We start from the raw sequence: 144,179 nt of genomic DNA, 5'->3' as shown, positions 1-144,179 counted from the left end.
CATGCAAAAGTCACAAGAAGGAAAATACCGCAATTGTTTTTAAGATGGCAAAATCTTTGAAGAAAAGTGAAAAATGTCATTTGTCCTTTTTATGTCCTATTTACAGGAACAGATAACCAGATATTTTGAAGGGGAAAATATGGCATTTGGGTGTGTGTGAGAAAGTGTTTTATGAATGGTCAAGGTTTTCACATTTTGTCTGCTGAGTGCGGGCAGCTTATAATGGATGATTGAAGTCTGAACTGATAAAATTTTTAAACACAGGACTGGTCATTTTGGTCTAAAACGACTCCATATAATTTTTTAAAAAAGGTCAAATCAAACATGGTGATAACAGCTACTATTTGAAAGCTTCTTGTGCTAGGCACCATGCTTGGTGTCCTATAAATATTATTTCATTTCCTCCTTATGAAAGTCTATGATATTATCCCCACTTAACAGATGAGAAGATTGAGCCTTTGCAAGTATAAGGAACTTCTTTACAGTCTTATAGATAGTAAATGGTGGAACTGGGATCAATTGACTGTAAGATCCAAATTTTAGTCACTACTTTAAGCTGCATCCCTCCATTGACATGAATAACCATGTTTCACTGAACAGTCTTGAATTCACGGAACCTTGTATTAAAAAAAAAATGTTTACTAAATTAAATGGTTCAAGTTGAAATGGTAGAATTGGCTATGAACTTAGACTTTGAGAAAAATTACCTGGCTTTCAAGAAGGTGGTCTTATTTGCTAGGCCTAAAATGTTTTACTTTACTGTTCTGTTTTGAAATGTTATGTTTTGGAACAAAACCAGTGGTAAGGTTCAGAAATGGAGATGCCAATATAAAGGATGAAATACTGGAACTTTTTCAAGCTGTAAACTGGAGGGAGCTGAATTGGGGGAGTTAATATGTATATCAATTTTCATATCAGACAATTTCATATGTGTGATAGATTTCATGTGGCCTCTTTCTGTTGAAAACATATTTTTTTTAACATTTGTTTGCTAAAAAGTGTAACTCCAAGGGCCAAATTCCCTGGCTTGTGTACTGAAGATATTCAGCGTTTTGAGTGTTAAGAAGAGCTGCGAATTAATCCCCGGGAAAAATTCCTTCCATTTCCAAGTCTGCCAATGCAGGATTTTCAGAAAGGATAGTTGACCAAGGAAATTAAACTCCCTTTTACTATGCAGATGTCAAGAACGAGCATGGTCTTCAAAGAAAAGTTATGAAACACAAGAATTTGTTCTTAACTTTGAAACGTATTTTCTTCTTGGTGTTGGTATCTACATTAGTTTGAGTTTCCTATGAGAGTTTTAGTTTCTTTATTCTTTTGTTACTGTGTGGTACCGATTTTTTATAACCCAGGAGCAACATTATACAAAGAAAAATGAAAATTTCCATTACAATCTCTAATTCTCTAAAATTGAAAAAAAGTAAACTGGAATTAACATACATGCCATTGAAGGTTGGAATTTTAAATTTGGTCTTAATAGTCCCAATACTTATAAATAGTAGAATTATTTTGCGGTTGAAGATTCTTTATTTAATAGTATTTATAGAATGTGGTGAACGCTGGTTGAGCAGGTTAATATGCTGCCTTTTTAATAGGGAGCTATTGCTACTGGCTTCCCTTCCATAAGGCATGCACTTGGTGTTGTTTTTCAGTGCTGTGAGTGCTAATGAAGGCCAATTTAAAGCAATTTTCTTGAAGATTGCTGTTCAGCCCCGTCTGACTTACAATTCCAAAACTTATGCCAGGCAGGAGGGTGTAGCGAGAGGTTAGTAAATACAATTATATTAATACTGGTGTTATTTTAGTTACTTAGAGCTTGGTTATCTTGAAGGCAACCAGTCAATTAATACACAGTTGATATTGTCAATGTATTCATTACACTAATAAGTCTCTCATTTAAGCAGACGTTGAAGCGCAGTGTTTGAGAAAGGGTGTGTAAGTACGTTCAGCTGAGCTTGCTCTGAGCTGATGAGTGAAGGCAAAAGATCCTCTTTTAAAACTCTAAACTGCAGTAGGTGAGTCATTGGCATGTGTTATCTTAGATATGTCACTGCTATGCTTACCACAAAATTATTCTATTGTCAGTGAAATTATTTTACTCTGTTATAGATATTATTTTTGTCCGTCTTTCCTGAGCAGGGTGTACTCTTTCAGAATGGACTTATTAACATGGGATCAGCTTGAGCTGAATGTCGTGAACGCACAGAATTCAGAATGAGGCTAGTTCAGTGATCTTTGCACAGCGAAAACTCAGTAGGGTCCCCTCTGGCTCAGTGACTTCATTATAAGGAAAATAAAAAAGAGAAAAGATGACTTTTCTACAGTCTTCTCTCAATTTTGTAGCCTCTCAGCCATTTTCAGGTTTCACTTTTCATTTTAAAAACAAAATTTCATAGGCTCCCTTCCAAACTATTTAATTCACTTCTGGCAACTAAAAAGAAAATGAGGCACAAATTGCTTTTGAAAACTTAGAAAGGTACCTACATTATTGAACATAATATCGCGTAGGACTTAATTGGGTATAATAAAATATTTTATACCTTCAATTCCCTTGAGACCAAAATGAAAAATTTTCTCTAGGGGCAAAAGATAAAGATGATTTCAAATACAATGACTAAAAGGTAATTATATAAATAAGGTATTTTTGTTGTCTCTTATTTTTGAATTATGTCACCTTGTCTAAGACAGGATAAAAATTTCCAAGGAGGAAAATTTCAGGATATCTAATTTGCAGTCAGAACTAGTAGGTTGATATTTGTAAATTCTTTTGCAATTTTTGAGCTGTAAAATGGAGATCATTTGATTTATCAAAGACATTTTGTGGGACTTAAATTGAAAAGAAAATGAATGATGAATGCTACATAAATTTTGGCATTTGAAGAAAATTACTTAACCTCTTTCTTCTGCAAGTCTCCATTTATATCAATATGTTACAATGTGCCCTTTTATATGACTGTCACAATTATAGAGATAAATGAAATTTAAAATGAGGTAATTTAATATTCAAGTTTAAGTCAGTAATTTTCATTTTGTTCAATAATTTAATTTTTATATTTGAATAATGATGAAGTTTCCACATTGGGCCTTATTTTCCCAGTTTGGTATTTTGACTTGCCTATAAAACAAATGCATTCTAAAAATTAAGACGTTGAGGTTGGCATTCAAACCTTCTTTGAATGTTAAGTGAGATATTTTTACAAGTGTAATGAACATTTTTCTGATGTTCATTTGAAAAGAATATTGGATTCATATTGATAGCAAACACTTTGAAGAGATTTTGTTAAAGTGTTGTCCTCTCTCTCAGAGTTGCCCTTTGTCTTTCCATTTACGTGGAGAATAAGGAAGTGTGTATAATTTATTACTATTAAGGAACTTTATGAATGGCCTTTCTCATATTTCCCTCTTGGAAGCCATTAGATAATCTGTTTTTGTAATACTGAGTCAAACATTTGGTTTCATATTTTTTTTCAGAACAGACTACACATAATCATAAGATTATTAGACATCTCATAATTTTTAGAGGTGTCTTAAACCCAGCACGTTTACTCCTATGCTGGTTCCTAAAGTTACAATCTTTAATTCTTGTTCTTAAAAGCAAACAAACAAACAAAAATGTTACCCAAGATGCACATAAAACATGCATTAGAGGCATTTCCTACTCTATGTTTTTTTATTATCCCTCTACCTTACCACCCACCAGCGTTGTGGATTTAAGAGAGTCGACATAATTGAGTAAGTAAATTACCAAAAACCCAGGCAGCTGCTGCAGACACCTAGCAATTGGCTGTTCCGTGGTTCTAATGTTCTCGTATTAGCACATTAAAACCAGCAGAAAGGGGGCTCTTAATTACGCTTGCTTTATGGGAGCACAATAAATTCTTTTTGTTGACCTTACTGCACACTCAATGGTGTTTTTGTGCAGTGTTGAATTAAGAGATATCAAAAGTCATAGATTGAAGGATTATTCTGAGTATTTAAGGAACGAGTAAGTAGGTAGTAATGAACCCCCAATACAACCAAATCTGCTTGTCTCAATGCTAAAGTACCAGTTATTCAACATTTCAAACTGACAGCTTGTAAATGTAAATTTTATTAAATGCACAGCAATAAAAATTTGTAGGTTTCTGTCACTTTGAATTTCAGTGGCTCAAAATGAGGCCTCTAGCCTTTTAAATCACAGCAGGTAAAAGCAGAGCTCTCAAGCATTCAGCATTTTAAACTGGAAGCTTTTTTAGGTTTTACTGTGTGCATTTTCTCACATAATATCCTTTGCAGGATTCAAGAATGGATGTGTTATGTCACTTAACAGGCCTGCATTTTCCATCGCCTTCATATCACAGTTCACAAAATGTTTCTCTTACATTCAGAGAGGGCAGAGAGAGAGTGGGAGAGAGAGATTTTAAAAGAAATAAATTACAGAGATAAAAAGAAAAAATAAATTAAGAAAAATAAGAAAGTGTATCAAATAATATGTATTGATGCTTTTGTTTTTAAATTGGTCAAGCTCATTCTCATGGAGATAATGGAAAATATAAACTGTCATGTAAAATAAGGATATAATGAGAAAAAATTATGGGAAATAAAATTTTGGTGAAGATTTCCTGACGATTTCTAAAACGTAGAAGGAAAATTAAAAACATGCATATTTCAAGGCTCAGTTTATTGGGCAAAATGATAATTTGTGCTTCATTTAAGGAAAGCCCAAATCTAGATTTAAATGACAATTGTTTTCTATGTTCTAACTTTACTTAATAACAGAAGCATTTCATTTCTCTATTTATTGTCCTACAGAGAAGCAGTCTCAATTGATACCTGACAAATATCAGAGTTTAAACAGTAATTGAATATGCAGTTTGTCAAGTAATATTACTTTACCTTGGTGAATATTGTTGCTATAAATGACTTTTCTGATGAGACTTAGGAGAAAGCATTTGGCCACCTGTGGTTGTTAAATATCCCCCTGGCACTTTTTGTAAGAGTTGAAGTTTTACCCTGTGTTTTGGCCACATTCCAGTTTGGGCTAATGGCATTCGTCCTTTCCAAGTTTCCTTTGCAGTTTTAATTGGGTCTGACCCTTTTCTTCACTTTAAGGAGCACCCCCCCCCCAAAAAAATTCCCATTCTGGCAGAAAGAGAGGAGAGAGTCGTCCTTCTTTGGCTAAATTTCTGGAGAGTATTACAATGTTCTGTACATTATCAAAGTAGTTGAGGGTGAATTTCAACACTCTGTATATATAAGTACTAGAGGGCTTTAGCATTTATAAAGTAAAAATATTATTTGCTGCATGCATAGAATATTTCTTCAAAAGATTTTACTTTTAGGGTACTTTAGCGGATGATGTAAAGCAGTTAACTTCAGAGTTTCAACAGCTTATTTTTTAAATGGTGGAAATCAAGAATGTTTTATCATAATTCATATGTATTTAAAAATTATGATTACCAAGATAGTAATCACATTTTGGGGGGCTAATTTTCCTTTCTATATTAAAAGTCAAAGTCCTTTCTCAAAGACGTGTGTGGATCAGCTAACATGTACTTGAAGCTGTTTTAATTTTAATACCTCTTGCTGTTGCTGTATCTACTGAATCAAAACTAGAGTTCGTATACACGACATATCAGTCGACCGGTTCTTAAGGTTTCCTTAGCTAATACGTTTAAATTTGAGAGGCAGTCACTTTTGAGAATATTTCTATTTCTGGTTTCTCATCTTCCCCTATCACTTCTGGTTAGATCTGCTGCCAAGGTCAACTCCTTCTCTTGTTAGAATTACCAACATTTTGGTGCATAGATAGCTATCCAAGGGAGGGAGGTGGAATAAAAATAGAATGGCCTTAAAATCATGGAATTTCAGAGTTGGAATTTTGGAGCTCACATTTAGTCACTTTATTTTAATCTACTTCATGGTTTTTTTTCTTTTTCTTTTAAATTACATATGTGGCATGTGACTGTTAAAAATACATAAATTATATACAGTAAAAGAATTTACTCTCTCCTCCCCTATCTTGCTCCCCCTCAATCCTAGAACCTTCCCAGTGGTAATTACTGATATTACTTTGGTGTTGGTCCTTCCAAACACAAATGCATCTTTGTACATAATTTTGTTTTGTATGATTTATTTCAAACAAATGGAATCACACCATACCGCAATATATTTTTTTCACTTCGTAATATTATCTAAAGAGCTTTCTATATTTGTACATATAGATATACCTAATTCTTTTCGCTGGGGCTTGTAAATCCATACTATGAAGCACCTCCCAACTGTTGATTATTTCATTATTATAACCAGGTCCCTTGCCCCTCTTTATATACATGGGAGATTATTGCTCTAGAGTAAGTACCTATGGACGGTGCTGCAATTCTCTTATTTTATAATTGAGGTACCCAGGGTCCTTGGAGATCAAGTGATTCATCTAAGGACACACAGTTTTGACAAAGCCAGGACCAAAGCCCAGGTCTCCTCATTTTTAGTCTACTGACCTTTCTGTGATACCATATATGGTGGCTATTCTGGTGCTCTGCCCAGATCCTTTCTTCATGGTAAATGCTCTCTTCCTCAGAGGCTGGGGCATCAGCTCTGACAGCTCACAGCTGCATCCAGCACAAAGAATTGTCCTTAGCTGTAGGAAACTGCTTTGGCCAAGGTTATGCCCCCCTCCCAGAGAGTGTCTCATGGTTTTTGATTGACTGATTCAGAAATACTAAGACTTGGCTCCCTTGTTTCAGTTTGAGACAACTCTGAAGAGCTATCCCAGCTCCAGAGCACTTTGTAGGATGGGCTGAGGCCTCAGCTGCATTCAGGGTCAGTTGCATTTAGGGTCAGCTTCTCACTCCACCCAATCCAGACTTTATTACAGAAGTGGGCTTAGAGAACTCACCAATAAACCTTCTGCATGCAGTTCTCTGTTTCAAAATCTATTTCCAGGGAACTCAATCCAAGACACCATATGGCTTCGTATATATATCTTCCCCAAATGTGAATTTGGAAGTTCAGAGGCAGAACAAGAAATGATTCAAAACTAGAGATTCAATTCTGAGATGATTCAGTTCAGAACTGGGGAGTGTCAACGGAATCACTAATTCCTATAGGCTCTAGGACTAAGTCTAAACATTTAAGGCTAAGCATTGCACATAATCAGCACTAGAAGAAAAGGTATAGAAAGGGAAGAAGGAATGAAGGGAAAGATGTAGAGATGAGAAAAGCTGCTTCGAATACTTTTTGAGAAGAGAGAGGATAAACATTGATAAATAGATTAATAAGGATGGAGAAATTTTCACCAGTTCCTTTTAGGTATAGGACTATCTTTTAGGGATAATACAGTGATTACTGTGATGCTCTTATTTCCCAATTCCCCCCTCCACCCCACCCTACACTCAACCCCAATATGCAGATATAGGCTGGCACCAAGAGCACAGAGGATAAAGGAGGAAAAATCTAAAGTTCTAAGGGAAATTAGGAAGAAGGAAAAAAAAAGCTGAGTGTTGTCTAGAAGAAAGAGACAAAAGGAGAGACCCAGGTAGAAAGAAGGCTGAAACATAAGTTTTGAAGGACAAGAATGTCTAAAGGGAGATCTGTCAACTTGTTCCCTATGAACTATGAAATTTAAGCCATCTTCCCCTCACCCTTTCTCAAATGAGCATCCTCCCTTATCAAGGACCCTGTCTGTGACCCTGCCCCCCAGTTCCAGTTGGTTAGACCTGGAATGGACCCCCGAACTGAACCAAACCAGTCAGATTCTCTCCAGTAATTTGGAATAGGGATTCAGAGACAAAGAATTCACTTTTGTATGCGATTAGAATTACAGTCATGTAAGCCTGAGGGCTGAGGCATGGCTGTCTTCCAAGATGGGGCAAGAAAGCAAAGAGTACCAGGCTAGGGCTTCCCTGGTGGCGCAGTGGTTGGGAGTCCGCCTGCCGATGCAGGGAGCGCGGGTTCGTGCCCCGGTCTGGGAAGATCCCGCATGCCCGCTGAGCCTGTGCGTCCGGAGCCTGTGCTCCGCAACGGGAGAGGCCACGGTGGTGAGAGGCCCACGTACCGCAAAAAAAAAAAAAAAAAAAAAAAAAAAAAGAATACCAGGCTAAATAGAGTGGGATAGATAATATGCAAAGAGAGAAATAAATAAATACGAGAGATAGAGTTTCTCTCTTCCTTAAGGATTTCTAGGTCTTGCTTAAAGTCCTCCTTTGAAACTTAGTTCCGTTCTCGTCCTTTGGTTCTATAGAACACTCCTGTATCCCAGTAACAAATTACTAAGTGTAATTCAAGTTACTGTCTACTACTTTAATCAAAAGAGTTTTCCATTTCTGGGGACTTAACCAAAGGAAACAAAAACACTAACTTGAAAAGATATATGCACCCCCGTGTTCATTGCAGCATTACTTATCATAGCAAGACATGGAAACAACCTAAGAGTCTATCACAGGATGAATGGATAAAAAAGATGTGACATGTACATATATTTTATATATATATATATATATATATGAATATTATTCAGCCATAAAAAAGAAGGAAAGCTTGCCACTTGTGACAACATGGATGGACATGGAAGGCATTATACTAACTGAAATAAGTCAGACTGAGTGAGACAAATAGTACTGTATGATCTCACTTATATGTGGAATCTTTAAAAATAAATAAATATAAAAGAACAGAGCTCATAGATACAGATTGGTGGTTGCCAAAGTTGGCAGGTGGATGGGTGAAGGGTGTCCAAAGGTACATACTTCCAGTTATAAAATAAATAATCCTAGAGATGTAATACACAGCATGGTGACCATAGTTAATAATACGGTGTTGTATATTTGAAATTTGCTAAGAGAGTAGATCTTAAAAGTTCTCATCACAAGAAAAAAAATTGTAACTATAGTGATGGAAGTAACTAGACTTACCATGGTGATCATTTCATAATATATACAATATAGAATCATTATGTTATACACCTGAAACTAATATGATGTTTTATGTCAATTATATCTCAAGTAAAAGAGCTTTAACTAAGAATATTCGTATCAGAAGTTGGACTGCGAACAGTAGCCCTTTGGAGAAGAGAATTGCAGAATTGGCTCAGTTGAAATGATATAAAAAGGGGTGAATAATAAAGATTTCTCCAGAGTGGGACAGGAATGTAGCTTGATTTTGTTATTTGCAGTGCTACAAATATGATTAATCATGTTTAGAGAGGGGAGAATTAAAATGCCAAGGGAAAACCATTTAACAAAATCCCATAGAGATCAATAGAGAAAAGAACTGGACATGGAAAGAAAAATCCAGTGTTTATCAGGTAAAAGCGTTCAGGAAATGAATTGACAACAATCTTTATGTCTTCAGATGAAGAAAATATTAGGAAGAAGTAAAGCAAATTTTCCATTTAAATATGATTAAATACAAGCACTTATAAATGAAACAGTAAAATGTAGCATGGTGTATATAGTATTTGTGTAAAAAAAAAAAAAAAGGAGGGATTGTGTATTCATTTCCCAGGGCTGCATAACAAAATACCACAGACTGAGTGGCTTAAGATAACAGAAATTTATTCTTTTATGGTTCTGAAGGTTAAAAGTCCAAAATCAGGGTGTCCCCAGGGCCATGCTCCCTCTACAGGCTGTAAAGGTGAATCTATCCTTGCCTCTTCCAGCTTTGGGTGGCTTTAGGCATTCCTTGGCTTGTGGCAGCATCACTCCAATCTCTGCCTGCAACTTCACATGGCCTTCTTCTCTCTCTGTGTCTCTGTGTCTTCACGTGGTATTGCTTTCTCTGTTTCTTTCCTCTTCTTATAAGGATATCAGTTTTACTGGATTAAAGGCTCATGACAATGACCTCACCTTAACTCGATTACATCTGCAAAGACCCCATTTCCAAGTAAGATCACATCCACAGGTGCTGGGGGTTAGGACTTCAACATATCTTTCTGGAGGGGGACAATTCAACACAAAACAGACTCTGTATAAATATATATTTACTTATTCAGTAGACAAATGTTTTTCAGACTGGGGTTATTGTAGATCATATCTTCAAAAAGAGGGCTGCAACAATGTCTCCCATCCTAGGTACCCTTCTGTAGTGTTCTTTACCACTCTCCCATTGGTAATTCCCCTCCCCTGGATTCCAGCTAGCCTTGGTGACTTGCTGTAATCAAAAGAATGCAGCAAAAGTGTCATCATACATCTTCTGAGGCTCTGTCAGAAAAAAATTTGCAATTTCTACCTAGGTCTTGAGAATGCATGCTTGCTGGTCACACCTTCTTAGGATGCCCCCTCTGGGAACACAGCCACTATCCTGTGGGAAGCCCAAGACACATTGAGAAGCCACATGTAGATACTCCAGTTGACAGTCTGAGCTGAGCCAAGTCTTCAAGCCATTCTAGCACAGGATCCAGACATTGATCAAAGAGTGCTCCAGATTACTCCAGATCCAAGGCATTTGTGCCATTCCCAGTCATCTGAGTCTTCCCAGCTGTAGCCCCAGACAATGCAAAACACAGACAAGCCATCCCTGCTGTGCTCTGCCCCAAATCCTGATAAACAGAATCCCTGAACATAATAAAACGGTGGTTGTTTTACACCCTTAGTTTGTGGTGATTTGTTATGCTGTGACAATAATTGGAATAGTGGGTCATAACTCACTAATGGTTTGTAAGATGAACTTAGTGGGGCACTAAAATTAAACTAAAATTTTTGTATTCTATATTTTGACATTTTTATTTAAAAATGTAAACAACATAAATTTGCTATTAAAAGTGATCATTTTGTCGCTGTGATTTGGAAGACTGTGTTCGAAAGATATAGTTATTCAAATGTAGTAGACAGCAGAAAGATGTGCAGAGAAATCCACAAACTCAAGGATAAATGTGTGAAAGAGAACTTTTGACAGTGGAAAAAAGGGAAAGAAAAGTAAATGTTTGTTATGGGAACAAACCCATTACACCAGTTTGCATGGACAGCTAGAGGATAAGAGGAATGATTTCTTTTTTCTTTTCAAAATTTTTGTTGAAGTATAGTTGATTTACAATATTGTATAAGTTTAAGTGTACAGCACAGTGATTCAGTTATACACACACACACACACACACACACACACACACACACACACACGTTTCAGATTCTTTTCCTTTATAGGTTATTTCATAATACTGAGTATAGTTCCCTGTGCTATACAGTAGGTCCTTGTTGGTTATCTATTTTTTACATAGTAGTGTGTATACGTAATCCCAGCCTCCTAATTTATCCCTTCCCCCACCCCTTTCCCCTTTGGTAACCATAAATTTGTTTTCTGTGTCTGTGAGTAAGAGGAATGCTTTCTTGATAGGCTACGAATATGAATACTGGCAAAAAGCAACAGTTTAGCACAGGTGTTAAAAAGAACTCTGATAGTAGACTGGGCTTCATTTTAATCTCTTCTCCACTATTTGCATCTGGGTAACCCTAGAAAAATTATATCATGAATCTAAAATTCAGTACTTTTGCCTGTAAAATGGCAATTATGATAGTACCGACTTCACAGAGTTGTTAAGAAATTACATAAGTTAATGTGCATTGACTAGCAAAGGGTCTAGTCCATATAATGAGCTCAAGTAGATAAGTAAGAAGTAGAAAACTCAATACATTAGCTTGGTTCTAAATAACTGAGCAAAGTTAGTTGGTATGGTGGGCAGAATTCTAAGATGGTCCTCAAGAACCCTACCCCCGATTGATACAACCTGTATGTGACTATGATGGGAAAGTCACTCCCATGACTAGGTTAGATTATGTGGCACAGATGACTTAAAGAATAGGAGATTATCCTGGGTAGGTCTGACCTAATCAGATGAACCCTGAGAAGGGCTCTTCCTAAAGCAAGAAATTTGAAGCAAGATGGATTTGATGCGGGGAAGGTTCTTGGTTGCTGGCTTTGGAGTGGAGGGAACCAAACAAGAAGGAATGCAGATGGGCTCTGGGAACTAACAACTTATCTATGATTATATCAATGCCAGATAATGACAGAGTTGTTTCTTCATTTCTGATCGTTATAATTACTTCTTTTTCTTGAGTTATGGTGCTAGCTAGGTTTGCCAGTACGTCAATAAATAATATCAATGATAGTAGAAATCTTCTTTCCAAGCTCAAATGGAAACTTTGAACTATTTAATACAAAGTGTAATATTTGCTATAGGCTTTCTGTAAATTTCTTTATCAAAATAAGGGAGTTCTTTTCTATTTCCAGTTTGTTAAAATGATTTTTTTAAATCATGAAAGGATGTTGGATTCTATTGAATTATAATCTCTTCCTTTATCTACTGAGATGGTCATAATTTTTATCCTTTAATCCTCAAATGTAGCGTATTACATTATTTAATTTTATAGTGTCAAACCAGCCTTGAATTCCTCGAATAAGCTCTACTTTATCATGACTTTAGACCATTTTACTCCATTTATGCCTTCCTCTCCCAGACCTATTTGTTGTTATTATCGTGTTTTTTAGTTCTACCCTTTTAAACACTATAGGATATTATTATTATTGTTATTAGTTTATAAACTCAGTGTTCCTTTGTTTACCCACATATTGATCACTTTCTTTGTTCTTCTTACATATTAGTCCATATGGAATCATTTTCCTGCCTAAAGTGCATCCTTTAAAATTTTCTTTAGAGTGACTCTAATAGTGGTAAATAATTGTTGTTAGCTTAATTTATCTCCTTCTTTGTACAATATTATTTCTGTGTATAGAAATCTAGCCTGACAATTATTTTCTTGTAGGACATTGAAGAACCCAATTGCTAGTCTTTGGACTTCCACTATGGCTGTTGAGAAGTCAAGGGTCAATATGACACTCCTTTAATGATAACCTAATTTTAAGACACTCTCTTTGCCTTCGAACTTCTGCATTTCCACAGGGTGTATCTGGATGTGGATTTATTTTTATTTAACTTGTTTGAGATTTGTTGCAATTCTTGAAGCAGTGGATGAATGTCTTTCAAAAGTTCTTGGAAAACTCTCACCCCTTACCAGTAAAAATATTGCACCTGCCCTGTTTTCTCTTTCATTGTGTTCTAGAGCTCAGATTAGATATTTGATAAACCATTTCACTTTATCCAATGTTTTTCAATGTTTATTTTATATTTTTCACCTTTTTTCTTTCTGTGCTGCATTCTGGATGCTGTCATCTGGACTATCTTATTCACAAATTATTTTTTCAATTGTGTGAAATACGTGTGTTGTGTTTTTAATGTCAATTATTTTAATTTTCATGTTAAGAAATATTACTTGATTTCTTAGTGTCTGCTATGTTATTTTTAATAAATTCCTCTTCCATGCAAAAATATTCAAGTTTTCAGACTTGCCTTTTATTTCTTTAAACATAGTAAGCATATTTTTTCATAATTTGTGTTAATAATTTCATTATATTAATTATTTTAGGTCTGTTTATGCTGTTATTTCAGCTGATTGTCATTTACAGTACCTTATTTCCTTGTGTTCTGAGTTACCTTTGTGAACTGCTCATTTTTTCATGGAAAGTTAGTTGTGGGGATGCTTTGTAGCATAGGATAAGGGTGCCGTCCTCCAGGGATGATTTGTTTTTGTTTCTTCCATGTGCCTAGGAGCACTAAGATTGCAGACTCATTTTAAGCTAAATTAATAGTTTGAATTTTATCAGTTATATAAGTTGTGTATGTTTTCGCTCATAGCTTGCCCTTTAACTTTGTTTACAGTGTTTTTTTTTTGTTTGTTTTGTTTTTGCAGTACGCGGGCCTCTCACTGTTGTGGCCTCTCCCGTTGCGGAGCACAGGCTCCGGACGCGCAGGCTCAGTGGCCATGGCTCACGGGCCTAGCCGCTCCGCAGCATGTGGGATCTTCCCAGACCAGGGTATGAACCCGTGTCCCCTGCATCGGCAAGTGGACTCTCAACCATGGCGCCACCAGGGAAGCTCTACAGTGTTTTTTATTGAACTATAGTTTGGGGTTTTTTTTAATCTTAAGGGGAGCATTACATTTTTTTGTAATTTTGTTTTTATTCCTTAAGAGCCTCTTTCCTACTCCAAGTCATATGTTCTATATTTTCATCTAAAATATTAAAAAGTTTTGATTTTCATAATTGTAAATTATTTTATTTATAGTATAATATAGAAAATTTATTATTTTTTAATGAATATCCAGTAGTCCAAGCATGATTTACTAAATAGTTCATCCTCTCCTCTCTGATTTGAAATATTATGTTTCCATGTATGTATGAGTCTGTTTCTGGGCTCTGCATTCTATTCCAGTAGTGCCTTTACCTCTACAATGTCTGCATGCCTCATTCTTCCTTTTCAAAATTACTTGGACATTTAGGATTACCTTGTCAAGTACCACATTAAAACCTGTTTGAAAATTAATTGAAATTGGGTAGTATTTATGTAGACTTGGAGCTGTTTTACAGTAATAACTTTAAAAAATACTGTCTTTCATCTATGAACATAGCCTATATATCTTCATTTATTTCTTTGAGATGTGTTATAATTTTCTCAACAAAATTTTTGAACATCTTCTATGTCTCATTACCTTATCAATTTTTTGTGTGTTTGTGAATGGTGTCTTTTTTTTTTTCTTTATAATTTCCAGTTGATTTAGCTGGTTTAGAAATATCATTATTTTTGTGTGTGTTAACTTTGTAACCAGCAATCTTAATGAACCCTTTTTAGTACTATGAGTTTATTAGAAGATTTACTTGGCTTTTCTATGCAGTAGATCATGTCATCTACAAAGACAGTTTTGTATTTACTTTTTAATATTTATTAAGATAGAAAGTGATAAAAACTCTCATCAAAGTGGGTACCGAGGGAACATATCTCAACATAATAAAGGCTTTGTGACAAACCCATAACTAACATCATACTCAATGGTGAAAAGCTGAAAGCCTTTCCTCTAAATTCAGGAAAAAGATGAGGATGCCCACTCTCACCACTTCTATTTAACATTATATTGGAAGTCCTAGCCACAGCAATCAGAAAAGAAAAAGAAATAAAAGGCATCCAAATTGGAAAAGAAGAAGTAAAACTGTCACTATCTGCAGATGACATGATACTTTAAATCAAAAACCCTAAAGTCTCCACCCAAAACTTATTAGAACTAGTAAATGAATCCAGCAAAGTTGCAGGATACAGGATTAATATACAGAAATCTGGTGCTTTTCTATACACTATCAGAAAGAGAAAGTAAAAAAAAAAAATTCCATTTAAAATTACATCTAAAAGAATGAAATACCTAGGAATAAACTTAACCAAGGATGTGAAAGACCTATACTCTGAAAACTATGAAACACTGATGAAGGAAATTGAAGATGATACAAAGAAATGGAAAGATATCTCATGCTCTTGGATTGGAAGAATTAATATTGTTAAAATGGCCATACTGCCCAAAGCAATCTATAGACTTAATGCAATCCCTATCAAAGTACTCATAACATTTTTCAGAGAACTAGAACAAATAATCCTAAAGTTCATATGGAACCACAAAATACCTCGAACTGCCAAAGCAATCTTGAGAAAAAAGAACAAAGCTGGTGGTATCATGCTCCCAAACTTCAGACTATACTACAAAGTTATGGTAATCAAAACAGCATGGTACTGGCATAAAAATAGACATATAGCCCAGTGGAACAGAACAGAGAGCCCAGAAATAAACCCACAGACCTATAGTCAATTAATCTAAGACAAATGAGGCAAGAATATACAGTGGAGAAAAGACAGTCTCTTCAACAAATAGTACTGGGAAAACCAGACAGCTACATGTAAAACAATGAGATTAGAACATTTCCTCACACCATATACAAAATAAACTCAAACTGGATTAAAAACTTAAATGTAAGACCTGAAACCACAAAACTATAAGGGAGCATAGGCAAAACATTCTTTGACATAAATCATAGCAATATTTTTCTGGATCTGTCCCCTAAGGCAAAAGAAATAAAAGCAAAAATAACAGATGAGACCTAATTAAAATCTCTTGAACAGCAAAGGAAACCAATGACAAAGTGAAAAGACAGCCTTTAGAATGGGAGAAAGTATTTGCAAAGGATATAACCTACTGGGGTTAATATTCCAAAATATATAAACAGCTCATACAACTCAATATCCAAAAAAACCCAACCAATCAAAAATGGGTATAAGATCTGTATAGACATTTTTCCAAAGAAGACATATGGATGGCTAACAAGCACATGAAAAGATGCTCAACAATGCAATTATCAGAGAAATACAAATCAAAACAACAGTAAAATATCACCGCACATCTGTCAGAATGGCTATCATCAAAAAGTCTACAGATAGGGCTTCCCTGGTGGCGCAAGTGGTTGGGAGTCCGCCTGCCGATGCAGGGGACGCGGGTTCGTGCCCCGGTCTGGGAAGATCCCACATGCCGCGGAGTGGCTGGGCCCGTGAGCCATGGCCGCTGAGCCTGCGCGTCCGGAGCCTGTGCTCCGCAACGGGAGAGGCCACAACAGTGAGAGGCCCCCATACCACAAAAAAAAAAAAAAAAAAAAAAAAAGTCTACAGATAAATGTTGGAGATGATGTGGAGAAAAGGGAACCCTTGTGCACTGTTGATGGGAATGTAAATTGGTGCAGCCACCATGGAAAACAGTATGGAGCTTCCTCAAAAAACTGAAAATAGAGCTACCATATGATCCAGTAATGCCACTCCTGAGTATATATCCAGAAAAAAATGAAAACACTAATTTGAAAAAGATTTATAATACACAAGATATGGAAGCAACCCAAGTGCCCATCAACAGACAAATGGATAAAGAAGTTGTGGTATATATATATATATATATATATATACAATGTAATATTACTCAGCCCTACAAAGAATAAAGTCCTGCCATTGGTGGCAGCATGGATGGACCTAGAGAATATTATGCTTAGTGAAATCAGTCAGACAGAGAAAGACAAATACTATATGATATCATTATATATGGAATCTGAAAAATAATACAAATGAAATATATGCAAAACAGAAACAGACTCATAGATATAGGAAACAAACTAGTGGTTACCAAAGGGGAGAGAGAAAGGGGCAGGAACAAATAGGGGTTATGGGATTAAGAGATGCAAACTACTATGTATAAAATAGATTAGCAGCTAGGATATATTGTACAGCACAGGGAATTATAGCCATTATCTTGTAATAACTTTTAATGGAGTACAATCTGTTAAAATAATGAACCACAATGCTGTATACCTGAAACTAATATAATATTATAAATCAACTATACTTCAATGAAAATGCTTTAATATTTAGTGTAATGTTTATTGAAAGGTTTGAGAGTAATTTTGTATCAGATTAAGGAAGTTCCCTTCTATTCCTCATTTTCTAAGAGGGATTGTTTTCTTTTTCTAAATCATAAATGAATATGGACTCGTTGAATGTGCTTTTGTTCTCTGTAATTTTGAAAAAAGTTAAATTATTTTGTCTTTTCAAGACCTGAAGTCATTTATGCCTATAGTTTCATTTCTATCTACTGCTTTAACTTTCTGATTCGACATGATTTGTATCTTGAATTCTATTTTATACTTTATTCAATCTTATATGTACATAGTAGAGGAAATTACCTCAAATCAAGTTTCAATGAATTTATTTTTAATTTTTTGGCTGCGTTGGGTCTTCGTTGCTGTGCGCGGGCTTTCTCTAGTTGGGCGAGCGGGGGCTACTCTTCATTGCGGTGCACGGGCTTCTCATTGCAGTGGCTTCTCTTGTGGGGGAGCATGGGCTCTAGGCATGTAGGCTTCAGTAGTTGCAGCACATGGGCTCAGTAGTTGTGTCACACAGGTTTATTTGCTCCGTGGCATGTGGGATCTTCCCGGACCAGGGCTCAAACTTGTGTCCCCTGCACTGGCAGTCGGATTCTCAACCACTGCACCACCAGGGAAGTCCCCAAAAGCTTTTAGAAGTGTTTTAACTAGGAGTCTGATTGCTAGGTGTAGTGAGTTGAATGGTGGCCTCTAAAAAGATATGTCCACATCCTAACCTCTGAAACCTGCAAATGTAACCTTATTTGAAAAGGTGTCTTTACAGATGTAATTATGTTAAGGATCGCAAGACAAGATCATCCTAGATTATCTAGGTGAGCTCTCAATCCAATGACAATAGTCCTTCTAAGAGACATACGGAGGTCTTCTTCTCCTCCAAGAAATGCACAGAGCTACCAGAAGCTAGAAGAGGCAGGGAAGGATTCTTCACTAGAGTCTTCAGAAAGAGTGTGGTTCTATGGACAACTTGATTTTGGACTTCTGACCTCCAGAACGGTGAAACAATACATTTCTGTTGGGGCAATTTTTTATGATATCCCTAGAAAACTAATACCATTCTGGTTATTAAATCTTTTTCTATTTTATATGTTTCAAACGTCTTCTATGAGCCTGTCTCTTGTCTTTTAGTGGAATATGGGTGATCATCATCTTTTTTCACACATTCAGTCTCATTGTCTTCCAAAATGTCTCTGAGTGTTTTCCAGAAAAATTTGAAGAGTTTTTTTTCTGAAATTAAGGTAAAGGTGGAGTCATAGTAGCGGTGTGGAAAGGTATGTTTCTTATTAAAGGCACTGACAGCAGGGAAGTTAACATTGTCTCTTGGCAAAAACACAAATCAGCTTCGTAGCTGATATAACATTATTGACAAGTGTTAAAAGTGATGGAAGTGATGAAAGACTGTACTTTCACATGGCATACATGGAAAACTTTTTTTTTTAAATAAATTTATTTTATTTATTTCTTTTTGGCTCCATTGGGTCTTCGTTGCTGTGCATGGGCTTTCTCTAGTTGTGGTGAGCACGAGTTACTCTTCGTTGTGGTGCACAGGCTTCTCGTGGTGGTGGCTTCTCTTGTTGCAGAGCATGGGCTCTAGGCATGCGGGCTTCAGTAGTTGTGGCACTCGGGCTCAGTAGTTGTAGCAACTAAGCACGGGCTTAGTTGCTCTGCGGCATGTGGGATCTTCCCGGACCAGGACTTGAACCCGTGTTCCCTACATTGGCAGGCGGATTCTTAACCACTATGCCACCAAGGAAGCCCATGGACAATGTTTTTATTATCCTAGAAGGATCAGAGAGGGAAAATAAATCTGTAAGAGTTGAAAGTAGCTGAAGTCTACAAATTTAGCATGTGCTCAGGTGAAAAATTCTGTGTGCATTCATGTGTGTGTGTTGTAAAGTGCCATTATTTACAGTATTCAAGATGTAGACTTTTGTAATTTCCTGTTTAGTTTTCTTAGTCTGAGATATAACTTTTTTTAAATAAATATTTCCCTTTAGAATGACTTAAATATATCAGACAGATAATATGGTGCCACTATTAATACATGACTATTCAGTAGCTCAGAAATTAAGTGCATTATATATAAATAGAAAATTATTTTCAAGATTTCTAGGATGGTCCTACATTGTCATTACTCTCTGAAAGCATGGCTCTTCCCCCACCTTGGGTCACCAGTAGAAGACCTTCACATGGATTCCCATCAATAAGTATTTTTCTCATTGACTAAAAAAAATTGATATTTTGGGTGAGAGCTTTGGAGAGGAGAAGCTGGAGTCTCTTAGCTTAGCGTATAATGCAGTACAGTTCAGAGACAGGTATGGTCCCCTCAAGTACTTCAGCTTGACCTGAACTACTGGAGTTCAGCTTCAACATAATTGCAGCACAGCAAGGAGTCCCTTCTGGAAACCAGCTGCTTGATCAGGGATTCATTTATCAGGAGGATTATGACTCCAAACATTTTTCTAAACTGTTGTGGCCATTTAAAAAGGAAAAAAAAAAAAGAGGAGTCTGGGGAACTAATTAGGAAGGAGTGGCTCCCCTCCGAGTCTTGACCTTAACCCCACTGAGAAAGTATGGGATTTACTTTACCTAAGTAAGGAAAGAACATAAATAGTTGGCAAAAATGCTCTGTGGTATGAGTTCCGGCAAGTCATGAATTGGCCTGATACAGACTGGGAGAGAGAGAGGAAACAAAACACAAGAGAAACTCCAAAGACTTTAAAAATAACAATTAAATGTATCATTATAACATATTATTATTTTGTACTTTCCTGATTACAAGAAAATAAACCAATGTGAGTCTGTGACTAGTATATAAAATATAATATGAAAAAAATGTTTTTGGTCTTTGTCAGGTTATGAAGTGTTACCACAATGAGTCTGGGTATCACTTTCTATTATTCCATTTAGTAGATTGTGTTTTCTCTATCTGCATTTTAATGTCTCATTAGTTTTGGAAAATCCTCAGGCTTAACCTTGTAGAATATTGTTTCTTCCACATTATTTGCTCCTCTTTCTCCAGCTCTAATTGTGTTACACCTTCTTATCTTATTTTCCATGTTTCTTAAACCCTCTTTCATTTAAAAAAAAATCTCCTGATATATTTGTGTTACATTCTGGGTAATGTCATTATTTCTATCTTCCAGTTACTGAGCTATTTCAAATGTACTACTTAATCCACTCACTAAGATTTTCATTTCAGTGATTGTAACTTTCACTTCTTAAGGTTCCATTTAAAAAAAAAACAGTGTAATTTCTTGAAAGTCTTTAGTTTTGTGTTGGGAGGACTTTATATAGTTTGCAAAACTGCTAGAAGCAGAAATTTAGCCTCTTTTCAAGTCTGTCTCTGCTGTATTAAGTAAACTGTAGGATAAATGAAGATATAATAGCTAGGAAGCTCAAATCAACAAAAACAAGTACTTGTAGCTCCTTGTATAGTCTAGAGTTCTTTAAAATACTGGCCTTTAATTTGATCTTCATAGTACTCTTGTGAGGTGCTTACTCTTATTTCCATTGCTGAAGCTAAGAGACTTACCCAAGGCCTCCAAGCTAGTAATAAGTAGAGCTGAAATTAAACTCATGTTTTATGACTCATTTTATTCCATACTTTTTCAGTATATATTAAATAATTTTTATGTTTATGCCATGGGGTAATAGAGTGTTGGGTAATTAGGGAAAGGTGTACTTTGTTCCAGTATATCATAATTAACTTTTCTTTGAAAAAAGCTACTTAGGTTCAGCCCAAGATAACTCAAAATGTTTCCTGAGTAGAAGACAACGGATTTTCAGACCTGCCTTATTTTCTTCATTTCCATGTTTCCTTACTATTTCTTTCTATATTTCTACCCCTGTTTTTAGGGTCTTATGTTCTGTAAAGCAATTAATAAATTGTAGTTTATAATAATTTAAGATCTACTACTTTTTAGTTTGTTGGATCAATATGAGGATGAAATTAGATCATGTATATTCACGTTCCTCATAAAGTGTCTGGTTCCTAATGGGCACTCAAAAAAAGAGGAATTCTTTTAAATGCAAAGATAGCATAAATACTAATCCCATGAAGTCATAATTCCATTTTGTATCCCTCACAACGTGTATCAGTCAGGGTTCTGCAGAGAAAAAGAACCATTAGCGTGTGTGTGTGTGTGTGTGTGTGTGTGTGTGTGTGTGTGTGTGCACGTGCGCACGTGCACATGTGTGTGCATAGAGAGACACAGAGAGATTGACTTTATAGAATTGGTCCACGTGATTGTGGAAGACTGGCACATCTGAAATTTTTAAGGTTGGCCAGCAGGCTGGAAACTCAGGCAGGATTTCTATGTTGCAGTCTTGAGGTAGAGTCTCTGCACCAGGAAACCTCAGTGTTTCAAAATTAACCATCATACAGCGTGTAGTATTAATCCATGGCTCTTCACATTCAGGGACTATATCAAATGTTTTTATTGAATTCAGTTATATTTTTAGAAAAATGTTTCTCACATATCACACCAAAGTTTAATTTATCCATATTTAGTCAGAAAGCTTACTCTCTGTTTACTCACCTTCCAAAAAAGATATTTTAAAAATATTATCATCACTGGTTTAACCGTATAGCTTGCCATGGTGACTTTGTTTTATAGGCAAAACTCATTTACATGTTTATATTCTAATGTGCTTATTTGATATCAAAATGAGACACTTTAATAATAGGCTCTAACATAGATTTGTTGTTGTACTAAGCATTGTATGCATACATATATTATTGATAAGCTTTATAACAACCCTATGAAGAAAGTATATTACTATAATCTCTATTTTATAGATGAGGAAACTGAAACTCATAGAATTTAAATTACTTTTTCAAGGTCATAAACATGACTTCAAATAAAAATCAGATCTCTGAATCTAGGCCAGTGCTTTAACCACTCTGCTTGCATAGCTCTTAACGTTCTTATTATACTAATTTATTTTAGTTATAATGACAGAAGCACTGAGAAAACTTTAAATACATTCTGAATCAAAACACTTGTGTACCAATAGATTGGACTCTCCATATACGTAAGTAGAAATTTAAGTCTTTTTCATATGAACTTTGTATAATGAAGATTTAAGTGTTGAAAATCAGCTTCTTAACTGCTTTTGAGATTTCGTTCTCTCCTGGAATTTTTTAAAGTAGAGTTTCTGAAATAATGTTTTATACAACATTAGTTCTATATGATATCAGTAAAATATTACTTTGGTCAAATAAGTTTGGGAAATTTTGAGTTAAAAAAGTCCAAAGAGAGTGCTTATTGCAATATTTCTCAGAGTATGTTATGCTCAAGTGCATTGTCACTTTCCAAAAGTGGGGTAGCTATAGCTGTTTCCAAACTTTATTTGAACAGCAATTCATGGGACTAGTGTCCCAAAGAACTTGCTTTTGGGGAATGCTATCCCAAAGTTAAGATAATATTTTATAATATCATCTTACTTGTCTGAATGTCTGAAATCTAATTTTCAAAACATAGATAAACTGGAAACCCAGATGATCCAGCTAAGGGGCCATCACAGGTAAAGCAGTTATGCTATAGAGGAAAGCTGTGTAAAACAAGGTTTCTGAAGGGGTCACAGTAAAGGATAATATGTCTTGGAGAACATTTGTACCACTGCCAGTCCATGGAATCTGGAAATGCAGAGTTTCCTTAAAACTTACTGAGTTCTCTATGCTAGTTCTTGATGGTCAGGGAAATTCACATCCCCAAAGCTTCCACAATCAAGTTTCAAATAACATTTTGCATTTATACCATAACTTCTAATTTTTCAAAACATTTCCACACGTATTACCTTATTTAACCATGCCAGACTCACTGGTAAGTTGTGACAGGTCTGGTTTTCACAGCTGTGGAGGTGATTTGAGAACTCTCCTGCTTTACAAATTTTGGGTTTTGTCTGGAGCTATGCTTTAGGAATCAATGAAGCACATCCCCAAGCAATGAGGCAGAACTGTGGACAGCTGGGAAATTGAAGCTCACACACCAGCCTGGGGTTCTTTTTCAAACAAGATTTTTTTTTTTCTTTTCAAACAAAGGGTCTTAGATGATTATGAAACTAACAGGGTTTCTAAATTAGTGGGATCTTCTTATCACGCAAAGTTCTCATCTGCTCACTGTGAAAAGGACTGTAGGTAACTATTTAGTCTTTTGTTGTTATTCATGTATTTTTTCATGTTTCCTTTTTCTGATTACAACACACATTCATGTACACTGTAAAAAATTCTTAAAATACAGGGATTACGCTGGTGGAGCAGTAGTTAAAAATCTGCCTGCCAATGCAGGGGACGGGTTCAAGCCCTGGTCCGGGAAGATCCCACATGCCACAGAGCACCTAAAGCCCGTGTGCCACAACTACTGAGCCTGCGCTTTAGAGTCTGCAAGCCACAACTACTGAACCTGCCTGTTACAACTACTGAAGCCCACACGCCTAGAGCCCGTGCACCGCAGCAAAGAGTAGCCGCCGCTCACCGCAACTAGAGAAAGACCGCACACAGCAATGAAGACCCAACGCAGCCAAAAATAAATAAATGAATGAATAAATAAATTTATTTTAAAAATTCATAAAATACAGAAATACATAACATGAAAAGTGATAGTTCTCTATAATCTTGCTACTATTAACGGCTATAAATAACTTGTCTTATATTCTTCTAGATTTAATTTTACTATGCATTTACCATCAACCACATATGTGTATATTTATAATTTTAATTTAAGAATAACATATAGAAAATTGCACTAATTTTAAGATTATACCTTAGTGAAGTATAAGAAAGTGGAAAAACTCATATCTCCACCAGATAAGAAAGTGGACAAAGTCATATTTCCACCAGCCAAGTAAAAAACAAAATAGAGTGATTCCAGTACTCTGAAAGCTTCCCTTGTGCCCTGGTCTTCATCATTACCCACTTCTTCCTCCCCAGAGGTAAGCATTGTTTTGACTTCTAATACCATAGGGTTTTTTTTTTTTTTCAACTTTATATAAATGGAATCATGGAGGATGTACTCATTCATGTCTGGATTCTTTCATTCTATGTTGTATCGATTAGACTTCTTCCATATTGTAACATGTAGCAATTTTCATTGCTGCATGATAACCCATTGTGTGAATATACTACAATTCAATTGTTGATGAATATTTGGATATTTTCCAGTTTTAGAGTATTATAAATAATGATGCTATGAACATTCTTGTGCATGTCTTTGTATGCCTCTTGCTTGGATAGATACTAAGAAATGAAATTATTGGACTATAGGACATATATATATATATATATATATATATATATATATATATATATCCATCTTTATTAGATGATGCCAAACAGGTTGCTGAAGGGGTTACAGAAATTTATACTCCGACCAGCAGTGCATGGAATGTTAATGGCTCCACATCTTCAAAACCTGGGCAACATCAGTCTGTAATTTTATAGCCATTCTGGTGAGGGTGTAGTGGTAGCTCATTGTAGTTTTCCTTGGCATTTACCTGATTATTATTTCTTTCCCACTGTCTTTGTGCCCTTCCTTCCAGATATTATCTTCTGATTCATTTTCTGCCTTATTATTTCTCTCTTCAACTCTGTCTAAACTGCTACTAAACTTACTGATTGGGATAATTTCTGTTATTATGTTGCTAATTTCCACTTGGTTCTCTTTTACATTTTCAACTTCTTGACCAAATTCTCAGTCTTGTCGTATAAACCCTTACACATACCAGCTATTTAATGACCATGTTTTATATCTCCATTATCTGGATCTCTGTGGGTTACTTCTATTGTTCACAATTTCTCTTGATTTTCAGTCACCAAGTCTCACTGCTCATATACCAAGTTTCTGATTGTTAGATATTGATGATGAAAAACTGTAGAGATAATTTGATACTCCTGCAGAGAGAAAAGAGATTTGTTTCCAGTAGTTCACCCAGGAGCACTAGCAACCCAGATCATCTTAGTTCAATGAGGAATTGAGGTAGCACAAAAATTGGCTTCAATTTCTGTGGAGGTGATGTATTCCCAGTTCACCCGCCCTAACTCCTAAGATGTAGCTTTTCAGGAACTTCTTAACCCAAAGAATGGGGGTTGGTTTATAAAGGTTCCTGCTTTGTGATGTGCCTTGACCTTCATTGTTTACCCTTTCTTCTCCCAGCTCTATGAGACTGTGAAAAGTGCTACTTATCCTGTCTCTCATCTCTGTTCTTGAACCAGCAGATACCTCCTGGGGAAAGTGGTCCTCAATGCTGTCTTCTGATCTTTGGGCTTCCTTCCTCTTAGCCCTATACTTACTCATGTCATAATTTGGTAATTCTCTGATAATTTCACATAGATTAAAAAATACTATGTGTAGCTTTTCTAGTTTTCCTCATCTAATCTTTTTGTGGAAGCTTATATGATCCTAATGGTACCTTTGGCACATGAATGTTTAAAATTTTATGTACACATATTATAAGTATTTAATATTTTGACTGAGCTTCATGCCATGCTTACATGAGTTACTTCTACTCCAGGCTATGAATATTTACCTATTTTTTTCCTAGTTTGTTATGGCTTCAAAAATGTTTTAATTTCATGTGGAATTCACTTTGGAGTAAGGGATGAGGTAGACTTTAGTTTTAAAAAATAACACCATGAGCAACACCATGTTTTCCCCACTGATTAGAAATAAACTTCCCCTCTTACTATCCGCTTAATTTCTTGATATATTGGAATATTTCTAAACTTTTCTGTTGAAGGAATACAGCTATTTATTCCAGTACCTACTCTACATAATTTTAATTATGATAGTTTAATAATATTTAAAAAATCTGGAAGTTCTAACCTCTTTCCAATACTTAAAAATTAGGCAGTTACCACTTATTTTTCTTCTAGATTTAGCTTTGGACTGAATTGTGTCCAAAATCTGTTTTAGTCAGCTTGTACTGCCATAATAAAATACTGTGGACTGCACGGCTTAAATAACAGAAATTTATTTTTGGAGTCTAGAAGTCCTAGATCAAGATTTAGCAGGGTCAGTTTCCAGTGAGGGCTCTCTTCCTGCCTTGCAGATGACTGCCTTCTTGCTATGTTCTCACATGGCCTTTCCACAGTATGTGTGGGTGTAAAGAGAGATCGCTTTCTCTCTCTCTCTTCTTGTAAGGCCACCAGTTCTGTGGGATTAGGACTCACCCTTATGATCTCATTTAACCTTAATTATCTCCTGAAAGCCCTGTCTCCAGATACAGTCACATTGGGGGTAAAGTCTTCAACATACGAATTTGGGGGCGGGATATACAATTCGTATGTTGAAGACTTAATCCCCAATGTGACGTTCTTCTCCTATTCCATCCACATTCTTATTCCCATCTTGAGGTTACCATTAACTAGAATTTTAGTTTACTATTATACTTTTGGATAATTTTTGCCATATATGTTCATACATGGATGTATATACATTTAGTTTTGAGCTCTTGTTTTAGAGCTTTATAAATATGGTATCATGCTCTATGTAATCTTTTATGATTAGCATTTTTTTACTCCATGTTATATTTCTAAATTTAATCCAGGTAGCTGTAATTCATTTTTCCCTGCTGCATAATATCTCCATATGTGAATATGCCAAAATCTATTCATTTTGCTGTTGAAGGACCTTTGGATGATTTCTCAAATGAAATGAGCTTATGAAAATTCTTGTACATTTCTTCTGGTGCATTTATGTATGGGATTTTTCAGGGAATATATCTAGGAGTAGAATTGTTAGACCCCAGGTTAGGGAGATCTTTAACTTTACAAAATAATGAAAAATTGTTTTCTAAAATGGTTCCATGCACTCTCCACAAGAAATGTATGAGTTCCTGTTGGTCCACATCCTCCTCAACAATTGGTGTTGTGTTGGTTGTAAAGGTTTTGTCTTTAAGCTCCAAACCCACCTTCTGTACTGACTTACCTAGTACTCTGAAAACGACATTGCTCTTTTTCTAGCTTGCTTCCTTTTAGTTTTTGCCAATGGCAAGGGGCACTAGAGGGAGTTTGGAAAGTAGGAAGAGACAGAAGGGGCTTTCTTTTCTGTTTGTGTGATATTTTCCAATCGATGTTCTTCCAACAATGGCATTTCACCTCAGTAGCAGAAGCTGGTTATAAGGGTGGTTATTTCCAGTTTCCAGCTTTTTCTACACTCCTAGAATCAGCCTCATTGTACTCACTTAGAGGCACCAAAAGCAGTGGAACAGTTTTCTCTCCTCAGAAGTGAGTTCCAGCTCTGTGTAGTCCCTCTACTGATCTTCAGAAGCACAGCCAGTAGCAGCTAGTGGAGGTCCTTCCTCAGAATTTTGACTCTTAGTTCCTTGAGTCCTTCCTCTACATTCCTGAAGAACAGCAGCAGTGAGGCAAAAGTCTGAATCCCACCTCCTCAGGCCTTCTCCTTCAAGCTTTAATGTTAGGGTAGCCCCTGACCTCTTCCCTTGGTTCTTCAGTGTTAAGGGTAGTAACTGCTTCCTATAGTAACTAACTTTGTGTTACTGCAGTGTTCCCTTTCTGTTTTTTATTTTTTTTTTTTCAGTCTTTTAATACCATAGAACCAATTCCCTATATTAAATTCTCTCTGATGACATAACTATGTGGTTTCTATTTTCTTGGCTGATAAAGATATTATTGGACTTCTTAATTTTTGCTAATGTACTGGATATAAAATGGTATCTCATTAAGCTCTGTTTTGTGTGTGTTTCTCGGTTACATTAAGAAGGCTGAACTTTTTTTGGATAAGTTTATTGAACATACATGTTTCCTTTTCTGTGAAATGCCTTTCATGTTGTTTGTTCATTTTTCTATTGGATTTTTTTCTTATTGATTTGTACTTCTCTGTATGTTCAGAATATCAATTGGTTGTACATTTTATGTATTGAAAAAATCTTCTCCTAATTTGTGACTTACACTTTCACTTTCTTTATGGTATCTTTTGATCAGGGAGTTTTTTATTTTAATGTGAATTTCTTTATATTATTCTTGATTGTTAATTATTTTGGTCTTGTTCAAGAAATCCTCTATCCCAAGATAAGAAAGATAATCACCTCAAATTATTTAACTTCTGTTTTTCACATTTAGATTCTTAATTCCACTGGAATTGTGTGTGTGTGTGTGTGTGTGTGTGTGTGTGTGTGATGAAATGTAGGAGTTCCAATTTCAATTCTTTTCATATATGCTTTCCAACTATCTCCCCTTTTTATCTACTGTCATATGTAATCTGTCATATATCAAAGTTCCAAGCATGTGAGAGCCTATTTCATGGCTCTCCATTTTGTTATAATGGTCAGTTTGTCTATTCCTGAAACAATAAATACACTACATCTTAATTATTATAACTTTATGTGATATCTTAATATCTGGTAAAGCAAGTATTTTTGTTCTTTTTCTAGAATATCTTTGAAATCTTGGATCTTTGCCTATCAGATGCATCATTTCAAATTCCATGAAAAATTTTTATTGGAATTGCATTGTCTCTGTACATCACTTGGTAGAACTGATATATTTACAATATTGTATTTCTATGCATAGACATGGGATAGCTCTTCATTTATTTAGTATTTATTTAATTTCTTTCAATGTTTTGTAATTTCTTTCCATACAATATTTTAAGATGAATTCTTAAGTACTGCAATTGTAATTAGTATCTTTTAGAAAAATTATATTGTCTGTTGATGATCTTTTCATTTCTTGCCCCTTCCCTTAATTTTCCTCACATGTTTATTCTTTCAGATAAAATTTAGCATTGTCTGTCAATGAAAAAAAGTTAGGGAGGTTTTGATTGAAAGTGAGTTTAATCTGTTTGTGTGGAACTGACATCTTTATAATGCTGAACAGAACACTACGTGTAAACTGAAGTTTCAGTAGAGACCACTAGTTACAATAGGTGAAACACTCCATGAGCAAATCAACAAATGTAGATGTTAAAAAGGTATATCCAAAAGTCAGCTTCATGATTATTAAATGCTCCAATCATCTCAAGACTATAAAATGTAGATAGAAGAATTTGTGTGTGTGAGGAGAGTGCTATTTGTGAACTGGGATTTCCTTTGGAGGAGGGGGCTAAAGAGCATTATTCATAACATCCCCAAACCTGAAACAATCTCAATGTCCATCAGCAGCAGAGTAGATAACTAAGTTGTGGTTAATTCATATGATGGAATAATGTACAGCAATGAAAAAGTACAAACTACTGCTATATATAATAACATGGATGTCTCTCACAGACATAATATTTAGTGAAAAGAGTCATTACATACCAAAGAGTACATATTATATGGAGTATATTTCTATAAAGTTCAAAAACAGGTAAAACTAATTTATAGTGCTAGAGGTCACAATTGTAGTTACCTTTGAGGAGGTAATGACTTGAGAGATGTCACAAGGGAGCTTGCTGGATTCTGAATTGTTCTATATCTTGGTCTAGGTCATGGTTACACACACACACACACACACACGTATATATGTGTGTGTGTGTGTGTGTGTGTGTATATATATATATATATATATATATATATATATATATATATATATATATATATATATACCATCAAGGGAGAAGAGGATTTCAGGAAGAGAGGCTTATTTTTGTCCTCTAGGAGTTTAATAAACCAATAAATTTTGGGGCTCATTTCTATATTCTTCTTAGGTTTTCAGCAGAACTACAGCAATATCAAGTGTACAAGCTGGGAGCATGACCATTATTTTCCCTTACTCAATATATTTTTCTTTTTTGTTTTTTTTCTTTTTCATTGAGGTGACATTGGTTTATAACATTATACAAGTTACGTGTGTACATTTTGACTTCTATATATACTACAGCATGTCCACCACTAAAAATTTAGTTTCCATCCCTTACCATACACTTGATCCCCTTTAACCATTTCACCCTCCCCTTCCCTGCCACCCTCCTCGCCCTGCCCCTTCCCATCTGGTAATCACCAGTCTGTTCTCTGTATTTACGTGTTTGCTTTTGTTTGGTTTGTTCATTTATTTTGTTTTGTTTGTTTCTCATATTCCACATATGGGTGAAATCATATGGTATTTGTCTTTTTCCATCTGACTTATTTCACTTAGTGTAATACCCTTAAGGTCCATTCATGTTGTCAGAAATGGAGAGATTTCATCTTTTTTTAATGACTGAGTAATATTCCACTTGTGACATTTATCTCACATCTTCTTTATTGGTTCATCCATTGATGGACACTTAATTTGATTCCATGTCTTGACTATTGTAAATAATGCTGCGATGAACACAGGAGTGCATATATCTTTTCTTAGTGTTTTTGTTTTTCTTGGATAAATACCCAGAATTGCTGCATGGGGGGTGGTGGTGGTGGTATGAATTGGGAGATTGGGATTGGCATATATACAATAATATGTATAAAATAGATAACTAATAAGAACCTGCTGTATAAAATATAAAATTAAATTTTAAAAAAAGATTAAAAAAATACCCAGAACTGGGTACTTCTAGTCTTAATTTTTTGAGGAATCTCCATACTGTTTTTCATAGTGGCCACACCAATTTACATTTCCATAAAAAATGTATGAGGAGGACTTGCCTGGTGGCGCAGTGGTTGAGAGTCTGCCTGCAAATGCAGGGGACACGGGTTCGAGCCCTGGTCTGGGAGGATCCCACGTGCCGCCAAGCAACTAGTCCTGTGAGCCACAACTACTGAGCCTGTGCTCTAGAGCCCACGTGCCACAACTGCTGAAGCCCGTGCGCATAGAGCCCTGGATCTGCAGCAGGAGAAGCCACCACAGTGAGAGGTCCACGCACCGCAACGAAGAGTAGCCCCCGCTCACTGCAACTAGAGAAAGCCCATGCACAGCAACGAACACCCAACAACGAAGACCCAATGCAGCCAAAAAAAACCAAAAATTTAACAACAAAACTATTACAAAAAAAATGTATGAGGGTTTTTTTTTTCTCCACATCCTTAACAACACTTGTTATTTCTTCCCTTTTTGATAATAGCCATTCTAACAGGTGTGAGGTGATATCTCATTGTGGTTTTGATTTGCATTTCCCTAATAATTAGTGATCTTAATCATATTTTATCTTTATTTCCAAATCTCTATTTACTTAGAATTTTAGTCCTAAGCTCTGAATCTTCAAAATTATGAAATATTGGAAAAAAGTGAAAGAAAACTGACAGATGACTATTGGATTTGTTGAGATGATAGCAGAGATCCATGGTTTTTAAAATCAGTTTACTTGCTGATCCACTTAGTATTTTCTCATATTCATTAGTGATGAATAAAAATGTTTGGATATTTTTACTCTTTATCCCAACCATTGGCTGTTTTAGTACCTTTTTTACTTGAATCTGACATTTTCCTGTTGATCTATTAAATTTTTATGTTCCTCCTTGTGTTAGTTTCCTGTGGTCATTGTAATAAATGACCATAACCTTGGTGCTTAAGACAACATAAATTTATTCTCTCACAGTTTTGGAGGCTGGAAGCCCTAAATCAGTGTTCACTGGACTGAAGTCAAGGTGTTGTCAGGCCTGCACTCTCTCTGGAGGCTCCAGGGAGAGAATTCATTCCCAGCCTCTTCCAGCTGCCGGTGGTTGCCAGCATTCCTTGGCATGTGGCTCCATCACTCAAGTCTCTGCTTCTGTGGTCACACTGCCTTCTCTTTTCCTGTCTGGGTCAAACAGAAAACAGGGACTGGGACCTGATATCTTTAGTCTACTATACCTCCCCACCAAACTGCAAGTTCCATGGGAGCAGAGCCCTTGTATGTGTGTGCTCATTGCTCAGAAGAGTTGGGAGCAAGAATGCCTGGCACACAGTAGGCATTCACTTAGTATTTGTCAAAGCAATCATTAATTATAGGGAATCAATTTGAAGAGCTTCCTTTAGAGTCAGGAATTTCTGTTTTATTCCAGAAGTCACATCCAATACCATTAGTTGGAATTTTTAGTGAGAGACTTCAGCTCATTTCAGAAAGAATATTCTAATAACGAGGCCTATCTGTCCATAGTCCAAGTTACTTCATGAGGGAATAAACTCCTTGAATCAGGATATATTCCAACAAAGATTGTTTTGTCACCTGTTAGGGATACTAGAAAATATATTTTAAAGTTAGGTGGGAAGGCGGTTTTACAGATAGCAGACAGGTTTATCTTGTGTAACTAATCTTACTTCTTTCTATCTAAAGAACCCCAATTCTTTTTGAAATTTCCAGAATTCTTATCTAAGTTTTTTTTTTTTTTTTTACCCCACATCTCGCAGCTTGTGGGATCTTAATTCCCTGACCAGGGATTGAACCCGGACTCTCGGCTGTGAGAATGCGAAGTCCTAACCACTGGACTGCCAGAGAATTCCTTCTAAGCACTTTGTTAAGGTATTAGTTTTAAGACCACTGAAAAAGATTCCCATTTCTCTTTAATTTATATATATATATGGCTCCTAGTCTTCAAATCTAATTTTCAACATGGAATCTTGTGATAGATGTGAAAATATGGTCATTAAAAGAACGCAATTGGCTTTTTGTTTCATGTAGCAATACTGTCTCAGGGATGAATCCATATCCAAATAAATGATGTCTCTCCATCAAAGCCGTTGTCCAGGAAATTGGTGATTACAAAATGCAAAGTTTGAAATCACACATGAAAGTCACTTAAATGGCCTTAAGTAAACCTAGTTTTTAGCCAAATATTTGTGCCAATTGGGATGTTTTTGTCTGCAAGTAATGGAATACATCACGAAAGTACCTTAGATTTATTCCCCATAACAAGAAGCCTGGAAGGTAGGGTGTTGAAGGCTGTAGCTGCTCCAAGAATTATGTCCTCACCCAAATAATCACAGCAAAGGAAGGAAGGGGGAGAGCCTTCCTTCTGCATCTCTTGTATTCTTTCTTTTCTTCTTTTCTTAAATCAGAGAGGAAAATCTTTCCCAGATGTCTCCCAAAGGACATCCTCTTCTGTCTCATTGGTCAAACTGGGTCACATAACCATTTCCATCAAGAGTGGAAAAGCCAATTGCTGCCACATTAACTGACCTCATGGACAAGAAGGGGTTAAATCTGTCCTCATTAAAAACAGATTCCTCAACCTAACATTTACAATGGACTTTGCAAAGCTCTTTCACTTAACTTTTTCTTCTAATTCTCATTAACACATCCAGTGATGTAGAAAGTTGGTGGTGGTGATGGTGGTGGTGGTGGGGAGTAGGGAAAGAACTGGGAACTGGTAGAACTGGAACTGGAAGAACTGGAAACAACTGGGTGTCGACTATTGTGGATAACCTTATCTACAGATGAAGGGACTGAAGCTCTGCATAGGAATCCTGTTTAAGATAACCTGGGTAGAAAGCAGTGATGCTCCAATATGGACCATGTCTAATGGTGATGATGAGGGTGCTTATTATATGCCAGGCATTGTGCTATGTTACTTTACAGTGATTACTTCATTTAATTCTCAACCCTATGAAGGAGGTAGTGCCTCTATTTGATAGATAAGGAAATTGTGGCTCAAGGTCACACATCTAATAAGCGCAGGTCTGTGATTAGAACTTCAGTGCTGCTGCCAGGGATGGGTACTTCTTTAAACTGTACTGCTTTCCCATTTGAATTCCCATATTCTTTCCGGGACTATTGCCTCTGAGCTAAGCTTTTTGTGACTTAAGCTTCCTCATCTGTAAAATGACATAATTCTACCTACTTTATAGGGTTCCCATGAGGAGTGAACGTGAATCCACGAAAAGTAATTAACAAGGAGACAAATATAGTAGTCTGGCATTAATATTGTGGAACTTGGGCTTCCCTGGTGGCACAGTGGTTGAGAGTCCGCCTGACGATGCAGGGAACACGGGTTCGTGCCCCTGTCCGGGAAGATCCCTACATGCCGCAGAGCGGCTGGGCCCGTGAACCTTGGCCGCTGAGCCTGCGCGTCCGGAGCCTGTGCTCCGCAACAGGAGAGGACACAACAGTGAGAGGCCCGAGTACCGCAAAAAAAAAAAAAAGAAAAAAAAATATATTTATTTATATTTATTTATATAGTGGAATTTATCTCATTATATTTAAATTTCCAATTATGTCTTTTACCTACGCTACTAGACTGAGATCATCCATCCAGGACAGCAGTTCCCAAACTTTTGAGGCTCAAGGCCCCCTCTACACTCTTAAGAATTATTGTGTACCCCAAATAGTTTTTGTTTATGTAAGTTGTAGCTTTCATTACTGCATCGAAATGAATACTGAGAAATGTTTGCTCCCTTAGCTGTCAGAGTGATATACACATCATGCATCCTCTGGAAAACCTCTACTTATACTTGTGAGAACATGAACGTGAGAAAGGAAAAAAATTAAATGAATTATTAGGAAAATAGTTTTGACTTTATTGGAACCCTCAGGGTTCCCTGGATCATACTTTGAGAACTGCTGCTCTAGCTTAAGTGCTTCGTGAATGATCAGATTCCGCTGTTTGGACGAGGAAACCCAAGGTCTGAGAGGAGGAAACAAAGCAGCACCAGAGCTACGTTCCACGCCTCGCGCCGCCCGGCAGCCTCGCTGTGCAGCAGCTACGTCCTTAGCAACCGCCCCCTCCTCCACCAAGTCGCCGCTCTTCCCGGGGCGCGAACCCCGGCGCCCACACTGCTGCAGAGGCCCCTCCCTAGCTCGTTCCGCCTGGCAACCTGCGTCTCCGGCGCCCTGAGGCAGGCCCTGCCCCGCTGCCTCTCATGTGTCCTGCCTTCCATGGCAACCGCGGCGCGCGGCCACGGCGTCACCCCACCCTCCCTCCTCGTCGGGCTAAACCATTCGCTTCAGGAACCTTCACAGGGGGAGATGGAAACAAGGGAATTTAATAGAACGTCTGCGCGCTACTCTGACCCCGTTTTTCTACCTAGCTTAAGTTATACACATCTTTTTTTCTCTTGCCAAATGTCCCTGCGAGTGTGGCGCAGTGTCTCACCTGCTCGGTTCGAACGCCTCCTTTTCCCAAGCCTGCGGATGGGTCGGCCCGCCAGGAAGGCTAGCGGTCTGCGCGGGTTGGCACAGATGCGGGGGAGCGCGCCCGACGTCGCGCTCAGGGGGCGGGGCCAACGCGCAAGGGGTAGGGGAGGCGGGCAAGATGGCTTCTGGGGAGTGATTCTGCCCGGATACCTCCGGCGACCGCTGAGACACCGGGACGGGGGGTGCTGCCCCCACTGCTGCCCTTCTTCCTCTCCCCCGCCCCCAGAGACCCCCCTCCTTCCCTTCCTCCTTCTACCTCGGTGGGGAGGGAGGGGAGGTGGGCCTGGTTCCTGGGACACCATGTCGGACTCAGAGGAGGAGAGCCAGGACCGGCAACTGAAAATCGTCGTGCTGGGGGACGGCACCTCCGGGAAGGTCAGTCCTCGAGCGGGCCCGCCGTGCCAGGCCTGCAGGAACCCCGGCCGGCTCTGGCGTCCTCCAGCCTCCTCCCCGCCCCCCCCGGCGTCGCCTTATGTCCCCGAGCCCCGGGGCGTCTGGGCTTGGGCCCGCGAGGTCGTGGCCTGGGGTTCGACACTAATAGGCGCTTGGTGAAGTCCGTCGAGAGCTGTCCAGCTCCTCTTAAATTAAAAAAAAAAAAAAAAAAAGTCATTGCCTAACCCCTGCCTGGATCTCGAACTCCTACTTCTTTAAGACACGAGCCAGTATCGTCTCCCTGGGAAGCTTTCCAGCTTCTCGCCTCTGAGGACTGGCAAGGATCTGCCAAGGCACCTTACCTCTTTTTACTTTAGTCCAGGTCACACTTTGCTCCTTTCCCCCCGTTTACCGTTTCTGATGGCTCCACTGTACTGGGATCTCCCAAGAACTTGACGCTGGAATCAGATTCCTTGGGTGAGAGAATTGGGGCTCCATCACTTATTCGTCGGATCATTGGAGGGCAAATTGCTATCCTGTTTGTACTTCATCTGTAAGATGGGTATATTGATAGGGGTCTCCTCGAAGGGTGAAGTGTGCAAATCCACATTAAATATGAAAATCTACATAAAGCTTTCATAACATGGTGTGCATTCAGTAAATGTTAGTTGCACTTTTAGAGCATCATATTTGTTCATCTCTGTTCCCAGCACAGCACCTGTCAACACAAACATTCATTCAACAAATATCTATTGAACTCCTATTCTGGACTGGTTGCTGAGGGCAGAGCTGCTAACATGACAGAGGGGATCATTGCCTTAAAGTCTGTCTTTCAGTGACAGTTGGTTGAATGAATGAGAGTGAGTGCGTGAGAATATCTGGCAGCCAGTCCCCTTACCTCGTAGGCACAGGTCTTTAACCCAGGGTTGTGGAGCTCCTGAGGTGGAATAAACATTGCCCGGTGCTTGCTCTTTGGAGATGGTCCATAAGATCTTAAAGGGTTCTTGATCCACGCCCCAAATAAGGTGAAAAGCCTCTGCCCGGCCAACCTTCACACCTGTCGCTCCTATCAATGGCGCCAACACTGTTTCTGGGAATATTGTTAGAGTTTGTCTCCTTTCTTCTTCCATCCGCTTTCTCAACTAGAGGCTTCAGAAACGCTGGTTATTATTGTTACCAGTTTCCCGTTTTCGGCTTCACGTTTTCATGTTCCTGGTGTAGTTTGGACCCTGGTTCCTATGGTGACGACTGCTCGATACGTCTTCCCTGGCAGTTGGCACTGCACAGCTGCTCCTGTCTTTCGTTCTGAGATTTGAGTTCCTAGGGCCCTAGGGAAAGGTGTCATTCATATGCAGGATTTGGAGGATTCTTGTTAATTTCTTTCTTGCCATCCCTGATATTTTGTTATTGATTTTTATTATTGAGGAAAAACAACTTAATATGCTCTGATTACTTTTAAACATTTTGAGGAAGAAAAGAACTTGGGATCACTTTTCTTTATAAAGTATTAATTATATGACTTTTTGTACACTTGTAACAACTTTTTGAATGGATGAGTTGTTTTAAATGAATCAGCATTGTTTCTAACACCCTTATTCAGTAAAAATTTTAAGTTCTATTTTTATAGTTTTCTCATTCGTATTTTCTTTTGAATGTCTTCTAATTTTTCATTTCCTAAATCTTTTTATGGTGAACTCATAACTGAATTTATTTCCTGTTTAAAACTATAATGACTGTCTATAACACTAATACATGTATAAAAAGACACAAAAATTTTCCATTATCTTACATTCTATCATAATTCTTTAAATTTTTGTTAATTTTTTTCCCCAATATTCATCCATTATCATACATGTATTTCTCTGTTGAAATTTGTTCATAATTTCTATCTAGGTTTTTCATCTAGCCTGTCATACATTTTCCTCTTGTTACTAATTTAGTGTGAATAATTATGATTTTTCATCTCTGTCAAAAATTTTATCTAGTGTACAACAAAGCGTACTTTTTTCCTTCTATATTATTGAATTAGGATTATCATTCTGCTTCAAAGGATAACAGTGATACTGTTTATGGCATTCTGATTTAGTCTTTGTCATCTTGACTAATCTATTTTAAAATTGTAAAGATTGTTTTCTGCCAGAAATTTCTGGATACCAGCATCAGAAATCTAACCTTTTTTCATTATTCATATATCAACTTTTGTTTTTTTCCATACCCTGTTCAGTTTTCAGATTATTGCCGTATTATTGGCAGCTACCAAAATTCCCATTCTGTTTCTTTTACTGTTCTTTTCTATTATGAATTCAGCCTCTCTTTCATTCTTACTTGTATCCTGATTTAACTCCTGGCCATTTTTTCTAGTATCAGTTTTTCTTGGTAGTTCTAACTCAGGGCATTTTTATACACCCTTACAAAAGCAATAGAATGTTGAGATGACCACTAACAGTTTATTCAAGAGAAATTTAGCTCCTTTTGCTATTAACACGTGTTTCTGTTTCTTTCCTGTTTTGAGTCATACTTTGGATTTTATTATATACTTCTTAAGATTTTTTTTTTGAGGCAAAATATTCTTTTATGGTGTCTTTTCAGTATTAGTAAATGTAGTATGGTTAAAAATTGTTAGCAAAAGTTCGCCAAACAAAAAAACTATAAAGAATCAGAAAAAAAGAGTTACAGATATGAAAGATGGTTGTTCTCTTCATAATTGTTTAAAAAGGATATTTATACAATGACTTCTGAGAAATTATTGAATGAGAAAGATAGCATAATATCTAGATAATTGAAGAGGATGTGCCTCCTTCCCACTGATTCAGTTGATTTTCTGATTAATTTTTATAGTGAGATGTCTGGAGATGGTATAAGAACCCATTTTAATATTCTTTGTTTGCAATGACCTATACTTTTGACAGATTGTACTCTATTCCAATTGAAAATTCTAGCTTTATGTTTGCCTCAAAAGTGTGAGACTTTCAAAATCTAGAAGTCCGATTTTTAGGAAAAGAAACACTAAGCTGAAGTTACATGTGCCTTGAGTTTGTCTTAGATTTATAAAGGTGTTTCAGCCATCCATATATTAAACATTTTGAAATATCTGTAATAGTATAAGTAGTGTTAATTATTTTTCTCTAGAACTCTGAGCCTCTTCACAGATGATTTTGTGCTCTAAGTTAAATAAGCTCAATGGCATAAACAAGGCTAAATGAAAAAAGGATTTAAAAAAGAATGCTTACTTTTTTTCCCCTAATCTCTTAGTTTTTATATTATCAAGGAAGCCAAATGAATTTTCATTTTGGTGTAGTGAGTTTATTTCTCAGAGTCTAGCAGAACATCTTTCTTATGGTGCTCAATAAATATTTGACCAAATATTTTAGTGATTTCTTACAAATGCTGAGTATTTAAATATTAAAAGAATTGGCGTTAGTGTGTGCAAATTGCCATTTATATGAAAAATATGGTTCTTATGTCAAAGGGATTTTAGGTCTTTTTGTTTAAAGGAATTGAAGTTTGGCCAAGTTTTCTTTTGCACTACTGTACTTATGTTGTAATTAATTATAGTAAGCTATCTTGGAAATTTTATCTTAGTTTTCATTATTTAGGAATTGACATCTAATTTTAACTTTCAAAATAAGAAAGAGCTATTTTTCCTTAACTTTAGGAATCTGTCTTGAAGAGCATAAAAGCTTCATGAAACTCCCTTTCTCTTCTTTTTGGGGAAGTCTACAAATAAATAAATAATACATTTAAAATGTTTAAGAAGCTTTTGAGTTATTGAGTTATTTCAGTTGTTACTCGATTATTCTTTTGCTTTGGTAAGAAATGGTATCCTAAAGAAACTCTAGAGTTTTGAATGTAACTTAGAGTTGTTATTTAAAAAATGTATATATATATATTTGTTCTGGTTATAATATTCTTGTGACTTTTAAGCTTTATGGTTCTTGGATGGACTATATTTATTTTTGTCTGCTTAATATTAAAAATATCAACTTCTTAATTTAAAAGATAAATATTATCAGTCATTCTATAGAATAATTTTCATTTAACAAATTTTAAAAATAAATTTATTTATTTATATTTAATTTTTGGCTGTGTTGGGTCTTTGTTGTGGTGCGGTGGCTTCTCTTGTTGCAGAGCACGGACTGTAGGCGCGTGGGCTCACTAGTTGTGGCACGCGGGCTCTAGAGAGCAGGCGCAGTAGTTGTGGTGCACGGGCTTAGTTGCTCCATGGCATGTGGGATCTTCCCGGACCAGGGCTCGAACCCGTGTCCCCTGCAGTGGCAGGCGGATTCCCAACCACTGCGCCACCAGGGAAGTACAACATTTTTAATATAGAGAAAAATAAGACATATTTCTTGTGGGGGGAGACAAGAAAGGAAATTCTATAAATGGGCTTTCCTCTCCTTAATTAGTTCTCCTTCTTATTGGCTGAGGGCACAAACTACTCAGATGTTTAACCTCAGAAATGAAACATCTCTGAAAGTTGTATTGAACTGATATATAGGGACATATAAGATTCAGATCTTTAATCATGTTGGTTTAGTTTTCTCTGTTGATAATTCTCAAATTCGAATTTCCAGCAAGGTGTAGGGAGCTTGACAATCGGGATTGAAAGAGATTTAGCTGATTGGTCTGTTGTTGCCACTGATAGCTGGTTGGCAAGTGAAATTTACCTGGTGGAATGTTAAGTCCCTCTTCCCCTTGTAACTGATTAGAACTGCTTAAAGTTGCTTGATGGATTAATGGGAGTATAAATATTAAGATTACTTAATAAGATTTAGTAGTGATTTTATGTTTACATTTCTAAAACAAAGACATTAATTTTGATATTCTGTGCATCAATTTTTTAGACCTCCTTAGCTACGTGTTTTGCTCAAGAAACTTTTGGGAAACAGTACAAACAAACTATAGGACTGGATTTCTTTTTGAGAAGAATAATGTTACCAGGTAAGAGACTAAAATGTATTAACATAGAAAATTGTCCATATCTGACAATAAGGGACATAAGCAGAAATGTGTAAAATAAATTTTGGGGCTGTTTGTATGTGAAAATATATATAATCAGTAAATCTATCTTAGGGAGGTTAACTTTCATCAGCATCTACCATGAAGACATACTGTCCATGTGTGTAAGGAAAAAGTTTATATCCTCCCCACTCTCCCAGTGTTTCTGACCACTGCACATTTCTTGTGGATAAACAATAGTTGCTTATAAAATTCTAAAGTTAAAAACAAAATCAAATGCCATGTAATTATCAACAGGTATTGTATGAACTAAATGTGAGAAGACTGGAAAGGATTATTTTTTTAAATATTATTTTGATTAACCTCTGCTTCAGTTTTTTGTTTGAGAGAAAGTTGGAACAGAAGTATAATGTAGCTATGGAACTTCTGTGCTCTAATATGTGAATGCTGTTTTATGCAAGGCAGCATGAAATTGCTGGCATTTAATAGACCACTAAAATTTAGGGTCCCTAGGCACTCATAAAAATACAGTTTGAGCATTCAAGATGTTTCAGTTCACCATGCAAAGAAACTATTTAGATGCCAGTTGCAGCACATTTTGTGGGAAATACAGGGAAATAATAACAAAAAAAGAGTGGTTTCTGTTTTAAGTTAGTTTCTGAACAATTGGGGCTTTAAAATGCTCTGTCTATTCACTTGTGCTTAAATTATATGTTTAAAGTATTTTATTAAAAGCAGTTTATCTTGATTGACTTCATAAACTAGTCCATCTTTCTCCTCTCTGAGGAAACACATTTGAATAAAAACAGTTGCAAGTGTAGTGTCAGATTCATATACTGGAACGTGAGTGATATAGTGGGAAACGGTTTAATAAATTATGATATTTTTGAAAATGTTAACCTCTCAAATGCTCCATCTATCAGACAACTCTATGAATGTTTTAGAACAGCTAATGAAAACTCTTGGTAATTGAAGGTATTCTGCATATCTCACTAGTAATATACTCTCTTATATTTTGTGATGGTTGGTATTCGGCTACCAATGAAAAATAAATTAGAAGATATAGCTTGAGAAAAGAATTCCAGTTTGCCATTACTAAGTTATTATTCATAAAGAGGTTTAATGAGAAACGTGTATTTTGTTTCATTTGTATTTTCTTTTAATGTATTCAAAACTGAAAATCTCATTTTTATTATTCTCACTCTTATGGATAGGTTAATACTGCTTTCAGAATATTTACAACAGTCACTAGTAGAATACGTGTACAAATCCCATAATATACATACTGAAAACTTATTTTGCAACAGTTTTTTCAGAGATGCCAGTTGTACACAGAGAGCCTCAAAGTGTATTTAATTACTGACTGTTTTGTTTTCGATGATAATTAGCAAAAGCACTAACTTTCTATGTTATTAATATTGTTTAATTTTTCTGATTTTTCAGTTCAAAGACTTAAAGGAGCAAGCATCTACGCAAACATTAAAAACATTTTAAGACTGGTTTTGGACATTTTATATATGTAATATATATGATAATTTCTGATTTTTTGCACAATACTACTGATTTTTAAATTTTGATGACTTTGTAAAAAATATTTGGTATTTTTGAAATCCAAATTTATAATATATTTTAGAGTTAGAAAGTACTTAGGTTAAAAATAACATTAGGAAATGTATACTCTTAATGAATATATATTTTAATTTTCCTGATTAAGGTTTTATTTTGATGGACAGAGTTCCAGAAAAATATCTTTTTTTATAAAACGGCAGTTGGTTTTATTCTATTTAATTGACTCAAAATTGTGGTAGAAATTTCAGTAAGAAAAAAATTTTTAATGTAACTTGATTTTATATTAATAGGTACATTAAGAAATGAGGTTAATAAATTAAAAGGTTTATATTATACCCTTTATATACTTTAACTTTAATTCATTGTGTCCAAGGATTAATATTTGTATCATTTGCTAAAACATTACAGGCAGCATTAATTGAATTTATGGTACAGCAGCATAGGAGGCAAATCTAATATTTGTTAGTATTCTAGTAAGTCTTCTGTCCATTCAGATTGTTAGAGGTGTAATACCTCCTGTTCATCTATTGACATTCTCTTCATGCAAGTTTTCAAGGTCATTACTCTGCAAATACTCATCCATGTTAGTATATTTCATGATCTGGTATGCTGTATAGTCTGGATGCAACCACTGTGCAGATTTTACTGCTTAAAATAGTGTATCTGTTAGTCAGAGATTCTGCTGATAGAGCTTCTTAAGAGCCTTAGTCAAAATACTTTCAGGAAGCTTGTGGGTACAGTCAGTAAACAGTGTTCTACTGTGAAAAGGATTTCTAAGTCTTTAGTACAAGAAGTGGGCAGACTTGTGTTTTTAGTTCCATCTTGACTATGCAGCACTTTAAGTAAGGTTAACCAAGGCACCAAGTGTACTTTTACAAGGTCACTGTTGAATCCTCTTGGTGGCTTTGATTCATACCAAAAGCAACTTACCTGTATTTTGTCACCTCATTTATTTATTTTTTTCCCTAGTTAAATGTCATTGCTTACAGAAGAGCAGGAATTTTCTAGTATTTTGCATTTGGGATTAGATTGCTGACAGTTTCCTCCTTAACATTCTTTATTAGTTACAAATTTATATTAGATGGATTCTTGGTTTTTAAAAATTTTTCAATGTTGATTATTTGAAAATTCTTATATAGCTTTATAGGCATGTCATTTTGAAAATATACTGGAAGCCTTCATATGTTTTTGCTTGCAAAAACTAAAAGGAATATTAATTTGAATTCTATATTATTTTGTTTCCCAAATAGGAAACTCCCATTTATTTTTATTTTTATGTGTTAATAAGCCTAAAATTCACATGTGGAAGTTAAAAATACTTTTCTAGATACATGAAATAACTATGAAGTCAATATCATTTGTTGTAGCTATAACGATAGCAAAAGTTTATTTTTTGGCTAGCATTGTGTATTAGTGGGTTATTAGTAGTGCATAGCTATTTTTATCTGAGGCACTAGAATATGTGTATTAAAGAAAAACAAGCCAAGAACAACAAACAGTGTTTATTTGGAAAAGTATGGATTTAAAAAATATCCTCAGCACACAAATATAAACCTCTCAGGTGGGAGATAGTTATAAACGATTTAGAGTCAGTCTTGAAATGATGTAGTCAGAATTTGAAAACATGTAATGAAGATCATGTTTCTAAAGTTACAGATAGGATAGGATCTAAATATCATAAGTAAATATCAGAAATTAAAGGAAAAAAGCTTCATATTTCTTGATATGAAGTTAAGTGATAGGATTTATTGACCTTGAAGAAAATGGGATTAAATGCCCTTTATTAAGTGTTGCCTAAAATCTTACTTAAAAAAGTTAATATTGTTGAGTACTGTTTTTTTTAGTAAACAAATAACAAGAATTTTGAGAGTAAAATGAACAGAGTACTGCCTGTTTATCTAGGGGCTTCTGAAACTATTTGATATACTTATAGTGTCAACTAGCCCCTTCTCACCTGCTTAATTTGAGACAGCATTGTAGGAGAGTGAATTTTGAGTATCGAAAAATTTAGATTTTTAAGATATTGGGTTTACATAAGTTGTTGCGTAAGTATTAGTCTGTGACGTTTTGATTTTTTTATTCATAGACCTTTAAGAACATTTCGGTCATTACTCTGTGAGCGTTGAAAGTGTGTATATTTGGGAATGATGACGGGTAATGAACTTTAGTAGCTCTCATTAATGCTAATGGAAGTTGCTCATGTAAATCCTCTGCAGGTTGGCAGATGGAACAGACCTACATCCAAATAATGGAAAGATTGTAATACAGACCCAACAAGACTTAGAGTTAAGGGTAAAACTTGGCTGCTTAATCCAGTGTCGTACTTTCTTTTCAGTTGCAACGTTGAATGGTGTGACTAACATTCTCCAGTTTTAGTGTTTTGCATTGGCATAAAAATTCATATCTATATAATCCTTTTCTGGTTTGTATTTGAAGTGAGACTAGTTTCTTAGTGTCTAAGTTTTTGAGTTTTCCTGATTTGCAAATCATTCAGAAAGATACATTTTTGGTGTGGGAGCTCATTTTGAAGGTACTAGTTGAGATTTTGTCTGCCTTTGGGAGAAAGCTGCATAATTTTATTAGGAGAAATAGTTTGAAATGTTAAACTGTAAAGCATATCGAACTTGATCTTTAAATTTTGTAATTGCATTGATAATAGAGAATAACATAATTTTTTTAACAAGTAAATATTTTGCAAAATGGACAAAAGAATTTTAAAGATTGCCCTTTAGTATTTTAGAATGCTTTTATATGTTTGTATGGGGAAGAGATTTGTTAGACTATTTTATGAGGGCTTTGAAGCACATATTATAATTTGTTTCAGTGGAACGCTTTGAACAGGTATAAATGCATCATAATATTTAGTGATATACTGGGTATGTAACCTACATCAGTTCTGAAGAGGGCTGTCAAAATGTTCATATTTTATAGGTTAAATTTCAAAACATATAATTTTAAAATTATGTTCACTATTGTATATAGTAGCTGACATTCAAATTTAAAAATTCATTGAAGTTGAAACTGTGGGACCATTTTTGTAGTCTATTAGTAATCTGTGAGTTTTAGAACCTATGGAGTTTAGAACTTACAGGAAAATTCATTATGTGTAATAAGGTACATTAGTATATAAGGTTCACTTTTAATTTTTTTTTTTTTTTGGCGGTACGCGGGCCTCTCACTGCTGCGGCCCCTCCCACTGCGGAGCACAGGCTCCGGACGCGCAGGCCCAGCGGCCATGGCTTACGGGCCCAGCCGCTCCGCGGCACGTGGGATCTTCCCGGACCGGGGCACGAACCCGTGTCCCCTGCATCGGCAGGCGGACTCTCAACCACTGTGCCACCAGGGAAGCCCACTTTTAATTTTTAAATTATATATCTTATTCCACATATAAGTGCTTTATTTTATGACCTGTTTAAGAAAAGAAATTCTTTAAGGTTTAAGAAGTTTGTGAATTAAAGCTTTTTTTATTTTCTTCTGTTTTGAAGGTGATTATAAATGTGGTTTCATGGAAATGGGGTAAAGTGTAAATCTAAATTTCCCACTGTTATCTCTTTTGACAACATTATTTCACAATTCCAAATATGTGACCATGTGAACATGCAGAATAAAAGACAAATTAGGTTCAGAGTTTATCACTGTGACTTAATGTTCTGTGAAACTGTATTCAATTGTTATATTGTTCCTTAACTTTTTTTGTATTCTTAGTTTTATATTCATTTTTTTGTACTCTAGGAAACTTGAATGTTACTCTTCAAGTTTGGGACATAGGAGGGCAGACAATAGGAGGCAAGATGTTGGATAAATATATCTATGGAGCACAGGTATGAAACAAATTGTATGATTATTCCAGTACTGAAGATACTCTCCTTACAAACACACAAGCAGGTACACACACACATACATGCTCTTTCTACCTTGATTTTTATCTGCTATGTAAGGAGACTGATTTTACATTTGTGCTAATCCTTTGATTTCATCCTCCCCCAAAATCATGCTTGGAATGATTTGGGTCAGGGAACTGGATGACTCTAATAGCTTTCATATGCTACTTATATTACTAATACTATTATTGTCAGCAGTTGAATACATGCAGTGATAAATGATATTTTGATATTTAGTAACTGATTTGGTTCTATGGACGACTTACAGAATACATAAATTGAATGATAAATATTAGAGAGGAAAATTTAATTTCATTTTAAGTTGTAAGGACAAAAAGCATACATATATGCCTATATATTTTTGTGCCATGAATTAGTCTATTAAATACTTATAGTTCTTCAGATTTAACAGATATATCAATATATTGTATCAGAAAGCTAAATATGACTAATTATATATATGAAGCACATACAGCATTTTAACATGATACTCATGTGTGGTGTCTTTTCAGAAGAAAATCTATGTAGAGTAAGAAAACCACTTGAATGATTATATAACAAAAATTCTTTGGTATATTAGCTTATATAGACATAATTTATAAGTTTTAAAATTAAATTATACAAATAGAAAATATACATAGTAGTAATATACTTAACAAATTAATTACTGACATGCTGTTTATTTTTGCTTTTCTACTTTGAGTTAGTGTGTATCTTTCATATGATCATGAGGTATTGGGGGGATAATATTCATAATCCTCACTTAGTTTTTTATTGGAGTTCGATATTTTAAGTTGAGAATCATAACATGGTTATGTGGAGCTGGGTTGCTCATAAGAAATGAATCTAGAAGATGAAGACAGAATATTAAGCACTCTGCTGTATGAAGTTTGATACTTAACAAATACCATTGCCTTAATTTTGGATGGAAAATAGATTCTGAATTATAAAATATTCAGAGAAGGATGAGGCTCATATGGTTCTTAATCATGTATAAAGGCCCTAGGGTTTTGTTTTTTGCATTATTGATATATAGATTGGGCTCTGAGAACCTTCTTTGCCTCTTCTTCTACATTGTTCTTTGTCTCCTGGAAAATATTTCTGCTCACTTAACATTTTCAGTTGTGACCATATGACTTAATATTTTATGACTGTTCATTTTTCTCTTAAAAAATATTTCTCAGGTTTTTGTGTCTGGCTTTTTCATTGTTGTTTGTTTCTGTTTTAAACTGATTATGTTTAAAGTAGATATTAAGCTAAAGAAAAGTTGCTGGACAGAGATTTGTGGGAAGCCACAGTCCTTGTTTCATTCACCTAGTTGGTAAAATGGGATTTGAAAATAACAATCTCTTTCCTCTTTGCTCCATTAAAATCTATCTTCATAGACACATATTGGATTTAAAAAAAATGAAAACTAGATTAGTCAAGCTTCTAATGATATTTGACTCTGAATGTCAAATAGATTAGCTTTTTATGGTTTATAGATATATCTAAAGTTAGTGGAGAATGGGAAGTTTTTATGCATTTCAGAGTAAATAATAATAAAACATTCAATTAATACATTTTTTTCACTTAAAAATTAGGGGAATGTAATGTTTATGGGTTAGACTCTTAATTTTACCTTACTTTAAATCATTAAAAAATTTATTGTTTGATTTATAGAAAATTTAAATTTATTAATATAAAATTATTATATAAAAATTAGTGTTGATATGACAGTCACATAATATAAAATTAACAATTTTTACAGTATATAACCAGTGGTATATAGTACATTCATAATGTTGTGTGACCATCCTGTCAAATCATTTCTTTACAGTGTATGTTTTATGCTATTACATAGCTGCTTAAAGTCAGCAGACATTAATGGGCAAATTTGTAGAAATTTAAAAAAATTCCATCATTTTTGAGGATACTTGAGTTTAGTGAAATGTCTGTTCTTTTCTAATGTACTTCACATCTTGGGAGAAAGAGAATGTCACATGAGATTTCTGTTTCGAAGGTACATGTTGATTTTTTTCTCTTTTGACAGTGTCTTACATTGTTTATACTTTACAATCTCTGTAAATCATATACCCTGTTTTATTAAAAAACAATGTAATAAAGTATTTCTAGGAATTTCATGAACATTTTCATGAAATTGTCCCAGGAAAGTAAGAATTTTGAGATGATAAAATGAGTTGTCATAAATTTTCTCTGCTTTCCAGAGATTCTAAATTAAATGCTATGTAAAATGCAGTTAAGTACATTTGCCACTAGTTTCTTTTGTTAAAATACATGTAAATTTTTTACCCAGGCCAGAGAAGCTCAGACTACAGTTCACTACCATAAATTGGGAGAAACGTTACTTTTAAAAAAACAGTGCTTTCATAAACATTTTAATAGCTTTTAATAATTTTATATAATTACATAACTATTCTTCAAAGTGGATCTATACTGTTTCTAGAGTTGTTGTAGATGCTGTACATTGCCCATCTCACGAATACTTTGGATTTTTGTGCACATGCTACACGACAGAAATCTTTGAGAAGTGTTTTGACAAGCTGTTTTGAGGACATCAGTATAATGTCTTATTTAGGATTTTGTTTTAGGTTCTCTAACTTATGTAATGTGTTTGGAAAGAATTATCTTACACATATCTGGGCTATTAAGCTATGTGAATTCATTTTTCTAAAGCATTTCTTATCCAGGAAGAAGCTTATTTGTAGGCTGGAATTAACTTAGCTTCAAATAAAACTGACTATTTTACCCTCTTCACTTTTTCCCCACCAGTTGCATTAAATTTTAGTGATAGTATATTGGATAGTGTTGGTTGAAACAATATTGAATAGACACCGAAGAAAGAATTAGTGAGGTATTTTGTCAGAAACTAGTTCTAAGAATTGAAGTATGTCCCAGTTAAATTCCCAGAGTTTGAATTAACTTAAAATTTTCTAGGAGTCTTCAGAAAGATGTTATAGGCTATTTTTCATAGTGGTTACAAGCAAACACACAGTACATAGTGTTTAGTGCCCTGTAACCTGTGGCTAACAGAGGCTAATAACAAGCCTCAGAGAAGGACTGGATGTTTCATTTTTGTAGCTCTTTCCGTCCTGGAATCTAAGTGGTTTGCAAACACTGCCCTACTGAGTATAAACTCAATGAAGTGTACTCATTTGTGAGGTAGAACATAACTACTATTGTGTACCAGTGCCCCACACAGATGAGCCACCCTGTTAACCACCAACAAAAGCCTGTGGTGCCAGTATGACAACTGGGGAGAGAGCGTATCTCAAAGTTGGACTCCCTGAGACTCTCTGCTGTCTTTTACCATGAATTTTTTCATTGGATATTTGTCAACTTATAACTTATTATATTTACAGACCTCTCTTGCATTAGTGTTCCTTCTTACAGGTTGTACTTACACAGCAAAGTACAGTATATGTTGTTACGACTATTGTATAATCTATATGATTTAATTCATTTGTATATATAATTAAAAACTAAAGTAGATTATTTGTTGTACAAATCAAGGAGAAAAAAATACCTGTATTTTGGAAATGGGTAACTTTCACTAAATTGTATGTACTGTATCTGTTAAATTTTAGAACTAAATTTTGAAATACCTTATAATACTGTTAAGTGTTGCCACAGTGTTTGTTCCTTCAAGACTGCTGTCAGTTATTCCTTTGAAAATGGTATCCATTTGGTTTACTGACTCATCATGCTTACTAGATATGGTGATAAGTGAAATAGATGAAAACAAAGTACTATATAATATTATGTAATATTTACTAAAAGTCTTAAGGTTTATAAAGAGAAGCGGTGGTAATATCTTTTGGCAGTTGTGGGGGCGAGGTGGGGAAAGCGAAGTTAAGGCATAGAAGATGGAGGAAATTTTTGTGAAGAATTCAAAGATGTAGAAGGATTTATTAAACTTGAAGTCTCATTTCCAAAAGTCATGGCAGAAAGGTTTAGAAAGAGGAGCAGGTGGAGGGTAAATTAGGAAGAGGAAGCACAGGACAGTATGGGGATGAAGACATAGCAGAAGGATAAATGGTGGATAGGTGATAAAAGAGGGTATCAGGGACATGAGATATGGTGGTGGGTTTGGATGGCCACAAGATTGCCAAGAAACAGTTATTTCCAGCAGTTCCCCGTAGATTCTTCTTAGACTTGAGTTGTTGCCAAGATGTGTTGCATTTCCGAGGGAGTTGTACTTTCTGATAGTTTTTTGAAAGGAATCAGAAGAGAACTGGATTGATTGATGGGGTGAGAGACTCAGGGGTTTGAGGGTACTTATATTATAGGCTCCCAAAGAGATGAGTACTTAGAGGTCTGGCTTTGGTGTGCTGAAGCTGGTGGGTAGAGGCCCTGGGAGTCCATGGCAGCTTGTATGAGTTTTGGTAGTTTGTGTGTTTCAAAGAAGTGGTTCATTTCATCTTTGTTTTCAAATTTTGGGCTATGGAGTTGTTCATATTATTCCTTCATTATTTTTTTAATGTCTGTGGGAATCAGTAGTCATGACCCCTCATTAATTTGTGCCTTCTCTTTCTTTATCTTTCTGTCTCTCTGACTCTGTCTCTGTCTCTCTTTTTGGTTAATCTGGCTAGAGGTTACCAACTTTTGGTTTTTATTAATTTTCTCTGTTGTTTTCCTCTTTCCAGTTTCATTGATCTCTGCTCTAATTTTTATTATTACTATTTTTTTCTGCTTGCAGGAAGTTTAAATTGCTCTTCTTCTTCAGTTTTCTAAAGTGGAAGCTTAGATTTTTGATGTTTCTTCTCTTCTGATATATTCATTCAGTGCTCTACATTTTCCTCGAAGTACTGTTTTTGCTGTATCTTCAAGTTTTGATAGGTTGTATTTTATTTAAGATATTTTAAACTTCTCTTGAGGCTTCTTTTTCGACCCAGGTGTTATTAGAAGTATGTTGTTTAATTTCAAAATATTTTGAGTTTTTGCAGCTTTTTCTATTATTGATTTCTGATAATTCCATTGTAATCTAAGAACATGCTTGGTATGATTTCTATTCTTATAAATTTGTCAAGGTGTGTTTTATGGTCCAGAATGTAGTCTATCTGGTGAATGTTTCATATGAGCTTGAGAAGAGGGTACATTTTAATGTTGTTGGATGGACTGTTTTATAAATGTCAATTAGATGAAGCTGATTGTTACTGCTGTTCAGGTCATCTTACTGATTTTCTGCTTGCTTGATACATCAATTAATGAAAAAGGGGTGTTGAAATCTCCAACTATATTAGTGGATCTGTGGATTTTGAATTCCTTCAAGTTCTATCAGTTTTGGGCTCCATATTTTGATACTCTGTTATTAAGTGTATATACACAAAGGATTGTTATGTTTTCTTGGAAAATTAACCCCTTTACCATTATGCCAATCTTTATACCTCATGATTTCCCTTATTCTGAAGTCTGCTTTGTCTGAAATTAATATAGCTACTCCAGCTTTCTTTTCACTTCTTTTAGCATGGTATTTCTTTATCCCTTAACTTTTAACCTGTGTCTTTATATTTAAAGCGTGTTTCCTGTAGGCAACATATAGTTGAGTCTTGGTTTTTCATCCACTCTGACAATATTTTTTAATTGGTATATTTGGACCATTCACATTTAAAGTGATTATTGATATAGTTGGATTCATATCTTTCATGTTTGTTTTCTGATCCTTGTGCTTGCTTCCCTCCCCCTCCCCTTTTCTCTTTCTTTTCTGGTTTTTTGAGCATTTTATCTCTTAGTCTGTCAATTATACTAAAACTTTGTTTTTTAAGCAATTGCCCTAGAGTTTGCAATATACATCTTATACTAATCTAAGTCCACCTTCATATGATACTACATTGCTTCCTGTGTAGTTCATAAAATATTTCATAAAAGAATATTCTCAGTTCATCCCTCCTGTCCCTGATGGCATCACTGTCATTCATTTCTCTTTTCCATATGCTATAATCACTCAATACCTTGTTACTGTTATTAAATATTTATATTTTAGATTAATTAAGAATAAGAAAAATTAATGATTTTCTTTTACCTTTTCTTGTTCCGTCTCTGATACGCTTCCTTTCTTTATGTAGAACTGAGTTTCTGACCTGTATCATTTCCTTCTTTTTGAAGAACCTCTTTTAACGTTTCTTCCAGAGAAGGTCTTCTGGCTATGAATTCCCTCAGTTTTTGTTTATCTGAGAAAGTCTTTATTCCTCCTTACTTAGAAAAGGATTTTTTACGTCTAGAATTTTAGATTGGTCCTTTTCTTCAACACCTTAAAAATTTCACTCCATTCTTTTCTTACTTGCTTAGTTTCCCATGAGAAATTCTCTATAATTCTTATCCTTGTTGGTCTATAGATAGGGTATTCCCTCCCTCCCCTTGGCTTCCACCCCCTACCTTTTCTCAAGATTTTCTCTTTGTGTTTTGTTTTATGGAGTTTAAGTATATGATGTCTAGGTGTAGATGTTTTGGTATTTATCCTACTTGATGTTCTCTGAGATTCCTGGATCTGTGGATGGTGTCTAATTAATTTTGGCAATTTCTTGGCCATTATTACTTCAGATATTTCTTAAGTTCCATTTTCTCTTCTCCTTCTGGTATTCCAGTTCCATGTGTCATATACATTCAGAATTGTCCCATAGTTCTTTTGTATTCTATTTTATTCATTCTTTTTTCTCTTTACATTTCAGTTTTGAAAGTTTCTAAATCTTATCCTAAAGCTGGCTGTTTCTTTCCTAGGTTGTATCCAGTCTCCTGATGAGCTCATCAATGGCCTTATTTCTGTTATAGTATTTTTGATATCTAGCATTTCCTTTTTATTATTCATTAATGTTTCCATCTCTTTGTGTATATTACCCACCGTTCTTTCATGTTGTCTACCTTTTCCATTAGAATCTTTAAAATGTTAATTACATTTATTTTAAATTCCTGTTCTGATCACTCCAAAATCTGATTTGAATCTGATTCTAATGTTTGCTTTTTCTCTTCAAACTTCCTTTTAGTGTGCCTTTTAATTTTGTGTTGAAAACTAGACATGATGTATCGAGTAATAAGAACTCAAATAAATAGGCTTTTAGTGTGAGGTTTTATGTTAATTTGGTCAGAAGTTGGTCTGTGTTTAATGTTTGCTGAATCTTTAGATGGCAGAGCCATCAAATTCCTCTAATATCCTTGTGTTTTTCCTCCCCTGTCTTTTTGGGCATCTCAAAGAACTCTTCCTTAGTTGGAGTTTGTGTCTTGCAGCTCTTTCAAATGTAATCTACTATTATACTGGAGCCCTATTGGTGTGTTAAAGTATGGAAGAGGGGAAACATTCTATACTCTTATGATTAAGTCACAGCCTTGTGTGACTTAAGCATCTGTGTCCCTGGGCTGTGACCTTCTTAGGTATTTCTTAGCTTTTCTCATTTAGGTGAGACAGGATGACTAGAAGGGGCTGGAGTTGGAAAATGCCATTCTCTCATGTGGTAGAAGACTCTGAGATTTTTTCCTGGAGAGGATGCCATTTTACACATAATGCTCTAGGCATATTTTACAATGATTACTTTCTCTCTTCTCATGCCAGAGCCATGAGGGGATTTTTCTTGTCTCTTCACCATGAGGATCTTGTGGGGTTCCTAGAGGTAAAACACATGAAAGTCTGGGGGTATCCCAAAGACTGTGTCCCTCAGGAGTTTCTCATCTTCAAGCTAGCCCACACTCAGCCTCCAACAATTCATCAAAATGACCATTTAAATGTTTCTACTATTTACTGGCTCTAGTGGTTTTGTTCCAGATAAGCAGATTTTGGCTGTGACTCTCTGGATTCACCCATCACTCCGGATTTCAGGGTGGCAGTTTGCCCTGCAAACTCAACTCTCTGTTGTGTCCAAGAAAAGTCATGGATTTTCAGTTTGTCCAGCTATTTTCTTATTGTAAGAACAGGTGTGATGACTTCCAAGCTCTTTACATGTCTGAGCTGAAACTGAAAGTCCTAGAACTTCTTTTGTATGTTAATGTCTTTGGTTTTCTCATTTCTCCTTCTCAGTTTTTAACCAGATGAGTGTAGGTCAAAACTGGTACAAAATTGTCATATTAGGAGCAAAGAATAAAAATCATAATTTTTGCATTAAATGGTATTGAGAAATGGATATATGAACTGATAGATGTTTGGGTTGGTAGATAGCTAGATTAATGAAAAGGTGTTTATCCTTCTATCTTTCTTATGATTCCTGGACAATTCATAGGTATTGCTGACTGAAGAATATTGGGATATATCAGTTTAGATGAGAAATTGGCAAACTTCCTTGAAAAACCAGATAGAAAATATTTTAGGTTTTGCAGGTCAGACTGTCTCTGCTGCAGCTGCTCAACTCTGCCATTATAGTGCAAAAGCAGCCATTGATAATACTTAAGTGAGTGTGACTATGTTTAAATAAAAGTTTATTTACAAATATAGGCTATGAGCTGGATTTGACCTGGGGGCCATAGTTTACCAACTCCTGGTCTAGATCAGTGATAGTTAATTTTTATTCTATAGCTCTGGTCTAGTACTGATTATCAAGAGATGCTGGCCATGTTTTATTTGCATATTCTATTATGTTCAGATATTGAACCATGTTGTGATGAATATTTTAATATATTAGTTAGAAGGGTTCTAAAAATTTTAAGGTTTAAGAGGCACCATAGGTCAAGGCTCAGTTTATGAGAGTGAAAACAATCTCACGTTTGCCCTGAAAATGTGATTCATATTTATTCAGAATAATAATAAAAAAGTTCCCAGTAAGTGTGTAGTTTGTTGGTTTTAAATTGTCTATTTTTATTACTTTACATAATCAGTTAGGCATGACAGGTATTATGAAAGTGAATGACAGAAGCATTGCCCAAGATCAGTAGACGGTAGAGCCAGGACTACAATCCAAAGGCAATCTGACTTCTAGGGCAGAGCTCTTTCAACATAATATATTGTATCACTCATGTCAACTGGAGGTGGAGTCAGTAGATTGAATATTAGCTTTGTTCACAGGCTAATTCTGGGACATTATTCTTAATAAGAAAAGTAGGATTATGTTCATTATTTCAAATAATTCTGTGCTGGGCATTATTTCAAAGCATTTGGGAAGGCAGAAATAGATTTATAAATTACTAAAATAAATCAGACAAACAATTTTGCATAAAAATTATGGAATAATTAAGTTGAAAGGGATATAGAGTGTTTAATTCAATGATCTAACTTTAGAGGCAAATAACTTGAGACCCAGAGAAGCTAAGTGACTTGGGGGCCAGTGTAGTTTAATAAAAGAGCATGCAGTATATGTAAATTAAACCATCATGCTGTATGCCTTAAACTTGTACAGTGATGCATGTCAACTATTTCTTAATAAAACTGGAAGAAAAGAGCATAGTACTGGAAGTTCATAATAGTAGTAAGCTAGAGCCATATTGGGAGAGTCAGTTGTTAAATTTTCAGGAATTTTTGTGAGCCGGTTATTGAATATATTCATGATTAAAAATATATATAAAAACTCATAAATTATATTAAAAACAAAGATTTATATGATCAAAATGCATCACTTACTGATTATTTTACTATATATTTCTGTTGTTTACGCTCTTGAGGTTATTTATATCTAGTGTATCTGTATGGTGGAAGTGCTGTGTAGTGGTGTCCTACCCAACTCTGTTCAGTGAAGTGACATTGATAGCTTTAAAATGACCACGGGAGTATTTACACTATAGAAATTGGCAGATGCTACAAGTAACACTCTCTCATCCCTTCCCCACTGCTGCCATGCCTCAAGCTGGTTAATTAATATTTACTAGCATATCATTGGCCATGACTTCTGTGTTATATACTTGTCTGTTTATGTGCCTGGCTTTGCTGCAAGACTGTGAGTTCCTTGAGGTTGTTCCTCATATCCCTGGTACCCAGCACAATGCTTGGCATATAGTTGGCAGACAAATTTTTGTAGACTGAATGGGTGGACTTTATATTCATTCAGTCCTCGATTCAAATCCTGGCTCCATGTGACTTTGTGTTTATTAGTAAAATGAGGATAATAATACCAGTCTTGCATGATTTTTGTGAGGATTAATGAAAAGATCCAGATATCTGTCTGGTACATAGTAGGTGTAAAAAAGTAGTCAACATTTATGATTATAACTTAAGAAGAAGGAGACATAAATGCCATTAGGGCCAGCCTTAAATATGCAGAGAGCTTTGTATTAAGTATTTGACTACAAATTGGATGAGAATCAAGAATGTGGCAGTGTTATTTTTGTGAGTGTACATACTTCTTCTCCTTCCCACACAAAATAATGGGATATATTAAAAGGAATATGATATATAAGAGGCAGGAAGCAATCCCTCTGTTGTATTTGGCTTTGTTCAGGCTCTTATTACAGTATCATGTCCAGTTTTACATTGCTCATTTTAAAGAGGATGTCAAAAAACTATATGTAGCATGTCCTGGGAAGAACCAACAACTATGATTAAAGGGATAGAAAATAGGTCCTTTGAGGCAAGTTTAAGGAATTGAGTTTGTTTATTCTGGAAAGGAGATGGTGAAGGAGTTACTTAACTATTTTCAAGTACATGAAGGGTTATTATAAGGAGGACACTCTCATGTTGTTCTGCAAATGCACAGAGGACCGAAAGAGGAAATCGACTTATTTCATTTAAAGAAAATTGTGTTAAACACTGAAATTGACTGTCAGGGGATGTCATGGAATCTCCATTTTTGAAAATATTTAAAAAGAGCAGCAGCAGATGGTTATTTATTGAAAGGTTTAAATGTTTGACCTCATGAAAGTGACAGGCAGAATTGTAGACCTTGAAGCTTTTTTCACCTCTATGATATGATTTTCTTACATTTTATTGAAACTTACCAAGCATATCCCAGATATCTCATTGGAAAACCACTTACAGTTTGAGAAAATTATTCTTTAGCTTGCATTGTATCTTAATTGCTGGATTTATCTTGAATGAAGACATTCAGTATTATCTGTCTGCTAATACCTAAATTGAAGTCAGATACAAACAGTCCACGTTTGTACTTTTTATACTCTATTCAACATATCTATTAACAGTGTTCATTATTAATATTTTTTAAAGTAGTATATTATAAATATTCTGTAACTCTTTTGCGACAGGGAATCCTCTTGGTATATGATATTACAAATTATCAAAGCTTTGAGAATTTAGAAGATTGGTATTCTGTGGTGAAGAAAGTGAGTGAGGAGTCTGAAACTCAGCCACTGGTTGCCTTGGTGGGCAATAAAAGTAAGTTATTAATGTTTATTTATATATAGGAAACTTTATTTGTCTACCCTGTAGTTTTTATTCCTAAAAAAAAAATGATGTTTGGAAACATAAATAGATACTGTTTTCCTGGAGTGAGCAAGTTGAGGAGAAAATTCCTAAAGATGTGTACAGTCTTTTCAATAACAGTTTGATGCTTGATCTATCGTAACTGCTCTGCCACTTTGGCCAATTCCTTGTTAAGGTAAGTTCTGTTCTGCAGTGTGTGTGTGTTTTGGCTTCCTGTTGTCTAAGGAAGCAGTGTGGACTATTAAGAACAGCAACACAGCTGCAGATTTTATGATATTACACTGCAGCTTCAGCTCTGCCCCAGAGATTTTGAGAGATACATTTCATTAAATGATACCCTGTTCTAGGGAAGGAAGCAGTGTCTGCATGGAATTTTGTGTGCATTGTTCCTTGCTCTCAGCGCTCATAAACTTCCTTTTCTAAATTTTTGAGGTTTGTTCCTAAATATAGATTTTTTTTTTTGAGAAAGAGTATATTGGGAGAGGAGTGGTGCTTGGTAAAAATGATGGATAAGTAATTTTTGAGATCTGTCTCTTGGGCTATGATATACAGCATATAAAAATTATAAGACTGAATTCAGTACAGGATTATTATTTGGTTCATAGTCCTGCAATGCATTTACCCTGGTAAAGGGGACCTTAATAAGAGTTTTCAAATATATAAGATATGATATTACCTAATCTTCTACAACCTACTTGAGGTCAGAAAAAGAGAAAATGAATTTAAATTATACCATGGAGGATTCAGGTCAGGCACTGTTTCCTGACTATAAGCTTTGTTAAATCAATACCCAAGTATACTACCAAGAGAATTATCTTCTCCAAAAGTCTTTAAAAATGCAGTGCATTTTTTTTGTCCATAATTGTTTAGGAAATAGTACTTCCTGAAGGACCAAGCCATGATTTCTTCATTATGTGGTTTTGCACACTTAGATGAACATTTAATAAATCCAAGCCTTACTTCAAAACCATTACAAAACAGGTGTGAATATCATTTCTCTGAAGAGTTAAAAATATAAATTTTATAATACTTTCTAGAAAACAGTATCACATATCACAAAATGGATGGCTTGGCTAAAAGAAACTTTTTTTTTTTTAAAGCTTTAGTTAAATTTTGCTCATCTATTTTTTAGATCTAATTGAGTGAATCAGATGCTTTTCAATTCATTGAAATCCCCCTTTACAAATCATAAGTTTTGATGAGCTTTGGTTCTGTTTCTGAGTGCAGCTTTTCATTTTAGGAGATAATTTGTTAGTCATTCGTCATGTCACCAAAGCATTGTTTTATATTATAGTTAGATTTGTGCTTTATTGGAGGTTTCCCGTCACCTTTTGGGAAATTATAGAGTAAGGGAGTGATGGGGGCTGGGATTTGTTTTCATTTCTTTCAGGATATAATCTAACTACATCTGGAGTAATGGTGTAGTGGTGCACAATTATATACATTATGTTATGTGTTTATGCTATCCTGTGAGGCCTCCGCCATTGGTCACTGTCTAAGACAGGATGTCAGGCTAGATGGGCTGTTGGACTGTGCTGGTGATGCCATTCCTGGGTTTCAAAAACAAACATTTATATAATTATATGAATTTATGCACAAAACTGTTACAGTGTTATGTTTGAGATATAATTGCATGAAAGTCAAAAGAATTTTTTCACTTTTGGTTTAGCTCTAACCCCTTTCTTGTATTTATAATACTTTCTTTCAGAATATGATCATATAATAGAGTATGCAGACACACAGAATGTTACATGTGTAAAATTAAGTGATTAGAGATGAACATTTTCCTGGATATTATTTACTGCTCTCTGTCACCGGCCCAGTTTCATATGATCAATATGATCATGTAGTGAATGATCTTACAATTTGTGTTTACATGTTGATGTTACATTATAGTAGTATGCACTCATTTTCTTTTTTGGGAATATATTAAAAAGCAAAGACTTTTTTTTTGAGCAACACCAAACTAATTAAAGAGATTTTATTAAGAGTTTCTATATCAAGGGCCTCATGAAACATTGGAACGTTTTCCAAGTCAAGGAAGCAGCTCCCAGATTCAGAGAATGTTCTAGATGGCAAGGCTTTCACAGTTGTTTCATCTGACTTTTTTCATTCATCAGATGAGTGTTATATTTGTTCAGTCTATTGTTTCTTTTTATTCCTCTTTTTCTGCTTTCTCTTGAGTTAACTGATCATTTATTATTACATTTTATTTCACCTATTAACTTATACATATTATATATTTATATATTATATTTTTAGTTGTTTCCTTAAGATGTTCACTATACAGCCTTAATTAGTCTACCTTCAAATAATAGTATATCTCTTCGTGTGTAGTATAAGGAACTTAAACATTAGTGTTTAATTACCTCCCGCCCCAATCCTTTGTGTTATTATTGTCAGATATATTTTTACATATTCTATAAATAATTTTTGCTTTAAACAGTCATTTAGCTTTTAAGAGCAATTAAAAATAAGAAAAAAGGTACATTTTATTTTACATTTACTTATTACATTGCCAGCACTCTTTATTTATCTGTTTAGATCCAAGAGTCTGTTTGATAGCAGATTCTGCTTGAAGAACTTCCTTTAACATTTCTTTTAGAGTAGATCTATTGACAATGAATTTCCTCAATTAAAAGCAAAGACTTTAGATACTGGTTAAAGGCAAAGCAAAAGAAGCATGATGGGAAGACGTTTGAAGCTGAATTATTATGATCATTATCTATATACAGAGTCATCATCTGCCTAAATGATCTTTTAAAAATTCGTTATTCTGCCTATTCTTTGCTTGAATAGAAAGCATATGTTGAAAAGAAATATGTGTAGGCTATGAAAATATTGGCAGCAGTAGCCAACTTTTAGCCAAAGTTTAGCAAAAAGATGGGATACAGAGAAAATTTCCATACAAAGAGTGTGTGAATTTGTTCCATAGTAAGAGCTTATAATTAGTAAGTTATAAAATCATGTACTTTTTATTAAAATATGGTAAACTCTCAGAAATTTGGGCTGAGGATTGAGAATAGTTTTAGGTAAAGATGAATTACAGGTTTATTTTTGTAAAAATTACATTTTATTATGGTTTAACTAGTGTAGGTTAATGATATAGGCAGCAGAGGAAGGGACTTGCTTTAATGAAATAGAATTGATAATTAGTAAGTTAATTATTTCAGTATATAATACTTAAAAGTATATAATATATTTGACCCTTGAACAACACAGGGGTTAGGGGCATAGTTCCTTCCTGCAGTCAAAAATCCACGTTTAACTTATAGTCATCCCTCTGTAAACTCTGTTCCTCCTTATTCACGGTTCTGCATCCATGGATTGAATCAACTTCGGATCATGTAGTACTGTAGTATTTACTATTGAAAAAAAAAATCTGCATGTAAGTGGACCTGCACAGTTCAAACCGGTGTTGTTCAAGGGTCAACTGTACTTAAAACAAATTAATTTATTTTATTTTATATTCAATTCTAAAAGGTTATAAAACAGTAGTGTTATTTCTTTGTACTGTTTAAGATTTTAAATGAAGTATTGAGTCGTGGTTAAGATCAGAGGGTTTTAAATTTAGACAGACTTTGCTTACAAGCCCAATTTCTTCACTTATCGGCAGTGTAACATCAGACAAGTTATGTCTTTAAGTCTCAATTTCTTCATCTGGAAATGAGGATAATGGTTTCTGTCTGATAAAGTTGGTTTAAGGATTAAATGAACTATTACATAAAAACACCTGGAACACATCTCCTGTACACTGTAAGTGCTCAATAACTATTAGTTATTATTATTAATCATAATAGCCTTTTAAAAGCATGGACTATAGTTTCAGTTAGAAAGATCACAAGTTACAAATTAGTACAGTTGACATAGATATTTTACAAAAGTAGCCTGAAGAAAATGGTTCCTAGGGAATTCCTTGGTCACCATCTTATTCCTTGCTTTTTACCACGATAGTTCTCATGCTGTGTGTTGGGTAGGGCAATTCATTCAGAAAACATTGTCGAGTGCCCGCTATGTGTATTCAGCTAGCCATTGTTAATTTGTGCAAAGGTTGAACCACAGAGAGTGCTTAAGGAGTGATTGGGACCTGCTAATCTGGGTCTTAATTTTATTCTTTTTCTCTACCATCTTCAAGTTTTCTAGGAATTTGACTTTCTTTTGCTTTGTCTGGTTGTTGGGATTAATAAATTATGTTCAAATTTCCATGGAAGGCCCTACTTTTCCCTAGTGAGGTAAAAAAATATTCCTGGTAGTAACTTTCAAAATGGGAAAGAGGGAGGATTCCCCTGGCGGCGCATTGGTTAAGAATCTGCCTGCCAATGCAGGGGACACGGGTTCAAGCTCTGGTCCGGGAAGATCCCACATGCTGCGGAGCAACTAAGCCTGTGTGCCACAACTACTGAGCCTGCGCTCTAGAGCCTGTGAGCCACAACTACTGAGCCCGCGTCCCACAGCTACTGAAGCCTGTGCACCTAGAACCCATGCTCCACAACAAAGAGAAGCCACCGCAATGAGAAGCCTGCGCACCACAACGAAGAGTAGCCCCCGCTCACCGCATCTAGAGAAAGCCTGTGCACAGCAACAAAGACCCAATGCAGCCAAAAAAATAAAAATAAAAAAATTTATTAAAAAAAAATGGGAAAGGGGTAAGTCATCTACTTATTCTGTGTGTTTTGTGGACGTTCCATTGGAGTTTGATGATGTCTGCAGCTCCAAGTACAGTGCGTTGTCTGATCGGCTATGAATATAGCCACATAAGCACCTGGAAACAATTATATTACCATCTAAGGCAACTTCTGCACCAGGCTTAATACCTGATTTCCTGGCCTTGAAGGTCTTGCTCTCCCAGCATCGGGGCACTCTCACTTGATCAGAACCTGTGCTGCAGAACCTAGGGATTTTCAATATATGACCACTTATTACAGGCTTATTACAGGTGCACCTGACCATGGCCCAACACATAATCATCCACTCTCATGTGAACTATGGCATTAGCTTCCTAACTCTTCCTCCTGCTCTTAGCTTTGATCTCCTAAATCCAGTTCCCAAATGGCAAATCATACTGTATGACTTCTCTCCTTAAAACCCTCTAGTGCTTTCTCATCACACTAGAATGAAATCCAAACTCCTTATCCAATTTCATCAAGCACAGGGTTATCTGGCTCCTACCTACATCTCAGACCTCATTTTCTACTAAATGCTCCCTTGTCCACTATATGTGTAAGGCACATTTGTCTTGGCTGGCTCCATTTTGTCATTTGGATCTCATCTTAAATGTCATCTCCTCAGAGTTACCTTCTTTGACCACTCAAATCTAAACGAGTCATCAAGTCCCTTTTTGTCAGGACGTTCTGTTTCAGTTATTTGCATAGTCTCATTGTCATCTGATATCATTTCTTGTTTGTTTCTTGTCTGTCTAAGCTCTGTGAAAGCTAGGGACCTCATCACTTAGAACAATCTCTGAATGAATGAATACCAAATGAGTGAATAAAAGCCTTTTCAGGAAGACTCTCTTGAAATTAAAAGTGTATATGGCCTGGGATATGTTATTCAGGGAAAATGGTTTTCTTAATAAGTAGGTAACAGAGAACTTATTAGATGGCCTTCAGGCCCAACTGGCCTAGTGAATTCCACTCTGGTGAATAATGTCAGAGTTTCTTAAGAAACACATTGAAGTTATATTATGCTGGGTCATGTTAGAGATAAAATGTCATAGATTTTATATCATGACTTTAGGTTAAATAAATCTAAAAAAAATAAGAATTTTGCTTCATTTTCTTGTGACTTTTACATACTGGTAGAAACTTACACTTTCAACTTTTTATTTACAAATTTTAAATTTGTGTGTTTAATTTAAAAATCAGAGTCTGCACTCAAATACACGTTTAGTTTTTCTTTTAGTGTTTCAGGGAAAGTTCAGATTAAAATGAAATGAACACTCAGGAATATTAATTTTTTAAAGATTAATTTTATATTCAATCCATGTTTTATAACCACATGGCATTTTAATTTGTCATTTTGTTATTTTCTATCTTTAAGCTGTTATGTTTTCCTACTATCTGATCCATCACCTAGTTTCTCCCCTGACTAGCTAACATTCTCAGTTGGATAGATTGTAAACAGAAATTAACAGGGTTGCATAGGAGCTGCCCCCTTCCTGATTTATAGCATCTTAGTTAGTGGAGGGGTGGTGGTTATCAGTAACTTGTATTGGGAGTAGGAATTATCATGCTCCAGTATAGAGTGGATGGATGAATGATTTCTACTCTTAAAGATATTAAACAGATCCTTTCCCAAATAAAGACTAATAACTCAGATTTTTAAACAATCTTCATGACAGATGAGGGCATAGAGAAGAGTGCATCAACACTAATTAACAATGTTGAGTGTATATTCTTCTTAACAGTGATTGATTGTTCTTGGAGTACTATCTCTGCCCAGGAAGTGATGTTTTACACTGTGAGGTTCAAAGGTTACATTTTAATGTACCCTGTAAGTTGTGTTCCCTGAACTCCATGGAAATGTATTAGTAAAACAAGTAAATTTTAAGTTGAAAATTTTACTGATGCTCTCAGTAAAGTTATCACAAGGCTTTTAAAGACTCTTCTTTATTCTTCATAATAGATGAGTATAAGAGATGGCTTTATGTCCAGCTTTAAGAACTTTATGGGAATTTACATGAAAGTACTTACCTATACTGCGACTTTTTGAGTTTTCAAAAATTCTTATTGTATCTGGAGAGTGGAAATGTGAAACTATGAAGTAAGTAACATTTACTTTGATTCCTGTTTTGAAGGATTCATATCAACTTCTATAAAAGTGAAGAAGTGAGTCATTATTACCAGTTTGTTTAAAAGAGTTTACAATTTATAAAGCATAAACAAAAACTCTTTTGGGGATTTGAAAAGTTCATTCTGTTTATACAGTCTAAATTATAACATTCTGCCCCTTACCCATTTACTTTAATATGGTTCTTTTTGTTCTGGTGATAGTAATCCCAAAAGTATCAGACCCAAGTGTCTTTTTCAGATGGACCTAATGTTTCTGTTGCTTCATTTTTTTTTTCTTTTTGCTTTTTCCTCTCTTTATATATAAATTTGTCAAATAGAGCTATGACTATTTACATACTGGAGGATGCTGGTAGCATCTTATTCTGTTACGGATATCATCAGTGTTCTGTATACTGAGTGAGAGAGTATTTTAATACGTACGCTTACAGCTGTTCTCTTATGTGGTATTTCACACTCCTACTGTACTTTAAGAACACTGATAGTATTTCAAGTTTAATTGGTTGAGTAGTTTTATCAAATTAAACGCATAAGCTTGCATTCACACTGGTGTTGTGACTGATACATTGGGGAAGAAAATGTCAAATAAGTGCTTTTTCATAATACTAATCAGAAACTATTTTTCACCTGACAGTTGTTGCAGTGATGTTATTATGTCATTTCATAGTTACTTTTTTTTAGTTGGCCTACTTTAAACCATTTTGGCAATATTACAGTTTACTTAGCTTGAGAAGTTTAAGGATTTTGTGGTTTTGTTTTGTTTGTTTTGGGGGAATTGTGTAAGCATTTCGATCATAGCAATCTGTTTATATGATTTCTGTCTGTCTTTCATTGTCATGATAGAGAAAGTGTATTAAATGCTAAAGAAAACATAATCCACCTGTTGTTTCTTTTATGATGACTCTCTGATTTTAAATTTTAGAAGAAATTAAAAATTAAATATTAAAAAAGAATACAGCTATAAAAACTTTTTGTGAAAAGATTTGAGATTTTTATTAATGTAATTTAAGCCCCTTTAATGATTTACTTTATATTTGCTGTGATTGTTTAATAAATCCAATATAGATTAAAAGAACACTATAGTGGGGATCAGAAAACTTTGTCCTGCTACTGTCATTTTATCTAGCTACATTACCCTGGCAATTTATTTAATCACTTAAGATGATCCTCATGTATAAAATAAGGGGATTGTACTAGGCAATCATGAGCACCTTCTATTCCTAAAATATGATGACCCAAACTATGTTTAGTTGTAAGTCTGATTAATTGAACATATTTGTTGCCATACAATTTTAAGAGAGTTTAACTCTTCATGTGATTGAAATCCTGTCTTCTTATCTTTGCAGAGATGATTTCTTAGGCTCATTTTATCATTCAGTTATTAGATTATTAAGTATCCATTTTCTGTATACATGAATAGGTGCATATACCTAATAACAATAAATATAACCAAGATTTATTGAATTCTTAGTATTTGCCAGGCACACCCTGGAAATATGACCAACTTTCAAGTGATTTTGGGACTCTAAAAATAGCATTTCTTTTTTTTCTTTGAAGTATAGTTGATTTACAATATTATGTTAGTTTAGGGTAAACAACATCATGATTCAATATTTTTATAGATTATACTCCATTTAAAGTTATAAAGTATTGGCTATATTCCCTATGCTGTACAATATATCCTTGTAGCTTATTTCTTTTATACATAATAGTTTGTACCTTTTAAGCCCCTACCCTATCTTGCCCCTCTTCCCTTCCCTCTCTTTACTGGTAGTGACTAGTTTGATCTCTATAATGTTCTGAAAAAGTCACCTTTTTTAGAGCAGAGTTTTTTATTTTATTTTTTTACTGTTTGGAATTATGTAGGTGTTCTGTAACTAAAGCTCCATGAAGGCAGAGACTGTCTACCTTGTTCACTGCTGTGTCTCTAGTATCAAGCTCAGTCCCTGGCACACAGAAGATGCTCAATAAATACTTGCTATGAATGACTAGAAAATTATTAATTCTCTACCTTAGTAAAAGATGAAACTATGGAAATTTTGAGATGATAAAGAGAAAATAATACTGTTTTTTTCCCTAGCTTTTGTAATACTGTGAGGCTAGGTTTTTCATCTGGAAGAGGCATATAATAACAGCCTCACTTGGTGCTTATGAGTTACTACTACATAAGATCATGTAAAATGCCTCTGACATTACACACATAGTTCTTTTGAAAAGGAAACTCTTAGCCCTCATCGCTTAATTTTCATTCAAAATTTTAATTTTAAAAAGATGAGAAGTGGTATTTTCCCTTATGGATATTTATTTTATAGTGTGTTCTAGCACCTTAATATCTTTAATATAGAGACAGTGTAGAGTAGTGGTCAAGGACACAGACTTCTAAGTAAGACCACTTAGTTTCAGATATGGGCTCACTTATTTAAATGTGTGACCATGGTAAGGTACTCACCCTCTTTGTACCTTAGTTTTGTCATCTGTAAAATGGAAATAACAATAGCACCTACCTTATAAGGAGGTCGTTATAAAAATTAAATATATATAAAGCTCCTAAAACCGTGCCTGGTATATATAGGTGCTGTATGTGTTAGTTGTTATTATTGTATTTCCCACTCTTTCTCCAGATCCTCTCTTCTCGTTATGGGTACTGGGAGGAGGTATTGCCAAGTCTCATATATTTTTAATTTAAGGATTTAAAAATCAAAAACATTAAAGATTTTGTGGAATGTCTTTGAAATACATAAAAAATGATTAAAATTTTGGTTATAATTATTGTTTGGAAGCCACCCTTCACTTAACTTGTAGTTTAGAAGTATATTTTTCTGAAAAAATATTTAAATTCTATTAATGGAGGTGATATAATTTTGATATTCAATCTGAATGGTGAAAGCTGGTGTACAGTTGCCATGAATTTTTATCTCAAGTTTATTTTGCTTTTGTAGACATGTGTCTAATAAAAAAAAAGATGCTGCATAAACCATCGTTGGAGTTTGAATGTACTTCTGTTTTTGGTTGAGGTATAAATGTTATTTCTGGCTGTGTCCTTCATACTTAGTTCTTCTTACAACAAATGGAAAGGCCTTAATTGTACCTAAGGGAATAGTTAATCCACAGTGGACATATGGTGGACAAAAGCCGAGTCTAGTACATGAAATAAAATTATAAATGGTAAAGATTTGAATGCTTACAAAGTCTGGCAGCTATAAAAGATAGTGTATTGTTTGAGATTAGCAAATTTTCTCTGAAGCATGATAGTAATAATTCTTTTCTTGGTGTGTTTTTGTTGTATATTTATATGTAAATTCGACTGAAAGACATACTCTCAACTTATGTATAAAGCATATTTGTCTTTTTTTTATTGTTCATTAAGCTTTGTGATGTGACTTTGACGTCAGTAATAAAGGCTGATGATATCACATTTTTGGAAAGTTACTGCTCTTTTGATTGGGGGCAGTTAATTAGCATTAACCCAGAACAGCTCTTGGGCTTTATGGATTTGAGCATTATATGTGGTTGCACTGCTCCAGCAAAAGGTTAAGTATTAATGGAAAATGGTCACAGCCCTTTTACTTAAAGAAAACATGTTACTTGTAAGTTTTCTTTTGATTTTACTTTTACAGTTACATTGAATGTCTTCATTCATTTAGCCATCCATAAAGCAAATATTGTTGCACATGCGGTGGATAATAAGTCTTTTTAGGACTACTTGTGTGGCATGTCACAGATCATTAACTGCAAGTAACCACCTGACTTGAGGGAAGCCTGGAAGCATCATTATAGTGAAATAAGCTTTTATTTAGGTATCACTGCAGCACATTGATTTATTGAAATGTCACCAATTGCTACTGTGAAAATATATTCTCATTATCATTCAGGGAATGGTAAAAATTAACCACTGTATACTGTAAAAGATATATATTGCTAACAGTGGAAAAAATAAGAATATTATGGTCTGTATTTTTCTAATAATTAAAGAATTAATTAGATGATTAATTAGGCTAAATTAGATAATTCTTGTAGGATGTTTTCACATCTATGTGTGATTCTATACACGTGTTAAAGGCGTGTTCTCAGTTCTTTCTAATTTGAAATACCTTAAAATTAAGCAGCATAGAAAGATAATAGCAAACTTAATATAACTATTGTATTTAAGACAGTCAATCCATAAAGTAATAAGCTCTTTCTGTGAGCACATGGCTGCTTCCTAGGCACATATATTATGAATCCAGCCTTCAGGAAACTTGTCTTTTTGTGGAAGTAAGATTAACATAATGGACAAAAGGTACAAAAGAAAAACAACATATAGTTTAGCACTACTGTTTCAATGAGAGGGAAAGGATTAAGAGGAATGTAGACCTCAAACTGAGTTTTTGCAAAACTGGTAGGGTTTGGATACATCTTGTTATAGGTAAGTCTTGAGCCAATTCAGGGGTATCTCTGCATTTGGAATTTAATGTTGGCTTTTAAAATTTTTTTTAATTTATTTTTTATTGGAATATAGTTGATGTACATTGTTCTGTTAGTTTCAGGTGTATAGCAAAGTGAATCAGTTTTACATATATCCACTTTTTTTGATTCTTTACCCATATACGTCATTACAGGGATTGAGTAGAGTTCCCTGTGCTATACAGTAGGTCCTTATTAGTTATCTATTTTATATATAGTAGTGTGTATCTATTTGTAGTGAAAGAGATGGATCTAGAGTCTGTCATACAGAGTGAAGTAAGTCAGAAAGAGAAAAACAAATACCATATGCTATCACATATATATGGAATCTAAAAAAAAAAAAAAGGTTCTGAAGAACCTAGGGGCAGGACAGCAATAAAGATGCAGACATAGAGAACGGATTTGAGGACATGGGGGAAAGGGGAAGCTGGGACGAAGTGAGAGAGGAGCACTGACATATATACACTACCAAATGTAAAATGGATGGCTAGTGAGAGGCTGCTGTGTAGCACAGGGAGATCAGCTCGGTGCTTTGTGACAACCTAGAGGGGTGGGATACGGAGGGTGGGAGGGAGGCTTAAGAGGGAGGGGATATGGGGATATATGTATACATGTAGCTGATTCACTTTGTTGTACAGCAGAAACTAACACAACATTGTAATGCAATTATACTCCAATAAAAATGTAAAAAAAGAAAAAAAAAAGAAAATGGGCAGAAGATTTAAATGTTGACTTTTTTACAAAAAAAAAAAAAATCTCCTAAGAACTCATTTTAGAGTTTCTTAAAATATGAGTTCCACTTCCATATTTTGGTGTTTGTTTCCATGCTAGGAGGATCTAAATAACAAAAAATATTAGAGCCTGTATTAGTTTGCCAGGGCTGCCATAACAAAGTACCTCAAACTGGGTGGTTTAAACAACAGAAATTTATTTTCTAACAATTCTAGAGGCTAGAAGTCTGAGATCAAGGTGTCTGTAGGGTTGGTTTGTAGATGGCTGTCTTCTCCCTTTATCTTCACGTGGTCTTTCCTTCAGGCATATCTGTGTACGAATCTCCTTTTTTAAGGATCGCAGTCATGCTGGATTAGGGCCCATCCATATGACCTTCAATTTTACCTTAATTACTTCTTTAAAGGCCCTTATATTGAAATAAAGTCACATTCTGAGGGTCTGGGAGTTAGAACTTCAACATATGAATTTGAGGGAGAGCAGGTTTGACATAGTTCAGCCCAAAGCAGAGCCATTATGCTTTAATATGTTAGAAGTAAATCTCAAAGAATCATAGAAGTTGAAGCTAGAATAATTCAGAAATCTTCTGATTTTATTATTTCATTTACTAATGAGGAAGACAAAATAAGAGCTCTTTTGAAAACGTTATGAAAATCAATGGGCGTTAAATTTGTAGACCACCTTTGAATATTTAATATATGAAACTGTGGATTAGATTATTTGAATCACTTTTTGTTATCAGAATCAAATGCACATACTATGCAAATTATTGTTTCTAAAAGCAAATGGTGCCCTCCTCCTTTTTGTTCTGTTCTGGTACTTCTAAAATTATAATGGAAGCCAAAGGAAAGGAAAGTGAGTTGATTTACAGAAATAGAATATCACATATGACTTTTAGAATCACGGAGGCATACATTGAAAATACTGTGGGTTCAGGTCCAGACTACCGTAGTAAAGCGAATATCACAACAAAGTGAGTCACACAATTTTTTTGGTTTCCCAGGGCATATAAATGTTATATTTACACTATACTGTAGTCTGTTAAGTGTGCAATAGCATTATGTCTAAAAAAACAACATACATACCTTAATTAAAAATACTTTATTGCTAAGAAAACACTAATCATCATCTGAGCCTTTAGCAAGTTGTCTTTTTGCTGGTGTAGGGCCTTGCCTCATTGTTGATGGCTGCTAAATGATCAGGGTGGTAGTTGCCAAAGGTTGGGCTGGCTGTGGCAATTTTTTAAAATAAGACAATGAAGTTTGCCTCATTGATTGATTCTTCCCTTCACAAACACTTTCTCTTCTGCATGCAATGCTGTTTGATAGCATTTTACCCACAGTAGAACTTCTTTCCTCAGACATAAAAAAGAATGAAATACTGTTATTTGCAGCAACATGGATGGACCTAGATAATATTATGCTTAGTGAAATAAGCCTGACAGAGAAAGACAAATACTATATGATATCACTTATATATGGAATGTAAAAAATAACACAAAGGAATATATATGTATACATGAAACAGAATCACAGATACAGAAAACTTGTGGTTACCAAAGAGGAGAGGGAAGGGAGGAGGGACAAATTAGAAGTATGGAATCAACAGGTACAAAATACTATATATAAAATAGATAAGCAATAAGGATTTACTGTATAGCACAGGGAATTATACCAGTTATCTTGTAATAACCTATAATGGGACATAATCTGCAAAAATACTGAATTACTATGCTGTAAACCTAAAACTAACACAATATTATAAATCAACTATACTTCAATAAAAAATCAACAACAAAAAATAGTCACCTGACAAAGAAAAAAAAATTGGAGTCAGTCCCCTTAAACCCTACTGCTGCTTTGTCAACTCAGTTTATGTAATATTCTAAATCCTTTGTTGTCATTTCAACAGTCTTCACATCATCTTTACCAGAAGTTGATTACCTCTCAAGCAACCACATTTTTTAGTTATCTGTAAAAAGCAACTCCTCATTCATTAAAGTTTTATCATAAGATTGCAGCAATTCAGTCACATCTTCAGGCTCTGTTGCTGTTTCTGCTACATCTGCAGTTCTGTTGCTGTTCTAATTCTGTTGCTGTTTCTGCTACATCTGCAGTTACTTCCTCCAATGAAGTTTTAAACCCTTCAAAGTCATCCAGGAGGGTTGGAATTAACTTCCATACTTCTGTTAATGTTGTTATTTTGACTTCTTCCCAAGAATCACTAATGTTATTTAATGGCATCTAGAATGATGACTCTTTCCAGAATGTTTTCAATTACTTTGCCCTGATCCATCAGAGGAATCACTATCTTTGGCAATTATAGCCTTACAAAATGTATTTCTTAGATAATAAGACTTGAAAGTTAAAATTACTCCTTGATCTAGGGGCTATGGAAAAGATGTTGTATTAGCAGGCATGAAAACATTAATCTCATTGTGTATCTCCATCAGAGCTCTTCGGTGACCAGGTGCATTGTCAGTGAGCAATAATATTTTGAAAGGAATCCTTTTTTTTCTGAGCAGTAGGTCTCAACTGTGGGCTTAAAATATTTAGTAAACCATGTTATAAATAGATGTACCGTCATCTAGACTTTGTTGTTCCATCTAGGAGCACAGGTAGAGAAGATATAGCATAATTTTTAAGGGCCCTAGGATTTTCAGAAGGGTAAATGAACATTGGCTTCAACTTTAAGTCATGAGCTGCATTAGCCCCTAACAAGAGAGTCAACCTGTCCTTTGAAGGCAGGCATTGACTTCTCTCCAGTTGTGAAAGTCCTAGATGGCATCTTCTTCCAATATAAGGCTGTTTTATCTACATTGAAAATCTGTTGTTTAGTGTAGCCACCTTCATCAGTTAACTTAGCTAAATCTTCTGGATGACTTGATGCAGCTTCTCTATGAGCACTTGCTTCACCTTGCACTTTTATGTTATGGAGATGGCTTCTTTCCCTAGACCTCATTAATCAACTTCTGTTAGCTGCAAACTTTTCTTCTGCAGCTTCCTTACCTCTCTAAGCCTTCGTTAGTTAAAGAGAGTGCTTTGATTTGGATTAGGCTTTGACTTATGGGAATGTCTTGGTTGGATCATCTTCTGTCCAGACCACTAAAACTTTCTCCGTATCAAGAAAAAGTTTGCAAATGATGCAACCAACAAGGGCTTAATTTCCAAAATACACAAACAGCTCCTACAGTTCAATAACAATAAAACAAACAACCCAATCAAAAAATGGGCAGAAGACCTAAATAGACACTTTTCCAAAGAAGGCATACAGATGGCCAATAGGCACATGAAAAGATGCTCATCATTGCTAATTACTAGAGAAATGCAAATCAAAACTACAGTGAGGTACATATATACAATGGAATATTACTCAGCCATAAAAAAGAATGAAATAATGCCATTTGCAGCAATATGGATGGACCTAGAGATTATACTAAGTGAAGTAAGACAGAGAAAGACAAATGTCATATGATATCACTTATATATGGAATCTAAAAAAATGATACAAATGAACTTATTTAGAAAACAGAAATAGACTCATAGACTTAGGACAACTTATGGTTACCAAAGAAGAAAGGTGGGGGGGAGTGATAAATTAGGAGTTTGGGGTTAACATATACACACTACTATATATAAAATAGGTAAACAACAAGGACATACTGTATAGCACAGGGAACTCTGCTTAATATTCTGTAATAACCTAAATGGGAAAAGAAACTGAAAAAGATACATGTATATGTATAACTGAATCACTTTGCTGTACACTGGAGGCTAGCACAACATTGTAAATCAACTGTACTCCAATATAAAATAAAAATTTTAGAAAGTAGTAGAAAAGTTATTAAAAGAAAACTACAATGAGTTACCACCTCTCACGAGTTAGAATGACCATCATTGAAAAGTCTACAAATAATAAATGCTGGAGAGGGTGTGGAGAAAAGGGAACCCTCTTACACTCTTGGTGGGAATGCAAATTGATACAGCCACTATGAAGAACAGTATGGAGCTTCCTTAAAAAACTAAAAATAGAACTACAATATGACCCAGCAATCCCACTACTGGGCATATACCTAGACAAAACTACAGTTTGAAAAGATACATGCACCACTATGTTCATAGCAGCACTGTTTACAGTAGCCAAGCCATGGAAACAATCTAAATGTCCATTGACAGATGAATGGATAAAGAAGATGTGGTGCATATATACAATGGAATATTACTCAGCCATTAAAAAGAATGAAATAACGCTGTTTGCAGCAATATGGATGGACCTAGAGATTATCATACTAACTGAAGTAAGTCAGAAAGAGAAAGACAAATACCATATGATATCACTTATATGTGGAATCTAAAATATGGCACAGGTGAACATATCTGTGAAATAAAAACAGACTTACAGATATGGAGAACAGACTTGTGGTTGCCAAGCGGGAGAGGGTGGGGGAGGGAAGGATGGGGAGTTTGGGATTAACAGATGCAAACTATTATATATAGTATAGATAAACTATTATATATAGGATAGATAAACCACAAGCTCCTACTGTATAGCACAGGGAACTATATTCAATATCCTATGATAAACCATAATGGAAAAGAATATGAAAAGAATATATATATATACACACACACACACACACACACACACACACACACACACATATATGTAAAACTGAGTCACTTTGCTGTACAGCAGAAATTAAACAACATTGTAAATCAACTATAATAAAAACTTTTCTCCATATCAGCAGTAAGGCTGTTTTGCTTTCTTATCATTTGTGTGTTCACTGGAGTAGCATTTTTAATTTCCTTTAAGAACTTTTCCGTTGCATTCACAACTTGTCTGTTTGGCACAAGAGGCCTAGCTTTTGGCCTATCTCAGCTATTGACATGCCTTCCTCACTAAGCTTAATCATTGTAGATTTTCATTTAAAGTGAGAGACGTGTGACTCTTTCTTTCACTTGAACACTTAGAGGTCATTGTAGGGTTACTAATTGGCCTAATTTGAATATTGTGTCTCAGGGAATAGGGAGGCATGAAGAGAGAAAGAGAGACGGTGAAATGGCCAGTGGATGGAGCAGTTAGAACACACACAATATTTATCGATTAAGTTTGCAGTCTTATATGGGTTCAGTTTGTGATGCCCCCAAACAATTACAACAGTAACATCAAAGGTCGCTGATGATACATCATCTTAACAAATATAATAATAATGGAAAAGTTTGAAACATCATGAAAATTGCCAAAATGTGACACAAAAACACAGAGTGAGCAAATGCTGTTGGAAAAATGGTACCAATAGACTTGCTCAATGCAGTGTCGCTACAAACCTTCAATTTTTAGAAAATGCAATACCTGCGAAGCACAATAAAGTGAAATGCAATGAAATGAGGTATGCCTGTATCTAACATTCAAGTGAACTCTCTTTTTTTACTGAATATGCTAGGCTTAATTACAGAAGATGGTCTATTTTATCTCTTTTTGAACTGATGGTTTTCTGTTGACTTTTTTCAAATTTAAAAAATATGATGCATATGGAAATATAAACTTTAAAATTTTTGGAAGATGTTGAGGAACAAATGAACTATCCAGGAATCTGTTGGACACATATAAAAAGTAACTGAGTTTTAATAAGAAGCTCTACCTAGTATTGTTATAATCTATCATATAGTCTCCATATAATCAAAGATTTGTTATTGATAGTTTTTCAAGTGGATCATCACAGAGAAAATTTTCATGTGCAACAAGGCAGTCATGACACACTTGATGTGATCAGTTGGGCTCTGTATTATAAATATATATAATAATGTGATAAATATATATGATTACAGCTTATATTCTGATATGCTTTCTAAAGAGCGAGGAATGGGTGGAGCTATAGTTAGTGCTTTTGGAATTGTATATATGTAATTGTGTTTGAGGGCATTATTCATTGTGTATCATATTGGAGCAAAATTTAGGGATTAAGAGAGGGTTTAGGAGTTTTGTATGCATGATCTAAAGTTTTATTGGCTTTATTAATTCAGAGTGGTGAAATAGGAACAAAGCACTTTCTATCACCTCAAGAGACTATTGACCATATTATACTTAAAAAATTTTGTCATAGTTACGGGATGCTATAGTTATGGGATTTTTAAAGAAAACTTAGGTATAATTCACCTACCATAAAATTCACCATTTTAAAGTACACAGTTTTTAGTATATTCACTGGGTTGTGCAGCCATCACCACTATCTAATTCTAGAACATTTTCTTTACCCCAAAAAGAAACCTTGTACCCATTAGCAGTCACTATTGCCCTTTCTCCTTCCCTCCATTTCCCCTCCCTAACTTCTGGCGAGGTACTATTCTACTTTATGTTCCTATGGGTTTGCTTATTCTATACATTTCATATAAATGGAATCATGAAATATGTGACCTTTTGTGTTTGGATTCTTTCACTTATAATAATGTTTTCAAGTTCATTTATGTTATAACATGTATCAGTACTTCATTTCTTTTTATGGCTAAATAATATTCCATTGTATGGATATAACTTACCACATATTGTTTACCCATTCATCAGTTGATGGCCATTTGGGTTTCCCAGTTTTTGGCTATTATGAATAATGCTTTTACGAACATTTATGTATAAGTTTTTGCATGGACATAGGTTTTTATTTCTCTTGGGAAGATACCTAGGAATGGAATTGCTGTGTCATATGGTAACTTACTTTTGGAGGAACTACCAAGCTGTTTTCCACAGCAGTTGCACCATTTCACATTCCTACCAGTGATGTATGAGGGCTGCAGTTTCTCTAGATCCTCACCAGCACTTGTTATTTTACTTTTTTAAAAAAAAATTGTAGCCATTCTAGTGTGTGTGAAGTGATATCTCATTATGATTTTGATCTTCATTTCCCTAACAATGATGTTGAGTATCTTTTCAGGTTCTTAATGTCTATTTGTATATCTTCTTTGGAGAAATACATATTCAAATCATTTGCCCGTTTTTAAGTTTTGTTGTCTTTAATTGTTGTGTTGTGTTCTTTAGAGGATATTATACCCTTATCAGATATACAATTTATAAATATTTTATTTGATTCTGCAGGTTGGCTTTTCATTTTCTTAGGTCATTTGATACACAAAAGTTTTTGACTTTGATGAAATCCAATTTATTTTTTTTCTTTGGTTGCTTATGCTTTAGGTGTTATATCTAAGAAACTATTGCCTTATCCAAGGTCATGAAGTTTTAATTTAATTTAATTTAATTTTATTTTATTTTTGGCTGCGTTGGGTCTTCATTGCTACATGTGGGCTTTCTCTAGTTGCAGAGAGCAGGGGCTACCCTTTTTTTTTAACATCTTTATTGGAGTTTAATTGCTTTACAATGGTGTGTTAGTTTCTGCTTTATAACAAAGTGAATCAGTTATACATATACATATATCCCCATATCTCCTCCCTCTTGCATCTCCCTCCCTCCCACTCTCCCTATCCCACCCCTCTAGGTGGTCACAAAGCACAGAGCTGATCTTCCTATGCTATGCGTCTGCTTCCCACTAGCTATCTATTTTACATTTGGTAGTGTATATATGTCCATGCCACTCTCTCACTTTGTCCCAGCTTACCCTTCTCTTTGTTGCGGTGTGCATGCTTCTCATTGCGGTGGCTTCTCGTTGCAGAGCACGGGCTGTAGGCGTGCAGACTTCAGTATTTGTGGCACGCAGGCTCAGTAGTTGTGGTGCACGGGCTTAGTTGCTCTGTGGCATGTGCGATATTCCCAGACCAGGGATTGAACCCATGTCCCCTGCATTGGCAGGTGGATTCTTAACCACTGCACCACCAGGGAAGTCCCAAGGTCATGAAGATTTATACCTATGTATTTTTTTAAAGAGTTTTATGGTTTTAGCTCTTAAGTTTAGATCTTCAATTCATTTTGAGGAAATTTTTTTTATATATTTATTCATTTGGCTGCACTGGGTCTCAGCTGTGACACGCAGAATCTTTGTTGCCGCATGTGGGATCTTTGCTGCGGCATGCGAACTCTTAGTTGCATCAAGTAGGATCTAGTTCCCTGACCAGGGCTGGAACCTGGGCCCCCTGTATTGGGAGCGCAGCATCTTAGCCACTGGACCACTAGGGAAGTCCCTTGAGTACATTTTTAAATGGTGTGAGTAGGAGTCCAAATTCATTTTGCATTTGGATATCCTGTTGTCTCAGCATAATTTATTGAAAAGGCTGTTCTTTTCCCATTGAATGGTTTTGGCACTCTTGTCAAAAATCAATTGACTATAGATATATGGATTTATTTCTGGATTCTTGCTTGTATTTCATTGATATGTATTTCTATCCTTATGCCATTACTACACTGTCTTATTACTGTAGCTTTGTGGTAACTTTTGAAATCAGGAAGTGTCTAATACTCCTGCTTTATTCTTCTTTTTCCAGATTGTTTTGACTATTCTGTGTCCCTTGCATTTCCATATGAATTTTAAGATCAGCTTATCATTTTCTGCAAAGACATCAGCTGGGAATTTGTATTGAATCTGTACATCAATTTGGGGAGTATTGCCATCTTAACAATATTAAGTCTTCCAATCCAGGAACATGGAAGTTTAACAACGTTGTAGCTTTCAGGGTATAAAATTCACCCATCTATAAAGTATTTTGTACTTTTCATGCTGTTGTACTATTATAAATGGAAATGTTTTTGTGATTTCATTTTCATATTCATTGCTAGTATATAGAAATGCATGTGTTTCTCTATATTTATACATACTACAACCTTGCTGAAAAAGTTTATTAGCTCTAGTAGTTTCTTTTTTTTTTGCGGTATGGATTCCTTAAGACTTTCAACATACAAGATTATGCCATCTGCAAGTAGAGATGATTTTTTCCTTTTCAGTACGGATACTTTTTAATTCATTTTCTTGCCTAATTGCCCCAGCTTAAATTTACATTGAACAGAAGTGATGAGAACAGATATCTTTGTCATGTTTTTATCATGAAGAGTGTTAGATTTTGTCAAATGCTTTTTCAGTATCTATTGAGATAATCATTTGCTTTTTTCCTCTATTCCAGTTTGATTGTGAATAATCTCAATTGACCTACCTTCAGGTTCACTGATTATTTCTTTTGTCTGCTTGGGTCTGCTACTGAGCCCCTCTAGTGAAATTTTCATTTAAAAAGTGCTTGATAAATTCCATGATGTTTATTTCTAGATCTGTTTCTCTGATTGATTTTTTATCCTGGTTATTACTTGTATTTTAGTTTCTTCATATATCTAATACTTTTTTTACTGGGCTTTGGATATTTTACATTCTTGAGTCCTGGGTTTTGTTATCTTATTTTGTACTTTGGTAGGCACTTAAATTATTTGTAACTTGATAGTTTATAAGCTTTGTTAGAGTGACCATACTCTAGAGCTAGTTTAGCCCTATTCCTAAGGTGTTACCCTTTTGTGTTCTTCCATTGAATGCCCTGGTATTTAATGAGTTCTTTCCTCTTTAGTGGTTGGAAGTTGAGTATCTCCCAGTTCTGTTCGCATTCTGGGAATTTTTCTAGTTGCAGCTTTCTCATTCTTCTTTGCCCAGTCTCATGGAGTTTTGCCTATACATGTGTAGTTTAGTAGTCAAGAACAGACTCAAGGAGACTCTCATAAAGATTTCTGGACCTTTTCCTCTTTGTAGCTGTCTTCTTTCTGGTACTCTGCTTCACAAGATCCCAAATGCTTCAGTTTATTTGAACTGCAATCTCAGTTTCCTCTAGTCTACAGGCTGATTGTTTTCAATACTTTCCTTGTGTTCTTCTTCTCCTTTATATAGTTTAGAAGGTTCCTCCAGGTAGAAAGTCACAGTGATTATAAAGCTCATTTTATTTATTTCTCATCTCTCAGGGATCATCCTCCCTGATATTCAGTGTCTGCTTTATATATTTTGTTTGGTTTTCTAGTTATTTATGGCAGGAGGAAAATCTTGTTCCAGCTGTTCTGACAGAGCTTGAGGCAGTAGTAGTTTAAGAGGTTTTTAGTCTTCAGATATATATATATATATATATATATTTTTTTTTTTTTCGGTATGTGGGCCTCTCACTGTTGTGACCCCTCCCGTTGCGGAGCACAGGCTCCGGATGCACAGGCTCAGCGGCCATGGCTCACAGGCCCAGCCGCTCTGCGGCATGTGGGATCTTCCCGGACCGGGGCACGAACCCGTGTCCACTGCATCGGCAGGCGGACTCTCAACCACTGCGCCACCAGGGAAGCCCCAGTCTTCAGATATTTTATATCTCCAAAGTGTTTTGTATCTTCATATTTGTATACTAACTAAGATAAAGATTATACTTACCAGTGTTTTAGGTTAGCTGTTTTTATGAAGAGAGTTTTAAAAATTAGAAATAATCAGAAAAACTCAGTAATGGATCAGTTCATTTCAGAATATCAGATCTGTGGGGAATCCTGATTGTTTGGATCATGAGACTGAACCATTTTCTTACACCATACATATCTTGATTCATGCAAAGTAAGGAGGAAAAGGACAATGTTGATGATTAAAAAACACATAAACTGAAATTTTCTTTTTAGGGATTGGTCTTGAAAATCCAAATGTCTAAAGTATGTGTTGTGCCCATAGGGTGAAAATATTCTCCTTAGTCATAATCTTGAGAGTAAAGGTTACCAAGACTAAAACTAACACTAAAATATTTAAAAAGTCAGCCAAATATTTTGATTAATGCTGTTGAGTAGCACGAGAATAATCTCATCAATACAAGTAAGGTAATATGTGTATTTAGCGAACATCTGTTAAGGGCCTGTTTTGCCCAGGAATCGTGCTAAATACTGGGAATACAAAAAGAATAAGGTATGGTCCCTACCCTTAAAGACCTGATAGTTTTCAAGATATAGCCATAAAATTATGAGGAAGGTTGGATTATAAGATTAAAAATGGATAGTGACCAGTTTATGCACAGTCATGGGAAGGTGGGATATTAAATGGAGATCAAGGTAAAGGATCAGTACCATGTGCAGATTGTGGAATAAAAGTCAAATTCATAGATGTAGATGAAGCATCATTTAGGATCTTATAAAAGCATTTCATTTTCTTCCTCATGGTTCTCATTGTATCAGGGTCTCAATTCTTGTTCTTCTCCTCAGAGATTCTTTTTCAAAGTTGCATCCTCTTTTGTGCACAAATCTTATCAGGTTGAATGAAGCTAGGTGATAACCTGAGGTTAAGAAGAGGATGCTTTCTTTTCTGCCCTGTCTTTCCCAATAAGGCTTTTTTTCACTGAATCTTTATGAAAGTCTCACAGGAAATTTTTTTTCCAAAAGATGAGAATGGCAAAGAGGGGTTCTTTAGGTTGAACTAAGCAATCAGGTACACTTTTTGTACTTTTCAGTTTGAACATTATCTCAAGTTTAAAACACCAGAGATAATAAATTTGGTAATATGATAAAGTTGTCAATGTAACATTTTAAATCACATCTTGCCTTTAACCTAAGCTTTTATTTTTCTTTTATATTTCACTGCTATAATACAAGCAGGTGTTGAGAGGGAATGGAAAGGGAGAGTAGTACCTCAAAATGATAATCCTATGAGTATAATCACTTGTGTGCTGTTTAGAATCGATGCTGCTCCAAAGTATGACTACTGTACTGTCAAATTTTTCTTACCACAGAACTCTGTGCACATGTATTAAATTAAAAAAAAATTAAACAAAATCCCCCAAACTGCCACGACCTATAAAAGCCAAGAACTTTGTCAGATGTTGAAAGTTTCTGTTAATTCTCCTATGATGCCAAATTCATCAAGATCTTAAAAAAGTGTATATGGACCAAATTTGGCTTTCTCTAAGAATTCCTTCTGCTCATTTGTATACACACACACACACACACACACACACACACACAGCGCTCTAAAGTAGGACCTTGAGTGCTTTTGATGATGCTAGAGATTTGCTAATGTTACAGTTTCTGAAGTAGAAAACTCTTTGCTAAATTACTGTGAAGGATTGAAGGATTTGAGGAAAACAACACTTCTTGACATAGTTTTATGTGGGATTCAGTCCTTAATTTTAGTAATAGCCAAGGGAGCTTAATTCCAGAACCAATCAGCCTGCTTGCTGATATTCTTTAAAAATAATGCCTTTATTAGGACTTTTATTTTTTAGAGCAGTTGAAGGTTCACAGCAAAATTGAGGGAAGGGTACAGAGATTTCCCATATTCCGCCTGCCCCCACATATGCATAGCCCTACCCCCATTATTAATAACCCCCGGGAGTGGTACTTTTATTACGGTTGATGAACTTAACAGTGGTACATCATAATCACCCAGAGTCCATAGTTTACATTATGATTCATTCTTGTTGTTATACATTCTGAAGATTTGAGCAAATATGTGATGGAATGTATCCATCATTATGATATCATACAGAGTATTTTTACTGCCCTAGAAATCCTGTGTGCTCCCCACCTATCCCCTCCTCCCGACTTCTGGCAACCACTGGTCTTTTTACTGTCTCCATAGTTTGCCTTTTCCATAGTGTCATATAGTTTGAATCATGTAGTATGTAGCCTTTTCAGATTGTCTTCTTCCACTTAGTATGTGCATTTACAGCTCCTCCATGTCTTTTCATGGTTTGATAGCTCATTTCTTTTTAGTTCAGTTTATTTGTCCATTCACCTACTGAAGGACATCTTGGTTGCTTCTAAGTTTTGGCAATTATAAATAAAGCTGCTGTAAACATCGGTGTGCAGGTTTTTGTGTGGTCATGTTTTCAAGTCATTTAGGTAATTACCAAGGAGTGCAATTGCTGGATCGAATGGTAAGAGTATATTTAGTTTTGTAAGAGACTGCCAAACTGTCTTCTAAAAGGGCTGTACCAGATTGCACTTTCACCAGCATTGTATGAGAGTTCCTTGTACTCTTCATCCTCAGCAGCATTTGGTGTTGTCAGTGTTCCGGAGTTTGGCCATTCCAGTAGGTTATAGTGCTATGTCATTGACGTTTTCATTTCCATTTCCCTGATTGACAGTATGATGTGAAACATCTTTTCATATGTTATTTGCCATTTGTGTGTCTTCTTTGGTGAGTTCTGGCTTGTCTTCTCATTCTCTTGATGTTGTCTTTCCCAGAGTAGTTCTTAATTTTAATAATAAAGTCCAGCTTATCAATTTTTTCTCTCATGGATTGTGCCTTTGCTGTTATATCTAAAAAGGTATTGCCATATCCAAAGTCATCTAAGTTTTCTGCTGTGTTATCTTCTAGGAGTTTTATAGTTTTGCATTTTACAAATAGTTCCGTGATCCGTTTTGGGTTAATTTTTGTGAAAGGTGTAAGGTCTGTGTCTAGATTCACTTTTTTTTCTTTTTTTTTGCACATGTGTGTCCAGTTTTTCTAGCACCAATTGAAAAACTATCTTTGCTCCATTGTATTATCTTTACTTCTTTGTCAAAGATGAGTTGACTATATTTATTTGGGTCTATTTCTGGTCTCTCTATTTTGTTCCATTGATCTATTTGTCTGTTCTTTTGCAGTACCACATGGTCTTGATTATTGAAGCTTTTTAGTAAGTCTTGAGGTTGGGTAGTGTCAGTACTCTGTTTTTCTCTTTCAGTATTGTTTTGGCTACTCGGGTCTCTTGCCTCTCCATATAAAGTTTAGAATGAGTTTGTCGGTATCCATAAAATAACTTGTTGGGATTTTGATTGGGATTGCATTGAATCTATAGATCAAGTTGGATAGAACTGAAAACTTAACAATATTGAGTCGTCCTACCCATGAACATGGAATATATCACCATTTCTTTAGTTCTCTCCATTTATTTAGTTTTTCTTTGATTTTGTTTATCAGAATTTTGTAGTTTTTCTCTATATGTACATTTCCTTTACAAGATACAGACTTGTACATATTTTGTTAGATTTACACCAAGGTATTTTATTTTGGGGGGTTATTAACGTAAATGGCATAATGTTTTTAATTTCACATTTTACTTGTTCATTGATGGTATATAGGAATGTGGTTGTCTTTTATATATTAATCTTGTATCCTGCAGTCTTGCTGATATTCTTTTTTTTTTTAAATTAATTTATTTATTTTTGGCTGTGTTGGGTCTTCATTGCTGTGCGAGGGCTTTCTCTAGCTGCAGCGAGCGGGGGCCACTCTTCATCGCGGTGCGCAGCCCTCTCACTGTCGCGGCCTCTCTTATTGCAGAGCACAGGCTCCAGACGTGCACGCTCAGTAGCTGTGGCTCACAGGCTTAGTTGCTCCGCGGCATGTGGGATCCTCCCAGACCAGGGCTCGAACCCGTGTCCCCTGCATTGGCAGGCAGATTCTCAACCACTGCGCCACTAGGGAAGCCCCTTGCTGATATTCTTGATGAAATTGATATAATTTCAAAGAATGCCTTAAAAGTCCTATATCTCAATGTACCTATAGGACATTTCATGGAATGTTACTTGTCTGTGTTTAGTATTGAGTATGATATTCTGGAAGCTAGTTCAAGAGAATGTTCCAAGGAAGGAGGAATCAACTATGTCAGATGCTGCTGATAGGTAAGTAAGAAGAGGATCAATAATTGACTCTTGGCTTTAGCAACCATTCATTGTTTACTTTTATAAGATCAATTCTGGTGAAGTGGTGAGGACAAAAGTGAGATTAGAATTAATAAGTATAGATGATTCTTCTGAGGAGTATGCTGTAAAGAAAGCAGATAAATGGAAGGGGGGAGTGGGGTCAGGAGTTTTAGAGTTGTTTTTGCTTTCATTTTTTAGGATGGAAAAAATATGTTTCTATGCTGATAGAAATGAAATAGAGTGAGTAAAATTGACAATGTAGGAGACAGATGTTAGAATTGCTGGAGTGATGTCATTAAGTAGTTGAGGGGGTAGGATTTAGTGTACAAATAAATGGTTTGACTTTGGGTAGGAGCATGGATCATTTATTGATTCATGCTAACAGGAGTATAGACGACTGCCTATACTATATTTGATGTGTAGATCTGGTGATATGTAGAAGGACTCTTGACTGTTTCTAGTTTCTCAGTGAAATGGGAAGCACAGTCCTTGTTGTGGGTTAAATTGTTTTCCCCTAAAACAGCAGTCCCCAACCTTTTTCGCACCAGGGACCGACCGGTTTCTTGGAAGACGATTTTTCCACGAATGGGGGCTGTGGGAAGACATGGTTCAGGCAGTAATGCGAGCAATGGGTGGGGATGGTTCAGGCGGTAATGTGAGTGCTGGGGAGCGGCAGATGAAGCTTTGCTTGCTCACCTGCCCGCCGCTCACCACCTGCTGTGTGGCCCGGTTCCTAACAGGCCATGGACCAGTAGTGGTCCACGGCCCGGCAGATTGGGGACCCCTGCCCTAAAAGATATGTTATGATATGAGATATGAGATCCTGACCTCCAGTACCTATGAGTGTGACCTTATTTGGAAATATGGTCTTCGTGGATGTAAGCAAGTTAAGATGAGTCATACTTGATTAGGGCTATCTGTAAATCCAATGACTGGTTTCCTTTTAAGGGCAGAGAAATTTGGACAGAGATACAGACACTTAAGGAGGAAAGCCATGTAAAGATGGAGGCAGAGATTGGAGTGATGGAGCTAGAAGCCAAGGAATGCCAAGGTTTGCTAGTAACCACAAGAAGCTAAGGAGAGGCAAGAAAGGATTCTTCCCCAGAGCCTTCAGAGGGAGCCTGGCTCTGCCAACAATTTGATTTCTGACTTCTATCTTCCAGAACTCTGAGAGAATACATTACTACTGTTTTAAGCCACCTATTTTATGGTACTTTGTTTCAGCACCCTTGGAAACTGATACCAGTCTTCAACTGAGAGTGAGAATGGGGGGAGGCTTGATGTTTTGATTTCTCATGGATGTTTTTAAAATTTTTCTTTCTTTGACCTAAGACTTCATATAACATCAAGCTTCCTTGACACTTTCATTGGCTGGTGGGTAGAGTGTTACTAGACAGATTTTTAAGGGACAGAGCATCTCTTCAAGACTACAGACTTGGTTGTAGTTTTCTCACCTTTTTGCAATTCCAAGCACATGACTTCTTGCAGGTAGGATTTAGAAAAGCTGGTTGCAGCACTCAGGACTGATGGACCCTCTCTTCCCCTCCTCATGAGCCACTGTAGAGTCAGTTTATGATTATTGCTCTGTTTTTTATTTTTTGACATTCTTATAAAAATTTTAACATACAGGAAAGTTGAAAGAATTTTACAGTAAATACCTGTATACTCACTGTCTAGAGCAGAAGTTTGGCAAACTTTTTCTGAAAAGAGCCAGATAGTAAACATTTTAGGCTTGACAAGACATACAGCATCTGTTGTAACTATTCAACTGTCCCATTGTAGTACCAATCCAGGCATGGACAATATGTAAATGAATGGGTGTGGCTGTGTTCCAATAAAATGTTATTTATAGACACTAAAATTTGAATTTCATACTTCTTATGTCATGAATTATTCTTTTCATTTATTTTCAACTTTGTAACAATGTAAAAACTGTTCTTAGCTCATGAGCCATAAGAACAGGTGGCAGACCAGGTTGGCCTACATGCTATATAATTTGCTGACCCCGATCTAGAGTTTACAATGAACATTCTGTTCTGTTTGCTTTATCACGTATCTATCCATCCCTCTATCAGTCTAAGCAGTTCATCTATATTTTGATATATTTCAAAATTAGTTGTAGGCAGTACACTTTACACCTAAACACTTCATTGTACGTTACTTAGAGATCTTTTTCTTTTTTTTGGTGTGGTAAAATTTACTTACAGTGAAATGAAAAAAAATTTAAGTGTACCATTTGTTGATTTTGACAAATTATGCACCTATATAACCTTTATCCTCATCAAAATATTGAACATTACCATCCCAGATGTGCCCCAGCCTTCCTCATTGCCCTCCAATTCCTGCTGAAGCCATTGCTACAACCACAAAGCTGAAATGAAAGAAACAGAATTAGCAGCATCTGTTGCCACTGCTGTAGCCTCCACTGCCAGAGTGGGAAGAGATTGGAGATGAAAAGAATGGGATGCTTGCTTTTTTTTTTTTTCATTGTCCTTCATTTTCTTTATTGACTGTTTTCTTGAGGGTTAATAGCTCTGTGTCCTCCCATTCATGTTTTTGATTTCTTAAGCTCTGTAGACTCTTGCTTATTCCTATTTAAATATGAAGATAGAATTGAGTAGTATTAGTAGCTGATCTGGATTTTAAAACTTATGATGAATGTCATTATTGGATTTTCTTAGTAGTTCTTACCTTGAACGTGAGGACAATCTTCAGGGTTTGCAATATATTTCACCCTTACTATAGAGTATATATATTGACAGTCAGGCTTGTAACATGGGTAGATAGACAGGCAATAACTGAGACCCCTGTCCATTGTAGAAGTTAGAAAGGAATTACTTTGGACTGAGTTAGAGTTTACCACTCTGTACAGCTGTCGTTCCTTTCTCTCTCTACCTTTGTGACAGCTTGAGGTTATGTGGGTGCACTGCTGTTTCTCTCTGTGGTGACAGTGTACTAGGTTAGCTTGGCTAAACTGGAAATATGTTTCCCAAAATTTCCCTCCGTGTATTGGTCAGTTAGCATTGGTTACAAAAGACATTTTGTGGAAGACTTGTAAGAGGGAAGCGAAGCGGCAGGCATGCTTTTTGACTCTGAGGGTCAGCGCCGAGTACTAGGCACTGCGGCAGCTCTCACACCGTATCACTGATTTGCTGGGTCACCTTGTATGTGTGGGATAGCATGTGGACCTGCAGTTCCTTCAGCTCCTGTCAGATTTCCCCCTCCAGCATCTCTGAATACTTGCCCTGCATGTACAGCTCTGTAGTGAAGGGTGCATGCTTCTCCTATAGTCACCCTTGGCGTCAGGGTTGGGTTGGCCAGAGACAGATGCGAGTTTCAGTTTGTCATTGCCGGTTCCTGTCATCCTCACAGGTTCCAGTTTGTTCTTGCAGATTTCATTTGTCTCTATCAGTTCCAGCTTATCCTTACAAGTTTCAGTTTGTCCTTGCTCTTATCCTTATCCAGTTCCCTTCCTGACTGTTGGTCTGGCTGACCTATAGTGACTTCAGGCTCAAGATTAGATGCAGCGGCCTCTAATGTAGGTAGCCTACATATACTGCTTCAACAGCTCCCACAGTTATGTAAAGTCTAACCATTGTAATAAATCTTTCTTCTTTATCACCCATACTGGTTCTGCCTCATTTACTGAACCCTGAGACACCCTACCTATTCCAGGGTTCATAGTAGAAATGTTAATATTAGATCTCGTATTTAGAGAGTTATTTCTACCAGCTCATTTTATCTTCCAGAAAGTTTTGTTTCTTTTCTACTCTTGGCACCTTTTCCTTAGTTTTTTTTTTTTTTTTCCTAGTGCTGCTATGTATTCTCATTTTTAATATTTCTTCAGTATATCAATGGTATTTTAAACCTTTAATAGTTTGGATTAAAAAATCCTTATTGTGCTTAAATATTAGTTTTAAAAACATTTAAACAGATGTAACAATCTCTTAAAAACAGTTGAAGTCGGGCTTCCCTGGTGGTGCAGTGGTTAAGGATCTGCCTGCCAATGCAGGGGACACGGGTTTGAGCCCTGGTCTGGGAAGATCCCACATGCTGCGGATCAACTAAGCCCGTGTGCCACAACTACTGAGCCTGCGCTCTAGGGCCCGCGAGCCACAACTACTGAGCCTGCGTGCCACAACTGCTGAAGCCCGTGCGCCTAGAGCCTGTGCTCCACAACAAGAGAAGCCACCTCAATGAGAAGCCTGCGCACTGCAATGAAGAGTAGCCCCCACTCACCGCAACTAGAGAGAGCCCGTGTGCAGCAACAAAGACCCAATGCAGCCAAATAGAAATAAAAATAAATAGATTAAAAAGAAAACAACAGTTGAAGTCTTCTTACCATAAAGACCCACTTAGTTTTTACATTTAAATGGCCTAGATTGAGACAGAAGTGTCATTTTAAATCAGCACTATGACAAAGGCATAGTGAGAGGTTTTTGACAACCAACGTTGAGACATATTTTTGTTCTCCGTGAATTTGATGTTCTTGATGTCTCATTGCAAAAATAATTCAGTGAAAGACAAAGTGATAGGTTAGAAGTAGATTTATTTAGAGAGAAACACACTCCACAGACAGAGTGTGGGCCATCTCAGAAGGCAAGAGAGCTTTGAAATATGGTGTGGTTAGTTTTTATGGGCTGGGTAATTTCATAGGCTAATGAGTGGGAGGATTATTCCAACTATTTCAGGGGGAAAGGATGGGAATTTCCATGAATTGGGCCGCCGCCCACTTTTTGGCCTTTTATGGTTAGCCTCAGAGCTGTCATGGTGCTGGTGTGTGTGTCATTTAGCAAGCTAATGTATTACAATGAGCATATAATGAGGCTCAAGGTCCACTGGAAGTTGAATATTCTGCCAAAGTGGACCCAGTTCTAACCAGTCTTCGTCATGTCTTATGGCTATATCATTCTTTTAAAGGTTGTGCCCTACCCCCTTCCCTCCTCTTTCATTTTCACATTATGCTCTAGGTGTGTAATGTAATATGATGTGATCAATTAAGAAGTAAGGTCTTAAACTTTTCTTTTTGGCAGCTTTAAAGTTTGATCACCTGTTTCAGTGACATGTGATTCTTCATTGGAATTGGATTGTGGATCTTTTGTTTTCAACATGTTTATTTAATATCAGAGATAGTATATTTTTGATTTTTGAAGTTGACTTCTTTTGTTGGCAATAGACAGAATTATTTAACCATTCAGGTTAATTGACCTGCTTTTGGCCCCAAATGAGGTTTTATTATAATGTTTTATTTTCTTACAAGACACTTATATATAAAAGACAATGAAATAAATAATTGTTGGATGAGTTATGCCAAATGGAGAGGTCCAAAAGTATTATTACATTTTAATAAAATATATTATTAAATATTGGTAAAATAATTTTATAACTTTTTAAAGTACAATTACCATTGATATGGTTTTTAAAAAACACTTTTATTTCCATGTATTTATATCACATATTGAAGTATTAGCATAGTGGGTTATTTAAAATATATCACTTGGGCTTCCCTGGTGGTGCAGTGGTTGGGAATTTGCCTGCCAATGCAGGGGACGTGGGTTCATGCCCCAGCTCGGGAGGATCCCATGTGCCGTGGAGTGGCTGGGCCCGTGAGCCATGGCTGCTGAGCCTGCGCACCTGGAGCCTGTGCTCCGCAACGAGAGAGGCCACAGCACTGAGAGGCCTGCATACTGCAAAAAAAATAAATAAAAAATAAAAAATCACTTGTGTAATGCAGTGTAAGACATTGGTTTAAAACTGAATACCAAAGATGGGTGTATAATTTTGTTTCCTTCTTTATTCCATCTTCTTCCCTACCCCTGCCATTTATATATAGAGTTTTAATTTGATATGCTAATATATTGAAACTATGAATTGAATTCTTTATCAGTGGAGATGAATGTTTTCATGTTTGCAATTAAGCTCACAATTAATCTCACTCTTTCCTTAGGATCTCTTTCTGAACCATTAAAGATTACTGACTGGTATTCTATACTTTAATAAGAATTGGTGAAAATTGATTAAATTTTATGTTTAGTCTTAGGTTCAGGAATGAAGTTTTCCTTTTTCAGAAAAAAGTTTTTGTTAGGAATTATCTGTACTCGTGCCTTTTCCTTAAGTAGTTCCATTATTTTTTTTAGATGAAGCTTTTTTTTTTGGTCAGTTGTCTTATTTATTTCTTGGCTTATTGACATATTGGGCTAGCACCATCTTCTGAGAGTTTGTTATATTACATTTAATATTAAAGTCTAATAGATATTTTATAGTTAAGAAAATGCTTTCAGTTTTTATGAGAATTTAAAAAAAATTTCTATAATCAATTTAGTTAAAATGTTTCGATGACCATAAAAACATAGCTACCTCTTAGAATTTGACTTTGTTCTTACTGTTGTAAACATTTGTGCACATTGTTTCCTCTTATATTTTAAAGCATTCATTCAGTCATTCCTTCATGAGTGCCTTTGATGTACTAAGCACAATGGTAGGGGAGATGGTATGATAGTGTTGTCCTAGAGTAAAGTACTTGGTGTACTGGAGGACTTAACAGCAGAGGTAAATACTTAACAGGAATCTTAAGGGATATGCAGGAATGTGCCATACGGAGAAGGACAAGAAATAACAGTTCAGGAAGAAGTAAAAGAATGAATAAAGCCTCAGGAGCTAGGAAATAGTCTGAAATGTAAGGGAAATTTACAGCATTTTGTCATGCTAGAGTATAGGGTGCAAGGCAGGAAGAGTTGAGAAGCAGAGACAATATTTTAAGGAGTTTGGATTTTCTTCTAAGAGCTATAGAAAGTCACTAAGGGATTGTAAGCTGAAGAATGATTTGAGCAGTGGTGTAGAGTAAGGGTCAGCAAACTACAGCCCATGCTGCTTTTTTTGTATGGCCCACTACCTGAGAATGGTTTTTACATTTTTAAATGGTTGGAAGAAAATCAAAAGAAGGATAATATTTTCTGACACCTGAAAATTACATGAAACTCAAATTTTAGTGTCTATAAATAGTTTTATTGGAACAGAGCCACACTCATCTGTTTACATCTTGTCTATGCCTGCTTTTTTACTACAACAGCAGAGTTGAGTAGCTGCTGTGAAGAACATAGGACCTGTAAAGCCTGAAATATTTACTGTCTGGCCCTTTACAGAGAATGTTTGTGACACCTGGTCTAAATATACCAATTAAAATATAGAGATAGTCAGAATGGATAGAAAAGCAAGACCCAACTATATGCTGTCTATAAGAAATCCACTTTAGAAACCATAAACAAGACCAAAAGACAACCCTTAGAATGGGAGAAAATATTTGCAAATGAAGCAACTGACAAAGGATTAATTTCCAAAATTTACAAGCAGCTCATGCAGCTCAATAACAAAAAAACAAACAACCCAATCCAAAAATGGGCAGAAGACCTAAATAGACATTTCTCCAAAGAAGATATACAGACTGCCAACAAACACATGAAAGGATGCTCAACATCATTAATCATTAGAGAAATGCAAATCAAAACTACAATGAGATATCATGTCACACCAGTCAGAATGGCCATCATCAAAAAATCTAGAAACAATAAATGCTGGAGAGGGTGTGGAGAAAAGCGAACACTCCTGCACTGCTGGTGGGAATGTGAATTGGTACAGCCACTATGGCGAACAGTACGGAGGTTCCTTAAAAAACTACAAATAGAACTACCATATGACCCAGCAATCCCACTACTGGGCATATACCCTGAGAAAACCATAATTCAAAAAGAGTCATGTACCAAAATGTTCAATGCAGCTCTATTTACAATAGCCCGGAGATGGAAACAACCTAAGTGCCCATCATCGGATGAATGGATAAAGAAGATGTGGCAATATACAATGGAATATTACTCAGCCATAAAAAGAAACGAAATTGAGCTATTTGTAATGAGGTGGATAGACCTAGAATCTGTCATACAGAGTGAAGTAAGTCAGAAAGAGAAAGACAAATACTGTATGCTAACACATATATATGGAATTTAAGAAAAAATATGTCATGAAGAACCTAGGGGTAAGACAGGAATAAAGACACAGACCTACTGGAGAACGGACTTGAGGATATGGGGAGGGGGAAGGGTGAGCTGTGACAAAGCTAGAGAGAGGCATGGACATATATACACTACCAAACGTAAGGTAGATAGCTAGTGGGAAGCAGCCACATAGCACAGGGATATCAGCTCGGTGCTTTGTGACCACCTAGAGAGGTGGGATAGGGAGGGTGGGAGGGAGGGAGACGTAAGAGGGAAGAGATATGGGAACATATGTATATGTATAACTGATTCACTTTGTTATAAAGCAGAAACTATTGTCATAAAGCAGAAACTAACACACCATTGTAAAGCAATTATACCCCAATAAAGATGTTAAAAAAAAAAAGAAATACACTTTAAATATGAAGATACAGTTAGGTTAAAAGTAAAAGGATGGAAAAAGTTGAAGTAGCTACATTAATACCAGAAACAAGGAATTTAGCAGGGATAAAGAAGGACGTTACATAATGATCAAAGGGTCAATTTACAAAAAAGGCATCACAATCTTAAATGTATATAAATCTGCCAACAGAACTTCAAAATACTTAAAGCAGAAACTGACAGAACAGAGGAGAGATAGATAAATCCACCATTGCAGTTGAGATTTCAACACTCCTCTCAATACGGATAGGACAGGTAGAAAATAATTAGTAAGGATACAGAGACATGAACAGCATCAACCAGCTGGACCTAACTGACATTTACAGTACATTTAATCTGACAAGGGCAGAATACACATTGCTTTCAGGTGCACGTGGAACAAGAGAGACCATATTCTGGCCTATAAAAACAAATTTAAAATAATTGAATATGTTCTCTGACAATAGTGGAATTAAACTAGAAATCAATAACATAAAGATATTTGTAATATCCCTATTATTTGGAAATTAAACAACCCACTTTTTTTTTTTTTTTTTTTTTTTTTTTGCGGTAAACGGGCCTCTCTCTGTTGTGGCCTCTCCTGTTGCGGAGCACAGGCTCCGGACACGCAGGCTCAGCGGCCATGGCTCACGGGCCCAGCCTCTCCGTGGCATGTGGGATCTTCCCGGACTGGGGCGTGAACCCGTGTCCCCTGCATCGGCAGGCGGACTCTCAACCACTGCGCCACCAGGGAAGCCCTAAACAACCCACTTTTAAATAACCTACAAATCAATGAGGAAGTCACAAAAAATTAAATATTTTGAATTGAATAAAAATGAAAGCACTGCATATCAAAGTTTGTGGGATGCAGCTCAAATAGTTGTTTAGAGAGAAATGTTCAGCGTTACTAAATGCTTATATTTGAAAAGAAAAAAAAATTCCCAAACTCAGTGACCTAAGTCTTCACCTCAAGAAAATAGAAGATGAAGAGCAAATTAAACCTAATGCAAGCAGAAGAAAGGAAAAAGTAAAGCTAAAAGTAGAAATAAAAGGTAATAGAGAAATCAGTGAAATCAAAAGCTGGTTCTTTGAAAAGATCAATAAAATTGATAAACTTCTAGCCAAACTGACCATGAAAAAAGAGAGAAGGTACAAATTACAATATCAGGAATAAAAGAGGGGAAGTTACCACAAATCCTGTGGGTAGTTAAAATGAGAATGGGGAATATAATGAAAAGTTTTACTTCCATAAGTTTGACAATTTAGATTAAATAAACAAATTCCTTTAAAAATACAAACTACCAGAGTTTACTCAAGAAGAAATAGATAACCTAAATATTGCTATGTTTATGAAAAAGACCCCCTAAATCCATAATTTGAAATGTTCCCACAAAGAAAACTACAGGCCCAGATGGTTTTATTGGTGAATTCTACCAGACACATATGGAAGAAATAATACCAATTGTATGTAAACCCTTTCAGAATACCAAAGAGGATGGAACACTTCTGAACTCATTTTATAACAGCGGCATTAATCTGATACTAAACCCAGGAAAGGACAATGTAAGAAAACTACAGACTAATACCCCTCATGAACATAGACACAAAAAACTCCTTAACAGAATATTAACAAATTGAATTTAGCGATATATAAAAAGGATACTATGTCATGACCGAGTGGGGTTTATCCTAGAAATGCAAGGCTGGTTCAAATATTCAAAATCAGTTAATATAATTTACTGTATAAATAGGCTAAAGAAGAAAAGCCATATGATGATCTCAATAAATGCATAAAAAGCATTGGATAAAATTTAACATCCATTCATGGTATTAAAAAAACAAACTCCGTACAAACTAGGAATGAAACATAACTTCTTCAACCTGATAAATGGCATCTATGAAAAACCTACAGTTAACATCATACTTGATAGCAAATGAGTGAATGCTTTTCTCCTGAGGTCAGGTACAAGGCAAGGATGTCCACTCTAACCACTCCTATTCAACATCATTCTTGAAGTCCTAGCTGTTGTAAAACAGGAAGAGAAAAAGATATATAAGACATACAGATTAAAAAGGAAGAGATAAAACTACCAAATTCTCAGATGATATGAATAGCTATATCAAAAATCCTCACGTTGAGAAAAGTATACAATTTTAATATAAGCTATAAATATAAGACCCAAATAAAAGAAGACAACTCCCATGTTCAAGGCTGCAAAGAGTCAATATTATAAAGAGCAGTTCATCTCAAATTGATTTATTGATTCAGCGTAATTTCAAAACCCAATGCTATCTGTGTGTGGTATTTAAGCAAACTGAGTCTAATATGTATATGGATAGATAAAAGGGCCAAGGATAGTTAATATGTTCCTGAATTACAAGGTCAGGAGCATTTGCTATGCCAGGGATCAAAAGTTTTTATAAATAGCTTGTAATAAAGACAATGAGGAATTCACTCAAGGAAATAGAATAGAGATGCTAGAAACAAACCCTCACATAAAGGGAGCTCTGTTGTTATAATGGCAGTGGTATTGAAGATCTTCAAGAAAGAAGAGAATGTTTAATAAGTAGTCCTGGAATAGTTGTTTATTTTTATGGAGAAAAAGAAAATGGTGCCGATAATACTCCAATACACAGAAATCAGTTCCAAATGGATTAAAGACTGAAATGTAAATGGCACAGCTTTTTTAGAAGAAAAAAATGAAAGAATATCTTTCCTACCTTGGGATGTGGAAGGGTTTTTAAAACAAGATGTAATTGCTAAATTTAAATGTTGAATATATCAACCACATAAGATAAACACATTTGTTTCTATCAAGTGACATTAAATAATTCAAAAAGGTAAACCACAAACTGGGAGAAGGTGTTTGTAACCCAAATAACTGATAAAAGATTAGTATACTTTTACAAATCTACAAGAAAGGCAACTTAGTAGAAAAAGGGACATAAAACATGAACAGCAATTTCACAGAAGAAGGACAGACTTCCCAAAGACGTATGAAAGTAAGTGCAGTCTCATCACTAATCAAGGAAGTGCAAAATAAGATCACAGGTAAGTAGCAGGATACAAAATTAATGCACAGAAATATCTTGCATTCCTATACACTAACGACAAAAAACTGAAAGAGAAATTAAGGAAACACTCCCATTTACCATTGCAACAAAAAGAATAAAATACCTAAGAATAAACCTACCTAAGGAGACAAAAGACCTGTATGCAGAAAACTATAAGACACTGATGAAAGAAAACAAAGATGACAAAAACAGATGGAGAGATACACCATGTTCTTGGATTGGAAGAATCAATATTGTGAAAGATGACTATCCTACCCAAAGCAATCTGCAGATTCAGTGCAATCCCTATCAAATTACCAATGGCATTTTTCACAGAACTAGAACAAAAAATTTTACAATTTGTATGGAAACACAAAGGACCCCAATAGCCAAAGCCATCTTGAGAAAGAAAAACGGAGCTGGAGGAGTCAGGCTCCCGGACTTCCTGCTATACTACAAAGCTACAGTAATCAAGACAATATGGTACTGGCACAAAAACAGAAATATAGATAAATGGAACAGGCTAGAAAGCCCAGAGATAAACCCACGCACCTATGGTCATCTTATCTTTGATAAAGGAGGGGAGAATGTACAATGGAGAAAAGACAGCCTCTTCAATAAGTGGTGCTGGGAAAACTGGACAGTTACATGTAAAATAATGAAATTAGAACACTTCCTAACACCATACACAAAAATAAACTCAAAATGGATTAAAGACCTAAATTGTAAGACCAGACACTATAGAACTCTTAGAGGAAAACATGGGCAGAACACTCTGTGGCATAAATCACAGCAAGATCCTTTTTGACCCACCTCTTAGAGAAATGGAAATAAAAACAAAAATAAACAAATGGGACCTAATGAAACTTAAAAGCTTTTGCACTGCAAAGGAAACCATAACCAAGACGAAAAGACAACCCTTAGAATGGGAGAAAAGATTTGCAAAGGAAGCAACTGACAAAGGATTAATCCGCAGAATACACAAGCAGCTCATGCAGCGCAATAAAAAAAAAAAAAAAAAGACACAACCCAATGCAGAAGTGGGCAGAAGAACTAATTAGACATTTCTTCAAAGAAGATATATAGTCGCCAACAGATATATGAAAGGATGCTCAACATCACTAATCATTAGAGAAATGCAAATCAAAACCACAGTGAGGTGTCACCTCACACAGGTCAGAGTGGCCATCATCGAAAAATCTACAAACAATAATTGCTGGAGAGAGTGTGGAGCAAAGGGAACCCTCTTGCACTTTTGCTGGGAATGTAAATTAATACAGCTACTATGGAGAACAGTATGGAGGTTCCTTAAGAAACTAAAAATAGAACTAGCATACGACCCAGCAATCCCACTACTGGGCATATACCCTGAGAAAACCATAATTCAAAAAGAGTCGTGTACCACAATGTTCATTGCAGCACTATTTACAATAGCCAGGACATGGAAGCAACACAAGTGTCCATAAACAGGTGAATGGGTAAGGAAGATGTGGCACATATATACAATGGAATATTAGTCATAAAAAGAAACGAAATCGAGTTATTTATAGTGATGTGGATGGACCTAGAGTCTGTCATACAGCATGAAGTAAGTCAGAAAGAGAAAAACATGGGCTTTCCTGGTGGTACAGTGGTTGAGAATCCGCCTGCCAACACAGGACACGGGTTTGAGCCCTGGCCCGGGAAGATCCCACATGCTGCAGAGCAACTAAGCCCACACACCACAGCTACTGAGCCTACGCCTGCAAGCCACAACTACTGAGCCCGCATGCTACAACTACTGAAGCCTGCACGCCTAGAGCCCATGCTCTGCAACAAGAGAAGCCACCACAATGAGAAGCCCGCACACCGCAATGAAGAGTAGCTCCCCCCCCTGCAACTAGAAAAGCCCGTGCACAGTAGCGGAGACCCAATGCAGCCAAAAATAAATAAATAAAAGAAATAAATTTATTTTAAAAAAACCCAAATACTGTTTGCTAACACATATATATGGAATCTAGGGAAAAAAATGGTTCTGATGAACCTAGGGGCAGGACAGGAGTAAAGATGCAGACGTAGAGAATGGACTTGAGGACATGGGGAGGGAGAACAGGAAGCTGGGATGAAGTGAGAGAGTAGCATTGACATATATACACTGCCAAATGTAAAATGCATAGCTAGTGGGAAGCAGCCGCGTAGCACAGGGAGATCAGCTCGGTGCTTTGTGACCACCTAGAGGGGTGGGGTAGGGAGGATGGGAGGGAGGCGTAAGAGGGAGGGGATATGTGGATATATGTATACGTATAGCTGATTCACTTTTTTATACAGCAGAAACTAACACACCATTGTAAAGCAATTATATGCCAATAAAGATGTTTTTTAAAAAAATAGACCACCGGTAACTAATAAGGTATAAATCAAAAAAGCTAAGAAGTTACAGAGACATAATGTGAATCTACAGGAATTTATATTCACTGCTGGATGGATTATAAATTGATAAACTACTTTGAAAATACTTTGGCATTCTGTAAGGTTGAACATTCATAGACCCTACAGTTCAACAGTTTTATATCTTAAACAGATTGCTATACATATGTATCAGGTGGCATATACTAAGAGTAGTCATGGTGCTTCATTGTTGATAATAACAATTGGAAAGAATTTGAGCGTCAGTTGGAGAAAAGTTGTATAAATTGTGGTGTGTTCATACAGAGATATTTTATATGACAGTGAAAGTGAACGATATTTTCCATTTGGGATGACATGAATGAAACAATGTCATGTGTGTCAGAGTTGAGAATGCAGACTCTGGAGCTGAGCTGCCTGGGGTTTGAGTTCTGGCTCCACCCCTTGCTAGATGTGTATCCTTACAAAAGTCATTTATCCTCTCTACGCTTTAGTTTTTTCATCTGTCAGATGATGGTTGTTGTGAGTATTAAACGGTTTAATATGTGTAAAGTGCCTATAAAGCAGTGTGGTGCTGTATAAATGTTAGCTATTCTTGTTACTCTGAATTCTATTGTTATTGGGCAGTTTTGTCTTTATTATTTACTTTTTGTTGTTATTTAAAATCATGTTTTATCATTCCGCCTCTCCCAATGGATCTAGTGTATGGTCATTGAGGGCAATTAGAAAAGAGAGGAAAATATAAAAAATAATAAATAACCATAATATAATTGCCAATTGAAGCCGTTCTTACTATAGCTTCTGTTCCTTCTACAATCCCAGGGTATACTGTTGTCTAGGGAAGACAAATACACTTCTTTTTTTCATACAAATCTATGTATGAAAGCCATAAGTGAACTGGGGCCTTATTATACTATTTACTCATCTATCGTGCAGACTTTGCAACTAAACCTATGCCATACTGAGCCAGTATGAAATTCTCTAGTAAGAATTCCTGTGGAGACTGCCCAAAACATGAAGCAAAATAAGAAATGTCAGTAAGCAATAAAAGTTATAGACAGTCACAAATACAGAAAGATTTACCTACCCCATGGTGTTATGTCCTCATTTAGATCTATTATTACATTTTATCCTGAAGTTAGAAGAGTGGTAGTTAGTCATTTTCTGCCACCAGAGGGAATTTAGGTAATTAATGGTACTAAATAAGTTGAAATAATATGAATTTTTACATACTCTCCTTTTTGCCCTTTCGACACTGGCTGCTGTTGGTGTTGTTCTGGTGACTCTACAGAGTTAACGGTACGCATCATTATCCCCTAAGAATCCTTACAGGTCTGTTTGTAGATATGTATATAACTGTGCAATAGAAATACAATGAAAAGTGATTAGGTAAATCTTATAGCAATATAGAGAATAGAAAAGTGTTGGAGAATTACTAGAAGCAAAAGTAATTAACAAATGAGGGTCTGTTAGAGTCAGGTGATAAATAAAGAGAAAATCCACAAGATTCATGATATATATAGGTAGGTCAAAGGAGTATGATTTGATAATAAGGGGTGATTAGAGATCCTTGGGAAAGATTATGAAAACCATGAATATTTTTGTAACAGTGACCCTTCTTTATGATTATATGAAAAATTTGATTTAAAGAGAAGTTTGTTATATTATTATTTTATTAGTAATTTTTAATATAGTGAAATATACACACAGAAAAGTATGTAAAATTTATGTATAAAGAATAGCTATTTCTAGGTCAGGAAATAGAGCATTGGCAAGCATGCCAGAGGCCAACCAGGCACCTTTATCAACCCTCTCTCTACCTTTACAGTTAACTACTATCCTTTGTCCTGATCTTTTCCTTGCTGTTCTTTTTAGTTTATCATCTGTGTATGCTTTACTAAGTAATAGTAAATTTTGTCATTTTAAAATTTCCTGTGGGGACTTCCCTGGTGGCACAGTGGTTAAGAATCTGCCTGCCAATGCAGGGGACATGGGTTCGATCCCTAGTCCGGGAAGATCCCACATGCCACAGAACAACTAAGCCCGTGCACCACAACTACTGAGCCTGTGCTCTAGAGCCTGCGAACCATAACTACTGAGCCTGTGTGCCACAACTACTGAAGCCTGCATGCCCTAGAGCCCGCAAGCCACAGCTGCTGAGCCCACGCACTGCAACTACTGAGCCCACATGCTGCAACTACTGAAGCCTGTGCACCTAGAGCCCGTGCTCTGCAACAAGAGAAGCCACCACAATGAGAAGCCCATGTGCCACAACTAGAGAAACCTGCGTGCAGCAACGAAGACCCAATGCAGCCAAAAATTAAATAAACAAACAAAATTTCCTATGAATGCCATAATTTATGTGTATTCCTTAATGTCTTTCTTCGTTTGCTCAAAACATTTGTGATATTCATTCTTATTGTGGTGTGAGACTCTAACTCATTAATTTTTCAGTCCTGTATAATGTTCCTGTAAAATGAAGGATATATATTATTTTAGACACTTTAATATTTTATATTTCTTTTAAGAGCCTAAAAATGTTTTTCTTTATTCAACAAGTACTTTTGAGTGGCTATTGTGTTACGTGCTTTTTCATTTATTTGTTTTTGTTTTTAGCTACCTATAACAGAAGAACCAAGTAAGTGCAGCTTAAATAATAATGAGCGTATTTTCTCAGTGTCTTTGATTTCATAAAATCTTAATTTCTATGTAAAGCATCATGAAAAGGAAAATCCTAACCTGAGGGAAACAAACGTTGGAACAAATATAGCAAATGCCCTTCTTATAGAAGACACTTAAACGCATTAACAAGATAAACACTAAAAACAGAAAATGGGAAAAGGAGGGAAGAAGCATTTCACAAAGAAATATAAAAAGTAGTGTATAGGAAAAATGTTAAACTGCATTGAGGTTTTTAGATTTATAATAGAAATTAGTTTCTTTGATGACACCTTTTTTCTTTATGTGTTTGTGGAACCCAGTGATTTTCAGGCAGTTGTATTTTTTTAAGAAGTTTGGTTTAAGAATTTACAAAGTTGAAGTCAAGTTCTGGTAATTTTTTATTTTCTTGCATTAGCAATTCTTCTAATACAGTATGATTTACTATGTCATCATAGAAAGACAGCATTAGAGAGTGTACATGGCAGGGTAAAATTAAACATATGCTCACAATCAAATTAATGTATTTCATCTGTCTTCAACTAATAACAGTCTGTCATGTTATCTATCTGAGTAGGGGCATAAACAGTTTATTTTGTGTTTGGAGTAACTTCCTGGAGGTAGTTAATGTGACAAGTAGTTTGTTTGAATTGAGTATAACCAGATCAACACTCTAGATGTTTCCTTGATAACCCAAAAATTACTGTGAAAATCTGTACAAGTGCTATATTTGTATTTTGCTTCTTTAAGTTAGGCAGCAACGTATTTTACAGTAATTTCACAGAGAATATTCTGTTTTTGCCATATATGGACTAAGAAGCCTAAATAGTTTATACTTTTAATGCTTTCCATTGACAGGGTATAGACAATAATATAATAAGCTAACATCATAGAATACTTTCTTTTTTAAAAAAAATGTGAAGTAATACATTCTAGTTTGAATGAAAAAGTCATATTCATTATAGAATATGTTCTTATAGCATGTTGAAAAGTGAATATTTAGGAAAACAGGAATATTGTAAACTCTTAGGCCAATATAAAAATAATATAGAAACTATCATAATGTTTTTCAGAATTTAAAAATTTTACTTAACTTAAAATTTTCTATTTAGTTTGATCAGTAGCTCTGACTATTATACATTTGATATATAGTTTTTAAGCTATTTATTACATTTGGTACTGTATATTGGAAGACAATTCTGTTCATTATACCAGTAATCCTATAAGTAGATGCAGTGGAGATCGTGAATATGGATGCCTGGATGCCAGTAAACAAATAGGACTTGTAAAAAAATAGGACTTAAAAAGAGATGTCATGTACTTGGCTTATTAGCATTAGTGTGTGTATTTTAGAAGTCAAAATATATACATAATTTTAAGCACATGTAAATCAAATTTAATAAATTATTAAGGGTATTTTACTTGTCATGTGTGGGCTAATCATGATGGATCATTTTTAAACATTATGTAATTTCACAACTTGTATGTACAGCTGCAAGTACTTTGTAAAGGACTTTATGTAATCAAGTGCTAAGGCAGAGTATCTTATTTTATAATGCTGATGGGCTCAGTTTTATGATTTACTGTTATTAATAAATACTTTTAAAGTACCAGTAAGCAATAACCACATATATACTAGTTCACTTTTATAATAATGGGCATTTAAAGTTTGTATGTCTTTATTCTTTTAATTAAAACTCTAAATAAAAGACCGTTAAGTGGTCATCCCCAAAGCTGATGTTCCTTCTTCTTTGTGAGACACTAACTGGATTTGGAACCAGATGACTTGGTTCTAATTCTGGTGCTAAAGGTGACTAGCAATGGGACTTTGGTTAAGTCACTCTGAGCCTCAGGTTTTTTGTGTGTGAAGTTAGATTAATGCTTTACCTATTTGTCAAGATTGTTATGAGGACCCAAAGTGTTATGTAAATTTCAAAACAGACTTTAAGTTGCTTCAGAAGTCTCCTAAAGTGGTTTCTTTGCATCTGTTTTACCCTTCTGGATTCTTTCTCCTCGTAGTAGCCAGAGTAGTTTTTTCAAAATGCAAAGATCACATTGTGCCCTTGCTTACAAGCCTCCAATGGCTTTGCATTGCTGTGTTTCAGTGATATCCTCATGTTATTCTGCACATCCCCACTCTTGCTCATTATGTTTCTTTGTTTTCCTCAATTGCACTCAGTCATTTTCCTCTTCTAGATTGCATCCTAGTTGTTCCAGTGACAGAAACATTTTTCTCTTCCAACTTCCTCTTAACTTGGTTGGCTTATTCTCATCTTTCAGATCTCAGATCAAAGAGGTCTTTCAGAGCTACTGTATAAAATTGTCATAATTTCTATCTTGCTTCCTGTCACTCTCTTACTCTCTATCTGCTCAATAACAATCCCCCCAACCCCCCGGCAATTTCTGATTATAATTGTTACATTGACTTGTTTATTTATGTGTTCACTTGTTTATCAATTTATTGCTTATGCTTTTAGCACAATACTTGACACATAATAAGTGTTTACATTTAATAAATGAATTTTAAGGTGTTATTTTACTTATTTTAAAGAAGTACATGAACTATTTTTTTTTTGGAGGCTGTGATTTTTGCAACTACACAGTTAATCTGAATCATCTTTAGGTTGATTAATATGCAGTGTAATAAATGTAATGACTTTTGGCAGAAAGAATAATCAGCTGCATGTGTATAAGTATAAAACTTGCCATCTTCTGTTTTTAAAGTTATGATATAGATAGTGGCAACTATTTATGTATACAAGATGCCTGAACAGAAAAAAAAAGTCATATTCCTGAAATCTATAGGAGTGCAACATTTTTTAACATTTGTAATTTTCTTTTGAATAGTCTCTGAATTTAGAAACAAAAGTTGTCACTGTGTAGTTAATGGAAGTGCTTTCAATCCAGCAGGGGAAAGTTAAAACCTTTCCAGTATATATCACCTGTAGCATTTCCTTCTTGTGCTTATATTTTTGCTCAGGTGGACTGAAATATGTGAGGTAAGCTGGGTGAAAACTGTATCGGTGTTTAAGTTACCTACATGCATATGAACTTCTCAACATCCCATACAAGACCCTCATGCACATCCCTGCTGATTTCACCATCTCTTGGAAGCCAGGTTCTTTCAGATGCTTTTGCACACATTCCTTTGGCAAAGAATGTCCGTCCACCCTGTCTCCAAGGTTGTCTGCCTAATTTTTCCTCATTCTTCAGGAGTTAGCTGAAGCATCGTCTTCTCTGTGAGATCTTTCTTGTCCCCTATGCAGTTCTATAAATTTCCTTTCCCTATTACTCCTGTTTTACCTTGTCTTGTACAGACCACTGTTGTTCTCTTGGTCTTAGAATTTCACTGTATAATATTTTTCTACATGTGCTCCTCTCAGCCTTCCTAGCAGTTAGCACTTAGAAGGCCCTGGGTAAATAGTTCATGAATGAATAAATGGATAGACAAATGACAATAACACTAATACTTGTTGAGTATGTGCCAGTCACATACTATGTACTTTACTATGTACCAGTCATTGTTCTGTGTGCTTTATATGTATTTAGTTATTTTATCTATTACAATAACATTATGAGGTACTATTATTGTCCCCATTTTATAGATGAGAAAACTGAGACAGAGAGATTGATTGCTCAGGGTTCCACAAACAGTAACAAGGCATCAAGCCCAGGCATTTTGGCTCTGGAGATTGCATTCTTTACTACCATGTCCTATTTCCTTTCCAAATAAATCAGTGAATTATTGAGGAACCATTGTTTCTTCTACATTTGCCATAATGCAGACAACTGAGAAATTCAGAAAAGTTATTTCTTGTATGAGACTAGTGTTTGTATATAAGCTACCACTCTAGATAGTAAAATAGTACCAAAGATCATTTATTGGGATATGAAAAAATTGCTGTAATGACACTTTCTTTATGATGATATTTGACATAGTGTCATTTTCATCAGAATCGTGTATTGTTTATTAAACATCATTTACTTTCTGCTACTCATCAAAATCTGTTTCTGTGTCCTAATATACAGGCCACTTTATCCTAAAAGTTATCCACGTGAGTAAATTTTGAACCATCACATCAATTTAGGGAATTAATGTTCCATTGGAATCAGCAGGGCCAAATGAAGGATGAAAGTGACAGCTTTAGATTCAGAATTCTAATTTGTTGCTTCTAAATCAAAGTTTTGTACCTCAATAAAACCAAAACAAAGTGTTTTAAGAGTATATCATACTAAAATATTTATGGATGAAATGATATTTGATTTGCTTTAAAATAATCTAAGAGTGGGGATATGGATGGAACAAGATTGGTCATGACTTGATTTTTTTTTTTTTTTTTTTTTTTGCGGTACGCGGGCCTCTCACTGCTGTGGCCTCTCCCGTTGCAGAGCACAGGCTCCGGATGCACAGGCTCAGCGGCCATGGCTCACGGGCCCAGCTGCTCCGCGGCATGTGGGATCCTCCCGGACAGGGGCACGAACCCGTGTCCCCTGCATTGGCAGGCGGACTCTCAACCACTGCGCCACCAGGGAAGCCCCATGACTTGATTATTGTTCAGGCATTTTATATTTTCCAGCAAAATGTATTAACAAAGGAGAATGCATTTTTGTTTTCATAACTGTTTTCCATGTATTACTTGAACCATTTAATGGCGGAAGAAAGAAAATTTCTCCTGTGGTTTGTGTTTTGTTTGTTTTTGTCTCCCTGGTAACTAGAAATGCAAGTGCCTCTCAATTTATAATTGTTTAATATAATTTGTAACTGTTTAATTGAATATGACATAACCAAAATCTCAGAGACAATTGTAATGCTTAGATTTTATTATCTTGCTAGTTATAACTTCATGTTATCATTTTTAATAACTCAAGACCCAGTATATACAGGGAGAGGTTTATTGTTAACAAGAAAGATAAAAATCTATATTATTTTATATTAGTTAAGGCAATCTATATTAGTTAAGGTAATGCTAGATGCTATAAACAGACAGTCCCTAAAGTTTCAATATCTTAGCACAATAGAAATTTATTTCTTATTTACATAAAGACCAAAACCAGGTACTGCTTATCAGTGGCTCATCTCCCTTTCAGGAACCCAAACTCCTTCCATTTTCTGGAACTGCCATTTTCAACAGTTGGCTTCATGGGTTACCATGAAAAAGGAGAGTAAGGACTACCATACATGGAAGGTTTTTATGGGTCAAGCCTAGTAGTGTTGCATATCATTTATTCATTACTTTGGTCAGAAGTTAGTCTTATGGCCACAGCTAACTGCAGGTCATACTGGAAAATGTAGTATAGGTTATGAACAGCTATCCAGTCTGCTCAACTTATACTTATGTGTCTGTTCTACTCTTCTTTATGTCAAAAACAGTGAAGGATCTTAGATTTTACCCTACTTAGAAGCTAACAAGTTAGCCTGCTACTGCCATGGATACTGGCAGAAGGCATGAGGCTCCTGGATCAGAGATAAAGGAATATGTTACTCCCAGCATAGCAAGTAGGGTGAGCTCGATGTTTGTGTTGGTTCTGCTAGGACAGTGTGAGGGGACCCACACAGATGATCTGTATCTAGCGGTTTGTCTCACAGCTGAGGAATCCTGAACTTAGGAAATCTACCTCTTTTATAATGGTCTCCAAGTAAATCTCTGAACTTTGCTCTGGAGAGAGATATTATCTTTATTATACCAGATGACGAACAAACTTACACTTTATTCCTGAGGGAGACACTCTCTCTTTGTAAGTTGCCATACAAACATCCTTGAAAGAATAGTCCGAAAAAAAAGCTGTCATTCAAAAATTTTTCTCAACTTTAATTTTTAAAAATTTATTAAAAATTTGAGTATTTTCCTTGCCATCTATTAATGCACATATATACGTATATAGTATGTTTACAGAGTAGGAGTTTTATTATATGCAATTTTATACTCTTTAACATCCTGTACTATTGTGTATTTCACTTGATAGCCTTTCTCCAAGCTTTATTGAGATATAACTGGCATATAACATGATGTAAGTTTAAGGTATACAGTACATTGATTTGATACACATATATTTCATAATGATTACTACCATCATCACCTCATATAATTAACATTTTTGTGGTGAGAACATTTAAGATTTACTCTCTCAGCAACTTTCAAGTATATAATACAGTATTGTTAACTATAATCACTATGTGTACATTAGAATCGTAGAACTTATTCATCCTATAATTGGAAGTTTGTACCCTTTGACTCACATCTCATTTCCCCTAACCCTCAGCCCCTGATAACCACCGTTTCTACTCTCTGTTTCTGTGAGTTTGGCTTTTTTAGGTTCCACATGTAAGTGATATCATACAGTACTTGTCTTTCTCTATCTGACTTAACATAGTGCCCTTAGGTTGCATGCATGTTGTCACAAATGGAAGAATTTCCTTCTTTCTCATGGCTGAATAATATTCCATTGTTATATATGTGTATGTATCACATCTTTATTCGTTCGTCTGTTGACAGACACTTAGGTTGCTTCCATGTCTTGGCTATTGTGAATAATGATGCAATAAACGTGGGAGTGCACATATCTCATTGAGATTCTGTTTTTATTTCCTTTAGTTATATATACCTAGAAGTAAGAGTGCTAGATCATATGGTAGTTCTGTTTTTAATTTTTTGAGGAACCTTCATACTGATTTCCAGAGTGTCTGTACCAATTTATATTCCCACCCACAGTGCAAAATAGTTCCCTTTTCTCCACATCCTTACCAACATTTGATATCTCTTGTATTTTTCATGATAGTAATTCTAACAGGTATGAGGTGGTAGTTCATTGTGGTTTTGATTTGCGTTTCCCTGATGATTAGTGATGTTGAGCATCTCTTCGTGTACTTGTAGGCCATTTGTATGTCTTCTTTTGAAAAATATCTATTCAGTTCCTCTGCCCATTTTTAATCGGGTTGTTTGTTTCATACAACTATTGAGTTGTATGAATTCTTTATATATTTTGGATATTAATCTCTTATCAGGTATATGATTTGCAAATATTTTCTTCCATTCCATAGGTTGCCTTTGCATTTTGTTGATGGTTTTCTTTGTTGAAAGCTTTTTAATTTGCTGTGGTCCCACTGTTTATTTTTGATTATTTGCCTTTGTCTTTGGTATCAAATACAAAAAAATCATCCCCAAGACCTCACTTACTAGTCATGATTTGTTTTTTTGTTTGTTTGTTTGTTTTTTGGCCAGACCATGTAGCTTGCAGGATCTTAGTTCTCCATCCAGGGATTGAATCCGGGCCATGGCAGTGAAAGTGCCGAGTCCTAACCACTGGACTGCCAGGGAATTCCCTTTAAGTTCATAATTTTTTTTTTTTTTTTTTTTTTTTGTGGTATGTGGGCCTCTCACTGTTGTGAGCACAGGCTCCGGACGTGCAGGCTCAATGGCCATGGCTCACGGGCCCAGCCGCTCTGCGGCATGTGGGATCTTCCCGGACCGGGGCACGAACCCGTGTCCCTTGCATCGGCAGGCGGACTCTCAACCACTGCGCCACCAGGGAAGCCCGTAAGTTCATAATTTTTAATGGCCAAAGAGTATTGTATTGTGGGGTTGTATCATAATTTAATTGTATTTCTATTCTGGGACATTTACATTGCTTCCAGTATTTTTTTTTATATTACAAATGACTGTGGTGAAGATCTTAATTTATAATTCTTATTATACATCCCTAATGTGTTCCTCAAGATAAACTCTTCCAAATTGTCTTACTTGGTCATAGAGTAGAAATGTTTGTAAGGCTCAACACACATTTTTGAGTCGCTTTTCAGAAAGCCCGTAGTACCAGCTCTCAGCAGCACCGGGTTTCTTCTCTCTCTCTCTCTTTCTCTTTCTCTCTCTCTTTTTTCATTTTGAAAGGTGAACTCAGTACTTCATTTTTCTCACTTGCATTTCTTTACATACTGAGATTGAATAATGTTTTCACAGGTTTATGTGAAACATTATAAAAGGCCATTTAAGGTGGTCTAACATTCTGTAAAATATCATTATTAGTTACATTTCTGAGAAAATGTTACTTCTTAGTGGATTGTTAATATTCCATGAATCCCTGAAATGCGCTTTTGTTAGTATCTCTTTCTTGCTGTAAACCTAAATTATAAAATATGAAATACTGTAATTTGTATTTTTTTAAATTTATTAAACTAAAAATTGTACATATTACGCTTTCAAACAGCTTTCCAAGTTGTTATCAAAATTATTCTTGTTAGCCAAAGTTAATTGGCTTCTCTTAAGACTTCTATTTCACGTACCATGTGATTTTAAGAACATGGCAGATAGACTTAGTATCTTGATAACTTATTTTCTTTCTTTCCATTTTAATTTCCAGGTGAGGGTAAGTGAGCTAAGTGATTTTTTTTTTTTTTTTGCACAGTTGGTTTTGACAGTGAAATATTTGGATTTTCTTGTCTGTCTAACACAGTCTTAGAATTTTTTCATCTTCATGGTTTTTTATCCCCATTTATGTCAGCTACACAAGAAAGCCTTTGACATTGATGTAGTTGATTTACCTCCTGCATTCTTATCCCATACAGTTCTGTCCTTCACTTTTCAGACCCCAGTTTCTGTATCGATAAAATTCTTGTACATATTCTCAACATCTTTCTTTCTTTTTTTTTTTTTTTTTGGTATGCAGGCCTCTCACTGCTGTGGCCTCTCCCGTTGCGGAGCACAGGCTCCAGATGCGCAGGCTCAGTGGCCATGGCTCACGGGCCCAGCCACTACGGGGCACGTAGGATCTTCCCGGACCGGGGCACGAACCCACATCCCCTCCATCGGCAGGCGGACTCTCAACCACTGCACCACCAGGGAAGCCCTCAACATCTTTCTTGACAAAAGTTTTAAAACTACTTCTGTCACTTAGCTCTCCCATAATGACACTGCTGCTGTCCCCTGAAGCTCTTTCAAATGTTGTCGTCCCCTTCTATATCTACTTTATCACTAGTACTGGAGTAGTGGTAATTGGTAGTTACCTTCTTGTTACATATTGCTCTTTCCAGAACATTCTCCTTCATCTTCCCTAAAAACCCTTAGATTTGAATATCAAGCCATATGATTATACCTCCTGCTACTTATATTTCTTGGCGTTATCAGCCAACCCCTGAATCACTGCCTTGAATTTCTTGAAGATTTTGGCTTTGGGTCATAGTCACTCCACTACTATTGCTATCATGATTCTTGGTAATTTTAGTACACATACAGATTATCCTTCTAATACTTTTGTGTCTCAGTTCCTTGAATTCTTCATCTGCCATAATCTTGCCACCCACCTACACTAACATATTTGTTCTGGAGACCTAGTCAATATTAGTTTCCATACTCTCTTCATAATATCAGTTATCAGTTTCATGTATCCCCGTCTATTATTTCCTGTCTTTCCACCTCACATCCTTTGGTAACCCAATTCCAGTAATTTTTAAACCCACATAAGACCTTAACATCAGTTGATCTTACCAATTTTTCGTTTTCCTGAACCCCCCTCCTACCAACTTAAATTCCATGGTCTATCAATATAATCACTCCCTTACATTTATTATCTTCAATTACTTGCCCTTCTTTTCAGTAATTGTACGTGATTGAGAAAACCCCAGCTCTACTTAAATGCAAATCCTCATCTGCTCAATACCTCCATCCATTGCAGCTGAGTGTACCTGGAACAAAACCTACAATATACTGTCTCATTTAAAATTCGAGTTAACTATCTTCAAGTGTTTTCTCTTTATCTTGTTCATCCCATGTCAAATCCATTAGCATTTCTTATTCGCTTTTTATTCCAAAAATATATTGAGAATTTGCCCCACTTTTTACCATCTCTCTTGCTCCTACTCTTGTCCAAACTACCATCTTCTCTTTCCTAGATTTTTATTATAGCCCCCTCGATGGCTTCTCTGCTTTACATTTGACTACAGTTTATTCTCATCACAGCAGCCCAAACCTTTTAAAATGTAAGTCAGATTACGTCTTTTTTTTCTTTTTCCTTACAACCCCCAGTAGCTTCCCATCTCTCTTACAGTGACCTGTATGATTCCTGGCTTTTTAAACTTCATTTCCTGCTATTTCCCTCTCTTGCTAACTCTTTTCAGCCACTCTGGCCTCCTGGCTTTTCTTTGAATCTCCTAAGTGTAATCTTCCATTAGGGCCTTTTTCACTGCAGTTCCCTCTGCTTGGAAGGCTTTTCCCCGGATTTCCTTGTTCTTAGCTTTCTTAAGGTCTTTGACCTACCTGTTTGAAATAGTAATTCCTCTCATGTACCCTTTATTTATTTTTTTCATAAGATATATCAGCATTTGCCATACACTGTAATTTACTTGTTCGTCTCTTTTCATTAAAATGTCAGTTCATACCATATGACCCAGCAATCCCACTACTGGGCATATACCCTGAGAAAACCAAAATTCAAAAAGAGTCATGTACCAAAATGTTCATTGCAGCTCTATTTACAATAGCCCGGAGATGGAAACAACCTAAGCGCCCATCATCGGATGAATGGATAAAGAAGATGTGGCACATATATACAATGGAATATTACTCAGCCATAAAAAGAAACGAAATTGAGCTATTTGTAATGAGGTGGATAGACCTAGAGTCTGTCATACAGAGTGAAGTAAGTCAGAAAGTAAAAGACAAATACTGTATGCTAACACATATATATGGAATTTAAGAAAAAAAATGTCATGAAGAACCTAGGGGTAAGGCAGGAATAAAGACGCAGACCTCCTAGAGAACGGACTTGAGGTTATGGGGAGGGGGAAGGGTGAGCTGTGACAGGGCAAGAGAGAGTCATGGGCATATACACACTAACAAACGTAGTAAGATAGATAGCTAGTGGGAAGCAGCCGCATGGCACAGGGATATTGGCTCGGTGCTTTGTGACAGCCTGGAGGGGTGGGATAGGGAGGGTGGGAGGGAGGGAGACGCAAGAGGGAAGACATATGGGAACATATGTTTATGTATGACTGATTCACTTTGTTATAAAGCAGAAACTAACACACCATTGTAAAGCAATTATACCCCAATAAAGATGTTAAAAAAAAAAAAATGTCAGTTCATTGTATCTGCAGCCCCTAGGACAGTGCCTGGCCATAGTAGGCACTCAAATATTTGTTGAATGAATGAATGAATGATCAATAAAGTGGTTATCCATTGAAATTGTTAAGCATACTTTAAGCAGGGTGTAGTATGGTTGCGCTAAAAGAAGTTGCATGTTACAATGTTAATGCCTTTGTCCTTCAGTTGCTTAGATATTGGAAGTATATACACCAAAATGTTAACAGTAGTTGTCTCTAGTTAGTGGCATTTTTTATATCGTTTTCATAATTGTCTTTCAGATTTTAATTCCATTTTCAAAAATAAAATACAAGAACTAGCGAAATGATGTTGTTCACTGAAGGACATAAGGGAGATTAAATCATAGCAGTAAGATTGTTATCACATGTATGTTAGATTAATACTGTATAATAATTTTAAAGATGCTTTTAAAAATAGAAGAAATGAAAGAATTTACCAGTATCTCACTGTAATTTCATCTTCAGAATTTACATTTCTGCATTATTTAGAGTGAAGTACTCTAGTAACTAAGTCCTCTTAAATGTTGCTCACTAAATTCTAACATAATAGAGGAAAACTTTATACTCAAGCTCTGTGAGGGCTTTTCCTATATCTGCTATAATTCTCAGAGTCTTGGTTATTTAAAATAACTTTTATGATCCTTAATGGTCTTTTATGTTCATAATACTGGTGGTGATTTTTTTAGGACCTGGATTGTATCTTTTTCATCTTTGGGTTCTCACTGCCTACCACAGTGCTTGGTATATAATAGGTACTCAATAAATGTTTATTGAATAATTTTTTATCAATTGATCGGTGATCGTATTAGTCTCTCATGGTTATCTTTGTTAGGAGAAAAACTTTTGCTTGACTCGTAAATCCCCCAATGCTTATAGTAGTTTATATAAGTAGTTGAGGAGTTGTGGGGCGGGGCTGAGGGGGAGGGAGAGAAGAAAAAAGGAAGAAAAGACACAATGATAGACTCTTCCATTGGAAAAGACAAATGCACATGTTGAATGACAGACTTTATTTTTTTAACTGGACAGTAATTTCATTGGGGAATTTTCCTAGGGACATGATTTGTTCTTACTCTTGTTGAATTAGGAAAATATTTTAACTTCAATATTATGATAAACTAGATGTATAAATGTCAGAGCTAATAGCTTAGTATTTTAGTCTTCTACAAATTGATGCCTGTGGTATCTGGACATTTTTTGGCCTCTTCTTGTAAATAAAGTCTCAGTGATGTTTAAGGAATAGCAACTTGTGGCCAGAAAAGAAAAAAAGCTGCATATTATCCAAGCTAAGCAATATAAATGGGGCTAAGGAATCCCCCACTAGATCAAAAATTTCCTAGAGAAAGATCTCTTGAGCTTACAAACTAAAGACCTTCAATATAATTTTAAATAAAGCCTTTTATGTAGTATGAGAGCAATTTTTAGTTGATAATCAATTGCCACTATTATGTAGGCTTACTAGATTTGCAAATTTACAAGTTTTTACAAGTTGGTTGGGTCCCTTCCTCAGGAAATCAGTTTAAGTTTTTTTTTCCTATATTGACTCAAAGAGCCTAGTTGTCCTTAAATCCTGTGAATATATTTGCCTTATAATTTGACAGCATTGAGTGAACACCCTTATAGGGTCTGTAGTGTTGTAAAAAGAGAAACTGTTAAATAAAAGATCACATTTGAAAAAATTAGACTGTGCTGGATAAAACCAGTATTGGATATGAGTACTATGCTTTGCTTTAAAGCACCTACAACTATTCAAGAAAATATATCCTGGCCCATTACTACTTTCAAAATGGATACTTTTAGTTTTGGAAAGCAAATGAGCTGTATCTTTGTGAAATTAAACCATGGCTGTAAATAAAGTAAATATACAATGAAATATAGGTATCTTTTAGCAGAAAATTAGTCATGCATTTGTGTTAACATTAACGTTTATAGAGATTACAAAACTATTGTAATTATTAAAGTAATTAAACTATCAAACCAGATATGCTTGAGTAAGTGCATGTTGCAATTAATCACTATGTTTAAACACATTATACTAAGTAGATCTTTTTTGAGTATCATCAATGTGCCTGAAGCTATATAGATAATAGGAATGATAGCCTTCAGTTTTTTGAGAACTTATCATGTGCTGGTCCTTATGCAGTAAACATGGATTAATTCTCAAAGAACTCTATATGTGATAGATACATTTGTTATTCCCAGCTTTTAGATTTAGGGACTGAGGCATAAAGAGGTTGACGAAATTGCCCAGAATTACACAGCTCATATCTAAGCTGGGGTACAGTACTAGAAAATAAGTCAAATTTAAACATGTTAAAAATGTATTGATTAATATTGAATTTTGTTCTCTGTTTTTGTTCACTTTTCTAGTTGATTTGGAGCATATGCGAACAGTAAAACCTGAAAAACACTTAAGGTTTTGCCAGGAAAATGGTTTTAGTAGCCACTTTGTCTCAGCAAAGACAGGAGACTCTGTAAGTAAAATAATGAATACTGAATATTACAAGTGATGTTTTACTTTTATTTTCATAGGAAGTATACTTCTATTACTTAACTTTTGGAACAAATTAATTCCTGTTAAAGACATAAAATATCAGGTTAGATACAACATGTTTATTCTATTTATGTTCCTCTTATAATTCATTTAACATAATTTCATGGTTATTTTAGGGAATTAAAAAATACAAAAGTTAAAAATAATATAAATCACTCATAATCTCAGCATCCAGAGATGACCATTCATAACCTCATATGATTCCTTCTAGTCTTATTTTTTCTGATGCTCACAAATATTAGTGCTTCTGCCACTAGTGCTAGTGAATTGCATTTACTGAGTGCCTACTTTGTGATGGGCACTGTACTACTCTGATTATCTCTATTTAATTAAATTAATTTATTTTTTCATATTTGACTGGATGTTTATTGTGTAAATCACCATAACCATTTAAACAAGAAACTTAGAATGATGTTAAAATATTTTTGAAATAGTCCAAAATATCTTCACATATAATTTAGATTTATTTTCCAGCAATCCTAACTGATTATCTCTATTTTATAGAATAGTCTTAGAGAGGTTATGTTGTGGGGGTCCAGGGTACACAGAATAAGTGGTGGAGATAGGATTTGTAAATCTAAGGATTGACATTCCAGGGTTCACCATATTAATCATGCTAAATGTTTATTAAAAAGAAAATTGAGATCATAATATAGAAATAATTTTGTTTTTTTAATTTAATATATTTATCTGTAGAAAATTTTATGTCACTTAATATTACTAAATAGACTTAATAATCCATTAGAGTTAATAATCCATTAAATAAATGTTCAAAAATTTATCCAACCACGTCCCTATCGTTGGGTATATAGATTATTTCTAAGTTCAGTACATTGTAAAATTTTGCAAAATTTCTAATGTAAAATTTTGTCCATAAGCTGTGATGTTTTGATTATTTCCTTGGAAGGGAATTGAGACCTATTGCCAAATTACCACCAGGAAGCCTACGTTAATTTATACTACCACCAGCATTGTATGAGTGCCCTATCACTGTACTCTTTTTAACATTCAGAATTTATTTATTTATTTTTAAATCTTTGTCAATTTGGTAGACAAGGAAAAAAAGGTATTTTGCTATTTATATTTGAATTTCTTTGCTGTTGAGGTTGAAATTTTAAAAATTTCATTACCTATTAATTTTCTGCTTATTATCTGTTCATAATTTTCTATTGCTTTTTAAAATTTCCTATGACCATTTTTATGTTAGGGATAACAGCCATTTGTCATAATTTTTGCAAATATTTTCCACTGCCCAGGTGTTTGTTTGACCGTTAATTTTCTTGACATTTTCAACCAAAGGAAGTTTGACTTTTTTTCTGTGGTTTAATCTTCTTGATATTCTTCCTGTATGACTTCACTGATGGTTTTTATGCTTAGGGTAAATATTAAATATTTTAAAGGGTATTTAATCTTTTGGGGGGGTCAGACTCATCTAAAGATGTGACGTTTTGGAACCCTTTCCCCAGGATAATGCAAACACGGGCACATACCTACATGTGTCATTTAAAAAATGTATAATATCAATATTCCTTGATAAATCCATCCATGGATTAGGCTTTCACCCTCATGTATCTTCCTGGGGGTCTTTTGTCATTTTAGAATTATTTTAACTTCCAGTATTTTAGCTTATGTTTAAACCACTTAGTATCTTTTGTGCACTTATGTTGAACCACCTGTAAAAATCCCCATTGTTTTCTTTTTAAATTCAACTTTGAAATGGTTTGTTCTTGTGAAGTCACTTTAAGACTTGCAGTCATCTCCAATCCCAGTTTACTTCGCTTCATTGCTTAGGGAGTTGAGCTCCTGGCTTACTGTACTTTCTCTAATACTACCTTTGTCATAATTCTTAGTGATTTCAGTATCTTTGTTTTCCACCCCACCTCAGCCACAAACTCCCATGCATTGTCATTACAAATTACTGCAGCCCTTCTGTTATCTCATATTGCAATATCAGGCATCCTAATCACTGACCATCTTGTCTTTCTGGCTCACACCCTTGAATGCCCTAACCCAATCAGTCTGCAACCCCAGCAGGACCTACAAGACATTGATCCTAACACTTTTTCAGTGTCCTCCTTTCATGTCCTCATTTTCCTTTCTTTGTAACTTAATCTCATGGCCAATCAAATCACTACCATGCATATACTGTCAAGTCCCTTTCTGCTCATTCACTTTATCTGACTCATTTGGATAAACCTTAACCAAGCCCCTGCCTTTATATGGTTACACTCTTGTATTTGAACGTGGTCAGAGAAAAAAACCCAGAGGCATGCTGGAGGTTTCACTTACATTTCACAGTAGCTAACCTCAAGTGGGCCCTTAATGCTGCTCAGTAATTATGCATGTCCTTAGGCCATTATCTCTCCCCCTCACCTATACCACTGTTTCGTAGCTTCTCTTCTCTCCTCAGGTCTTCAAAACTTCCTTGTCCATTCTCTCAGCTGATGCCCTTGTTTCTTATTTTATAAAATATTTGCAACAAACAGAAGACAACTTTCACATAACTCCTGCCACCACATCTACCCCAACTCTCCTTCCCACCCCATATCCCTTCCCGTATCTTCTGTCTCCTCCAAGGTTACTATGGATCTATACTCCTAGCTAGGGTCAACTCCTCCACTGTGCATTAGTCCCATTTCTCTTTGCCTAGTAACAAACATTGCTTAGCAATTCTCACTCCTGCATCATTTTTTTCCTATCTACTGGATTATTCTGTCAGCACACAAAATATTATAACTTATCTTAAATACAAGAAAACTCTTGATCCCACATCTTTAGCTATTGCTCACTTCCCCCCAGTTACCAGTGGAATGTTTTGAAAGAGTTGTCTCCAGTTCTCTCCTCCCAGTTTGTCTTGAGCAGTTCCAGTCAGACTTTTGCCCCCAATATTTCACCCCAAAATGCTCTTATTAAGGTCTACCAGTGACCTCCTTTTTGCTAAATTCAGTGGTCAGTTCTTAGTCCTTATCTTACTTGATTTAGTTGCAGCATATAAAATAGTTGATCACTCTCTGCTCTTTGAAATACCTTCTTCACTTAGATTCTAGAGTACTACACCTCCTGGTTTCCCTCCTGCCTTGCTAACTACTCTCTTAGTCACCTTTGCTAATTTCTTATCTCTCCAACTTCTAAATATTGAAGTGCCCTAGGCTCAATCCTTGGATATCTCTCTTTTTTAAACTTACTCTCTTAGTGACCTCATCTAGTCTCATGGCTTTGGCCAGGCCTCTTTCCTGAACTCCAGACTCATATACCCCAGCACTCCTGTTTAGGTGTCTAACAGCCAGTCCCAATTTAATTCAGGTCCAGAACTGAGCTCTTGGTATTCCCTCTTCAGATCTCTCACAGTCTTCCCCACTTAAATAAATGGCAGATCTTCTACCAGTTGCTAAGACCAAGAAAATTTTGGAGTCATCTTTGACTCCTGTCTTTCTTTGACATACCACATCTATCACCAAGTCCTGTTGGTTCTACTTTCAAAATATATCCATAATCTGGTGACTGTTTCTTACCATCTCCACTGCTACCACTTAGTTTCAAGCCTCCATCATCTCTTACATTAGTGTCCTTGATGATTTCTCTTTTTTACCCTTGATCTTCTATAGTGAATACTCAATACAACAACCAAGTTGACCTTGTTAAATAGAAGTCACATCAATCCACCCTCCATTTCACTCAGAGTGAAAGCCAAAGTTCTTCACATAGTTTACCAGATCTTACATGATTTGTACACTCTTAATCTCTCTGCTAGTTTTCTTCTTACAATCCCCTTTTTCTCTCCATTCCACCGCACTAGCTTTCTTATTTCTCCTTGAACATTGACCATCAGTGAACTATAATATATAATGCTCTTCGGGGTACAAATGACATAAACCTTTTGGGGATATGTATCTCTTTTTGATTAGGGATCGAAGTTAAATTAGTAAAGTTGTGATAAATATTCAGTAAGTAATCATGAGATAAGTAGGGATAAGAATATGATAGAGCACTTACAGAACAAAGACAAGTTATGCATTAGAGTCGGTGACTGATTCGTGTCTATAGATTTTTGTTTAATGATAATGGAGTATGCTGCTCATTTTCTGTTTGATAAAATACAGTAAAGATTATACGTTTTTTGCTCAAGAGATATGGAGAATTTATTAAAATTGATGAGAACCACAAAGATTATTAAAGAGTTGTGAAGTAAGACCTTTGAAGATAGGCTAATGCCAGATCAAAAGACTATTGTAGAACTGGCAGCGAGAAACTTTACCCAGGTAGTAAAGTATAGACTAATTTATTTTCATTTTCTTCAGGACTTATAGGAGTTTGTTATTATGCTAGTAGTTTTTTTTTTTTAATTTGGTAGCTGTAATTAATTGTCTTATGTTAAATCTTTAAAAGCATAAGTTTTTAGGGATAAACGTATATTTAGACCAGTTCAGTGAAGTGTATGGCTTTTCAAATTATGGTTTAATCATTTAAAAAATTATTATACTTAAAATGTTGCTGTATTTGACAAATAAAGCTATTTTTGGAATAACCTGGTACATCATATTTTTTGCAGTTTTTGCTGTTTATCACTTTTTAGAAAGTTCAATTTATTTGAAGGTAACTTAAACATGCCTGTTTTAAATCATTTAAACCTGTTTTTGTTATGTAGGTCTTCCTGTGTTTTCAGAAAGTTGCTGCTGAAATCCTTGGAATCAAGTTAAACAAAGCAGAAATAGAACAGTCACAGGTTATTATATTGAACTGTATATTTTAAAAAATAATTTATTTCTTAAAAGACATTAATTTTCACCCTGAATCCTTTTACATTCATGCATTCTATGTACATATCCCTAAAAGCCTTAAAAATAGATTGTGTGTATGAATCAGTGTTTATTGCAGAAGATGGAGGATGTTAACTTTTTGCCAAATGATGGAACCTCATTGAAACCTCATTTTGTCCGTTTTGTTGGAAAAATGAGATTAATGCAATAAAAATTTCATCAGTGGTTAAATAATGGGTTAAGGAACTGACTGTATTATTTTGTACGTCTTTATTAAAGTTCTTCTTCCATGATTACTGTACAATATCCTTTTTATATTTTATACAAAATCCCAACTATAATATTTATCAAAGGTTAGTCTTAACTAGTAAGAATTTACCCCATTTGGCATCTTCCACGTTTGCATTGGTAAAACATTAGTTTTTCTAAAGTCTTGCTCTCTGTTCTTCTCTAAAAGGTCCTGCCTTGTAATGATATTAATTCTTCATGTTATTTTATTGTTAATTTCATAATGGTATTAATTATTGAGGCTTTCTGAATTCTTTCACTATTTGTAGACAGTTCTCTTAGACTAAGAAATAAATATGAATACCAATAATCAAGCATTTAAAAATACCACTACAATAGCATACCAATTCACATGTTTGATTGAATGAAAAATCAGAGCAAGAGCCTGTAGTTTAAAGTCAGGCTTCGGAAGTGATTTGCTTAGAAGCAACATATAAATTACACTTTCCCTTAATCCCCTGCACTCTGTCCCTGCTCTGTGAAGCTAAAAAAGGTATAACAATCTTTCCCCATCGTTAAATTTTTCTTTAATTCTTTTAGAGTTAGTTCTGTCATGGTCGCTCTTTGTGTGTGCATGTGTGTGTGTGTTTAAATAACTTGAGCAGATATCAATTGAAAATTGTTTAGGGAGGGTGGGAGGGAGGGAGACGCAAGAGGGAAGAGATATGGAAACATATGTATATGTATAACTGATTCACTTTGTTATAAAGCAGAAACTAACCCACCATTGTAAAGCAATAATACTCCAATAAAGATGTAAAAAAAATAAAAGAAAATAAAAAGAAAAGAAAAAAAAGAAAATTGTTATGCTGATATGGCTGTTTCTAGAATTTCATTAAAATATTTGGAACTCTGGAAATCTGCTACTTTTATTTCTCATTATTCAAAAGACATTTCAGCACTTACTGTGGCCAGGCACAGTGTTCCGATATTTGTGCCATATAAATTGCTCCCAGACACAAAAATAGCTACTTCGTTTTGGCCTAGGAGGATGGATACAAGAAAGAGAAATTACCATAATTTGCTTGATAGTACTGACCTTGGCAGACCCCAGAGGTCAAGTGATTCCTCTGCTTTTTAGCTTCACTTCCTAAATGATGTTTCTCCCTGGTTAGATAGTCTATGAATGATTATCAAACAATCATAAATGATTTATTGGACATATAAGTGTGGTTTAGTGGTGGATTCAGAGGAGATTTAAAAGAGTTTAAGATGCAGTCCCGGGCTTCCCTGGTGGCGCAGTGGCTGAGAGTTCGCCTGCCGATGCAGGGGACACGGGTTCGTGCCCCGGTCCGGGAAGATCCCACATGCTGCGGAGTGGCTGGGCCCGTGAGCCATGGCCACTGAGCCTGCGCATCAGGAGCCTGTGCTCCACAACAGGAGAGGCCACAACAGTGAGAGGCCCACGTACCGCAAAAAAAAAAAAAAAAGATGCGGTCCCTGCTTTCAGTGAAGAAAATTAATATGTGCTAGGCACTGTGTTATCTCATTTTACCCTTATAATAACTCTGTGGGGCAGGTGGCATTTCATCATTTTATGGGTAGAAAACTGAGACTGTGGAGAGGTTAAGTAACTTGATCTGTTAATCTACAGCTAGGCAGTGGTGGAGTCAGGATTTGACCTCAGGCCTGTCTGATAGCAGTGCCCCTAATGTTTCCATTCCGCCATATTAGGGGAAGATTTACTGGGTAGTTTGTAGTAGGGAGTTGAAAAAGAAGCTGGCATGAAAAAGTTGAAAGCTTAGGTTGTATTTTGGAAACAGAAGAGTAGTTTGGTTAAAATAAATGACCATTTGTGTTGGAGTGTGCAGGGAATTTGAGAAAAAGATTGTGGAGATTTATGAATGCCAAGTTGATAAGTTTTATCTCATGTATTGACAGTGGAAAATAATTTTAAGCAGGGAAATAAATGAAAGCAGTTTTTAGATAGGATTAATCTAATGGGATTTGTGTGTGTGTGTGTGTGTATGGATGTGAAAGAGATTGAAAGCAAGGAGACTGGGTTACTGTCCTCATGTGATAAGGACCAGAATTGGGGTGGAAGGGAAAGAATGGATGTAAGAGACATTTCACAGAAGAATCAATAGGACTTGTGGAATGACTGGATAAAAGGGAGAAGTCCAAGATCACGTTGAGGTTTCTCACCTGAGGAATGGAGAACAGGGGAGACCCAGTGATGAGGCCCCCGTGGAGGAGAAGGTGTACTGGTGTGGCACAGGAAGCTTCACTGAGAAGGGAGTGTACATCGCTTGAGCCCCAAAGCAGTGCTTAGGTTCAGTGACAACTCCAGAGAGATGGAGTAACTGGGATACTTTTGAAAGACAGAGTTCTAGGGAAACTTTATTAATATTTGTAGCTCACTCTTAGTCACAAGAGCCAAAGAGTTACTGTTTGGACTTTAGAGATGGACTTAACATCTAGGCATATTTTAACAAAAGCAGCATCAGATGTGTTAACTACATAGTTCCCCAGCCTCCCTATACACCCCACCTTGTTTGTTAGTGTACTCCATCTTCTTTATTATGCTATGAAGTTTAATTCTGTCTTCAGTTTGTTGGTGTTGACTTTGAATTCATTCATTTGAAGATGAAGTCAGCTGCTAGAGCCCTCCTTTATTGTGTTTGTCAGAATCCTTTGTATAGGAAAACCTCATTCTCCATTCCTGAGATCAATGAATTTGGTGTTTTTGCCAGTTAAATTATTTATTTCACAGTGGAAACATTTTTGAAAGTTCATTATTTTTTTAAATTTTATTTATTTATTTTTAATATTTTTAAAAGTTCATTATTTTTAAAAGATGTTTCTAAGAACATACTTGCAAGCTGTGTTAAGCACAGTTTTTTTTAATTGAAATGTATTTGACACAACATTTGACAGGACAACATCTTTCTTGTCCCCCCCATCTCCTGGAAACCACCATTTTATTCTTTGTTTTTACAAGTTTGGCTTTTTAAAATTCCACATATGAGTAATATCCTACAGTACTTGTCTTTCTCTGTCTGACTTATCTCATTTTGCACAATATGCTCAAAGTCTCTTCATGTTTTCACAAACGAGAGTCCTCCTTTCTCCTGGCTGAATAATATTACATTGTGTGTGTGTGTGTGTGTGTGTGTGTGTGTGTATATATATATATATATATATATATATATATATATATATACACACACACACACACACACCACATTTTCTTTATTCACCTATCAATGGACACTTAAGTTGTTTCCATATTTTGCTTATTATAAATAACACTATAATGAACATGGGGGTGCATATACCTTTTTGAGTTATTGTTTCATTTTCTTCGGGTAAATACCCAGAGGTGGAACTGCTGGATGGTATGGTAGTTCTATTCTTAACTTTTTGAGGAAACTCCATATTGTTTTCCAGTAGCTGCACCAATTTACATTCCCACCCATAGTGCATAAGGGTTTCCTTTTCTCCACATCCTCACCAGCACTTCTCTCTTATATTCTTTTTTTTTTTTTTTTTTTTTTTTTTTTGCGGTATGCAGGCCTTTCACTGTTGTGGCCTCTCCCGTTGCGGAGCACAGGCTCCTGACACACAGGCTCAGCGGCCATGGCTCACGGGCCCAGCCGCTCCGCGGCATGTGGTATCTTCCTGGACCGGGACACGAACCCATGTCCCCTGCATCGGCAGGCGGACTCTCAACCACTGTGCCACCAGGGAAGCCCCCTCTTACATTCTTGATGACAGCCATTCTAACAGGTGTGAGGTGCTATCTCATTGTAGTTTTAATTTGATGATTAGTGATGTTGAGCATCTTTTCATGTACCTGTTGGCCATTTGATGTCTTCTGAAAGTTCATTTAAAACCAAAGAAGTTCAGATTTTGTATCTATAGAGAGTGAGGGAGTAGGGAGGAAAGGGAGGGAGGGAGAGAGAGAGCTTATGCACCTGTTTTTTGTAGTTTTTATGTCATTTGAAAGATTCCTGAGGGAATTCGGTGTCACAAAGTGATAAAGTGTTTTGTATTATTTTATACAGAAGGAGCTAGACTATAGACTCACCAGTTACACACAAGTTGACACTATAGTAATTTCATTTGTGACAAATATTTATAGTAAGGTTTTAGTCTTAGTTCCATTCACTGATTATTTAAAGAGATTCTGCTATTTTACTTCTAACCTAGATTATTCCTGTTTGGGAGTCATATAAAATGAGTTATCAACACACTTTACAAGCTTTTCAAGGAAGGGAAGAGGGAGAAAAGAAAGGGAATGCAGCTTATTAATACAGCAAACACTTTTTGAGAGTCTACTTTTTGCCAGAACACTAGAATCTGGGATACAAAGATGAATAAGTTAAAGTCCTTGTCCTCAAGGACTCCCAGAATACATGAAGGCAGACAAATATGTTAAGTATGCTCTAGATGCATTTTTTTTTTTTTTTTTTTTTAGATGCATTTTTTACAATTCCCAATTAGTGGCATTTTCACTGGCCAGTTAATAAACTATGACTTCGTTTGGTTTGAACTAGGTATGCATTAGTTTCTTTTCTTTTTTATTGAATTATAGTTGACTTAAAATATTATATTGGTTTCAGGTGTACAACATAGTGATTTGATATTTTTACAGATTACACTCCATATAAAGTTATTTAAAAATATTGGCTGTATTTCCTGTGCTGTACATTACATCCTTGTATTTTATTTATTTTTTACCTAGGAGTTTGTACCTCTTAGTCCCCTTCCCCTATCCTGCCCCTTCCCTCTTCTCTCTCCCCACTGGTAACCACTAGTTTGTTCTCCATTATCTGTGAGTCTATTTCCGTTTTGTTATATTAGTTTGTTTGTTTTATTTTTTAGATTCCACAAATAAGTGAAAGCACATAATATTTGTTTTTCTCTATCTGACTTATTTCACCAAACATAATAGCCTCCAAGTCCATCCATGTTGTTGCAGATGGCAAAATTGCATTCTCTTTATGGCTAATATTCCATTGTGTGTCTGTATGTGTGTGTGTTTGTGTGTGGCACATCTTCTTTATCCATTCATGTGTTGATGGACACTTACATGACTTCCATGTCTTGGTTATTATAAATAATGCTGCTATGAACATTGGGGTGCATATATCTTTTCAAATAATGTCTTCATTTTCTACAGATATATACCCAAGAATGGAATTACTGGATCATATGGTATTTCTATTTTTAGTTTTTTGGGGAACCTCCATAGTGTTTTCCATCGTGGCTGCACCAATTTGCATGCCCACCAACAGTATACTAGGGTTCTCTTTTTTACACATTCTTGCCAACTTGCTATTTCTTGTCCTTTTGACAGTAGTCATTCTGACAGGTGTGAGGTGATAATCTCATTGAGGTTCTGGTTTGCATTTTCTTGATGATTAGCATTGTTGAACATATTTTCATGTGTCTTGGCCATCTGTATGTTTTGTGTGGAAAAATGTCTATTCAGGTCCTCTGAACATTTTTAAATCTGTTTTTTTTTTTTGTTGTTGTTTTGTTTTTTTTTATATTGAGTTGTATGAGCTTTTTCTATATTTTGGATATTAACTCTTTATCAGATATATCATTTGCAAATATTTTCTCCCATTCATTAGGCGGCCTTTTCGTTATTTAATGCTTATTTAATGTGGCCTTTTTTTGATGCTTTCCTTCTCTCTGCATAAGCTTTTTTTTTCTTTTTTTAACATCTTTATTGGAGTATAATTGCTTTACAATGTAGTGTTAATTTCTGCTGTACAACAAAGTGAATCAGTTATACGTATACATATATCCGCATATCCCCTCCCTCTTGCGTCTCCCTCCCACCCTCCGTATCCCACCCCTCTAGGTGGTCACAAAGCACCGTGCTGATCTCCCTGTGCTTCTCTGCATAAGCTTTTAAGTTTGAGTAGGTTCCATTTATTTATTTTGCTTTTACTTCCCTTGCCTGAGGAGACAGTTCCAATAAAATATTGCTAAGACCTATAGATCATATTCCATTTTTTTTCTTTCACTATTTACTTTTAAAATTTATTTTTTCATACAGTTTCAAAACCAGATGGGATAAAACCATGTAGATAAACCTTGCGTTTTACAGATTAGGAGATGGTGAAGACCAAAGAGGTGAAGTAACTTGCCCAAAGTTGTGAATGTTACTGGCAGCCTATAATGGCACATTATACAGAAAAAAAAGCTCCCACTGTGTGTAAAGTATCATGCTTTTCAAAATGTTATATCCATGCTTTTAAATGGTAACCTATAATCTCTGCACTTTGAATTTGTATCAATTATAGTATTCTTTAATTTATTTAATATTCTTTAATAGTTTACACATCTGTTTTCCATGCTAGACTCTTATGTGTCTCAAAAAACAGAGATCATGTATTATTTATATGAATATTTCTAATACCTAGAATAGTGGTTTGCTTTGAATGAGTGATAGTGACAGGTGTTTCAGCTGTCAAAGTATGTTTACTCCATATCCTGAGCATGATAAACTATGACTTTTGCAAAGGTAAATTTGTTACTACTATCTGGACTCAAACACAGTTGTAGAATTGACCAAATTTATCTTTAGTGTCTTCCGAAGAGTCAGTCTCTACTGCGTATACCTTACCTCAACTCCTAGGTTGCTTGCTTTCTTACCCTTATGGAGAGCTACCATTTCCAGTATCCGCTCACAACTCTTTGACAAAACAAGGGTTAAGCTGGTGTTCAACCACACAGCTCCCTTCCTCTTAGGGCCACTGCATTATTTTCACTCAACTGACTAATAGCAGAGAGTAATTGAGTGTACTTTGTGGCTCCAAAAATAAAGGTGGGTATTTTGTAGGAAACATTTTCTCTGAAAATGTCAGTGAATGAATGACTTGTAAACAAGCCGACTACTGTGAAATCACCTATCATGAAGTTTATGACATGGAAATTATGCTTTTTTTTACTCATAGAAAGCAAAGCTCTGAATATGCAGAGCTTTGGTTCTGGCTTCCAGTTCAGGAACTTTGTGCAAAGCTTTATGTCAAACAGCCAAGGCCCCCAAGAAAGATGTTGCCTTGTTATTTCTTCATTAATTTGATGAGAATTAATGGTGAAAATCCAAGTCATTTATGTTAGTCAATAACTTTGACCAGAATGTCTTGACCACAGGTCAGTAACCTGGTTGTGTTTATAGGATAGGGTTTAAACCATCATTTTGGAGGATTAATGAGTTGCTTACTGATTATGAAAATCTCTTCTCTTTATTGTAACCCATAGTTTGGTGTGAAACAATTAGTTTTGGGGAGGCCAGATGCTGGTGTTCAGCGTTTCACTGATGTACTCCCCCTCATACGTCATGTGGCAGTTGGTAATGCTTCTGTTGATAGCATCAGGCTGAGTGCCTAGTAAATCATGAGTCTTATCCAGAAGTTAATACTGCCTGCTAGAGAACTGAAGCAGAGCCCATCCAAGGCTAATATACCGTAGTGTCCTGTTCATTCACTCTCAGTTGTTTATCCTGTCTTTATAAACATTATCACAAGCAGCAACCTGATTAACATGTTTTTTTCTGTATGTGCTAATTAATAGATGCTATTATGAAGGAAGATATTTCTGAAATAAATATTTGAACTCATTAAAAGCGAGGATAGTTTCAAGTCCAAAAAACTGGGGGAGCGTGTTATCTCTGTCATATTTGTCATATGTGGTCTTTTCATCTTAAGGGTTATAGCAATCAAAAAACCTAACAGTTTTGATTCTTTATTTATCAAAACTCTTAGATATTTGAAAACAACAGCTGTTGTGCTTAAATATTGTATGTCAGAATTTTTTTTAAAATGATAGAAAAGTGTGTTTTGAACTTATTTATTTCTGTATGGAATTTGGAAACATGGAGGTTAGGGTTGTGTGAGGGGTGGGGGAATGAGCTTCAAAAGAAAGTCTTTGAAAAGTAATAAATATTATTAAATGTAAAAATTGTAAATGACGTATAGCTTCCTCTGATTTATGCATCCTCTCCCCACCTTCAAAGAAAATGAATCACTCCTTCTTTGTTCCCACAACATATTTTTAAGTCCACTAGTAAAGCACTTATCTGGTATGACAACTAGCTGTGTACATGTTCTCTTCCCATTAGGTCCATAGCAACTTATGAACAAATCCTGTGTAATTCATCATTTGTTCCTAGTGTAGAGCAACTGGCACATAGTAGATCCTCAGTAATGTTTGTAAAAAGAAATTGAATTGGTACCTTGGCTGCACTTTAGCATAGAAAAGCACCCAAATTCTTAGTTGCCCTCTGAAATATTGGGCGTTATATATATTATGTGTAATTGTGATATCAAAAATAGAACCCACAGCTTCTCTGAGAGGTTCAGTAGGCATGTCTATTTCAGTAATTAAATAGAATTGTAGAGAACAATGTTTCTTGGATCTTTGTTCATTTTCTTTACTTTTATATGCATATATTTTGCTGTTTCTTTTGTGACATGTTTAAATTTATGTGTGTATTTCTTTTTCTCCTTTGGTGTTTGTTCCCTTCTATTTTCAGTCATTGAGTAAACTTTCCATTTTTCTTTCTTTTTTTCCTCTTTCTTCTGCATCTTATGTTGTATGGAATTGACAGCATATTGTCAGGGCAGAAATAGTGAAGTACCCGGAAGAAGATAATCAACATACCAACTCTGCTCAGAGTAGAATCTGTTCAGTACAGTAGTGCAGGTATTAATTGATAAACTGTTGCAGTTTGGGGGAGGAGGGTGGGGAGAACTAGTGAATGCTGTCTTGTTCTTTATTCTTTATGAATAGAGAAGTTCAAATGATTATTGTACATTACTGGGAATTAAGATTGCATAAGTCCTGGTTTAGAACTTTGAAAAATTGATCCTTTGCTGGGAGACTTATGACTTACACAGGGAATTGGGAAAAAATTAAAATAATATTTCAGTTACTTTCAAACGTATTTGTCTTTATGGTTGTGTTTATTACATGTGCAGTGAAGTGGAGAATTGAGGTAGTTATTTCATTATTCATTCCTTACCATTTTTTCCTGAAATAGCCTGGTAATTGAAAGAGTATTTTTAAAATTTGCCTTGAGTTACCCTTCTTTGTCTGCTTGTGTGTGCAGAGTTAGTAAAAGAGTTGAAAACAGTAAAGGATGTGTTTTACTTTAAATAATTACTTAGAGATGAATGTTAGGGCATATTGCTAAATTCATTGTTTAAGACATTCCTTGAAGTGTGTGTTAGAGGGAAGGAAGGAAGAGTTAAAAGTGTCTTTTGGTTTAAATTATTTTAAAAACATGAATATGAGGTAATTTTCTAACTTTCTCATTATTCTATATTTTGTTAGAGTCATTATTCATAACCAATAGTGAGCTATTTGGAAGTAAGTTAGGAATTTGGGAGAACAGTTTTAAAAATTGGGTTGCTTAAAACATTTCTTCTTTATATGTAACTTCTCTGACATATCTCTTCACTAACTCACAAATTGATAAACATTCTTTAAAAAGTTATGACTGGATATAATAATTTATGGAAATATTAATAAATAATGATATTCTTTGAAATGGTGAGATCTTATCTATTAAGATATATAAATGATTAATTTTAATTCCTTTGCTTTAAATTATAACCAGGGCTTAATTTTTCATATTGATTTGCCAATTTTTTATTAGACTTTGGTAACCTCAAGTTATTATTGTCATAAAACCAGAGAAGACTCAGTAAAAGAAATGCTATTACATCCTTAACAGAATTACCCCTGCCCCGCTACTCCCTCACCCTCCACCAAAATATATCCCAGCTTGACCTTAGTTGGTCCTGGCTGGTTCTTTTAATATCAGCTCCTGCTTCATTTATGATGTCTATCATCAGGAGTTCACCAAAGTTCAGAAAATAAAAATATACTTTAAGGAGCTCTTTCTAAATGTTCTGATGTCCTGATAATAACTTTGTTTTCTTTTATGACAGAGGGTGGTGAAGGCAGATATTGTAAACTACAACCAGGAACCTATGTCAAGAACTGTTAACCCTCCTAGAAGCTCTGTGTGTGCAGTTCAGTGAGCACATTTTTCTTCTGTATTGATAGTTCTGGCTCCCCTTCACCTCTGTGTGGGCTCAAGGACCTGTAGAAACTTGTTTTATCAGTGACCATCTCTGTAGTTCAGTTAACGCTTTCCTCTCAACTCGCTTCATCATTGCCTGTTGCCTCAGCCGCAGGCAGCTCCTTGGACTGGAAAAAATTCAACTTTGGGACCACACACTTTGAATTCAAAATGGAAAGCCCGTTCTCTGGAGTTAGACTGCTTCATTGAAAAAGAATAATGTTGGTTCTCTTTATGTCCTCACTTCTTTTTTCCCTGATGTAAGTTGTTTTAAACAAATATGAAAACTATCTAAGTCTTGATCATCAGCCAGGATTTTGCCACAGCACAGTTTCATACTCTTATCTGAACTCATACCTGGCAAAGTATGCTTCAGAGTACAAACATTTAAACGAGTAATATATTTTATCTACAGATACTTAAGAAGGCATTCTCTTGCTGTCTATTGTGAGTAAAAATATATAAAGCTGTATCTAACTGAAAATGCTTGAAATAAAGCTATAATAGAAATATTTTTTTCATTTTTTTAAAAAGAGCCTAAATACTTTATATTTTAGCTGTAGCTCACAAAGTAGTGAGTATTGGATATTGTATTTTTATTATTGTATCATGATCATTACGTGTTGTGTAATACTCAGGTTAGATGGCTTTGTGAATTCTGATAAATGTTCAGCTGATGCTCCATGTGGACTTTCTCCTGCCAGCTGTGTAAGAGTACTTCCAGAATGAATTATGACTATTGTTGGATCATCGTGGATCAGACTGTACCTGATGTTCAGATGTTTTTCTCCTGCAAATAAATTTATTTAAATTACTTTGGGGGGAGAATTTTCTTTCAGCCATCTTCCCTTTAGTTACAGAAAAACAAAGTGTTTTTGGATACAAATCAGTGATCATGTGAAGTTTAATAAACATTCAGTCACGTAGAGTTGTTAGGGTATTTGTTGGACTAGTTAAAATCAGACCCCATAGCCTGGCATTTCAGGAGCTCCATATCAGCCGCATCCTACCCGCCTACCTTTTCTCATGCTGCTCTTCTGTGTACTGCCTGCCTCTGTGCCAGTGGAGCCACGGCTCACTCCTGTGTGACTGATGCTTTCTGATGCTCTGCCTTCCTGTCTTTGCTGCACAGGTCCCTCTGCCTGGAATTCCTTCCCCCTCTCTAAATGTCTGCCTTCTTTCAGTCAGCCTTTAGACACCATGAGGGCAGGGCTCTCTCTGTCTTGGTAACAGTTGTGTTGCATTTTTTGTGTGCAGGCACAGTGCCAGGCTGGCATATGGGTGCTCTGTATTGGCCACATCGAAACGGGATGAATGCTTCTCCTCTGCAAAACCACTCCTGTCTCCACAGCTGCAAATTCCACGTGAGCACCTCTTGGATGGCCATTACACCTTCCAGCCTTGCATCACAGTTATTTGTGTCTTTGTGTTTTATTGTTCATAGACCATGAGCTTATTGAAGGACAGTCCTGGGTCTCTATTTTCTCATGTCCTTCAGGAGTACCTATCAGGGTGCGTTCCTCATAGGAGACTTGCCAGAGGTGTGTGTAGAAATTTTGGACATTTAATCTTACAGCCATAAGGGATTTTAGAAAACTTGTTATTTCACATCTTGTGTGGCTAAGGAAACCGAAGTCTGGAGGGAAAAAGGAACTTGCCAGAGGTGGGAAAGCCCCTGGTGGTTCTGGTGCTGGGTGAGCAGGACTGCTTCTGGCTCTCCCTGCTGTCCCAGGACCTGGGCAGGGGCAGGCAGGGCCGTGAGCTGCTCTGGTATAATCATATTAAAAAAAAAAAAAAAGAAGAAAAGGAACTTGCAAGAGGTCATGGAATCACAGAGGTAGACCCCATAGGAGATCTTCTGTCCCTCAGCCAGGGTGACACTTTTTCAAGAGTGGTTTGAAATTTAAAAATTGTGGGGCTTCCCTGGTGGCGCAGTGGTTGAGAGTCCGCCTGCCGATGCAGGGGACACGGGTTCGTGCCCCGGTATGGGAAGATCCCACATGCCGCGGAGCGGCTATGCCCGTGAGCCATGGCCGCTAAGCCTGCGCGTCCGGAGCCTGTGCTCCGCAACAGGAGAGGCCACAGCAGTGAGAGGCCCGCGTACTGAAAAGAAAAAAAAATCGTGACTGCTGTACTTGTTAGACATTGAGTCCAGTCTTTCATTACTTTGATTTCTGTATTTTTCATTTTATAGCAACTAAGCAGCCTTTTTAAGCCTTTCAAGGTGGCATGCCCTTCAAGATAGCTCAGTTTATCCTTCCTTTCAACATCTTTCTAATATATACTGGTCAGTCTGCTAGGGCCTTTAGCAGAATATAAAGTTGAGTAAAAGATTTCAACCCTCAGGGACCCTACAGTCTAGTGGGAGAGATGTTTGTTATTGTTGCTGCTGTTTTAAAGCTGTGACTGATTGAAGTCTACTACTGAACTAAACTTACCCAAGGCTTTACATTCAGTAAGGGGTGAGGCCATGCCCTTTTGATCATTTCATGTCATTTATATATGTATGTGAAAATTTGAAGAGTTTTCAAAAGTTCTTTTTTTCAGTCCCAATTATTGCAGTACTAAAAGGTATAACTTAACACATATATATGATTGTACAGGCATCTGGAGAAGGCTGAGAGAAATTATATAGGGTCTATGATCAGACCAAAATACTTTAGTTATGTGTTTATAAAGTCAGAGCACTGAATGGGCCTGAACGGGGCAGGCAAGAGAATGGCCTTTGTGAGCTTGCTCTGTCCGGGACATTTCCAGGCCCTTATCACATGAGCTATTGTATTTTCACCCCGATCTATGAGAAGGTTATCACTGTTCCTGTCATGCACATGAGGACATCGAAGTGGGCAGTGAGTGATTACACCAAGTCCCTCTTTGAGTAAGTGGTAAAGCCAGGGTCCACACAAACCATTTCTGAGATGGGATGGCCTAGGCTGGGTACCGAATTAGGTTGCCTTCCATTTGTGAAGATCACAACTGACCTTCCTGGGGGTTGACCAGGCCTGGGTGTTATGTTGTTCTTTTGAGAAGTGGTGATGGCCAGCACTGGCCATCACCACTTTCTCACACCGACCATCTAGACCAGCAAGCTGTGTGTCCAGAGAGGCTAGTGGTTGTAAATTTGCCCTCTGATCGCTGAGGTAAGGACAGAAAAATACCTCCCCTGCCTTTGGTCTCATTGGTTTTATGTCTCTCCCCTCTAAGCTTGACCAGTCATTGAGAGCCTTTGGCTCAAGGAAAGCAAGCACAGTGAACATGCAATAGAGCATATGGCCAAAGCAGATTTCTGAATTCCATATTACAATTTTCCCCATACCTCGGGTTTTATTTTTGAAACAAAAACGTAGGATTCATGCTTATTTTACTTTGACTGTTACCTCTCCTGTCTACAGTTTTTAATTTAAAAAATTACAAGTCTTTCCATCTAGTTTTAGGCACTTTGTCTCCTGAAGACGCATGCTATAAAGTTTCAAACACATTGTGGTCACTTCTGCTTATTGAACTTTTGAAAACACAAAAGTTTTCAGCCAGAACTGGTCATTGGATGCTGCCTTTCAAATGCACCCTCTATTATGTGTGGCAAACCACTCTGGAGTGGTTTTTGGAGTGGCCCAAAGAACTCCTCCTGTGACTGCTTTATTATTCCAGGAGGAGGTAAGCCAGGGCCCTTTAAAGTCGATCACTGAAACAATGTGATGGGGCATAATAATTTGTGTGCCGTTTAAAAATAGAAAAGTTTTCTGGCCATAACCCATTCTGGTGATTGCTATAATGTTGGACATCCTGAAAAACAGTCGCAAGATTCAGAGGAAATGGAAATGCAGACCTATTGAGCATTGTGGCAGACATCTGTCGGCCTCCTCTCCAACATCATGTCACCACTTCTCCCAGCAACAGTTTCCTGATTTCCTGATGGAGCCCTCCTCCATTTTCAGCCTCTCACGGCTCTAGGGGTAGATTCTCATTGGCTTAAACCTATTAGGATATTAATTCCTCTTGGCCTCAGGGATTGGCTCAGAAATGAGTGGTTAATTCCATCCGAGCTAATGAAACTGGAGGGTACATTTGCTGAGGTTTCTGAAAAAGAAAAGAGAAAAGAAGAAAGCTCCCACCCCCTCAAGTTTCCAAATGACTCTTTGCCCGCTGAACTAGGTTGAGAAGGCTGTAGCTCTGAGCAACACTGGCAGCCGTCTTGAGGACACAAAGGGCGACCCTGCCCAAGTACAGAGCTGACCCCGAGGGAGCAGAGGTGAGAAGTGGGGAGAATCCCAGTCTCCGACACTGAGCCCCAGATCACGCCACGCCACGAATCGTTTTAACAGCGTGACTCAGTTTCCTTTATCATTTTGGCAAGTGTTAGTTTATTTTTTTGTTACTTCTTACATAAGCAACTGTCATGTATCAGGGCCTTTGCTTGGCATCAAAGAGATGAATGTGATGTGTTTTATCCTTAAAATCTTAGTCTAGGTACATGTATAACTCATCAAACAGAGTTACCAGACTCTGTAATCAGACTGTTAAATGCTTCAATAAAACCCTAATATTGTATAGGAAGATGTGGCTTAGCAGTGAGTGAAAAAACAGGGATTTCAGATAACAGGAATCAGCGTCAACAATATAATTGCCTCTTAAAAGACTGACTCGTAATCTTAGGCTATGTTAATACCAAAAGAGTCTCTGTTCTCTGAGTTGTTTTGTGTATAGGAATCACCTGGAGAATCTTGATTTAGTAGCTCTAGGGTGGGGTTTGAGGCTCTGCATTTATTTTATTTATTTATTTATTTATTTATTTTTTGGCGGTACTCGGGCCTCTCACTGTTGTGGCCTCTCCCGTTGCGGAGCACAGGCTCCGGACGCGCAGGCTCAGCGGCCATGGCTCACGGGCCCAGCCGCTCCGCGGCATGTGGGATCTTCCCGGACCGGGGCACGAACCCGTGTCCCCTGCATCGGCAGGGGGACTCTCAACCACTGCGCCACCAGGAAAGCCTGAGGCTCTGCATTTATAACAAGCTACCAAGTGATACTAATGCTGCTGGCTTTTGGATTACACTTTGAACTAGAAGAGATTAGACCATGCCTGCATTATCTTTCCTCTTATGGGTGCCCCTCTTTAAGAGGGCACGTTCTGATTATGGTGAGGGGATCCAGTGTCATAAGAAATAGTTGAAGGAAGGCAGTATGCTTAAGATGGAAAAGGGAGGGCCTGAGAGATACTCTGTTGGTCATCTCCAAATAGGTGAAAGACCACGCTTTAGAAAAAGGTAACTTCCAATATAGAACCTATAGAACTCCAGAAATAGGAGGGATAGATAGAAGCTATAGAAAGAAGATTTTGATCCAGCCCAAGAAAGAACCTTGCAAACCCCTGCTTTATGCTTTATGAAGTGTTGGGTCATGTTGCAGGGTTGCAAACTCATATGGCATCAGGGGCTAGGTAGGTAAATGAATGACTACAAAGCAGTTAAAGAGCATAAGACAGTAGGGGGTGGGCAGTGATTTGGAGAGCATGTGCCTGTCTAAAGCCATTCCAATCCAAGTTTTAAAGTTATATTGGCCAAATAAAATCTGTATGGATAAGGCTACTGCTAAGCCCTATATTAGAATCGTTGTGCTAATTAGATAAAAAAAAAAAAACACGTTCCTTTCTCACATTGGTTTATTTCCCTCTTCTAGAAAATTGTCACACTGTTTTGTTAGAGCCGGTCACTTAATTATCCTGGAAAATGGGTGATTGAATCTATAAGACCTGTGATATGAATGGCAACCCTATTGATGGGATGAATTCAGCGCTTTAGATCACAACCTCAGTGTCTGGATGTAAAGCTGATGAAATTAGGAGAGAAAATTGCTTGTCAAACTCTTCTGGAGAGCGGAATCATAGTGTTCAGGCTAAGCCCTCGGGACATGATGTGCCTAGGGACACAGTCTCTGCCCTCAAGTTAGCAGGGCATCCTGGCATCCTAGGTATCAGGAGAGAATCCATCCTGGTAAAATGGTGGGCAGCGTGCTGAGAGCAGCTCAGTGCCTCCAGACAGGGGTGAAGGAGTGGTCAGAACCGATTTGACAGGGGAAGTGAGGCTTGGCCTGACAGCCTTGAGTGAGACAACCCTCCCAGCACCTTCATCCCCAGGAAGTGAGCCTTTCAGTAGAGCAGGGCCTTTGGGCTGAGCTCAGACCACATACATTCCATTCTGTCTCGCCCTTCATTTCATCAGTTTTCCACACTGGAGAGCTGGAAGTGAGAGGAAAGGCAGGCTATTTGTTTTAAAGCCCTGCTTCCAAGTCATATTGAATGTTCTTAGGTCTCTTACACTGTAGATTGAAAGAGACTCAGGGCTGGTGTTCGGGCCGAGGGAGGCAAGTATCGTCAGCGCTGTACACGTACCAGCTCAGCTAGCTATTCTCATGGAAGCCTTGTGACCCAGCCTCCTTAATCCTTAGTTAACCTAGTTCCGCAGGCTGCACACGGATAGGACTCAGCCACGGGCCCCTCCTCCTTTTCCACTGCTGCTGCCCTCATCCCCTGATGCCTGGGTTGCTCCAACAGCTTGCTGAATTTGACGCACAGGTTTGAATTAAGTCACTCTTGTTCCAAACCCCCCGTGGTTCCTCATGCCCTTTTCCTTCAAAGGAAAATGACTTCCTCAGCCTGACATTCAGAATCCTCTGACAGCTTCCCCATCCTTCCTTCTGAAACATCTGTTTATCTTCAACTCTGGTGACTACTTTGTTCTAGCAAGTGGTCCCTCACCTCTGTGTCTCCACTGGGATTTCCTGCAGGGAAAAAGGGACCCTGTAGAGCCAAGTTAGAAAATGTGCTGCTTCTCCCGGCTCAAGAATCAATTGACTGTGTGACTGGTCAAACCACTTAATGTCTCTGGGCTGTTTCCTGAGGCTCATTTGTGAATAAGGTTATATGTGCTCTTTATCATCACCATGGCTTACAATGGATGCAGTGCAGATATACTGAGCCCTTTATAAACCTCTTCTCATTTGGTATATGTGTTAGCCTTTAAGATGGCCCCTATGATTCTTACTATCAATTTGTCAGCCCTCTGATGCAGCCAGCTTGGAAGTGAACCCTCTGGCTTTTCATCTGACTGCAACTTCACCAAGAGACCTCCAGGTAGAAGAACCCAGGCGAGGTGCCCCCAAATTCCTGATCCACAGAAACTATGAGAGATAATAAATCATTATTATTGTTTTAAGCCACTAAATCTTGGGGTAATTTGCTTCATAGCAATAGGTGACTAATACAATGGGTACTTGTATTATCTCTGATAGGGAAACTGAGGCTCAGGGCAGTTTGATAACCTGTCTGAGGCTGTATAATTGGGGAGTGGTGGAACAGGGATCCAAACCCAGGTCTGCCTGGCTCAGAAGCCTGACCACTTAGCTATCATGTTATACTTACTTATTACCATTCCTGTGACTCATTCACAGTAGGTGCTTATTAAACAACTTCAAATGAATGAACAACTGTTTTCATGACTGAATATATAAATGAATTACATGAATATATATTTACAAGGGGAGCCTGTAAAAATAAAGAATGAATGAATATTAGCAGTCTCTATTAAACCAGGTTGGAATTAGCCTAGTTTCTTTAAACATTTTAATCTGCAAATGAAAATAACTCTATCATTTGTTCTGACTATAGAAGTACTGTAAAATACTTAATACAGAGAAAAATAAAAGACATTAAAATCACCCCTCCCCTGCTCATTATTGTTGACATTTTGGTGAAAAACCATCTTCCAAATATGCATAAATGCATATTTCCAGAAGCTATACTTATAATAAATTGCATTATATTAAATAACTCATTTTGAAATTTGCTTTGGTCAATAAAAGTGATGTTATAGACATTTTCCACATCCATAAACATAAATACACATCACCATTTTTAATGGTTTCATGGTTTTCAAGTGTGTAACAGGATAATTTAGTCATTCTGCAATCTATGGGCATTTGTTTTCCCCTCGAGTTTTCACTATTATTATAAAGTATGCTTTGTTGAACATCCTATGTATCTCTTTCTATGTTTTCCTTTATATATTTATCCTTGAGATAAATTCCTAAAAGTAGAATTGCTGGGTTCAAAGGGTATTTTGAAAATATTTTATATTTTTATAAAATTTGCCAAACTGCACTTCAGCAATGTTGTACAACTTATCCTGCTCATGGCAAATGAAAGTGCCCACCTCCGCATGACCTTGGCAGCATTAGAGACGATAAATTCCTCATGCAAATGTAGTGGGTTCTCTGACCTGTATAGTCCTCTACATGGCACTGGTGTGGACTGACTTTCACCAGCAACCGTGAGCAAAGGCAGATATGATCTCTGTGTGGTAGTGAAGACTCGTGCCTACAGGGATGTTTTCCTGGTGCCTCTATTTTGGTCTTAACATATTTCAGTGATGTCAAATTGTTTCTTATACCCAGTAAATATCCTTAGAAAGCTTTAGTTCAGAATTGTTTATTCTAACTTGAATTGTATAAAGTCACAGCACACAAGTGGCTTATTAAAACAAAAGTAACCCACCTCCCATATAAGGAGCCTCTGTTTTCCTTATTTTTCTCTCCCTTCCTCTGAAGCCTCAGTCCTCCCTATAAGTCCCCCTGCCCACCCTCCACCCCCCCCCCCCCCCAAACAGAAGTTACCAAGCTTTCTTGTGCCCTTTGCTTGTACAAGGAAGTGAATCCTCCAGCTTTTCATCTCACCACAGCCTCACCAGAGGCCCTGAGCTAGAAGCACTAGCCCTGAGCTTAGGGTACCACCAGGCCACCCAGGGTTCTAAGGCCAACAACCCTATTGTTTGTATCTCCCTGGCGCCTGGCACTGAAGAAGCACTCAATAAAGGTTTATTGAATGAATAAAACCCATCTGTATTGTAGGCTGTCATAAGCAACTAAGCAGCCCAGTGGGTGAGCTGGGAGGAGCTCTGTCCTGGAGACTGTCGGCTAAGAGACTACTGACCTTGTCTTAGCCACTAACCAGCTATGTGAATGTGGGCAAATTCCTCCACTTCTGTCAGGCTCCATTTCTTTATCTGCAGTGAGTTTGTTAGATGCTCTCAGTGGTTCCCAAACCTGGTTATGATCAGAATCACCTGGGAAGCTTAAAAAAAATACTGATTCTGGGGCTCCACCCCAGATGTAGGGTCCTGGATTCTGTTTGGGAACCGCCGGACAAGCTAATTTCTCTGTGTATCTACTTCTCCCTTATATGACAAAGAACATATTGCCAGCTTTGAAGCTTCAGTTTACAAATCTGTAAAATGGGGATGATAACTATGGTGACTGCCCTGAGAACTCCATGGGGCTGAACTGAAACTCTAATCATGGTTGGGGAGGACCTTAAAAACTTATAACAATTCTAAACATGTACATGAACTATTGGCCTTTTCTGTCTGCTTTTCTCAGTGTAATTTGGAGTCCAGTTTTGGCTAACCAACCCTTACAGAGCAGCAATAGAGCCCCACATGTTAGATAATGCCCTGCTGAGGCCGCATGTTTTGCTTGTCCCACTAGCAGTCCAGATTCTCTTGAAATCCCCTCATTTGTTTCTAACTTGAGAGTGGGGGACCTTCTCTTTCCAGCTTCCCCAAAACCCTTGGCTCTTGAGCCAGCTTAACCATTTCCTCTCACCCCACCTCTACCGCCTGTTCTGTCCCTTATCCCAATCCTCTGACACTTTCTCAAATTTGTCTTCCAAGTTGGCAGGTGGCCCACTCACAGATTGGCTGGCTGCCCTGTGTTTGGGTGAGGTGTAGGGATGATGCTGTAAAAGTTGACAAGAAGCTGAGTGAACCAAGATGTGGGTGCTGTCTCGTTACTCCTCCCACAACCAGGAACAGAGGGGACCTGGTCTAGTTTGTTTTCGGTACTCTCTTTGAAGGCCCACCCCTGAAGACTGTTGATGATGAGGAACAAGAGAGGGAAGAGAGAGGGAAGGCATCAAAGATTTCTTGAGGAGCTACTCTGCACCAGGTCCCATTCTAGGCACTTTGTACATATTTTTCATAATAACCAAGCTTTATAGCACATCTCCTTTGCCACGCAGTTTACGTAGGGTATCTAGTTTAACCCTCATCCCAGGCCTGCAGTGGGAGTTGTGATTCTCATCTTCCAGATCAGGAAGCTGAGATGGAGAAGTGAAACGTCTTGTCCAATGTCACCTGGTCAGCAGGAGGCAGGACTAGGATTTGAACCCTGCTCTGATTGACTCAGGAGTCTGCCCTGCCTGACGGGAATGGTGTTTATTCAAGCTCCATATTTAGCATTTAAATTTCCAGGCAAATGCTTGAACCTAGAACGGGATTTCTTCTACGTTTTTGGAGCCAAAATTATTTTAATTTTATGGCTAGGAAAAATGTAAACTTACGTTTTCAGCAGACCAGAGATGATAAAGTGTGCATTTGTCAAATAAAATTCTTTGCTGTGATAAAGTAAATTATCCCTTGGCCTTGGAAAAATTAGGCCTCACTTGAACTGTTTTCACTTCAGCCTTTGCTAATATTTCTGTTATCTCCATTAGGGATTACAATGATGAATGCCTTTTATTCGCATCGTTAAGCACTTCAGTGAATGTGTGAGCACACAGAACATCATAAGTCACAGGGAAATGAAACAACATGGTCTCCTGGAACTAAGAAAAATCTTGAGAGTTTGACAGATTGGGGTTAGCATCCAGTCTCTGCCACTCTGTAGCTATGCAAACTTGGTCAAATTCCTTAGCTTCTCTGGGTCTCTGTTTCCTAATGTGTAAAACATAGATAATAATACTTATCTCACTGGGTACTTATAAGGATGGAATGAGATGACATACTTATAGCACTTTGCTTCACACAGTTCCCGGCATGAAGTAAGTGCATAATAAATGTCATGGTTATTATTGGAATGGCTCTCATGGTAACTAGTTGTTTAATGACACACCCAGGGCTCGCTTTAGTTATTAGTCCTTTGGGCAGCAAGACTGAGTTTAGGCCTTACTGTCTGGTGGGCCCCAGCTGCTGATGTACTTCTGCCCCTATTAGAAATAGCCCAGGCATGTAGGCAGGTGAAGCTCACTAGGGGGTGTTATCTGTTGAGATCATTTTGGCTGCAAGCAACAGAATATCCAACTTAAAGGGTCTTAAAAATTAGTATCGGTCACTTCTCACAACAAGTATTCTCAGGGTAAGGTGATTCTGGGGTTAAGCTGCTCAAAAATGCTACCAAGTTCCCAGATTCTTACCTTTCTTCTTTGCCATCCTCAGCCTATTGGCTGTTAGGTTGGCTCTCTTGTGGTCTCAAGATGGCTGCAATAACCCCAGGCATCACATCTTTACAGCACGAAATCCAAAGGTCAGAAAAAGAAAAGGGGGCCCATTCCATCCCATGCCTCTTTTAAATAAAGAAGAATAATTTCCTCAAAGCCCAGGGGTCCAGAAGACTTCCCACCCCTTTTGTTGGCCAGAATTTTTATCAGATGCTCATCCCAGACCAGTGGTAAGGGAAATGATTAGGGCCAGTGATTCTCAACTCTGGCTGAGATTGAACTGGGGAGTCTTTAAAATACATACAGATGTCTAGGTTCTACCCTTAGAGATTGATTTAACTGGGCTCAGTTGGGGCCCTGTTGTGCACACACACACACGTGTGTGTGTGTGTGTGTGTGTGTGTGTGTGTGTGTGTGTGTGTACACTCCAAAGAGCTCTGATGAGCATCTAGGGTTGAGAATCATTGGTTTAGACTCTCCAAGTTTCCCTCCTTGGGGTGGGGAGCATCCTAGTCTTCAGTGAAAAACATGGCTATAGGACATCTGAGCCAACTGAAGTTCTAGAAAGGGCAGTGTAGTAGTTATCCAAATGCATCTGCCAATACAGGTACAGGAAGGGTATCTGGATTAGGCCACATGGTATTGTGAAAAAAAATACATTAAAATCTGACAGACCTGAGTGGGTCTGTAAATTACCACCTGTAAATTGCATCAGTTTGGTTAACCTAATCTCTCTGAGTCTTAGTTTTCTTACCCAAACAATGAAGAGAATACTACCTACCTCTTGGGGTAGTTCTGAGGTTAAATGAGATCAAAGCAGTGACAACAGTTGACACGGATTAGGGCTCAGTACGTGCAAGTTAATGTCCCTAGAGGTCAGATTTTCCTGTTCCAGACCAGAAAATATAATTGGACCTGCCCTGGAGGCCTTTTGGCCTGTCCAACGTGGTTGCAACCTGATTGATTGACTAAAGCAACAACAGCAATGTTCCTCTGTGTTGTTTGGAGCAGAGGCTTGGCACAGAGTTGGTCAGAACATCGCCCTAGGCAGGGTTGGGTGGAAGGTTTCGGTGACCATGTAGGAAAGAGTGAGGTGTGAGTTCTGGCTGGATCCTAGGGTGTATCAGAGCCTGCAGAGCCCATGCTTAATTGCTTAATGGAAGCTCTGGGCATGGCCAGCCTCTTCCCTGTCAACCTGGTGGCCTCTTTATCTGCCTACCGACCAGGAAAAGAGTCAAATGTAAACCAGCAGTTCATGGAAATGGGTTGTCAGGTCACTGAATCAATATGTTACAGTTAATCTGTTAAAAACAGCAAGGCTCCCCATTTGTAAACATCTCCTTGATAAGCCCTTTATAGCATATACAATGTAGGAAAATGAATGGCTTCCCACCAGCTGCCCTAGAATCATTGTGCCCCTGTGCTTGTCCAGATGACCTCCCAATTCAGCTTGGCCCAGCCCAGCCCAGCCTAGCCCAGCCCAATCCTACACATGTGGACCCACCTAAGCAGAGCTCTGTGCTGCTCCATCCTGGGGACCAGGGATTTCCAAGGAGGAGAAGGTGGGGACCTCCATCTTTAAAAGGCTCAGAGAATCAGCATGAAGTAATTCTAGCAGCCTTCCCAGTGTAAGGGTGTGATCATGGACTGAAAAGTCAGGTAACCCTGGACTTGGATCCTGGTTCTCAAACTTGGTGCTGTGTGGCTTTGGTAAGTTAATGAGTCACATCCTATGTGTGTTTAACTTCCATAGATTTAAATCCGCAAGCTTGGTAAAAGAGCACGAGAAGAAGAGAGATGATTATTGACAGTGGGGGTGATTTTGCCTGCCCATCTATTCAGTGAGCACGTACCCTGGAGTGAAAGGTGGGAGATGTGGACCTGAGTTGTCTAAGTCAGTGTTGGCTCTGCTTGTCTCTCGTGCCGCGAGAATCTTGTGTGGGGTGTGATTCAAGTATTTAGGGCAAATGCGTTTAACTATAGACCTCTTTTGTTTTGCTTGTTAATTTTGGAATCCAAGCCCTGTATAAGATGGAATTTTATTCTCTCTACCCAACATGGTGGGGGCAGTGCCTAGGCTGTATTACGTCATTTTCTCTTCCAGGGTGGGAGGGTCCTTGAGGGGGAATCTGATTCTTCTCCAACTTTTGGTTGCCCTTGCTTCCTGTTTCCTAGAACCTAGTATAGAGCCCTACACTTAGTAAATACTAAAATTAACACTTGGTGCCTATCTATTCCCACCTCACTCTTACATAGAAGCTGAGACGGAGACACTATTGTGACTCACCTTCTCTAGCCAAGTTGATCTGATCAGCAGTGAGTTCCTGACCCAAACAGGCCAGTGAGTTCCTTCTTTAGGATTCCTCAATTTAGGAAGGACACAGTGGCTCAGGAATAAAAGATGGAGGCAGATATTTCGATGGCATTCAAGCCCCTGGTTCCAATATCTCCTGGAGTCCTAATACTGTCCCTGAGTGAGACCCAGCATCCTTATAAGAAACTTGCACACTTATCTAAGTTAGTTCAAAGCAGGTTTCAGTCACCTGCAGCCAAAGGAGTCTTATGCAACACAATAATTTAGATTAGAAAATGACCCCATGTCACTTGGATCAGTTCAAGATAGGCTAATTGACAGATTCTCACAGGCAATCTGAACTTAAGAATGTACCCTGTTGAAAGATTTTGGAGTGGCCACAGAGCTGAAGCAATTAGTTGATAGTCATCAGCCTGGGCCATCATGGCTTGAGCCAAACCTGATATAAGTGTACTCTATAGGTGAAAATCTCTCAGGCCAACCAGTTAGGATGCACTGGTTATGTGTCATCAGACATAACTCAGGAATCAGATGAAATGTAGAGACTTGGTTTTGCTTTTCCCATGAAGACTCTTCCCTCGAGCAATTGCACTTTGGGAAAATGGCTCAGCTTCAATGCTTTGGTTCATTCTAACCCAGAGCATGGTCACATGGCCTTCCTATTCTGTGTGTTTTTTTTTATTTTTTAATTTTTTTTAATTAATTAATTTATTTTTTGGTAAAACCATAACAAAACTATTTTGGGAGGCAGCATGGGTCTGAGAGCCAGAAGACCTGAGTTCTAGTTTGCTATGAACAATTTGTTTCATCTCTCTGGGCCTCGGTTGACTGGTTTGTAAAATGAGATTATTAGACCAGGAATGGAACAGAAGGTTTGTCTTGTTATCTCCTTCCACATTTGCCAGTTATCTCCACTACTACCTTTTCACCCAAATTACCAGGTAATGTTCACTGCACAAATTCAGGGCTGCAAGAAATATACCTTTGTTTTTCTACAATGAACTTAATTTTTGTCTCAAGTCCCATTTACTCTTGAGTGGTCTGTCCCATCTTTCCCCAGGGTCATGAGCAAATTCTGTAAGCTTTTTAGAGGCTGATCCATTTGACCTTTACTACCATCCTCCTCCTCCATTATCCTGTCTCATTCTCAATCACTGGTAGTTAAGTAACCTGCTCACATAGTTTGTAAGTGACCACACTGAAATACAAACCCAAGCTAAGAAATTCTAAAGTTAATATAGATGTAAATATAGATATAGATATTGTCCTATATAGATATAATAAGACATATACGTACACACACATAGGTGATGCCTTTTTTATGATTCTCAAAAGTCTGTGAAGTAGGTTTCATTACCCCCATTTAACAAATGTAGAGACTGAAGCTCCATTTCCATAATTGTTTTGCCCTAATAGGAAGAAGGCATGGAGATTCTAACCCAGTTCTGTCTTATTCCAACCCCTGAGTTCTCCCCCAAATTTCTGTGTCTCAATTACATTTTCAGAATTAGGTGAGGCCTTAAGCGAAGTGTCAAATGAAACATATGCTAACTTC

The 144,179-nt window shown here is 36.3% G+C and overlaps 1 protein-coding gene across 4 annotated transcripts; it reads left to right on the top strand.

The window, feature by feature from the left end:
* The first annotated feature begins 35,472 nt into the window (after positions 1-35,472).
* RAB28 (RAB28, member RAS oncogene family) lies at positions 35,473-129,861 on the top strand. 4 transcript variants are annotated; one of them, XR_004526650.2, is made up of 8 exons: positions 35,473-35,606; positions 40,448-40,544; positions 45,864-45,952; positions 57,122-57,251; positions 113,771-113,874; positions 118,600-118,677; positions 125,013-125,089; positions 128,914-129,861. XR_004526650.2 is itself a non-coding variant. In XM_033856855.2 (8 exons), exons 1-7 carry the CDS (start codon positions 35,532-35,534, stop codon positions 127,656-127,658), a joined length of 663 nt encoding a protein of 220 aa, XP_033712746.1. In that variant the 5' UTR covers positions 35,473-35,531; the 3' UTR covers positions 127,659-127,663; positions 128,914-129,861. The 4 variants fall into 4 exon arrangements, 3 of the variants coding, with proteins under 3 accessions (XP_033712746.1, XP_033712745.1, XP_073661152.1); XM_033856855.2 differs by lacking the exon at positions 125,013-125,089 and adding an exon at positions 127,569-127,663; XM_033856854.2 differs by lacking the exon at positions 125,013-125,089.
* Positions 129,862-144,179: the final 14,318 nt, after the last annotated feature.

This window comes from Tursiops truncatus, chromosome 5 (assembly GCF_011762595.2).
Source record: "Tursiops truncatus isolate mTurTru1 chromosome 5, mTurTru1.mat.Y, whole genome shotgun sequence".
NCBI lineage: Eukaryota > Metazoa > Chordata > Mammalia > Artiodactyla > Delphinidae > Tursiops > Tursiops truncatus.
Note: the sequence above shows the minus strand (reverse complement) of the source record. Positions and strands in the feature narration are given on the sequence as shown.

Excerpts from the sequence above, each read along its gene's own strand:
- RAB28 (XM_073805051.1), top strand. The coding sequence starts at position 35,532 with ATGTCGGACTCAGAGGAGGAGAGCCAGGACCGGCAACTGAAAATCGTC. Across the intron at positions 45,953-57,121 it reads AATATATCTATGGAGCACAG|GGAATCCTCTTGGTATATGA; the intron begins GTATGAAACAAA and ends CTTTTGCGACAG. Across the intron at positions 118,678-122,513 it reads CAGAAATAGAACAGTCACAG|GCCTTTCACTGTTGTGGCCT; the intron begins GTTATTATATTG and ends TGCGGTATGCAG.